The sequence below is a fragment of the Molothrus aeneus genome, chromosome 1, assembly GCF_037042795.1.
Source record: "Molothrus aeneus isolate 106 chromosome 1, BPBGC_Maene_1.0, whole genome shotgun sequence".
Classification (NCBI taxonomy): Eukaryota; Metazoa; Chordata; class Aves; order Passeriformes; family Icteridae; genus Molothrus; species Molothrus aeneus.
In genome coordinates this window covers 146376084-146520262 of record NC_089646.1, presented here as the reverse complement: position 1 = coordinate 146520262, position 144179 = coordinate 146376084, and the positions used below count along the sequence as shown (strand labels likewise).

The window sequence follows — 144179 nt, the reverse complement described above, 5'->3', positions numbered from 1 at the left end:
CCTTCCGTGCTGTCTGTGCTTATCTCAGGTTCCACTGCAGTGGCTTATCTTATGGGGATGGTATTTTGAGACATGTAACTGCATTCTTTAAGTCCTCACATCACCCTGGCTACTTCCTCTAGTCCTGTCACTTGTCACCAGGGAGAAGAGACCTCAACATATCCACAGCCTCCCATGCTGAGAGAGTAGTCCATCCTCCCTGTACGAGACAGAGACAAAGAAAAAAACACATTTAGGGCCTCACTGAGTTGGGGCAACTCTGTGGTCTCACCAGTTTGGAGGTCAAATTAAACAATTAAATTAAACAAGGTAGTTCCATGGAATACCTATGGATTAGTGTGGAAAGCACTTTGGCCCTACACAGCCTCATTAATTCCAGCACCCAAGCCAAGAGCTGTCTTCACTGTCTTCAGTGCCACATAAGCAGAGCAGCACATTCAGAGGCTGCTGAGATGCCTCTGCTGCACCTCTACAGCCTGGCTTTACAAGAAATATGTGCTTTATGTGCTTTATGTGCTTTATGTGATGAGGCTTGTTCCCTGCTCTGCAGAAATGCTCTTTTCCGTGGAGAGTGTTTCAGCTCCCTCTTAAAAGTGAGCGTGCATTAAAGTGCTTCTCACCTCAGAGATAATCGAGTACATGTACAGCATCTATCACAATAAAAGCCAAACCTCAGACAGATACTAGGGCACTATCAAAGACAAAAAAACAATAAATAAGAATTCATAAGGCTTTCAATTCAGTGCTTTCTGCCACCACTCAATCCATTAAAAAAAAAAAAAAACAACAAATGTTTGTGTACAGCACCTAATTCTACACAGTATACAGGCACCACTGCAATACAAATACAACTTACAGCTATTACTAATAAAAATAATTAATAAACCTATCATTTGTTGATTCTTCTCTCTTTTTTAAAACTGCCTCTCTTTTTTACTTTTTGGAACCTTTCACATTTTTCTGCTTGAAAAATTATCAAGTCATTAAAAAGAAAATTGAATTTTTTTATAACAGATACCAAGTAACAGCAAATGTTCACATCCAGGTTATAAAAATGAGGTTTATAATGGCAATACTTATAGATCATTCCTGTTACCACATCAGCAGGGCATCACTACAACATAGTGCTCCACAAAAATGACATATGGAGCAGCACTGAAAATAACAAGAAATTTCTTGGTATGTCTGATTTTTTTTTTACTGTTAATTCAATGAGCCACCAGTCCTGGTTTCCTTAGTTTGTGTTTTTCATCTGGTTAGATTGTTTGGGGATTTTTCAGAGATGCAGAGATTATGAGAAAATGGGGGTTCTTTTATATACACCATTTTAGTTTTGATATTTCCCCTGAATTGTGAGAGAGAAAATACTATTTAAATACCACTTTTATAATACTGATAAAAAAGAGAAGAGAAACTATACCTTTTCTTTCATGAGGTCAGGTAATCTTTAGGGAATACATGGGCTTTTTACAACCTTTTAGAGTTTCTTTTTACTTCTTCACAGAACAGCAGCAAATTCTTGAAAGGACGGACCACCTGCAACTTTTGCTTCATGGAAAAAGGGATGGAGGTTTTTAGCACTTCCCTGGAGTCAGGCCAGGTTCTGTACTTACACTGGCATTTATTTAAAACAGATTAATGGGTTTGTGCTGACAGAGCTAATGCTCAGGAAGAAAACCACCTGTCAGCAAGCTGGGCACCTCATCCAAACCCGCATGCCAGGTGGTCAAACTCATCAGCACCATCTTCTGAATCCTCCAGGACTTTGCTCCTATGAGCATTCCTGGCATGAGCATCCACAGCTCCTCCAAGCTTCAGCACCCCTTTGTGTACTACCTGATGCTTTGCAGCATTCCCAGAAATTTTATGAGCTTTTTGGCTAAGACACAGATACATTGACTTTTAAAAATAATTTTAAAAAATCATTAGAGTTGAAAATTTCCCAATTTGGAATTTGCACAAGGGCCCTCCCTTTGTTTCTGAATTGCACAAAGTTTAAGATATCTCATAGAGGTTTTGGATAATTGCCTCAAGGAGTGCAAATTCCTCCCTCTCTGCTCCTGGTGAGCTCCAGTCATTAATAAGATAAAGTGTACAAAGCAGCTTGGCTGCAAGAGAAGAGCACAATGCAATACAGTACAGCTCATCCCCATCCACATGGGAAGGAAAACACAGGTGAAATAATAGTCAAAACGTTTTTAGGCGAGACAAACCTTGGGTGCATTGCCATGGCTAAGAGTTTTGTACTGGCTGAGCTGATGTTGACTCGCTTTTCAATCCCTGGCACAATGAAATTATATCTCTGAAATCTGCCAGTGTGGTGCACCTGTGGCTGCCCGTGTCTGCCTCAGCACTTCTGGAGCAGCCCTGGCACACCCACAGCACTCACACCCACCAGAGTGCACAGCATGCTGTGACAGAGAAAACTGGGACTGGGACAACCCTTGCACAGCTTAAGGCCAGCTGCAAGATGCCACAAATGACAAGAAAAGGTCCCATTCCCTTCTCTTTAGGGCTAAACAAAGCTCATGTTGGGAAGGTGGCGTGCCTGCTGAACATAGCCCCAGGTCTACTCTCCTGCAGGGCAAGGAAGAAACAAACATGGGAAGGTGCAAACTGAGGCAGTTCAGAAAATAGCAATGTTTGTTTTGACAACACTTGACTTCCTGAGTTGGTAGGATTTTCCTTGGCTTTAAAACCATAGTTTCAACACTTACCATGCCCAAAGTGTGCCAGCAAATTAATGCAGTTTCAGGGGTGGGGGAGAACAGCTAATCAAAGTAGGAGGGTGGAGGAGCTGAGAGATCTTAAGAAAGACTGTTCTGAGGGAAGAAATTGCTGCCCTTCCTTCTGTATATTGCTGTGTTTGCTCTTCTGTTGTTCTCATGGGACATTTCACATGGGCAGACAGTGATAGGTCAAGGTGAGGGATGGTTTCAAACTAAAAGAAAATAGACTTAGATTAGATTTCAGAAAGAAATTATTTCCGGTGAGGGTGGTGAGGCACTGGAACAGGTTGCTCTGAGAAACTTTGGATGCCCCATGCCTGGAAGCATTCAAGGCCAGGCTGGCTGAGGCTTTTAGCCATCTGTTCTAGTGGAAGGTGTCCCTGACCATGGTGAGGGGCTTGGTACTAGGGGATTTTTAAGGTCCCTCCCAACCCAAGCTTTTCTGTGCTTCTACAATTTTCTCTCAATATGTTCTTCACATTCATTGATGAAAGATGTTCAAAAATATAACACAGAAATAGTCAAACCCTGAAAATATAATGTATTACCAGAGAAGATCTACAATTAATGAGAGGCTGTGCACTTTCTTCTTACTGACTTTTCCTTAGGATGGGGAAAAGGTGTGCGCTGCATCTGTCCTTCAGGCCTTCTCCTGCTTCTCCAGCACTGTCTTGACAAGTTGTTTTGTGATTGTGAGCCTTCCTCAGAGAAACTGCTGCTGACCTGGCTGCTCCTGCCTGGGAGAGTAGGACTACGGAGAGAACACTGCCTTTCTGTTCTCTCACCCTGTCTGATCCCCTTGGCCAGAGGACGTGGATCTGGCCAGCTTCCAGAGAGTGAATGTGGTGATAAGGAAAAGCAGAACTTTGGAAGACAAAGATATACTGTTACACTGGGCACCAGCAAGGAAGGTAATGTCATTACTGTGATGCTGGCATGCAATACTCAAGGACAACCTCAACCATGAAGTCACAATTTTTCCCAACACTTGGAAATGAGTGAATATTCACTCAAAAAAAGAAAAAAGGGGAAAAAAGAAGAAAAATAAGTAATTTGTAATAGTACCAAGTGAAAAAAGCAGTAATTCTTACTTCAAAACATTATTGATGTGAATTTGATGTAAAGTTTAAGAATATCCTAAGGGACAGGAACAGAGAACTGAGAACAAAAAAAGCAGAGCCACCTCCTATTTGTTGCCTCCTGCCCTGTTCTGGAGGTGAAAGCAAGCAGGGGAATGGGGAGGCTCCTTGCTCAGGAAGCACAGTGCAGGACAGAAACTCAAACCACACCATCTCACAGGTGACTGAAAGGTAGTGACACCCTCCAGAGTTGCCTGCTGACCCCATCCTGAGCTATCATAGCCTTCCCAGTAACTCATCCCCACCTCCCCATTGCTAATTGTTCCCTAATGTCCAAGCAAGGCTGCTGTCAGTGTGCAACAAATGCCTCTTCAGTCCTGGTTTTGGGAACAAACAATGATTATCCCCTTTGCAGCACTGCTCCCTGTTGAAGGCTGTTTCCACATCCACATTTTTATGCTATTTTTGTTAAACCAACAACTCAGCTTTGGTCACCCTTTCTCCATAGGGTCCCCCTGTACCAATCTCTGAGCTCTGCTGTGGCTCTGCTGAGCTCTACCCTGTGCACAGAGATGTCTGTGTGCACACACACCCCCCCTGCTTCCTAAAGTATGTGTGCCCAAAATGGGACACACACTCCAGGAAAGGTCTTGCCCCTGCTAAACAGAGAGGAATAATGGCCTTTATCTCTTACATGTGACATACACGAGAATGGCTCAACAATTTCTTATCTGCTGGCTTATATTCAGCCCCTGGTCTAACAGAGTCCTGTATTCTTTTTTTAATATACTGGGGCATAGACTAATATTGACCATTTTGGACTTTTATTGATTTTGTTTATCTTTCAAAGGCAAAACATTTTTGCACTTGCTTTTATTGAATTTTGCTTTATCAGTTCTAGGCTATTTCTCAAAGTTATTATGCTTATTTGAATTCTAACAGTCTTCCAAACACTTGCATCTTTTCCCAGAACATTATCTTACGGAAATTGTATCTGAGTAAGCTCTGTATCACCAGGAAACTTGGCAGCAAGAACATCCAACCAGTCTGGTGCTGGGGCAAACCTGTCAGCCCCAAACGACCTCGTTGGTGTAAAGTGAGCAATTTATAATTTCTCTTCAAGCACGACTTTTTCAGGCAGTTTCAGACTTTTCTCCCCCTTAGAGTGATTTCTTCTGGTGAAGGACATTCCTCCTTGCCAGACATTTTAGCTCTGCCTTCCTCCATCCAGTTCTCATGTCTCATCACAGAAAGTGGCCTTGGGGATCTGATATGTGCTGATGTGGGATATCACCAGGGTTAAGCAGAGCCCACCTAGACCAGTTCTCTTTGCTTGTCAGAGAGGACATTTCCACAGGGCTGTGGCAAGATTTTTCATAACAGCTAAGGAAAAACTGCTTTGCCTTTCCCCACTGGGCTAAAGAACTACGCTGGATTCATGAGATATGATTTATTCCTAACAACTCCATGTTGGCAGCTTCTCATAGGTATGGAGCAAATCATTAATTTCTTTACAAGTATATTTACAAGTATCAGAACTGCAGTGTTTGATTTACAGTTGAGAATCCTCCCCTCCCTTGTTTTTTAAATACATAATTTATTTTAATATAAATTACCAGACCTGTCACGCAGGTTACACCCACACAAACAGATGGAAAAATGCAGGGAAAATTCCTGGGCACTGGGACTGAATTCTCCCTATCTTACACTCTGAGATGTTATTTTAACCAGTTAGTACCTTCCCAAGAGCTGGTGCAGTCTGCATGAGCCCATCCTGTTTTGAATAGTAGACATTTAAAAATACAGCTATAGCCAGCTATGCCAGTCAGCCCAGAGCAAGATAATGGCCCCACTCTTGCTTATTTTGTGGATTTTTCCAATTTTGTTCATTTTTGAAATTTTGTCTCACTGATCACTGTAGAAAATAAACACAATTTTCAGAATATCTTCAGATATCTGAAAAAATTAAGCAAGTAGACAAATAAAGGAATATAATCCACTTTTTACAAAAGAAAGGGACTTTGGCAAAATGGCTGATGCCAAAAACTTTTGTCTGTTTAGAACATCCCCATCAGCAGGTGTCTGACACCACAAAAGAGAAGTCATCACCCTTCAGGACTGCATCTCAGTTGCTGGAGCTGAATCGCTCCCTCTGCTCTCCATCCAGTTTGTCCTTAGCATTTGAAGTTTTTCAGAAGAAATTTTGGATGGGGTAGAGGGTATGGGTATGGGTAATGGTATGGGCTTGCCATAGCCATTAATTCCCAGCCAGTCTCTGGAGCTACATTAAGCAAGGTTTCCAATAATATTTCCAATTAATTTTTAGGTAATAGTGGTGCATGGTGTTCTGCAAGAACACTGAAGGTTGGTGGAGGTCCATTCATCAAAACCTGATGGGAACTGTGGCTTCTGTGGTGTACACAGATGTTGTTCTGGTCTAGGGAAACATTGGAGAGAATAGTTAACACAGTAAGACAAAAGATATATCACAGTAAAATATTTCTAGCCATATAATTAAAAAGAGAAGAGGGTAAAAGCATATCTATCCAGCAGAGAGAGTGGAGTAATAACTAAAGATAATCTAATTACAGACTGAAGCAAGAAAGAACGTTTTCCCCACAGTTTTCAGTGAGATGGATTACCCTCTATTGTGGAGGGCACTCAGAAGTGAGCAGAGAGTATAATGATCTCCAGCAAAGTCCTTCAGGTAGGACAGCCAAGGTGTGACAAGGGCGAGATGTGATGACAGGTTTGACACGCTGTGGTGGCACCAGAGCAGAGCCACAGCCATAGTGCTGACCCACTTGTGAATGGTGCTCAGGGTGAGCATACCAAACCACTAAGAGAGAGTTGATGACAAAGGGTTTGTTTTTATTAGAAGACAAATTAGAACAATCAATTTCTAAAATACAGAAAATTGGATGTTCTGGGTGAGAGACTTCAGCATTAAAGTTTTTGTAAGGAAGTTTACCTTCATATGCCCTCCACTTATGAGAGTCCATGAAAACTTCTCAAGATCCTGCTCCAGCAACCTCAGCAATGAGCCAAGGAGTAACTCCAATGGGAGCTGGTCTGGTCAGCCCGGTGCTTTGGCACGGTTTGGCCACATCCAGTGGCAGGCCATGGGCTGCAGGGTGGAGGGGCCAGAGCTCCCCATGTGGGACACAGCTGATCCCAGATGCTCCAATGGTCCCACACAGGCACATCTGAGCCTGTTGCCCAAGGTGTCCAGATGATGCTCTTGCTCATCAGGTTCTGTGGGAGCATGTCCTGCAAGGAGCAGGGAGTTGGACTCCAAGATCCTTATGGGGCCTTTTCAACTTGAGATATGCTTTGATTCTGTGACCATAACCCCCATTTCCACCCAGGGCAACCCTCTGGGCATGTTTTCTCTGGCAGAGCAAAGTGTGGGACCATCTGAGAGCTGTTTTCAGCTACAGCAAAATGAGAGCTCTAAAGACAGTGTAGACAAATGCTCTCAGCCCTGGCAGACAGGATAAGAAGAAGAGCAACGGCCACAAAAGGCACCATGGAAACTTCAGGCTGGACAAAATGAAATTTTTTTTTCATTTGGAGGGTGATGAAGTCCAGGCATGGGTTTCCACAGAGAGGTTGTGGATTTGCTGTTCCTGGGGATTTTTAAAGGTCAAAGCCATGGCTTATCCCAGCAGGTGCTAGTAAAATACCTGCTTTGAGTGAGTGGTTGGACAAGAGACCTTCAGAAGTCTCTTCTGACCAGCACTTCAATGACTGTGATTATTATAACAGCTGTAAAACAAAAATGTGGTGGACTAGCTTTGAAAAGTAAGAAAAGTAATATAACTCAGGAAGAATATTTGCAGCCACTGCAAAAGAACTCCCATGCTTGAAATAAGGAGTCTGAAGGTTAAATCCTCCTGAGGAACAACAATAAAGATAAAAGTGGTATAAAGAAAGTTGGTGAGATCATAAAGATAGATGACCTGGGGGGGAACACTTCCTTTATTTTCAACATTCATTTTGCTTTGTTCTGATTTTTAGGAAAAAAAAAATGTGTTGTGCTGTCTTTTCACGGGAAGCATAGCCAACAATGCTCCTTGCAGGAAAAGTATACCTGGGCAGCAATTGCTGTGTTCCTGCATTGCTGGAGGGCTGGTGGGACTGGGATCCCTCACAGAGCTGCATAAGTGCTGTGAGGCAAAACCTCTTCCCCACATATTGCCAGCAATTGGGCTTGGACACAGGTGGAGGATCCAAAACTAAGCAGAAGATGAGAGCTGCCATCTCACATACAGGTATGAATCTAACTCGTCTCAGGCAAAGTGGTTTCCACACTAGTAGGAACGAGGAGAAGGGGGAATCACAGCCTTCCTGGAGGCAAGTTAACTCCAGCCAGAGGATCTGCATGGTCCTGTTCTGTTGAGGGAAATGGCCAAGTCTGGAAGCCCACAGCCCCTCCAGTACTTCACTGGGAGGGGCAGAAATGGCCTGTAAGGGACCATGACTGAGACACGATATGGATCCTGTATGTGTGGAATGACTGCAGAGGCTGAAAGCAGGACTCTGAAACCTCTGGAGAGCAGCTATGGTCACAAGCAAACACTTCTGTCCCTCCAGCTTCTCTGAAAAACTGTGGCCACATCTGACTGAATGAGTTCAGAAAAGACAGGTTCATTGTGGACTAGGTGAAAGGAAGGGCTTTTTGAAGGACCATGGGAATGGAGGGCCTATTTTATAATGTCCTGTTTCATAAGATGCCTTGTTTAGTCTGGCAGAAGAGTGGCTGCAAGGGAACATGACTGCTTTCTAAAAATACAACAAGGAGGGAAACACTGGGGGAAACTATTTAAGTGAAAAGCCAATTCTGGTGCAGAAACAGGTGATATAAATTGTCTCAGAAAAAAAAAATAGTGCAGATTTGTAGCCAATTGAACTAATTGCTCCAGTGTGTTAAGAATGGGGGGCATCCAAACTACTTTTGTGACAAAATTTGACAGGTTTGGACCTGCTCATGAGGCTGTTTGTAATAGCAGACAGTGGGATTCACTGCCTCAGGAGTTGTTCTGGTGTGTCAGAGGGCAGAGATGCTGTGACCCCCATGCTGTTCTGCCATCAGGGCAGAATTACACTGTTCTTTAAACTGCTTTGATAAATACAGCCTAAATGTTTTCCTTTGCTTTCACAGATTTCTTGTTAATCTCAACACTTGGTCCCGCTGGTGTCCTGGGGCGATACCGTAGTCCAGCCAAAGGACCAACGCCTTCTTCTACTCTTTATCCTCTGTTTTTTCCAGCATTGTCTGATACTGCCTCTCAAGTAGCATGCTAGTCCCTTGTCTCCTTTATCTCCATCTTCTCCCATCCATCTGATTTGTCCTTCTTATTTTCTTCTGCCCTGTGCTACATCTGCTTGATCTTCTCTATCACCCTGGATCTCTGATTTCAATTCCCAGCTCTTCTTCCACCGTTGTCTCTGCTTGTCTCCCACATCTTCCTGAAGAGGGGCTGATATTTGATACTTCTTACTTCCAGCTGATAATAGATGGGAATCTGCACCTCACAGATTCCATGTGGAGTGTGTGCCTAACAGGAGCGTCATATGATGCAGAACAGAAATTAAACCAGAGCAGATGTACATTGACATAAAGTGTGATTTGAGGGACTACAACTGCTCATTTCTATGAATGGACCATCTCCCACTCCAGGAGACTGCAAGGCTTGTTTTGGGGAACAGAGAAGCACCACAGCTGGGTTAAGGAGGATTTTGCTTAGGAATTTGCTTGCCATTTTAGGTGGTAGCCTTCTAGCTGAAAAGAAAGTCCTGCATCCTCAATCCTTTGCTACTTAGCTCCTACTATGTGGCTCTTCCTCTGGTGTGCAGAGACTCTTTAAATTAGATTTGAGCATGCACATGAAAGAGCAAAACACACTCTGCTCAAGAAAACGTGTCAGCTGAATGTCCACCAGAAGAGCATGATGATCCCATATCCCAACGTGGACACTTAAGGCCTGGTCAGCTGGATGCTCTCCAGGCTCGGCTGGCTGGGTCTCTGTTGGCTCTTCTGGGAATACAGATACCCAGCTCAGAGGGAAATGCCTGCACACAGCCCAGTTACATTTAACCAATTGAAATGCACGTGCCAAGAGTCACTGGAGATGCCCCAGGGTATCTCAGATGCATTTATAGGACTGTCAGAAATTGTACAGGACCTACAGTGGACTTGTGACCTTCTGAACCAGGAGCTGTGATTGTCTAGGACATCTTAGATGGCACAGAAGTTTTATGTGCGGGCAAGTCAATAAAGCTGTGTGTGTCTTAATCTGGAGCTGGATTATGGCTGAAAAGCAAAAATAAAAATTTTCATGTGCAGCTGAAGAAACCAAAAAAACTGGTTTTGCAAGCTCCAGAGCTTCAGTGCAGCACTTGCAACTTGATATCGATTATCCACGAAAACCAACACAGACCTAAATCAAAAGGAAACACTCAAATCTCCAAAGAGGAGCAAAAGCAAAGTCTGAGGGAAATGCAGTTGACTGTTAATTGCGTTATAGCACAGGATACAGTGGCTGAAGACTTTGATACTGTAAATAAGAAAGCAGTGTTAGAAATGGCCTAAACTGAAATAAAACCAACCTTGAATGAAAGCAAAGTGTTTCCTGGCTCAGAGATTTGAAATTAACTTGCCTGCTGATTCAATGGATCAAAAATTGCATTGATCTAATCCCTCTGACTTTCCACTTATGTCCAAAAAAATGTAACTTAAGTACAGCTCGACTGGAAGATTGCTGTCTGAACAATGCTTTCTTTTTCTTTTAATGGAAAATTTCAGCTCAATTTTTCCAGCAGTCCAAAACATCCTCTGCTTCCCACATTGTGAGATGACAACAATGCTCAGCTGTCTTTGGCCTGAGTTGTGGCGCCAGGCCAGAAAGTATCTCAAGTTGTGAAAAGTCTTAAATCAACACATTTTACCACTAAAGAGTGAGGAAAAACAGTTTCTAAACCATATGAAATATTCATGTCTAGCATCTTGTGAGATACCATCTGGTTAGATCAAACCAAAGCAGAGCTGATAGTGGTAGAGAAATGCACTGGGTAGAAAGTGGGGAGTGTGACTTGAAGATTCATTGTTTCATGCCCTATAAAAGAGCACTACAAAAGCAGCGTCACTTCAGGAACAATTAACTTTTCCAACAAAAAAAAAAAAATCTGAAATAAAACTGTTGATCTTTTGGGCCTGTTATTAGAAAAATAATAATGCACTTCAGATAATATCATGCTTCTTGTAAGGGCACTGATAATTCAATTGTAATTTAATATTTGCCTAAAGTGTCTAAGAAAAAAGGCAAACCCCCAAATTACCAAACAAGCACTTCTACAGCCAGCAAGAAGAATAAACAAATAACAAATCCTGCTGCAGACATTGTGATCTTCCAGTATTTTAAATTTATATTCCCAGAAGCAAATATGTCCTTTTATCCCTAAAAGCTCTTGTTCATGGGGCATAGCAGTTGGGACACCTGCTCTTTTCTCCTGCAAGAGCTACTTTTCTGATATAATACCTCGAGACAAATACTTTCCTCTGTTTCTGCTTCCCCTCCCACTTCCAGTCTCTACCAAATGGCAACAGGTTTGCTGTGCCTTATACAATGGGGCCTTCACGTGCCATTGCAATGTAAATAGTGGCAGTACAGGTGCAACTGTGAGTAGAATATGGCTTTGATGATTCAGTTACAAGGTCACCCTTGGGTGAAAGGATTGCTGCATAAAACATTGCTGAGCCATCAGTCCGTGCCTGCCTCCTGGTTACATAATGTTATTTCAAATGCACTGAAAGTGTTTAAGGCTTTCCCAAAATTGCCAAGTTTGTGGTGCAGTGGAGCATCAGTGGTAAAATGGTCCCACACTGGTGAGTATGAACACAGAGATGCTTACAGGGCTGGGGCTGTCCCCACTCTCTCCCTGTTGTTGTTGGCAATTTAGCCCTGACTTTTCTCAAGGTTAATTAAGCTTTGTGCCACTTTGGAGAATAAGGAACTATTGTACCTGGCTCCATGGAGGGGGAAGATAAGAAGGTAGAAATTAAATGGCTGCTTGGAGCATAGAGCTGGAATCAGGACCAGGGTGCTCTCCTTTCCCTCTCTGCATACCTTGTGATAAAACCAAAATGCTACTCCTTTAACAATAGTGTCACTCACATGGTAGGGGCTCTGCACAGCCTTTGAGAAGCAGGGAAAAGAGCATCAACTGTTCCATCCCACTTAATTTGAAAGCTGCCTATAATAAACATTTGGGAACATGTAAAACAGACAGGTCAAATTGCATAGTTACATAAATATCACTGGATTTCTAGTGTTTAGGAATAAAAGGGTTTTGATCTGTTCAGCTTAAAAGTGCCTAAAACATCCATGCACTGTGTTAAAGTCTAACATTAAGTGCTATTCTTTTTGTACTTTCCAAAAGCTTAGCTAGAGACAATTTGAACACAGGATGACAAAACTTCTCCTTAATAACATAAATATCTATGCACAAATAATTTGACACGGTGGGCCATTGCAAAATATTTTATATTCAGTAAAATGACAGTTCTTATCTAGTACTTATCCACAGAAACCCTTGAAGAAACAATCCATTGCCCTTTAAAAGCCCCTCTTCATTCCCCACTTTCCCATCCATCTTATTTATAGCTCTGTCTTTGTAAAGCGCTCCAGGATCTACGAATGAGAAGTGCTTAAAAACCTCCATGAGAGCCAGGATTTGAAATCAGCAGCACTTATAGATGCTATGCATATGAAGGGAAGGCCTGAGTGCAACAGCCTCAGCATTCAAAATCAACCCCACATCCCTGTCCTCGTCAACAGCTTCGCTTTGAACCAGCCCTCACTCGACATCTGTCCAAATGCACCAAAATGCCTCTTAGCCCTTCTCCCACTTATTTTCGACAGGCGTTTCACTGTGTCTATGAGCAGGGATCCTCCCTCCCTGTTTTCCCTCATTGCACAATTGGCTTTCCACGGGCCTCTTTGGCAGCTCCAGCCCTTTTGGAAAGCAGAGTTCATTCCTCCCCTCCTCTTTCAGCCTTACATTAAGGAGGAGCTCTGTGGCAGGGACTCGGAGCAGCAGAATGTCAATGCCAGAAGTGGCCTTTCTCATGGAAATCAGGTGCAGGAGCCTGGCATTTTCTGTGCAAGAATGAGAGACATTGGTGAGTTGGGTGTTTTTGCCCCCTCCCTTTCTGGAAGATTATATTTGAACTGATGAGCTCTGGCTCCCTCATGCCTTGTGGGTGCCAGATCTTTCCTCAGGACTGATTTCTCCATCTCCTCCCTCACCTACATTGTTGTGCCATCTCCTTTCGTCACATCCAATTAGTCATTATGGGCTTATCTTGGCTTTTTTCAAGATTTCATGGATAAAAATGCCAAGGAAGTGTATTTGGTTTGAATTTACTCATGCTGAGGACTGCATTTATGTCCCCTACAAACACTGATTACACTGCTTGACCCCTGGGGAGAAAAGAAAGGGCTCTCCTGGCTGAACTGGGGAGCAACAGGAGATGTGCAGAAAGGAAACACTGTGGTCATGTTGATATATCCCTGCTGGCCCATTTATTTATGCCCTTCCTAAAAGTTTGTTTTTCAAAGTCTTCCTCTGTATTTGGGGGTTGTTAACATGGACACTGCACTTTTTCAGCATTAAAAATATGAAGGGGCAAGTCCTGGTGTCTTGATATGCAGTTTATCCTGGCTGACAGGCACATCCAGCCCAGATGGTTGTCTGGTACCTTAGAATAAGTTTGGCTGCTCCTGGCTGGCAAAACTCATCTCCTTCACAGCCCTGCAAGCTGGCCACAGTCAGGCTCATGGCTTGGAGGCTGGAATTAAAGGAACCCATGAAAAAGCAAATTCTAGCAGAGCTGGCACCTACCAGAACTGCTGTGCAAAGCCAGCAGATGCACATATGGCCTCCCAGGACAGGCTGGTGTCACCCTCACTGCCCATCACACAAGAGTTGCCTTCCACCCAAACAGTCCTGCTCTGAACAGCAGCCATTTGCAGAGTTTTCACAGAATCACAGAATATTCTGAGTTGGAAGGGACCCACAAGGATCACTAAACCCAGCTCTGAAGTGAATGGCCCGTACAGGTATGGAACCCACAACCACAGCATCACCAGGCAGTAATACAACACTAAATCTACTTGGGCTGATAAGAAACAAGCCATGTCACAAATTCAGTGATAGTTTAAAATGTCTCTTTAAAATTATTTCCTTATTAAAACTCTGCCTTTAAATGAGCAAGACCCAGATCATGCATGAATTCACACGGCAGATCCTGGTCATGCCGTGATAGGATTTAAACTGGTTTTTTAATACTCTGGAAGAAAGGCATTGTGCATTTCAAAGGCAGAAAAACTCTATCCATGTCCTTTTATCCACCTTCAGGAAAGGTTTGATGAACACATCTCAGCTTGTATTTTTGATGAATATAGGACTGTATTTCTGAATGAATATTCTGGTTAAAATCATTTGAAATTTGTCACAGCTCCAAAAATGACAGCAAGTGGCACACATAAAGTATGCAGTGTGTTCTGCATGTCGGGCAGATGAAAGGCAGTGTAATTGCTAATTGATAGCGTATTTAAATATCATGCCTGCCTACTTATCTTGACTTAAAGCCTGAAATATGTAACATGCTGATAATGCACACACCTTTCATGAAACAAAGTAGAAACCCAGAGTCAAACACTGACCTTACACACGTTGCAAGCTGCACGTGCTCACAGCTGACAAGTGTTTGAAGCAAAGCATTTACTCATAAAACATTTATGCACACATTGTGCACTGAGGCATTGAAATATGCAGCCTTCCATATGTTATACATATTACATATATGATTTCTATGCCAAGTATTTTGAGAAAAGAAAAAGCAATTACCCATATGTTCTCTAAACAATGGGAATGTGCTGTAAGTTGTGGCACTGGAGAGGCAGCTTGATCCCTGGGGAATATTTAAGTGCCATGGGATGTGGAAGAACACTAGAGATGGAAAGGAGCAGGCAAACTGTGATGGCACGAGCTGGGTTTGTGTAAATGTGTGCATAGAAAAGGCAGCGTTTAAATTCACAGAACAGAACCAGATAGAACCAAAGAGAACATGCTGAGTTGGAAGGGAACACCAAGGACCACTGAGCCCGGCTCCTGGCCCTGCACAGCACAATCCTCAGGAGTCACACCATGTGCCTGAGAGCATGGTCCAAACTCTTCTTGAACTCTCAGGCTTGGTGCTGTGACCACTTTCCTGGAGAGCCTGTTCCAGGGCCCAGTCAACCTCTGGGTGAAGAACCTTTTCCTGATATCCAACCTAAACCTGCACTGACACAGCTTCAGGCCATTCCTTGGCTCCTGTTGCTGGTCACCTGAGAGGGGAGATTGATGCTGCTCCTTGTGAGGAAGCTGCACAATGAGGGCTCCTCTCAGCATCCTCCAGGCTGAACAGGGCAAATAACCTCGGCCACATGGCTTCTCCTCCAGACCCTTCACCACCCTCATGGCTTTTCTTTGGACACTCTCTAATGGCTTCATGGCTTTATATTGTGGCACCCAAGACTGCCCCCAGCACTCGAGGTGCGGCCGCCCCAGTGCAGAGCAGAGCAGGGCAATCCCCCTGCCGGGCTGTGCCGTCCCCGGTACCCCAGGACACGGCTGTCCCTCCTGGCTGCCAGGGCACTCATGTTCAACTTGCCATTGACCCCGCATTCCCTCTGTCCCTGCAGAGAGAGGGAAGCATTGACTCCATGAAGGACTGAGGGCTCACGCTCCCACATCCTGCACTCCCCGGGCACAGCTGCCCAGAGGGACACCAGAGTGTCCCCGGCATTCAAGCCCTGCAGCCCACAGCAGCTCTGCTCCACGGTTTGCTAAAAAAGAAAAAAGAAAAAAAGAAAAAGAAAGAAAAAATTACCCCCAAGGGCCTTGCTCTGTAACTGCCTCAGAATTCCGCTTGTGCACTAGGCTGCTGTGGGGGGGAAAAAGAGTATACATATACATACACATGCGTATATATATATATATATATATATATACACACACACAGATATACGCACACACACACACATATACATAAACACACAAATATATAACATAAATATATGTAACATCCTTTTATATATTTATTATCGGCTCGGTGCCCTGTGGGTGACTCTGGAGGGCGGGGCCAGGCCGGCCCCGGCGCGCGCTCATTGGCCGCGAGGGGCGCGCGGCCCCGCCCCTCCCGCCGGCGGCGCGTGCGCGCGCGCGCGGGGTTGGAGGGCGGGGCCAGAGGAGGGCGGGGATTGGTTGCCATGGCGGTGACGTCAGAGGGTGCCGGGGACGGGCGGCGGAGACACGGAAAGGTCAAACGGGAGGCGAGGGCTGCGAGCGCGGCGGGGTTGTAGCGGCGGCAGCAGCGGGGCACGGCCGGCCACGGCCGCTCCGGGAAGCGCCGCGGGACCCGACGGCCGGGCGACGCAGCCCCTCGGTCCCTGCCGCCTCCCTGCACAGGTACGGCAGGAGCGGCGCTCCGGGGCCGAGCTTGGGGCGGGGGACAGGCGGCGAGGAGGGTGCCGGGGCTGGGTCGGTGAGCGCCTGTTGGAGGAGTCCGGGGTGTGGGGTCGCGGCCGGCCCCGGCGGTGGGGCAGCTGGGAGCGGGCTCCCTGCGCTGTGCGGGCTCGGACGGGAGCCCCGCACGCTCCCGGTGTTCCCCCCGTGCCGGGTCCTTCCCCCGCCGAGCCCCCGGGGCTGCGACCCCGGCACCGTGACCCCCGTGACCTGCCAACACAAGTTGGGTTTTTTGGTTTTTGTTGTTTTGGTTTTTTTTTGCCCTGTGGACCTTAGGGAGCGCTGCTCCCCGCCCCGGCCCCCAGCTTTGCATAACTTGTCTCCCAGTTGTCTGTCCCTTCCTCCCTGCACTTTGCCCTTGCCCGGTGGTCTGTGGCGTGAGGGAGTGAAACTATTCAAGGACTGGGTTTTGTTTCTCTAGGGAAGGAGCTGGGTCACAAGCGAGGCAGGCTATCTAATAATATATATATGTATATTCCTTTTTTTCCCCCACAGCAGCCCAGTGTACAAGCAGGATTCTGTGACAGTACAGAACAAGGCCCTTGGGTGTGATTTTTTTTTTTTTTTTTTTTTAGCAAACCCTGGAGCAGAGCTGCTATTAGCATGTAGAGTTTGAATGCCACAGGCAGTCTGTTGTCTCTTCCTGCTGAAAGAATAATTTAGAGGAGCAGCAATGACTCATTAATAGAAAGTATTAGTTGCAGGAAGGCAAAACCAGGTGAAGTTTCTTACTTTACCACAGACTTACTCTGTGACCTTGGATCAGTCTTTCTGCACCAGTCAGTCCTGTGTTTGCTTATGAATTGGGAATAGCGGTGCTTTCCAAAAACGTTCTCTGGATAAACATACTAATGACTGTGAAATGCTTATCTGCTGTAGTAATAAAGGGTAGATAGTGATGCTATTTCTATCACAGAAGCAGAAAGGCTCTAGCCAGGATGTGAACTGTAGAAGCCACACTTTGATGGAAATAAGAGCTTGCTTAAAAAGACATTTAATAACCTGTGATGTTGCATGATTTGCACTGTGGTCATCTTGCATTTCATATTTTGATGTAGTGTGTGCTTTCAAAGACCTGCTATTCCACACTGCAAATACTTTATGCATGGCTTTTTTTTCCACTTCTGTTTGGAACAAACCTGTGTGGTGTCCTCTTCCACTGCTAAGGAAACCCTGTGAATTTCTAATGTAGCAGATTATCCCTGGTAGTTGGCATCTCTGAACTACATGGTGCTTTTGAAAGGGAATAAGGGAGTGAAGGGAGTGACAATAAGTTCATTATACCTGTAATAAAAGGCAATGTTCATTTTAGGAACAGTATTTTCCCCCTCACGTTACTAGATGCTCTCTGTGGAAAATCAGAATACTTCCAGCATTTCATAGGTAAAAACCTAAATACAAGAGTTCTGAAGCTGAAGGACTTGACTGTCCTGGTTCACACACTGTTCTGAAGTGCAGGTACTGCAATAACAAATGGAAGCAGCCAAGCACAGAGCTGGGAGTTGCTGCTGCAAATCCTGACCTGAGTGAAAAAAGTTTTCTCTACAATTTTGCTTAATACTGACTTGTGCAGCTAGATTAGACGTGTTTTTTTCTATTTTTTTAAAATATATTGTATAAGGATACACCAGGAAGAAGCAATGCGTGCCTCATACATCAGGCATTTTTATAAAGTAATTTGATATATAGTGTCTCACTTACCTACTCAATTTAATATGAAACTTCCATAATCAGATTAACAATAAGTAGGAAAACTTTTGTGTTGAAGAAGAGGTAAGCGCAACCCAGTTGGGTTTGGTTTGGGTTTTGTGTTTTTTCTTTTTTTTTTTTTTAATGAACCTGAAAGCTGCTCTGGTAGAATGGCAGTTCATTGTTAATTCTTAATATGTAGGTGCCCTGGAAAAATCAAATACCTGGTTTCATAGCTACCCTTAGGCATCTTTAATTTATGCAAGCAGGGCTCACTGAGTAACTACTGTAAGTCTCATTGACCTTAGTAGGTTTGCAGAGGTCATGTTTTAAAACGGGTAAGTTGTGCTTGAACTATTTTCTCAGTAAGTATTGGGAGCAAGTGTTTGTTTACACAATTACATGCTTTTTCCAGTTCTCCATTACATTTTCTGTTTTTCTTTAGATTCTTGCTCATCTTAAAGAAAGCTCTCATTAGGAAGGAACACAGGTTTTTGAAAACAAGTTCCTTTTCAAGATGTGGCTGTAGCAGAGCAGACTGCAAGGTTTTACAAAGCCAGAAAGGCCGATGTTGGGTTCAGAGAAACTTGGCCAGCACAAGCTGAACGTACACGAGTGACATCAGCATTTTCTGAGCCATTTATGCTGTTCACTTGTGCTGGTTCCCAGCCGTGCCTTGTGTCTTATGTAAGCTCACACTGTACATCCTGTCCTGCTGTTCTCATGCATGTAATTCACTGGCGTTATCTTACGGGAGGGGTTGAGAGCTGCTGCTTGTCTCAGATGTCTGCATGCAAGTTTCCTATGAGCCAGGAGCATAACAGTGTCCTAGGAGACATCAGAGGAATAACTTGGAGTGAGACACAGTTTGTCCCCTGCTCCTTTTGGTAATAGAGCTGTAACTCCTGTCAAGTCATGTGGCAGAGGTTTTACTGGACTGAAGCCCTGATCTGTATCATATGTAGATGGGCCACTAATGCAGTTTTGATGGCTGGTGATAAAACAGCCATAAAACCCAAAGGACTTCAGTGTCAACAGAAGCCTCGATAATGCTAAGACTGGAAAATAAAGGCTTTTATTACACTGTCACTGCACACTTCTTGTTACAAGGTCTTTGGGAGGAATTGTGTCTTCAGATACTGATCCTTCAGACTTGTCCTTGCCGTTAACATTTAATCATGTGTAATGAAAGTACTGCCACTTGATGGGTGAAATTGTAACAAACCCTGCATTATAAGCACTAAACCCAAATATTTCTTCTGTTTTTCTTGCTTGCTAAATCTAACTGAAACTTGCTGGCATAAAATCCTGCAGTAAAGCAATGTGCATAATCTAGTTCTAAGTAAACAGAGCACCTTCTTTCAATAGTGTCTAATGTTTCATAGTTCAGTCTCTTTTGTTAGTGCTGTAGCAGTGTGAGGGAGCCAAATTCCTGATTACCTGTCTTGGTGAACGTGGTTGTCCTTGTCTGACTCCATGGCTTGTTTGGAGCAGCTAGAAAGTTTCTTTATGAGCACTAATCTGGCACAGCCGTCTACAAGACTGTGAAATTTATAGCTCTGTAGGGGAACCACCTACAGAAGGAAGAAGAATTCACCTGGAGGAGAAGTGCACCTGAGAGGAGTGCTGATGTTCCTTGTGAAAGTCACAGAAATCTCTCCTGTGACTTTCCAGAGGGACTTGCCCCGTGCTGAACAAAACAGTTTCTCATTGTAGTGGAGAAACAAGAGGAATGGAAGACTTGACAAGGGGACTAGTTATGTAAAAAGGAACAGGTGCAGTCCTTAGACACTGAAAAGCTGAACAGATTCCTTTAAGTAAGCTGTTCTTGCAAGTTTAAGGACGTTTATTGGCAGAACATCTAAGAGAAACTTGAAATTATGTTCTGAGAAGGAAATAGAGTTATCACGATTACGTTTATTGACCAAAGATAGGGATGCATGAACTTTTCCTAGTGTTTTTGTTATTTATGTAGGATATTGAAATCTATTTTAAAACTATGTACAGGAGAATAGGCAGCAATGAAGTTGTATTTTAGAGCCTTGTAGCAGCTGTAAGAATAAATATCATTAAAAAAAAGCAAACTCCTCCAAAAAACCCCAAGCTTTAAAAGTACCTTCACATGACACATTCAGGATTCTGTTAATTATATTTTATTGTGTGACAGATACTTATGTAAATATAAAGGTCCACATATATGTTGTGATGAATCAGTAGCTTTTTTAGTAGATGTGGGCAAATAAAATGTGGTCTGGATGCTTAAATCTGCTAAAATATTTATAAGAAGGCTGGCTCTTGGAAAAAGTTTCCCAGCGGATGCGGTGGGTGTCAGGTCTAAAGGTCAGCAGCAGAGAGAATAAAGAGAAGGATCTTTTGCATTTATTTTTCTCCACATTTTTCAAACAACCATTGTGTAAAGAAGCAGAGAATCTTTCTTTCTTCCTAAATTTCCAAGTGCTAACAGCAGTTGGAGGTTTGTTCATACTTCAGCTGTTTGTTGTGAGCTTCGTTCTTTAAGAGAGAGGAAAAAAATCCCAAACCCTCAGTGCAGTTAATACATTCATGAACTCTTAGCACGGAAGTTCCTGGTGTAAGTCATAAAAGCCAGATGGAGTTTTAAGTGACTGTCATGCACAACTTGGGAATGAACATTCCTGGTACTAATAAAAGGGCCAGATTGGAGCTACGTAATTAATCCCAGCGTCCTTTTCAGTGCATGATAAGATTTGGCTGCAACAGCCATGGAGCTAATAGAGACAACTGTCAGGTCCTATGAAGCTGTGGATTGTTTGCCTGAAATAAAAATACCTGTGTGCTTACTCTGGTATGTATCTTCTGGTGATTAGTGCTCAAATTGCAGTTTAAATGGGGAAAAAAATGAGTGTGAATAGTGGCTAACTTTGTCTTGAATCTGTCTCCTGTCTTAAATATTTATGTAAATATATTTATACATATATTTAATATGTATAATTTATCTGCATGCATAATGTATATATTATATATGTGTTTTTAAAACAAAAGATAAATATATAGGGTTTCTTTGAGAGTTACATGGCAAAACCTTTTCTAAATTTGAGTTGATTTGAAATGTAATGCCTGAGGAGTTCCAGGAAACAACCTTACAATGAAGTTTATTCCCTCTGTGTAGCAGAGTCCTGAAGGAAGTGTACAGAAAAGTGCCAAAAAAAAGGCTTATGAGATGGCACAAAGTCTGTGTCAGATAGAGACAGGAGGAGGAGTAGGCAGATGGCAGTCAGTACAGAACACGTGAATAATCAGATTGAGAACAAGCTGAATAGACTGTCAGTGTGCTGTTGCATGCTGCTGCATTTTGGGGACATGCTGGGGATTTTTTCTGTTGTGATCACTGTTCCATACTCAGGAGAGGTAAAAACCTTCAAGCTTGAAGTATATATGAGGCTGAAGGCATGCCCACCAGAGTCAGGGAAACTTCTGGGTTGAGGGAAAGGTTAGTGCTTTCAGAACTATCAGGACTGGAAAACATTTAAAATAATCTCTTCAATTTGTTATAGACTTCATCTGCAAGTTTATTCAGATCTACCTTTGGCATGCATCACATGGAATGATATTAAAATGATCCAAAATCTTATTGCCTGAACCTGTGGGATGATTTGTTTCTTTTTCTGAAAAGGTCCGGAAGGTAGTAAGACTTATTTGTGATAAATTGTTTACATAACTTACTTTATCTAATTTATTGGAGAACTCTTTGGGGTGACTGTCTGGCCAGAGTGTTCATTGCCTGGCTCAGTGGTCTTTTCCAGATTGTTGGTTGGATGCCCTGTTGGTGTGTGGAATGGAAAGAAGAGCAGGAGGGATGGCTGCACTGGTGAATGACTGATCTGTAACCTCTTGTGCAATGATAAGGATTATAGAAAAAAATAAATCCAGAAATAGAACAAAAAAAGCCCTCCTTCCTTACTGATTCTTACTTGAAAAAGGCTATAATATCAATTTATAATAATAATAAATATACATATGGAAGAGAGTGTATTGAGATCTAGTTGATCAATAGTCACTTGGTTCTGTTTGTATTTGTTTCAAAATGTTCCTGCTTTTTTTCTTCCTCAGAAAATTCCACAGGCTACAAGAGTAGTGAACTGGTCTAACTGGACAATACCCTACTTCCCAAAAAAGAGGCATTGTCTGAGCTGGCATTTGAATGGAAGGATCACAACACACCTTTCAGTTTAAAATTTATTTAGTACAGATAATTTTGCATGCCTGCAGTTATCCTTTAGTAATACCAGTTGGTTCCTTATACACTGTCTTAGCATGCCTCAGTCTGAGCAACAGCAATAAAGAGTTTAACTGCACAAGAAGGTAGAGCAAATGTGGTCTGTATTTTTTGCAGAACTGAAGGTTAGAAAGATAAAGGGAAAATGATTAAAATATTCACAAGAAGTGCCCTAGATAAGATTGTTTCATGTCTGAGGGCATGATGAATCCTGTGGGAATGAGGAAGCTAAAAGGCTGTTTAATTCTGATGTTCCACACTGAATCAACATGTTAGATATCAAAGTGGTATTAGTGAAATTTGTAAGAACATGGACATTTTATGTAAAAAATAGAGAAATAAACTAAGTTAGTCCAAACCAAATCCTTTGCTGTATCCGAGCTATGCAGAGAATGAACATTGGAGGCTTAACGTGAGTATAATAAATCAAGCTGCCAGCTGAGCCTCAGAGGGCTTTATTCATGCACTTCATTGTTCTCTCTGCAGCTCCAGCAGGGTTCAGCCAAACGCAGGGCTGTCATTCTGCAGATGTTCTGAGTGTTTCCAGTCTTCTGGGGGCTGAGCTGGTGGCTGTGTGTTGTCCCCTCTGCTCTGAGTGGCCGTGCTCTGACTTCTATGGGGACTTGCGCATGCAGAGATCACAGCGTGAGTTTGCAGTTTTGGGTGAGTGGGGAGCTGTGTTGTGTACTGTTGGTAACTCCCAGAAAAGACTCAGATTTGTAGCTTCTGGAAAGTGCTTTTTGGCAGCAGAAGATGCCCTGCTGACTCTGCAGCTTGGCAGAAAATGTTCCTCAGCACAGGAGCTTCCAAAGCACCTCTCTCAGGGTACTTCTTGGGCTGCTGGCACAGAGCAGGTTTTTAAGCCTTCACCAAACTGTCTCCTTTCCCTATGTCCTCAGTACCAGGCAAACAAAGTAGTGAAACAGAAGGCAGACTAATTTATTAAGATTGAAATGGGAAACAAAAGGGTAAAAGCAGAACAGACAGAAAATTCTGTTCTGGTTTAACACATGGTGACACATCTGGTTGTTCTTACCTAGAGTTCCAAAGCATTCTTCATTTGATTTCAGCTTGTCTCTGCTGTTGGACCTGACAAGACAGTAGTGTGAACTTAAAGTATTCAAAGTTAAAATTGCTGAGTTTTCCATCACTTCTTCCTTTCTTTTGCCTCATCCTCACTCGGGATCTGGCTGGAGATGGGCACCTTTGTGTTGAACGAGTTGCTTTTCCATTCTATCTGTATTCATTTTGCTGGCTGACTGGTCCATATTTGATATGCATCAGTACTTTAATGAATGTGCTTGCAACATGCTCATATGATTAGTGTAGTGTGTTTTGTTAACTCCATGTTTTCTGGGAGTATCTTGAGCATTTTATAGAGCTCTCATGTGATATATTTTAGCCCTGCTGATAAACTTACATAAATTACGTGATTATATACAGATTATGCTTGTAAATAAATATTCTTTCTCATCTTCTCTCTAGTCTGCTTCTTTTGGAGTTTTGCTTATCTTTAATTATTGTTTAGTAAACTTGCCCAGTAAAACTTTACCTTAAGAACAATCAATATTTCACTCACTTGTCGAAGGATAAGTAAACACATTTTTTCCTATCAAATTAGGTTAAGATAAGAAATACTACAGCTAACTAATTTTTAATATTAGTTTGACAGGTGTATACTTTATCCCAGTACAACAAAGGCAGTGTTCAGGAATGTTTTTCTTGGCAGTGGTTCTGTGAGCATAACCCTTGGATCTCCCTGTAGGTCAAGGACAAATTTCACACAGCCCTTTGCAGTGGGATAGCTAAGCTGTCTGCTCACAGGATCAGATACTTTCAGGTCACTGGAACATTGGGAATGTTCTGGTATCAGGGCAGCCAGTTTTTCTGCAACCTAGCCCTCATCTGTTCTGAATATATCAAGGGAGTATTTCAAGGAAATGCTGAGGAAGGTGAAGGTGACTTCTAGGGCTTTATGAAGACTGGTGTGCATATCTCTAGCTGAACAGAACTTCAAGTGTTCAAACTTGACTCAGCTGTGATACAAGACAGATTCTTTAACAAGGAAATCTGTGATATTTTCTTAAACTACTCATCAGTCAATTTTGACTTCCTTTCTTTTTCTGAGTACTCTAACTTGAAAAAAGAGTTGCCACATCTGATCCAATGATTTAATATTTTGAATTACAAAATAAATGTAGTAGTTGATATCCTCAGATATTATATGATTAGGCACGATTGTTTGGTCTTGCATTCTTCATTTGACTTCAGCTTGCATGACTGCTTTAAGTTCAGAAACCTAATTAAAATTTTATGAGTTTTTTGCTTTGAATATGGTGACTGAATTACTTGTCTTGATAAACACACTAGTTAGATCAGGGTCTGCTAAGCTGATGTTTCAGTTAAGAGTCAGGTTATGCCAAATATTAACTAGAAGCAGTAAAATCCCATCTAGGTATAATGAATCTGTGTACTTAAACATTCCTTGGTTCTAACAAACTGATGGAAGCTGTGATTCTCTATGTTAATGTGAAGTTGCATATTGCAAGATCAGGGAGAAGTTTGGTTTGTTTGTTGCTCTTTCTTACACAACATGAACTTCAGTGTGAAGTTCCCTCTTGTTGTAGTTAATGATACCTGACTTCTTGCTTATGTAGAAATTAAGGAACAAGACCTTTATTTGCACAGCTTGAATAGCTGTAATGTGTAATACTACTTTTAAATTTCTCCTGAGAGTATCAGACATGCCAGTAAAACCAAACCTCTGCTGCAATTTTCAAAGACTCTTAATCATTAATTTATTTTGATTAATTAAATTAATTTAATTTATTTTGGGGGTGGGAGAAGGGGTACTGTTTTCTTAAGTTGCCTGCTTTAAATGAGGTGACTACTAGTTTTCTGTTAGTTTACTGGTACACTACAAATCTATTTCTTAATAGTTAAGACAGTTTATAATCTGCTGGTAACTTGAACTATGTGGCTGTTTGCTTCAATCATTTATTACCCCTTTGTAGAATCAAGTTATTTTAGCTGTCTGGTTAATCTTTGCATAGATGAGACTTGCAGATCATTGGAGGCTGAAGCACTGTGGTGTACAGGCTATTGATAACTCTGTGGTGTTTCCTGTCTTTCAAGCTACTGGTTTAAGTTGTTAAATAGAATTAGTTTGAGGTGTTGTACTTTCAAATAGTATTTTATTAAAGTTGGTATTTGCAAGATGAAATACTAGCTTTCACTTGCACACAGAGCTTGACAGATTTTGCCAACTATGATTCTCTGTTTCCTGCATTTAAGTGGAGCCTAAGGCAGCTGACTGTGGCTTTGTGCAAGAGTGGTGAGTTTTGGTGCTAGAGTTTATTGTATACAAATGACTGGAAGCCTGTGTTTGCAGCATTTCCTTAAGCGTGCATTTGTAGGTCTCATTGTACAGGTCAACTTTTAGCAATTTTCACAAAACCTGCTTATTCTAGAAGTGCTTCTGCTGATGGTTTTTGCTCTAGAACCAGCTATATTTGAATGTTTCACTTTGAAAGATTACAAACTGCACATGAAATTGTCTTTTCTTTAATGGATTGCTGAGAGGAATTTTTTGGATGTTTTTACAGCATTTCTGATGAGCTAATATGGTCTTGGCTCTTTTAATAGGTGAAGTAAGTCTTAAGGACTGTTGCATCCTTGCACTTCAAACTTCTTTGAGGGGACATGTCTGGTTCATGAACTGAGTATGGCAGGATTCCTATGAAGAGCCATATGTTTGCTTATTTTTCTATTTTTGTAAACATATATGCAAATATGGTGAAATGAGGTGGGCAGCTTTAATTCATTTCTTTAGCTGATTTATTATGGTTGATGCCTACCTTTAATGAGCCTTATTTCAGGCTCTTATATAGAAAATAAAATCTGTGGTGCAGAAAGTCCATATTGAATGACATTTTTGTGTGGGAGCTCTACTCTTGGGCTTGGCTTGCATCACTCATACTAATTCTGCAGAGCTGTACCCTTGACCTAATGAAGTGACTGATGCTCATGTGTCAGCAGCACGTGTGTCATTTCCAGTCAGTGAAGGAGGACAGAACCACATCCTTGGGTGGAGGTTTTCACAGATATTTTTTTAGGAATATTAGTATTTAGCAACATGTTATACCAGCAAAGTCTTCAAGGGAATTTTTGCCTTAAGATGCTTCAGGTTACTCAGAAAGGATTTTGTGTATTCTTGTGTTCTTTTGGTTTGTCTTGGCCTCCCCAAGGGCTGGGTGCTTTTGGAACTAACCTGCAGTGTACCAAGTACTGGCAATTGGAGCTTTGGGAACAGAAAACAGACTCGGGACTCCTTCCAGCATTTAGGAAAAGTGATTGCTGTGGAATTGCTCAGCTGATTTCCATGGAGGTGGAGTCTGCTGACTGTGTTTGGCACAGAAGCCTGTGGGAAGAGCTCCATGTTAATGTGCAGTGTTAACAAAAGAGGCTGAAGGACAGTGTTCAGACTTGCAGTGGGGGTGAACTTCAATGCAGAGAGTGAAAAGCAACATGATGTTCCTCTGCTGATTTTTTTTTTTTTCCCAAATGTCAGGTTCCTGTTGCAAGGCAGGGAAGTATTGGAGCTGCATCTAAATGGTTGCAAAGTTAATACTACCTTTAAGGAAGTGTGGTTTTGCCAAATTAATTTTTTGTTGTTTACTCTTTCTTTGAGAGCTACATCTTGCTCATATTACTGTTCCCCACTCAAAATGTTGATACCAAATGTCTTAGGTATTTCTTTCATTTTAGGGAGCCGGGGAAAGGAAGGTTCTGTGGTGGTTAAACATTTCACCTATCTTGGTTTAGGACTGCATCACCACCAAAATGGGCAGTCCTGGCCAATGCAGTACCTTCCTGTCAGTGCTGAGGATTGAACTGCTCTCCAGTGATTGAAATCACTTGCCTTCTGTTGCAGAAAACTTATCTTTTTTCCTCTTTTTTTTTTTTCCCCGGGACTATTTTGCAGCTAATATAGTGGTTGCCCAACTAAATTGCATCATGAAATCCAAAGATTCCTGGAGTGGTAGAGGAAGTAGGAATCCCTCAGCTTGAAGACAGAGAACATGACTATTCCTCTGTCCCAGTGCTTTTGCCATGTTCAATTTAAACCATCCTGAAAGTGTACCAGTAGTCAGCCTCTGTGGTGTGAGTATTCTTTTCATGGTTTTGGAACAGTCATTGTGCAACAGCCTCCCTCATTAAGATAATTATAAAGCAATACTAAGTTGCATTAAATGATGTTCTTATTGCACAGTTGTTTTCTGTTTGAGGTACGACACAAAATTCAGCTGCATATAGTTATGTTCTTGTGTCACTCTGTATTTTGCAGAGCTAATAATAATTGCCTCAAGATTAACTTGAGAACAACTGTATGTTGTTATCCCCAGAATGCCTGTCACTGTAGGCTGGGTACTGGCATTCTTTGCTGCTGATCCTGCTGAACATGCAAGTCATGTTTTGGAAGAATCAGAATTAAAGCATGTGCTTCCAGACTTCACTGATAGGTTTGGTTTATGGACATTTAGACCTTAGGCAGGATTAGAGCCTGTTCTGAAGTGAGATACCCTGGGGTACATGTAATTTAAATATTGTCTTCAGCACAAGCTGTGGTTTCGCAGATCTCCTCCCGTTGCACGCTACCCACTAATGTGGGCAGAGGGTTGGGGTTTGTGTTTTTTTTAAGAGCACTGCTTTAGTTAGTTAACCAAAAGGTATGAAAAGAATCAGTCAGTGCAAGGAAGAGAGTTCATTTTAGCTACTAATCTTGATAAAATTGAGTAGCTCTCATTGTTAGTTTGAAACTTGGTGACAGCATGGGAATTTCAGGTTTGCTGCACCAGAAGTACCCAAACCCCCAGACTTTAGTATTAGGTAATGATCTAGGTTTCCCCTTCACCATGCTATTTTGTTGCTAGCATTGAATTGTTGCTTAAACTGCACTGTTGTGGGAATGAGTTATAGGAACCAGTCCTTCTACTCCTGAGTTACTTCTGAACTGATTGTTTACTGTAAATGGTTTAATTCTGATTATTACGGAAGCCCTGCGCTTGTAGGGTGACTGAGAAATAGTTTGGGTCATACTGTCCATCTTCAGTATTTAGTTTATGATGGTTTGAAAAACTGTATTCAGTACCGGGAGGAAACAAAAATGAGATTTGCTGGGAAAAAAAAAACAGAGACTGAAAAGCAGTAGTCAGTCCTTAAATGAGAGACATCCCTGTGTACTGCTTCAGAATAAGATTTTAAAGCTTTCATCTTCAAAATAGTGTATTGTAGGAAACATTCTGCTGCCTTTTTCAAATTTGAGGGAGTCCCTACATGCAAGCTAAGTAAAAATATCTTTCATGTTGCTTGTTCTTTAATACACTGGCATAAAATTATAATCTTGAAGTGTTCTTTTTCTGGAAGAACATTGAGTCATCTGCAGAAGTGACCAGGGGATAGTGTTTGGCAGCATATTTAAATACAGTAGGTTTAGGTATGCAGCTTCTATATTCTCTGTAATTTATTTTAAAAAATATTTGTCGTCAGCTGATAAAAGTAGTGTTAACATCAAATATTTGCGATTTCAGAACTGTTGGACCTGCTGGCAGTGGAATCTATTGATAACACCTTGTTATTTAAAGAAAAGACTGTACTGATGTAATCTATGGATAGTTATATATCCAATATTGACTTCATTATGTCTGAGGACAATTATATAAACAAGGCTGTAGTTGCTGGAAGCATATCACAGGAATTAATGAGATTATGGAATTGCAGGTGTAATGGTCAGAAGAGCCTTCTGGGGGTCTGTGGCCCAACCACTCATTCAAAGTGAGTTAGAAGAAGCACTGGATGGGATAAGTCATGGCTTTGACCCCTGAAGCTGTGAAAACCCCCAAGAACAGCAAACCCATGGCCTCCATGTGAAACCTGTGCCTGCTCTTCACCACCCTCCTACTGAAAAAGATTGTCATTGTGTCCAGCCTGGATATTCCATGGTGCCTTTTGTGGCCATTGTTCTTCCTTATCCTGTCTGCAGGGCTGAGAGTGTCTGCACTTTCTTTACAGCTCCCATCTTGGTGTAGCTGTAGGCAGCTCTCAGAAGGTCCCAGCATCCTGTGTGCCAGAGAAAACAGGCCTGTTTCCCTCTGCCTCTCCCTGTGGATGATGCCCCTGAGGCCCTTGACCACTGGCTACCCATGGCTGGACCCTCCTTGGTCCTTCAGGCTCCTGCACACCAGATATGTGCAGAGTGGCCTTGCCAGGGTCCAGCCAGGCAGGGATCACCCCTTCCCTTGGCTCCTGTCCCCTCCAGGTTCTGCCCCAGTGCCTGGGCCCTTTCCTGCAGCCTTTGCTGGGGCCTGGGGGCACAGCTTTGCATTCCTGCCCTGGGCCTGATGAGGTTTGGTTTGGTCCCATCCTTGTGTTTATCTTTGTATGTTTGTTTGTGCCAGTGCTGCCATTCCCTGTGGGACCCCTCTTTTCCCTGCTCCCCTCCTTTCTGATCCCCTGCCAGTTTGCTGAGGGTGTGCTCTGCCCCAGCTTCCTGGGTGCTGGTGAGTGTTTGAGGCTCTGGGGTGGCCCCTGGAGTCCTGCATGGCCAAGATGCAGCTGCGTGTTCAGCTGCTGATTGCTGCTGTGTGATCCAGAGATCTGGCCAGCTTCCCTTCCCTTCATGGAGCTCTGGGCACCTCAGCTTCCAGCTGAGTCTGTGGTGGAAGACCTGTCCTGAAGTCAAAGAATATTCTCTGGGCCATTCAACTTTCATCAGAGCCCCCCAGGAGTTGGCTGTGCTCTGCCTTTGATAAATATTTGTTAATTCCTTAAGATTATCAAAATTAATTTCATCCAGACTTTTTCCATGTTCCTTCCAGAAGCTGATGGAACTCTATACTTTTGAGTTCTCAGGCATAAGGATGGTGGGAACCTCCTGTGGATGCCATGATGCTTTAGTAGGTGACAACACTCACAGACACATGGTGTGATTCATGGGGTGTCCTATACAGGGCCAGGTGTTGGACTTCCTGATCCTGATGGGTCCCTTCCAAATCAGGATATTCTATGATTTGATGAATCTTGGCATAATGCTGCATAGAATACAGAAAAAAAAAACCAACTAATTTAGTAGTCGATAAGCAAAATTTTTAACAGTCAGTATGAAAATCAAAAATTATTTTCATTATTTAGGAAAAAAAAATCCTGCTAAAAGTTACTTCTGTCGTCTTCAAAAAGTTTTATGACTTGTATTGTATTAGTCCAGTAACTAAATTTCAACTCTTATGTTGTTCCAAGTAGGGAAACATAACTCAAATTTATCAGTTATACTCCCGGAAAATTTACAGACTAGGAAAGTCTATTTTAATTCTTGCTTGTTATAAATTATTGAAGGAGGTGGCTTGATTCTGGGGGAGATGGTGTTTGAGAGGCTCTGAAAGCAGTAATTTTCCAAGTCTATTTGTCAGATCTGATGTAAGATTGATTCTATAATATGGAGTTAATGTTTTCAAAATGAGCTGCTTGGCCAGCGCACTGTGTCTGGTTCCAATTACTGTCGGTAAATCCTGAAAATTATTTTCTGAGACAGACTTGGTGAAATCTGCATTTTAAATAGAGATAATCAGTATTAAAGTAGTTGAAAGGAGTTTTGTAATATTTCATGCTGCATGGTTTTGGTTTTGAGATTTGTTGATTCTGAAGTGGATGCCATGTCTGTGCTGTTCTGGCGTGCAGTGTTTCCTCTGTGGAAGCAGGATTACGAGTATGATTAAAAGGATGGATCTCCTGAGTATTATTGCAAAACAAGTAATTGACTTTCTTTAAAAAAAAACCAAAAACTTCTGCATAAGAACAAAGATGTTTTGTAAACCCAAGTGCTTATCTGATGTTTGTGACTTGCATGCTTGCTGGGTTGGGCTTATTTTCTTTGAAGTAATTTTAAAAAGTGTATATGCTCTGGGAGCAAGGTTAGGATTGATACAGGTGTATAGATTGCTTCTCAGTCTGATATCCCTCAGGATTTAATTGCAGTGGAGCAGTTGAGCCCTCTTTATACAGCAGGGAAAATAGGTGGTTATGACACCGTACTTTCAGCAGAATCTACAGGCTGCAATAGCAGCCTCCAGACTCTGCTTTCAAAATTCAGTGTGATGATGCCAGGACTTGTCATATTTGCAACTATACTCATTTGGAAGGATTGGAATACATTCACAGAGGATTATCCTTAAAATGGGAGCATTTCCTGTGGATCTCTTGGTGGCCTGGCCCTTACCAGCTTCTGCAGCAATTTAGTAATTGCTGCAGACTTAGTTGTTGGACCCTGCTGTTAGCAGACTGTCCAAATGTGCCCTTGTTCAGCAAGGTAAGCAAAGGGACTTGGAATGTCTGCTTGCAGTTCTCTACTTGCTCCCTTGCAGTGTTACAGAGAGCTATTGTTGGCAGCTGATATCACCAGAGAATTATAATTGCAAATGTGAGTGAAAAGTCATTAAGTGAAGGAGTGTGCTAAATGTGTCATTGATTGGAGTCTGGGACACCAGACTCAATTGATATCCACTCAAAAGAACCCCAAACAACCATCAACCTACTTAACAAATGACATATTTATATAGATTTTTTTTGTTTCTGTCTTTTTAGGAAGGTTTTTCCATCCGTGCTCGGCCATGTTTGAGTCAGCAGGTGTGGAGGGCTTCAGTAGTGAACTTACTACAAATAATTCAATCTTTACCATTCCTGGTATTTAGATTATTTTTAGAGGGCACTGCAATGAACATCTATTAGGTGTATTCTTCATTTCTATTTCTTGTCAAGTTTAAGGTTGTCTTTTGTCCTTCTGCTTCTGTCTTCCACTCTCTTAGAGCAATCAGATCACTGGTATGAACTTTTTGTATTTTTTCAGATTGGAGGATCTTCTGAATCTTATACTTTCAAGATGCCTTTAAAGTGAAAAAGCCCAGATTTACAGGTAGTTTTGTCATCTTGGATCAGTGAGATTGGTTACCTTGGAAGAAGAAAAGACAGATTATGGGCCCATGTTAGGAGTTGGAAGACTCTTCAGTATAACATGGAGATATATCAGGGAGAGGGAGCTGGAAGTACTTAGTGATTTGTTTTAATAGTTTATTATTAAATATCTACAATAATCTGTCCCACATTGAGCAATATAGTTTCTCTGTAGATCTTTACCAGGAATGAGGCAAAAGTTCCTTTCCTATAAAGAGGGAGCAAGAGAGGTAAATAGCTGAAACTATGAAATTAAAACTATGCCATGGGTAGTAGTAATGAGTTACAATGTCAGACCTACTGAGGTTGTATAATCAAAATTTCTTGCTGACACTCAGGAAGTAATACTTCAATGAAATCTTGATGGAAAGGATGGAATCTTTATGTGAAATCTGGCCTAATACATTCACAGTATTCATATTTCTCCTCTAATTTTTTAGATTGTTCAGGTTTCTCTTGTGCATTGGGATGAGGCTGTCCTGCTGGAAAAGTTTAAAATCTAGAAAGTGAAAATAACAGTGCATGTTGCTCTATCTCCTGTAGCAATATAAAAAGCTGGATGACTGTGTACTGAGGAAGAGAAATACAAGTAAGGGTGGTAATAATGTTTCTTTTTTTTTCTGTTCTTGATTGCAGGTTAGCCTTCTGGTTGGGACTTTATGAGGGTAATTCATTATGATAACTTTTTAGTGTGGTAGATGAGTTTTAATTTTTTTTAGCTCATTTTTAAAGCAAAATGACCTTGAATTAGCCACTTCCTACCTCCTGTGGTGACTGTGGAGATTACCAGTTACTGCAGAACGTCCCTGAAATAAAGACTTAATTGGCCTGAATGACATCTTGGGTATGGTACTCCACCCCGTGGAGAGCCAAGATGCTGTTCCATAAATAAACATATGGTTTCTTTAGGCTGAGCTGTGTTGCTCAGCCAGAGGAATATGAGACTCTGGTGGGGAAGAAGGGGGTATATAACTGCTGCCATCATTCTTAGGCAGAGCACACTAAATTTATGATTTTTTCAAACTTTGTTCAGACTAAGATGTGGGGCAATCTTGAATAAGGATCTGAACTTTATTTTGTCTCACACCATTATCCTTTTTCAGTAGTTTGTCCTCCTTAGAACTCCTTTTGTCAGATAAAAATAATTAATTTACCACACAGACTTCAGTAGTTCATTTTACTGAAATAATTTCATATGGTATATGCATCCAGCCCTCACTGAAATTCCATCTGAGGTGTGCTAGTAACATTCTACTTTCATGCTTTCCCAGACATTTTTAAAATACAAAGTCACTTTTTTTCCTTTTTCTTTACAACTGTTAGTTGAATGTTAGATTCAATCTTTCATTTTGTTAGAATTCATGTCCCAGTTTGAAAGGTCTTTCTCCCTCTTGTGCTGAATTTATTAGTTGCACTGTGTAAGTATTAGTGATCAAAAGAAGCTGAATGTGTTTTTCTGAAAATACCCAGGAAATGCAGTGTTAAAACTACTTGTGTTCACTTCGTACTTCACTGTAATTCCTCATGATGGGTATTGTTAACTTGTAGTGCCACAGTGAACTCTGTGTGGGTGTCAGTTCACTGCAGTTCACAGTGGAAGCTCTTGATATCCACTGTGAAGTTCTTCCTGCTGTATTTCAATTTGTGTTCAGTTCAAGGACTCCTTAAATAGTTATGTTTTAATGTTTAATTCTCAGTTCTCTTCTGGTTAATATTCATGACTTCAAAAAAAAAACCTCATGGCAGCAGTGAACATCTGTCTGCCTCTGTCATTTCTCATCACTGTGCTTGCATCAGGCATCTCAGGCTAAATTGCTTTGACTGACAGATGGACTGACTGACAAGATCTTGGCTCTGAACACGCACACACATGGGCATGCACACACAGGCTCCTTGGGCTCCATTCACTTTTCAGTATTTTTATGTGGTAGCTGAGGCCCTAAATACACTGAGTTTCAGTGGTGATGGTGGTTGTAGAGTGAGGAAGTCTTAAGGTGTGGGGGAAAAGAAGGAGGAAGCTCTTTGGCTGTTTGCTTCCTCACCCTCTTCCTTTCTTCTTTCTCCTCCTTCCTGTCTTGCTGGACTTTTTACTCAAGGTGCTCATGAAAGGTGCAATAGAAGTTCTGTGTGACTGGTAAATTAATGATGGAGGCTTGGGAAAATTGCAGTAAGTCTTGGTGATCTGCATGGCTTTGATTTGAAACTGGTGAATGAACACAAACAGTATTGTAAAAGTGTCTCTTCTAAATCCTGACTTTTCCATCAGGGAAATCCCATGAGGGTTTTTTAAAGTCATGCATATTGACCAGAAGAGAATTGAGAATTAAACATTAAATCCTAACTATTAAAGGGATTCTTGAACTGCACACAAATCTAAATACAGTAGGAAGAACTTCACAATGGAAGTCAACAGCCAGCATTCACAAATTTTCTGTTAGTTAAACAAGGATTTTAATTTTTCTTTGTTGTTGTTATTCTGGAGTATTGACAGCTGAAGAACAGTTCCTAGGAGGGTGATCTTATGTTGCTGCTAATAACAAGGAGGTAAATTTCAGGTGTCAGAAGGACTTGATGTATTATTGAAGATCTGCATCATTCCTTGTGTTCCCTATGTATGGACTTAGGAGGGGACCTCACACTTCAAAGAATGGTATCTTTTATTACTGTCCTCAAGAGAAACAGTTAAAGGCATTGACAGAAGCCAGCAGCCAATGTTCTTCAGCTTGTGATACTAGAAAAAATCCTGTTTATTTTCAGAGCTTTTAGTCTTTATGAAAACAATAGGGCTGTGCCATTAAGGAAGATTGGAGTATGCTCTCTACTTTTTTGTTTGAAAAGAAGAAAGGTTGGGAAAATAGCTGAAGAGGCTTCTTAATGAGTGTATGGCTTCAGTTTTGACTGAACTTTTCTAGAAATTGGCATCTTTCAAGCATGTAGTTGTACTGTCACCTGTAATGCCTCTGCCTTTTTCAATACCATGTTCAGAAATGAAAATCTGAACTCCTTTTATACAACATAATTACTGTGTAAGATGTTATGCAGGTATTTATAGTTGATAGTGAATCTAATAATGCACCAAGAGATGCTATTGTCATGTAGATTGGCATTTTTGTGATGATGTATATGGTAAAACAAAACAAGGTTGTGGAGAGTTTGTTCTCTTTGGGCAGGTAACATTGTAGTAACCTTCATTATTCCTTAAGAAGTATTAAAGAAAGCAACCAAAGAAATGGCTCATTGCAACTTAATGCTCAGCAGCCTAATTAGTCAAATACCATGTGCCTACCTCTGCATGAAATAGCCTATTTCTTTCCAATGTAAAATAGGAATTTTCAGTTTTGGAACAGCCTGAAGAGGCCTTTGTTGCAAATGACCACTGGCTTTTTAGTTATTTATTCTCAAAAGTAATGAAGGTCAGCATGGTATCCATAGTGACTGCATGGAGCTTCCTCGTTAATCTTGGCATGCTGCTGCAATAACGAAATTCGCTTACTAGTAACAATTTCTTGTGTTGCAGAGGGAAACCTTTCTTTGAAAACTGGATGTGAGTGGATTTCTGGAACTTGAGAAATCTTGAATACAGTAGTTTTTTTTCAGTTTTAAACACCTTGTCATAATTTCTGGTTGTATGAGTTGCTGTGGAGGTCTGAAGAGAGAACAAGCAACCTTGAATTGCTGAAGTTTATGTATAATCTGGCACTGGAAAACTTGTGACTTGAAAAATTATTTTCATTTGGAAGTGATAAAGACTGTTAAATGGGGAATATATCATTCTGCTTGCAGCTCTGTTAGTGGGAGGAAGGTGTTCTGCTATAAACTACAAAATTAAGGCTTCTAAGTAGTATGTGAATATGATCAAGCCAGAATGGTTGAATGCTCCCAAGTCCATGGCGTGAAATCAGAGCATTAGGAGAAAGTGCAACAACCAACTGACTGAAATGCTTTTAGTAAATACTTCAGTGTAAGGTACACTATTTCCTCTTTGAATATTATACAGTGTAAATACTAAATTTTAATATTATAAAGGTTCTTTTAACTTGGAGAAAAAAATTATTGCAGAATTGAATGCAAGTGTTGTGGGAGTTCTGATGGGAACTTGAGGATGGGGAGTGAAATGGTTCCATCCTGAGGTTGCTTTCCCTCTCATCCCATTTCTCTCCTTTAATGCTTACCCAAAGAGAGTAGGTTTGGTTAGGGTTTATTTTAATCAGTTGGTTGTAATAGAGCTTTAAACTGATCAGTCAGGATTTTGACCTTGAGGGTAAATATTTTCAGAATTCTGTCTAGTTTCTGTTTCTGGTACTTTTTCATTAAGAACATGGCTTGTTTTTGCTTCTCTCTTTAATTTTGCATAGAGCTGTATTTAAAACCATAAATATTTATGAGAGAATAGCCATTTTCAAAATTCATGGGAAAGTTCAAAGTGGAAGTCTGTTTTTGAGAGCTCCAGGAATGAGTCTATAGGGAAGTAAAGTCAATGTATCTTTAAAATAATAATTTTATGTCTATTTTAAATGTATAAATTAAATATATATTTACATAAATATAAAACAATATATAGATAAGAATTAGTCTATTTGAACCTAGAGATGTCTTAAAATGACTATTGAATTTGAGAATTTTTCATCTAGTTGCTACATTTAGAAATGTTAATTTAATGTAAGTTGTGTGTGAATGTAAAACTATTTTTGCTACTGAATGTAAAAACATGTTTTCTTCAATATTAGCTGCACAGTAATTGGCTGGGATGCTACAGAAGCTAGTCTTAAATCCTTTCTTTTTTTGTTTCCCTCTCCTAGAGGTGAGCAGCTGCTCTGCACCGAGGCCCTTGCAGTGATGTATCGTAGTCTGTTGCTGTAAACATCCCCGACTGGAAGCTGTACCAGCTCCAGCTTTCAGTCAGATGTTTGCTGCACCTGGCTATGCTTGGACAACAGCAGAAGGAGGAGCTGTCATGAATCCATATGTGCATTTATATTTGTCAAGCAGTGTTTCTACAGACAGAGATGAATTGCCTCCCTGTGAATTATCCTGGCTGGTAGGTGTGACCTCCTGAAATCTGATCTGAAATGGAGATCCAAAGCTGGTGCATGCTTTGCTCAAAGCTGAGTTCTCTGCTGCTTTGTGTTATAAATTACAGGATTAGCCTTCCTTGGAATGACAAGTGCTGGTGAACTATGCAGTTACCCATCAACCCTTCATTGCTTCATCAATGGTCTGTTTTAGCAGCTTCTCTTACTTTGGGCTGTGGGGACAAATTATTATCAATGCTGTCCAATACTTAGCAGGCCTCATATCTGCTGTGCCTTGCTTTTTGTTGTTTTCTCTGGAATTTTGTATTCCAAGTCTCCTTGTGAGAAGGTGGTGCTCCTAATTGTTAGCTGGGCATAACCCAAGACCAAAATAAAGGTTAAAAACATATCACCCAGTCTGTTTTTGCTGTTCTCCCAATCCACAGTGTATGGCCTTGTCTGTGGTGTGGTTTGTGCTGCCCCCACCATGGTTTGCTGTTCTTGGAAATAACAGCTTTTGAAAGTATTCCTTCAGAAGTCTTCACTGGTTCAGTTCCTGAACAACTTCAAACAGTCATGACATCAGGAACAGTATCTGCAGAAAAGCTTCAGCTTTCCACTTTTCTCCAGTGGGATCTGCACATGCTGTTGCCTGGATCTGGCCTGGGATTTCTTTCCTTCTTGGTTTCACTCTAGTCTTCTGTTTTTAAAGGGATGGCCAATGAGAGTAACTGCTGCTAATAGAAAAAATATTCTTGCAATAATCTAGCTCTCTGTCCTACCCTCTCAAATGTTATTTTTTTTTATTCCCTAACACTTAAATAAAATATTTTGTTGGATTTAAATGTTAGTATACCAAACCTAGGTATTTATTTGTTTAGCTTCACTATAGTGGCCCTGTAAAAGATGATTATGACCAAAAAGATAGATAAATTTAAAAAGTAAAATATTTTCTCCTTAACTTATCAGAATTAAAACTTGGAGGATTTCTTAGTCCTGGGAAAACTGGACTAATAAGCATTGGAAAGGTGATAATTTTGAAGCTGTCAGTGAATGACCAAAGGTGAACCAAGGACAGCCATTTTTCTGTGATGGTCCCATTACTGTAACCCTTTTGTTCCTTACCCTGTGTCGTGTCTGGTGACACAGGAACATGTGGTGATAGAAGGTTGTGAACTTATTTACTGATCTAATTCATTGCTAGCACCTCTACAAAGATTTTTAAGCAACTTGCACACCTAATATAACCTCAGTTTAAATAGCTTTTTTTAAAATAACAGTCTTACTTGGTTTGATAAATCATGGCTGTCTATTTATAAAAGGGTCTTTGATGCAGAAGCTACAAAGCTTGATGCCTTAAAAAATGCTGGTAGTTGTTTTCTAAGCTTTCTTTGCTGTAAACATTTAGCATTTCCTAGTTCTAGACAGTATTTGGACTTAGAAGAAAGGAAATTGTTTCTGTTAACAAACTTCTTAGTTCAAAGTAAATGTATTATAATGAATCTAGTGTTCATTTTGGTTAGTGCTGTCTTTGCCATTCCACATGCCACATAAGTGCTGCTTTTGGTTTTTAATAAGCCTAGTTCATGTGCAGTTTGTCAGTCCAGTCTTGTGGAATTGAACTTGTGCATACCTTCATATTGTACTGGTGTCTAATCCATGTACTCAAACAGAGCTGTCATATGTCAGCACTTGAAAATAATTTGAAGTAGCTTGTAACTGCAATAAATAAATAAATTTTAAATAAATTTTAAAATCCACACTGTATTTTTGCTTGAGTTTTTGTGGGGTTTTTTTTGTTTGTTTTTGGTTTTTTTGGTTTGGTTTGGTTTGGTTTTTTTGCCAAGTGTTTGAAGTGAAAGGATCTGCTTTCTCCAGTCATGAAATACCAAGTCCTAACATCTTAACATGTCTCAAATGTGGCTGTTGTTTGCAGCTGAAGAAGGTGGATATTGTAGTATTGTCCAAATGTATATTTATGCCATGATCCCAGGTAAGCTTTGCAGTACTGGGATGTCTGGGAAGGGATGATGGGGATTTGGCCTGGCAGCTGTGCAGTTCTGGTGGGGATGAGGAGTTGAAGCAACTGTTGCAGAATGAGGCAGGACAGGCTCACAAACACAGCAGTGAAATTTGACAACAGAGGAGGCAGATTTGGCACATCAGCCTGATCCCCAGCAAGCAAATGAGCTCATCTTGTTCGTGTGAAGCCAGTGTTGTGTGACATTGATCAGCTCCTGGTGTTTTGCAGTAGAGGATGAAAATCAGGCTGGGGATCCAGAGTGACACAGGGGCCACACAGCTACGGTGTGGCTGGCATGAGCTGTATGTGCAGGTGCAAGTACAGCTGCCTTTGCTGATAAAAGCTTGTGATGAATACCAAGGCTGACCCTTGCTGAGCAGGTGGAGTACCTGTGAAGTCCAGTGTTTGGTTTGCCTGTGGTATTCCTCTTGGCACTTTCTGTGACCATTTGTGAGCAATACCCCAAAGTCCTTGGTGACTCCAAAGGCAGTCCTTTGTCCTTTGCATTGGCCTGCTTGAGTGCTGTCTTTCCTTGCTTGGAACTCACAGCTGCATTCAGCAGAATTGCTTGAGCTCATGTTTTCCTTCATACAAAGAACAACTGTTAAAATATTTGGAGGGCCTTCCCCCTCCTCTATGCATGAAATAATCTGCATCTGTGATTCCTTTTACCCAATAAAGCTGCAAACACCTGTTCAGAGAAGAACTTGGAGAAGGCTGAGGCTCGGCCTCTTGACTGATTGGGTTCATCAGAATTTTACTGCACTGCTAAGGTCTTGTTTGTTCAAGACTGGACATCACATTAAGCACACCTGTAAAATACAAGTTCAGATGCTGAGGCTGAGGAATGTTTTGCCCTTCTGCTATATAAAATGACTTGTATTTCTGAGTAGCTGAAACTGGAGGTGAAAATAAGAATGAAAATAATTGAAATAGTAGAATTGCCTTAAAAAAGTTCCAGAGGAGAAATGGGAATTATTTTAAGAACATAAAAATAAGATGCACAAATGTTGCAACAAATGCTGTAAAATTTAGCATGCTAAGAAAACTGGAAATATAAACAAAGAGTTGTTTTTGCATAGAATTCGAGATGGGCATTTTTGAGGACTCCTAGTTTGTACCACCCCATTTATCTCCCATACATATTTTAGAGTTCAGTTTCAGTTTTAAAAAGTGGGATTTCTAGAACTGTACTGAACATCAAGGGCCTTGGCATGTAAGTGAAATAGCATGCTCTTCTACAGGGGCTGTGAAAGAGAAACATCCTATTTTTGCTTTTGGATCTCTACAACATCAGGGACTGCACATGGCTATTACTGTGTTCTGATATTCAGAAGATTAAATGTTAAAATGCACGGATTGACTTCATAATGTTAGTGAAGGGTAATAAGAATTGCATGTACTGTATGAGTGGTGCAAATCCATACACCAGAGTATGTCTGTGCAGGTTTATTTTTTGATATCCTGAAAGGCACTGCTGAATTTGTGTAGTTAGCTAATTTTTAGTTCCTATAAACATCCTACACTCAGCTCTAATAAGTGGTGGGGCTGGGGGGTGGGTGTTTAATTCAACTGATTTGGAAAGGCAGCTTTCCTCAATGACCAAGTGACATTGGCAAGCAGGGAATCCTATTTTTCAGTAGTATTTAGTATTGTAAGCACTAACTTCTATGGAAGCAGTATGTATTTCTAGAAATCTCTTCATACTGAAATTACGATTCTGACTGTATAAAGGCCTACAAGTTTGTTGGGAAACAGGCTTTAACTGATGGGGTCTGTATCTTTCTAATTGCAAATAAACTGTAACAATATATCTTTGCTTGAAAAGCAATGTCTCATACAAGGATGACAGAAATAATCTAAAACCTTATCTTGAATGTTCAGTTCTCAGTTGCAGCAGTGATTTATTGCTTATTATCTACTTGATCATTGTCAAAGGAGGAATAGACTTACAGGATGCTGTAAAATCAATTCCCAAACCAAGAGATCATTCAAGTAGTCAAACTACTAAGCTTTAACAATTTCTGTTGCCCTTTTATCTTAAAAAATGATAAATATCTTTGATAGGGGAAATCTGCATAGGAGAAAAAAGAAGACAAGGATCTCTTGTTTTCCTAGTAACTCTTCTACCATGTCTTAGAATCACTGATGATTCTGCTGATGGGTGTGTTGTTAAATTAAGTATGGCTTCAGCATTTGGGCATTCTTAGGTACCAAAAAATTTAAAGAACTTAAATATTTTTATTCAAATGGAAGAAGGGGATACATGGAATTCCTCATCTTCATAAAGTATAAACAGGCTTCTTGAGGATCACTTTTACAATCTGGTATCCTTGTTAATACTTGAAAGGCTCAGACACTAAAATCTAATATTTTTTACTTATGAGGCCAAATACACTATAAAAATCAGTAAGAGGATTTGTCCTCATTTAAATTCACACACATGAGCCTCATTTTGCTATAATTGAACGTTTTGTTGTGCTTCTATTTTTGCTTACAAACTGAAGAGGTCTTTTAATATGTAGAAGTCCTTGTGGGCAGGTGTTATGCAATACATAGCACTGGAGGAATTGCATGGAAGAGATAACATCAAATCCTGTATCTGAACATCACCCCTGTCTGTGTGAAAACTGCAGTGCAACCATGTGTTTGCTGTGTATGCACTTCTGCATGGACAAAACCGTTCTTCTGGATTTTTATTCAGTGCATCTGTTTAACAAAAACACATATCTCCAGCTGGGATGAACTAGGGAAGAATGAGGGATGCAAGTTCTCCTCCTCAGGAGAGATGATGTAATTAAAAACAATCTTATCTCCAGAAAGAATCTGCATGTCTGTCTATTCTATTCCATTCCCAGAATCAGTGCCTCGTGGTGTCCCTGACTCTGCCTGAGAGAATTTTCCTCAGGTTCTGCTGTCTTTGCTTCACCCATCCTGCCATGGGTTGCCAGGCTCTGGGAATGCTGGGTTTGACAGCTGTGCTGAAGCAGGAGGAAAGTGCCAAGACAGAAGGATTTCCCTGTGAGGCTGTGACATCTTGCAGCTTTGCTGTCACTCGTTATGTGGTGGTGAATGCTGACTCACACTCTTGACCCATCCCACTGTGATTCCTGCCTTGCTCCCAGGAAGGAGCAGGCTGTGTGACCAGCACAGCTCTCTGGTGTCACGGGGAGCAGTGAAATGCTTTCGCTGTCCTTCCTCAGACTGGATCCATGTCCTTGCTTGGTGCACTGTGTGCACCACTGGCACATGGAGCCATGCACTAGTACAGTGACAAGAACAGAAAAAAAAAAGGTTGATGGCAAGAAGGAATCCTCAAATCAACAGTTACTGCCAATCAAAATATCTGAGATTCATCTTTTCAGCCAGTGTCTCTGTGTGGAGCTAATTTCCTTGGTAGCATGGACCATGAGTAAACATTCTGAGCAGATCAAATGTGGAGACATATTTGGTATTTCAGCAGGTTTTTTGGGGGTTTTTTTGGTTTTTTTTTTTGGTTTTTTTTTAATGCATTTGAAATCTAGAATTCATATTGCAGAAACTCAAGTATGATCCAATTAGACACTGTTGTTCTATTAAAGAACAGTTCTGACTGCTTTTGATGCAGCGCTTAAAAACTCATTAGGAATGAAATGTAAATATAGTAAACCAATGAGCCTGCTGAAGCTTTCATTAATGTAAGTATTTGAATAGTTGAGTTTTTCAAGAGTGAGAGTTCTTTGTGGTTCCAGGTTTGTGGATTTTGTTTAGCTACTCCTTGGTTACATAGGCAGTAGAGTAGGTTATAATGATACTTTATCAAATAATTTCAAATAGTTTGGCTTCTCCTAAGGGAGCAAACACACACACTGAAGAGTGTCAGGACCAGTATTTGGCAGGGGGAAGAAGGAGTTGTTTGTTTTTGGTTTTTTTTAAGTGAGGATTTCATAGGGGAATGAGTACTGTGCCTGTGTGTACCCTTCTTGCTTGGCTGCACTTGTGAATGCTGACTTATTTTCTGTTTTGTGAAAATCTTCATTTGAGAATCAGACACTGATTTGGGTACTGCTCCTTCTTGTTGAGATAATGTTTGGCATTCTGGTTTGTGCTAAACTAAAACTAAACTTCTAGATTCCAAGCATAAAATAACCCTGCAGAATTTGACACATTGTTTTAAATAGTGTAGTTCACTTTTTTCTTCCATTTTGTTGATGCTTTCTAGGTAAACAGTGATAATTCTATGGTGCCAGTGATAGCCTAAACCAAAATAGGATAAATATCTTGGGCAAAGATTGAGTGTGAATGATTTATAAGATTGTCTGGAAGTTTTTTATAGATACGACATCAATGGTAAGTCACTTAAAAATTAAATTTCTCTTGAAAAACCCAGGGGCATAGTTAATGTGGATTTTTTCACAGCAATTTTGAAAATACATTTATTCATATGTTTTATTCTTCCTGGATTTGTCTTCTGCTAAAAATACAAGTATTGCAATAGATGTTTATTGATATTTGCTTTACTTGTCTGTTGTGTTTACTAAGACTCTTCCAAAATTCAGCTCACTTCCTTTTAACCATGCCAGCTGGTTCTGACCAGCTTAATTCATGCTTTATAGAGGTTCTGTGTCTGGGGAGAGTAAAGGCAAAGTTAAACTGCCTAAAGCTTGAAATTAAAACGTGATTTTATAGTAGGTGAGTATGAGTAGTGAGGGTCTTAGCTGTGGCATTGGGTTTTCTCTTTCTGCTAAGGAGCAGCAGATCCCTCACTTGTCCACCTTTGCAGCCAAGGAAAGCCTGATCCACGGAACAGTACATGGGCCCTGGAAGCAGAATGAAGGAAATGCAGTTTATGTCAGTCAGAATTGTTTGTTGTCTGATAACGTCACTGTCTCAGCAGGGAAATAATTTCCTGTAAACAATATTGCTTTATCTGAAAAATCTGCTATTTTAATAAAGTGAAAAATTATTTTTCCAAGCTTCACAGAAGCCTTATCTTTGTCTGACAGGAAAAAGGGAAGTGGCAGGGATGAAAGATGCTTTGTGAACTGAGCTCTGTTTACTTAAGGCTATGGAAAACATGCTGAAAGCATATACATTAAGTGCATAGCTTAATGCATTTTTTTAATAAACACATTTCCCCACATATTATTAAATCAGTTGAATTGACTAACTACCATGTAGTGGAAAATGAAATCTGTTAACCATCTCTTTTTCTGGAGATGTTTCACACTTATTCTAAAGAATTTATAAGATAGCAAGTCTGTAGCCTGGATCACAGTCCAGTGTTGGCAGTCCACAGAAGCTTTTTAACTGTGTGTGATGTCCCAGTAGACATGAAGTCTCGTTCATCCCATGAACTGCCTGCCATAGCTGCTGTGGGCTGCTTCCTGCCTGTAATGGAGCCATAACACACCCAGGATTTCCACTGTCACAGCTGCTCTGGTTCTCCAGGCAGAGGCACTTCTTGGAAGCATCCCACACCGAGGGGTTGACACTGGTCTGTCTCTGTCAGCTGGAAACACAAACTTTGTACCTTCGGAGATGTGTTAATGAAATCTGGCTTCTGCTATGAAACAAAGAAATACCCCCGACCCCTTCCGGCTTAAATTGCTCTTAGAAAAAAGCTGGTGTTATAGGATAGAGGCAGGAAAGCAAGAAGCAAACGCTGGCTTATCAAAAGATGGAATCTTTGAGGGGCAAAGGAGAGGGAAAATAATTTTGTAGAGTTTTCAGATGAGAGGCACTAGTGTGTATGTTGGTTCTTTCTGTTCTGCAGGAATTTCAACAGTGATGTTACATCTCCCACTAGTAAATGTATTTATATCTGCATTTAGCTCAGGCATCCTCACATCAGAAAACTTAGTGAAAACTAAATTAAGAAGTTGTGAGGAATCTTTTCTATGTTCTTTATGCTATGATGCTTCTTGGTCAACTAAATTGATAGGTGTTTTGTAGGTTTTTGAAGCAGAAATTTCCCAGATTTCCCCTTTCTGAACTTTTTTGACTTGTTGCTATATAAAGTTTTTTCCTATTTGGAATCAGTGCATTTAGGAAATGGAAAATTTAGCCACTTCACATGCTTAGTAAAGAAAATAAATATTTAAATAATCTTGGATGGTGTTTCATGGTAAGAGTAAAGGTTTTGATATAGTTTTTCTTTTTTTTTAATACTAGAAAAACCAATTGCATGTTGAACAATCAGAAATAGTTTTCATACAGATGTTCATCTTAAAACCGTTTTTTTCTATTTATTTAGATTGCTTAAAGTGCAGATGTAAGGTATTGTAGCATAAAAACTGTGTGTATATATATTTATACACACACACACATATATATACACATATATATATACTATATATATATACACATACATATATATATATATATATATATAGCAGTGTAAGAACAATCAAGATCTAGTGAAGTTTTTCCCACGGCAATGCTGATAAGAATGTTTGCTTATTAATGCTTCAACTGATAAGGCAGTAGTTAATATTGTGGGATGCAGAATGAAGGCTGCCATTCCTTCCATCAAAAACATCCTTTTTGATGTAGAAGCCATTTTAATTAAACATCCATGTGTGCTGCTGTGTGACAGTGACCATGTCGAGCATTGCACTGTGCCAGGCTCTGACCTTTCACTGGCTGCTCTGGTTCTGGAGCTCTTGCAGACATGGCCTGCATGCATGGGAACCACAAGGGATGTCAAGGTTCTGCTGGTCCTTGGCTGGATGTCCTCCAGTGTGTCCAGATGGGATATTAAGAAATCCTAGAAGACCAAACTTCCCTGAATTTTTGTTTGAGCTGCAGCATTTCTGCTAGAAAAACAGGTAAGTAAGGTCACACTAAAGTAACAACTTCCAATGGCTTGATCTCAATGACAGCTCACATCTGTTAATTGCATTTGATGGTTGTTTTTGTGGCAGAGTAGTGCTGCTGATGTGGGACCGTGTAATCTATCTAAAATTGTTGTGACTGAAAGGCAGATTCTGACTCCATAAAATTCCATAACATCTGACTTCACTGATTTCTAAGGTGTTTTTTTTTCTGGCTCTCATTAATATGAATGAGATTATAATCAGGCTTCAGTTATGGTTCAGAATAGATCAGAAGATAATAAATATGAGCAAATGTAAACTGTCATAAAGCATGTGAAGTGTCCACAATACATGCATGAGTTTAATCATAAATGAGTTTTGCAAAATTGATGGCTGAGCTGTAACAGGGATGAGTAATTTCTCAGCAGAGTTTCCTTGTATGAACATAAAACCAGAACTCATATAGTTTTATTGGATGTTTAAGTAGTGGTGTCTGTGTTACAAAAATAACCAAGCCCAAACCCTTGCCATGGTGTGCTAACGAAAGGAGACTGAGCAGATGGTTTTTAGGGACTGCACTTCACGTGTTATGCAACTGTGCTGTTCTTCCAGAGAAAGAGAAGTGAAGCAGAAAGAAGTCTAGCTAAACCTTTAATGCTTAAACTTCTATTCATTGTTAACACAGAAAATGACTGAAGAAATCTCCAAAAATAGAGAGAGTATTCAGGTGTGCAAGCTACAAAGTTTGTTTGCTTTTACCCTCCAATTTGAACAATTATCTCATTAGAGCAGCAGACTTACAAATTAAGCATCCTCAACATGTTTTTATCAAAGGAGGAAGGGAAAAGGAATAATAAATCATTCTTGAATGAGGAAAAACCTTGTAGCATGGCCAAGAGAACAATGCCAGACAGAATACAGAGTTGTTTGGGTTTGAGATACTGCCCAATGAAACCTGAAGATGAGAGCTTATACTGGAGGAGTAATAAAAAAAGAAATTCAAACAGCTTATTCCAATTAAGGAGTATAGCTGGAGTCTGTCAGCCCTAGTAAATGGTATTTAGAGAAGTGAAGTCACCTTCTGTTACACAGACTGCCTGTAGAATATACAATTCGGCGTTGTTATCACATTTCAGTAGCTGGAGTATTCAAAAGATAAGCAGTATTAGTGATTTTTAGGAAAACTGTAAAACTGAAAATGTTCCTTAAAACATTTTGTGGTGCAATCTCTATACTACTTTCAAAATTCCTCTGTAAGAGAGAAGGGAAGGAGGGGTTGGTTAAAATACCCACAAACACTGTGCAGTGCATGTGTTTTCCTCCTTGTAAGGAGCAAAGAATGAATAGTTGGTGACTGGACATTTTGTCAGTCAAGCAATATTACTCTGAAAAAAGATGTATTTACAGCTTTTCCCTGTCAATGGATTTTCATTCTATCAGCACCATTTATTATGTCAACGAGGGAAGTATTGGGCTGTGATAATGTGGAAGATGCAGAGATTAATGAGTAAATCAATGCTATCAATATGGCACAGATCCCTTAGGGTTTTTTCATAAGTAGGAATGTGCTGCTTTATAGAGTTTTGTTTATATGGTCACAGTGGTCTTATCAACCTCCTTCTATAGTCACTGGGGAATTCTGGATGCTTCTGACCTTCCAGAAGCTATAGGCAGACAGACCAAGCTCATGGCATCACAGAGGGTTTGGAAGGGACCTTAAAGGTCATCTAGTTCCAAGCCTCCTACTTTTATCCAATCCATCCATCCATCCATCCATCCATCCATCCATCCATCCATCCATCCATCCATCCAATTCATGTCTCTCCAATTTGGAGACAAGGATGTTGTGTGGGACAGTCTCCAATGCTTTTCCATTTCCATAAGTCCAGGTAAATTATGTCAGTAGGTAGTGGTGGTGGTGGTTCTCATTTTTCTGGGAGGGTACTTAATGTATTAAGTATTTAAATGATAATCTTGCAGAAAATTGATGAAGATTGAGAATTGTACAGCAATCTGCTGAAGTCAAACATATGATACAATGTCTAACCAAATTACCATCACACAAATCATGGAGTAGCTGTCAGATTTGTATCGTTTGGGCATATCATGCTTGTCAAATTCCTCCTGTAGAGCTAATAAATCAAACCCAGCATGATTGGTGCTGCTTTTCCTCTCTGTTCCACTATCCTATAAATAGCTCCCTGCTCCATGAGAGCAGTGGCAACTTTCCCAGCAGAAATAGGATAACAAAGATGTCTATCCTCTACACCTCTTTTCGTGTCTTTTTCAGTACCACATAGTGGTGTGGAGAATATTCCATTTGTACTATGAATTTACTTTTTTATTTGGTGTGTATATATATATTTCCTCTTGCCCTGAATTACAGTAAAGGTGAAAAGAATGAAATCAAGAGTGCTGTTTGGATATTGTGCTGCACTTTTTATACATAAACATAAATATAAATAATCTTCTGTTTTGACAGTCCTACATTTTGAAAAGCTTAAGGCAAAGTTTGCGTTCTCACATGCATTTCTATCTCAGTCCAGCTGCACAGTGTTCATCTTGTACTAGACTGAAGAAACAGCACATAATAGCATTTCTTAACTTTCATTTTTCTAATTTATTTCTTGTCTTATAGGTCCCTGTGTAAGAAAACAACCCCCAATCCAAAAGTACTTAAAAGAACAAGGAAAACTGTCATTTAAACCTGCACAGTGTTCCAGCCTGTGCTGCTGTCTCCAGCTAGTCTGACACCACCTACCAAAGGAAAAACATGCTGTACAGTTGTAATAGGATTAACCAGAATAAACCTGCAAGCAGAAATGTGATTAATACAGGGTATTTCTGAGTCCTGCAGTGACTATATTGCTACAGTGAGAAAACCAGAGTCTTTATTAGAAGCATTTTCAGTATGTATATATTTTTCTGAAGATATTTATAATTGTTGCCTTTCTCTCAGGCCTGCAGGAGATAATTTTTAAATTAACTGTGCAGTGTAATCAGTATCAGTAGACTATACAATCCTGAGATGTCAAGAATTATGATAAGCCTCATACTAAGCTCTGGAGAGATTTGTAACTGTGTAGTTTGCAATGCCCCATTTTTATTAGCATTTTCATTATAAAGTTGTTACTGGAAGCATAAAGTTAATGTTCTGTAACAAGAAAACAGCAATTATGCAGTCCTAAACAAGAACTCCACATTAAACATGGCAGATAAAAATAACAAGCAGATACAGTTACTGCAGACAGATAATGTGGAAAAAAATAATGTAGCATTTACAGGAAGGCAATGGTAACTTTTTTTTCCTTAAGCATAGAGCTGATTGCCAAACAACCCCCTATAATTTCTGAGCATTCATCTTTGCATTTTCAAGTAGAACTTCCAAAAGTGCAGAGCATAAGCTCAAACTGTTTTCCCTTTGAAATCAATGAGAAAATAAAAATCTGATGATAATATATGTGCTAATTAACTTAAAAAAAATTTATTAAACCTGTGTAGCTTTTGAGAATGCTCTTTTCTGTGTCCTCCCCCAGAATCTATATTAAATGGATACTGCTGATTACCTCCACAGCTGTAAATATAGCTCAAGTTTTCCCTTAGTGGAAAAACAGTTTACAAAACCCAGGAAGAAGTGCTTAATTACTTAACAAAGTTTAGTCTTTGCTCTCACTAAACAATGGTCCCTTTTCTTTTAAAAATAATGCAACACGTCCATGGGGCCGGATGGGATCCACCCCAGGGCTGTGACAGAATGGAGGAAGAGCTCGGCCTGGCACTCTCCATCATTTATCAGCAGTCCTGGCTACGTGGGGAGCTCTCAGATGACTTCAGCTTGGCAAATGCAACACCCATGAAGGGCTGGCAGGAGGATGTGGGGATTACAGCCTGACCATGGTGCCAGGGGAAGTCATGGTGCAAGTCATTGTGTGTCACCGCATAAGGAACAATCAGGGCATCAGTCCCACCAGCAGGGGGTCATGCAAGGCCTGGTCATCCAAACCTGCTTGACCTTCTATGACCAGGTGACAATGTAGTGGGTGAGGGAAAGGCTGTGGGTGTTGTCTACCTGCACTTCAGCAAAGCCTTTGACACCTCTTCCCACAGCATTCTCCAGGAGAAACTGCACAGCTTGGGCAGGTGCACTCTTTGCTGGCTAAAACCTGGCTGAATGGCCGAGCCCAGAGTGGTGGTGAATGGTGACACAGCCAGTTGGTGGCCGGTCACCAGTGGTGTTTCCCAGGGCTCAGACTTGGTCCAGCCCTGATTAGGATCTTTATTGATGAGCTGGATGAGGGGATTAAATGTACCTTCATGAAGGTACACCAAAGGACATTAAGGACACCAAACACTGTGGGTAAGGACATTAAGGACATACATACATTAAAGGTAAGAGAAGGAGTGTGGTCTGCTGGAGGTAGGAAGGTCCTGCAGAGGGATCTGGACAGGCTGGATTGACGGGCCCAGACCAGTTGTATGAGGTTCAATAAGGCCAAATGCTGGGTCCTGCCCTTGTGTCCCAACAAACCCTGCAGTGTCCCAGGCTGGGGACAGAGTGGCTGGAAAGTTTCCCAGTGGGAAAGGCCCTGGGAGTGCTGGCCAACAGCAGCTAAACATGAGCCCGTGTGTGCCCAGGTGAGCAAGAAGGCTGGTGGCCTCCTGGCCTTGTGTGTCAGCACTGGTGTGGCCAGCAGGACCAGGGCACTGGCTGTCCCAGGCCACTGGCTGTCCCACTGCACTCGGCACAGGTGAGGACACACCTCAGGTTCCATGTCCCTCACTACAAGACAGGGATTGAGGTGCAGGAGTGTGCCCAGATAAGAGCAGTGGAGCTGGGGAAGGATCTGGAGCACAAATCTGATGAGGAGCAGCAGAGGGAGCTGGGGATGCTCAGCCTGGAGAAAAGGAGCCTCGGGGGCACTTAATTGCTCTCTACAGCCTCCTGAAAGGAGGGTGTATCCAGAGGGGAGTTGGCCTTTTCTCCCAAGTAACAAAGGACAGGAGGTAAAGGCCTCAAGTTCCACCAGGGAAAGTTTAGGTATGGTATTATTGGATATTCACAGAAAGGGTTGTCATGCATTGGATCTGCCCAGGGAATTGTTTGCAAGCAAGCACAGGAAACTCAAATGTAGTAGAGTGTATGTCTATTGTATAATTAGTAAAAAACACAGACACATGTTTTGGGCTTTTTCCATTCTAAAGCAAGTGCACACAAAGTTGGAGATTTTTATTTTACACCGTTTCTTACAATACTTAGCTTGTTATACCTGTGTTCTGCTCTCTTGTTAGAATGCTTTATGCACTCTACTTCATAAAATGCTAAAGAATTTTTGTCTTAAAATACTGGTATATAATAAAAATCAGTCAGGTTGGAAATTCAAGCACTGCAAGGTCATTAAGTGTCTAAATCAAGGCTGTTGGCATATATCTGTTTTTATCCTCTGTTGGTATTTTTTGTTGCAGATCCTTCGGTCACACTCACATAATTCACTGCTTTCTCTCACTGGACAACTGCCTCATTTAGCCAGTTATTGTATCTTCCCTCTACAGAGCTTTGCCTCATTCTGGTTTGGGTGCTTATGGGACATTTATTGATTTGCTATTTCAACAAAAATTACTTTACTTTCTGAAATGCTCATGGGGAAATAAAAAAGCAAAGTGACACACTGAAGTTTAGGGTAAAGCCTCCCTAACTGAATATCTTCAATATATATGACATATATATGACATCTAGGATAAGAGGAATTTAAAAGTAATTATCACATTTCAGCACAGATGCTAAAATTTTCAACTATAGAAATACGTAAAGCTTTTCAAAGCACATTGCAAATGCCACAGGGAGGAAGCAGAAAAGGAGGAACATGCTGGTGAATGCTGGTTTTATATCATAAATGAACTCAAGAAAAAAATCTGTTCCTAATCTCCCTTCTTAAAACCTCATGTTTACCTCTCAACAATTTCCAGCTTCTGTAACAAACCAGGCAGAGTCTTGTGCTACACATGAGCCCCTGTGCTGTGTAGCCCTCATTCATATCTAGGTCAGGTACGTCAGCAACGCTGAATGAGTCAGAGATTCTGAACAAATGCAGTGTATGACTGTGGGATGTGAAAGATTCCCAGAAATAGCTTATGCAAATGGAAATGAAAACTGCACAAAGCAGTACTAATTCTAACTTTTGATTGATTTTATCACCTTAATTCTGTGGGGCTGCTCTAATGGAACAGCCAAGCAAGCTGCACTCTCATTTCACACTTGGGAATACACATCTTCAGTGAAATGCTTTTCCTATTTGTGAATAAAGCCATATAACTGGGAAAAGGAGAAGTCAGCATCTGCTGTGCCCTCAATAAGGGCATCCACACTCTGTTCATGGATTCCAGCTCCAGATGCAGGCTGAAGCCCTGTGCAAGACTGAACTTGCTCTGTATTTGAACTTGCATTCTCTAGCACTTGGTAGAGATTACTGTTGTTATTGTTGTTATTATTACTATACAATAGTTGGTTCAGGAGAAGCCAACTCATACCAGCCAGGCATGGAGGCTATGAGAAGGAGCTACTCAGTGGGTGAAGAGAAGGAACTGGGAGCTGTATTTGATAAGCACTTGTGTGTGCAGGAGCTTATCTGCAAGTGGCTAGAGAGACATCAGGGGTGAGAGAGAAAGTGCAGAAAGCATCTGGAAAGAGCACTTGAGAAAAACAGGAAAGATATTCCTGTGAATGAAAACTGGGACTGGGACCTGAAAAACAACAAAAGAGGTCAGGCAAGGGGATGTGCAGGAGGGACAGGGAAAGCAGGGTGGTGTGGGCCTTGAGTTTTGTCAATAAGGAAACTGTGACAGAATGAGATGAACAGACTGGGATCAGGCTCCTGCTTGAGACAGGATCTGTTCATGGAATCACAGAATATCCTGAGCTGGAAGGGACCATCAAGGGTCACTGAAGCCCAGGTCCTGCACAGGAAGCCCCAGGAATCCCTGCCCTCCGTGCCAAGAGGGCCTCACAACCAGTGCTGGTGATTGCAGTGCCTGGATCTGTGTTGTATGTGGTGAAACTGAACTCTGCTGGTGATGAGTTATGTGGTTTTTGACATGATGCCACTTTGAAGAACTTGAGGGTACCCTCCATAAGGGCATTTTTATTTAAGCTGTGAAATTGTTTATTCAGAGCTGCAAAAACTTTACTTCATGTGGCTCTGTGACCTGGCCAGGCACCTCAACGGTGACAGCTTTTCTTTCTTTTCTGACATCCAACAGACAGACCCCTCCAAACATTTTGACTGGGCCAGGCAGCAAAGCTCAGCAATTCCAACTCTGATTTCTTGTCTTAGGTGAAGAACAAGCCTTTATTAATGTAGCCTTTTAAACAGGCTTGTGATTGTGCAAAGCAGAACTGTCTGCAATATGTGTATGTAAAAAGTAAACCACGTGGCACATGGATGCTCAAGCAATGGTTCTATGTGAAGACAAGTGCTTTTCTTGGCAGGACAATCCACCCCACTTGCTGTAGTGAGGCTCAGTGACTCAAGGACCAGAGAATGTTCTTCCAATGCCAAGGTAAGGGTGAATATTATTCATGTCCAAAAAAGAGCTCAGTCCTTTCCTTTCATGGGCAGTATGTGCCTGAGCACAGCTGTGCTTTCATCTTTATTGTTCCTAGAAGCATGAAATGTTCTCCAGAAGATATGTGCAGTGGGTGGGAAGAGGGGCAGAAATGGGCACAAGGTAAAGAGGGCAGGTCAAGGCACCAGGCTAAAGATGGGTTCCCAATGTTGCTTCTCATGAGGTCAGAACACCCAGTGATGACTCTGCTATAATATTGCTCTGTTATTTGCATTTGGTCAGAGGAGACAAAAAAAATTTGTCTCCAACCACAGCCACTGGAAAGGTCTGATCTTTCCCTTCTGCATTCTGCTCGGGTCTCTGACATAAATTTAAAGAACATGTTTTCCTAAGAGTTGTCTCATCTAAGTCATTCTGAGTAAGAGAAGCATTAATGGGTTAAGTGTGGAGCAAAGCTCCATGTAAAGCTGGTGCAAGTTGTGACACCAGCAAGGAGAGGTGACTTTTACACACAAATGAGCCTGCTCTCTCACACCTGCCCATAAGCACCAAGGGTGTTTGTTCAGGCAGTCCTGCCAGAGTTACCTGTGGTGACACAGAGGACAAGGGACGCACACCCTGGTTCCCCATGATCTTAGCTCTTACCTCAGAAGGAAGGTTTAAATTAGGAAGAAATCCTTTACTCTGAGTGCGGCAAGACTGCAGATTTTTGAGTCAATTAGACTCAAGATTCACAGGGAAGCTGTGGATGTTCCCATTCCTGGAAGTGTTCAAGGCCAGGTGGGATGGGGCTCGGAACAACCTGGTTTAGAGAAAGGTTTGAATGAGATGGTATTTAGAGACTCTTCCACCCAGTCCATTCTATGAGCACCTCGTATGTGCTAAAGTACCAGGCTCATTAAAACACATTTTACCCACAGCTGGTGAATTTAAAAACCTTTGGCATCCCGAGGCTGTGTCAGCCTGAGCTGTGCAGCCCCGGCCTCCGGGGGTCCTGGGACGGGCGGGGGGTGCTCAGAGGGGCACGGGGAGACGACGGCAGGGTGTCGCGGCTGTCCTGGGTGTCTCCTGTCTCGGTGTCTCTGTCACGGTGTCCCCATATCCCCCGATCCTCCTCCCGCCGCTCCCTCAGCCCGCGGGCGGCGCCTCAGGGGACGCGGCCCCGCACGGCCGCCACTGCGCAGGCGCCGCCCCGCCCCGCGGAGCCGAGCCGAGGCGCCACTGCCGTGTCGGCCGCGGCAGATTCGCCATAAGGCGCCGCACGGGGACCCGATTTTTGGTGGTGGTTTTTTTTTTTTTCCTTTCCCTTTTCCCTCACTCTGTTTTCCAAGCGAGCCGCACTCGGCCCCCGGCGGGCTGTCCCACTGAGCCCCCGCGGCGATGGACGCGGCGGCTGCAGGTGAGCGGGGCCGGGCCGGGCGGGCGGGGGAGCGCGCATGGATCCCCGCGCGGCGGGTGGGGAGAAGTAGTTCCGGCGGTGGTGCGACCCGATCCTTCCGCACGACAAGTAGTTCCCCTAGTGGCGGCCGGCTCAGTGTCCATCGCCCCGCGCTGCCCGGCGGCCTAGGGGGCTGCGGGGGCTCCAGAAGCCGCCGGAGAGCTCGGGTAGCCCGAGCCTGGGAGTCCTGCTGTGCCCCGGCTGCCCGTCCTGAGGCCGCCGCTTAGCAGCGAGTCGGGAGCAGCTGGGAAGGAGCCCTGGAGCCTCTGCTGGTCCCGAATGGAAGCGTGGAGACCCCACATCAACCTCACAGGGTGTGAGGGGGCTGCAGAGAAGCCGGAGAGGGGATCTTTCTCAGGAACTGTAGTGATAGGACAGGGAGTAATGGGTACGAAATTAAAGGGGAATTTTAGTCTGGATATTAGGAAGAAATTCTTTACTGTGAGGGTAGTGAGACATTGGAACAGGGTGACAAGGAAAGTTGTGGCTGCCCCAAGCCTGGCAGTGTTCAAAGCCAGGCTGGATAAAGCCTTGAGCAATCTGGTCTAGTGGGAAGTGTCCCTGGCCATGGCAGGGAGGTTGGGACTGGATGATCTTTAAGGTCTGTTCCAACCCCTTTCCATGCTCTGATTCCATGATTCTGTGCTCACCGGGGTTTGAAACACTCCTGAGGTCCTCTGGCAGCCACTCTAAATGGTGTTAACAGCTCAAGGTTGAAGATGTGTTAAAGATGTTTCCACTGCTCTGTAATCTCAGGCCTTGGTGTGCCTTGTACTGGCCTGGCTTTCATTGGAGCAGTAACAGTACCTCCAAAGTTACAAAGTTACTCAGAGGGGGCAGCCCCAGGAGTGCTGTGTTTGTGCTTTCTGCCTTTCACAATTCCCGCGTGCCGTTGCAGTACGAGTTTGTGAAGTGATGTTGCAATAATTTAATGCCTCTTAATTACCCTGTATACTCAAACTTGGCTTCTGGTTGTCATTCCACAAGTTAATGTCTTAATTTTTAGGATCCTGAGTTATTTCTACCTGTCCCACAATGTCTTGTTGGATAGTTTACAGCTCAAACCACCAAAGGGGTAACAGCCATACTCTAAAACTCAGAAAGTTCAACTGCAACATGAAAAAGAACCTGTTTATGTTGAGGATGGCACTGGAACAGGTTGCCCAGGGAGGTCATGGGGTCGCCTTTTCTGGAGACATTTAACACCCACCTGGATACATTCCTGTGTCACCTGCTCTAGGTGATCCAGCTGTGGTGGGAGGGTTGAAATAGATGATCTCCAGAGGTCCCTTCCAACCCCGTCTATTCTGTGGTTCTGTGAAACAGGATTTTATGCCAAGGAGAATTGCACTATCAGGAGGATAACTGAGTAGCAGAATAGCTAACAGGTGCTGTGTTAATTATGGACTATTATTGAAACATTTCCAGACTGCTTTATATCCTGGGATCCAACTTTCAGTGAGAAATAATTCTCTTACTACTAGTGCTACTAATAAAGTCATATTTATTCAAGCACATTTGTCTTAATAAAAAGTGTTTTGAGTGTGGTTGAACCCAGAACTGTCATGAGTGTTCAGTATTTTTGATTTTGCTGCTGCTGAGGTATATCTGACCTCAGATGCTTTCCCATTATAGGCGCTTACAAAAATCTGGTTCAGAGTATTTCATATGGTGCGTCCTGAAGTTGATGACTGATCACACATTTTGTGCTTCTACTTTGAGGGGTTCTGGGTGGTTTTGCTGTCTGGTAGTGCTCCTCACACATTTTGATGTTGTGCATTAGTGTATTTCAGTGGAACCTTAAGCAGTGTTGTGTTTAGCCACATGAGGGAGATCTTAGAACATGAAAATAAAAATGTCTTGCTATAAAGGTATCTACTATGGCTTTTTTTTTTCTTAATGATGGAAATCTATCCTGTTTCTATGTTTGATAAAGTGATTATTCTAAACTGAAAATAATTTCCTAGTTATTTGAATATCCTATTAAATCTATGTTATAACCAAGTTATGAATTTTATATATTTTAACCAACAGAAATATGTGGAGACAGTTATCTTCTTTTAAAGAACTTTATTTAACTTTTTTCCCGGAGCATTTGTGAAGATGGTGTGTGTAATGCAGAAAAATACACATACTTTATTTTGCCATCATCAGTGGAACTCCAGGAGTTTCAAATGCAAGTTTCTTTTCACAAATACAGTATCAGCCTGGTTAAATGTGTTTGGTTTAGGTGAGAGTGGGCCTGGGTGAAACGTGGGGAGCTCAACAAGGCCAAGCTCCAGGTCCTGCACCTGGGTTGGGGCAGTCCCAAGCACAAACTGGGACAGGGAAGGGACTGGAGCAGCCCTGAGGAGGATTTTGGGGTGCTGGTGGGTGAGAGGCTGGACATGGCCCAGCCATGTGCTCTGGCAGCCCAGAAACCAAAAATGTCCTGGGCTGCACCCAGAGCAGGTGAAGGAGGGGATTGTGCCCCACTGCTCTGCCCTGGTGAGAGCCCCTGGCACTGCTGTGCCCACCTCTGGGACCCCAGACAGGGGAAGGAGGCTCTTTGAATGCTGGAAAGAATGAGCTACATTAAAAGTGTACCTCATGCAGTGTTCTTACTGCAATGTGCAAAACACAATGCCAGAAAGTACTGAATGATTTGGATATTAATTTTGTTTCACTCCTGACATTTCATGTCCCTAACAGCGCACAATGGATGTTTAAATAGGGAAGAGTAGGAATGGGGCAGGCACACAGTGATGCTTGTCCAGAATATGGACTTAGACCTTCTTACAGGCTTTGCTGAGCCCCAGCCAGTCTCTACCAACTTGGTGCTTCCTGGTCAGCTTGTAAGAATTCTGGACACTGAGTGGATGCGTGCCCACCCTGGAGATGCAGCAGCAGGGAGAGATCAGCTGCAAGGCAGGCAGTAGTTTCAGAAGAGTTACATCCTTCATAACACTTGGTTTTTTTCTTTATTTTACACTTAGCCTTTACTCCAGACTTCAGTTACATCCTTCCAGGCCAAAAAAAAAAAAAAAAACCCAACAAAAAAACCCTGATTTATTTAACTGCTCATTTATGGAACCGTGCTGTGTTGTTGATTTTCCTTATTTCTGTACCTTTTAAGGATGATGATGATTATTATTTCAGTAGAGGAACAATATCCACAGTTGTAAGCCCAGTATGGATCTCTGTTTTTAATAGGTCTTTGTATTATAGGACCATCTCTTTTATAGGTATGTCTGTTTTATCTCTAAGGTTTTGTTTCTGAGGAGTGCAGTTTTAGCCTTGTTTTGAGTCTGTCTTTAAAGTGTTTGCTATAATTGAGAGATCTTTCCCAGAAAACCTCTCCGAACCATTATAAAATGACAGCAAATTGAGAAAATTATTTTGCTATGGGCTCACCTTTTTTGAAGGGTCTTTTTCCTATACAGATTGCTTTTTATTGCACAGGCTCTTAGGCAGGCACAGGCTCTCAACCTGTTGAGGTTGAGATGTTTTTAAAATGTTGCTGCATTCTGCTTTTTATTTTTTAAGTTGCTAAAATTACCCTTAATGACCTGTCTCACTGGTTTTTTACCTTAAATTGGACACAATTTAAATCTTCTTTTGCTTTCCTCATTTTATGAAACTTCTATGAAGATGTTTTCTTCTACTGAAAGTTCATTTCACTGCTATTTAGCTGTGCTAGATTTTTCCTTCCCGTTTCTAAAACTTTCTTTGATGATTAGCATCAAATATGATGCTTTTAAATAGCCTTCATGTTGCTTTCAAGGATTTAACTTGTCTTGGAATTTTTAGTTCTTTTTGTGGTTTGTTTTGTTAAAGATGCTTTTTATCTTTATCTAGTTTGCATTGTTGAAGTGAAGCATAAACATTTGGTTCTTTATCACTCTTTTAAGAGGGCTTTTGAGCAGTACTTTAATCATGGTTATAGAGTAACTCTCAAATAATGTCACTTTGAAAAGGGTCCTGTGTTTTACTTCTGATAAAGTCAAGAACTGTTTCTCCTCATGTGGTTTCCCTGTCTGCTTGCTGGGTGAAACAGTCATTAATGGTGTCTAAAGGTTTAATCTTGGCATCCTATCCTGACCTGACATTTAACCACTCTGCATAAGGCTAATTAAAGCCTACAATGTATTGTTTCTGGCTTTGTAACCTCTTTTATCCCATCCAGTGTGCCACAGTCATTGGTACCCCTGTGGTCAAGGTTGTTGCTTATGTGTAGTCCTTACACTGTACTTTTTTGTGCACTGAATTTAAATTCCTCAGGTATTTTGCTACTTGTTAAAATAGCCTATTAGTCAGATTTGACCCTAAGCTGTTTCTAAAAGGCCCTTTTTAAAAAAAATAATGCATCCTACTTTGTCCTCAATATTTTGGTAGTGGTAATAACCCACTGGCATTACAACAGTGGGTATCAGAAACTTGTTTGAGTGCATGAATGTCAGTAATCCTTGTTTACAGGATGCCAGCATGCCAGGCATGCCAGCTCTGCCATTTTATTATTCTTCTTGCATTACCGTAGTAGCAGTTATGTTTGTTTTTTAAAAAGCAACTACAAAAACAAACCTAGTATGTAGGTTTGCTGTAAAGAACATACTAATTTCTATGTTGTCCTTCATTTTTTAGTAGTCTCTGATTTTTACTGCTGCAAAGTGAATCGCCTTCATCTTTGTAGTCTTTTACGCTTCTTAACTTACCCTTCAGTCTTAATTTAAAACCATTTTCATCCTTCCTTAAAGTTTTGCTTGGGTACACCTGATGCTCTTCCATTTTTATTTCTCAACTTGTAATTTCCTCTTAGTTAGATACGGAGAAAAACCAGCTTAGTTCTGCTCACAATGGCACCATGTTGAATTCATACCCCAGGCACCTTGACTAATGTGCTTTTGGTTTTCAGTCCTAGTATATTTGTATTATATAGATCATAGAATTACAGAGTGGTTTGGGTTGGAAGGGACCTTAAACATCACTCAAGTCCACCACCCTGCCATGGCCAGGGACACCTTCCACTATCCCAGATTGCTCAGGGCCCCATCCAGTCTGGCCTTGAGCTCTTCCAGGGATGGGGCATCCACAGCTTCTCTGGGCAACCTGTGCCAGTGCCTCACCACCCTCACAGGAAAGGTAGAAATTTTAAAATATATCATTTCTTAGTCATAAACATTCACAAAATTCAGTGTAATTTAGTCTTGTATGCAGTGTCTGAGAGCCTCTACAGATGTAGCTTATTGAGTAAACTTCGTTTATGGCCTGGCTAGGAAATATGGTGAATGTAAATGACTGGGTTTTCCATAAAACCATATTAAATGGGATTGATTTTAGCATCACCTTTTAGTTTTTGCAGGAATGCACCCTGTACTGACATTGCTGTAACAGTCTTCCTTAATGTTAAAATAAAGTTTGGGGCACTGAACTAATGATAATTAAATTGCCCTGATTTTAGTTAGCAGCTGAGAGCAAGAACAGTCATGGTCAGGGGCTCCTCTTCTTTGCTTGAATGCTTTCTGCATGGCTGGTTTTGTCTCACCAGTCATTTTGTGCTGGTGTATTAAGAAACTGTTGCTTACTGTTTAGAATTGCCCAAATTCAGATTAAAGCAGCCCTAAAATAGCTTTTGATTCTCCAGCTGCCACTTCCAGTATGGTTGATTTGTTAGTTTTGAGCACAGGGTTTGTGTGGTGCTGCTGTTCTAATGGTAGCAAATAGTTTGTTTTGTAGACTTTATATACTTCTTTTTTCTTTAACATTTACCAAGGATAATGCTTCTGATTCAGAGATGTGCTTTAATATTGGATATTAATTTATTGATGAATCAAAATAGAAAAAATAGCCAGAAACCAGCATTGATTTATCTAATTTTTTCTTTAAGAAATAAAATTACTTCATGCCAGCATCTTTATGAAAATAATGATTAAAATATTATGTGATCTAGAAAGTATATTTTAAGTAAAACAACAACAATGGCAGAAAAAAAAAACCCTACAAAAAACATGAAACCAACAAACAAGTATCCTGAAGGTGAAGCAATAAAATTCAGAAATACACTGTAACATGTTTGTGAAAATTTTGGATGTTTGAAATTGCTTTGAAAATGAAAAGCCTCTAACATGCTCAGAGGAGCAAGATCTGATAAGTAAAATATTTTACTTGTAATTGCAGAAAGTTCCTGTTGAGAATTTGATGGTGATGAGGCAATGAAGTTTGTTTCAGCTCTGTAGTAAGTTTAGAAAGAAATAAGTTATTAATCATATTCTGAACTTAATTGCTGCATATTTTAGGAAGGTTGACCAGATGCATAATTATTGATCCTATCAACTTTTTTACACAGGCCAACAAATACCCAGTGACTTAATTTTTTTAAATTTAATTGTGGAGTTCTAATTCCTTTTAACAGCTCCAGAACTTTAAAGACACTTAGAGAAGTTGTTGACTCTTGCCAGCTTTGAAAGGAAAGGTGAAAAGTTTTGGATCTTTCCAAGATAAGTGCTGCTTTCTTGCCCCTTTCCCCTTCCCCACTCCAACTTTAAAATACTGGTTTATGTTTGGTGAAGGGGATTGGGAATCAGGGAATCTGCTTCCTAGTCAGCAGCATGCTCTTTGTTTTTAGTAATGCATTTGTTAAACTCCCTTTGCTGTAGATATTCTTAGTGTGAAGAAAAAAACCCCCACTAATTAAGCAATATGCTGAGGGTTTTGAAAGAATTAGAAAAAAAAGGCTTTGCTTATGTTATAGCTCAATTTTCCACCTAGTCAATTAAGGAGAAAATTATTGGTATTATTTATTTCAGTGTATATTTAGCACAGTTTATAGGGGCAAACTGAAGATAATGAATTACCACAAACATGTTTAGTGAACAGAATGTCCCAGATTGGTTTTGGCTGAATTTCCTGATGTTTGTGTACCTGCATACTTGATTACTGTTCTTTTCTTTCTCTGCATGTTTAATTGCTGCCTAATTAATTGCTCACTTGATTTCCTACGTAATTAATTATTCACTAATTAGTCATTGATTCCATGCATAGTTAATTAACTTACTCCTGATTTGATTTTTACACTTAATTGACTATAACTCATTGCTTTATCGCTACACTGCCTAATTAGCAACTGCATAATCAATTATTGTTTGCTTATTCCATACTTGCTTAGTCTGGTGATCAGCAGAGTTTATCATCTGCTCTCTGACTGCCTTTTCCAGGCATTCTTCCTAAAATAATTTCTTTGCTCTGGTTTCCAACTCACCTCTGAGTAAAGCTCGTGCATCTTCTGTGTGTTCTCCTGGTGCTTCCTGCACCTTCAGTGACACTGAGTGTGCTCTGCCACCTGGGCTCTTCACTCCTGGCTTTGGGTGGCCTTGCTATTCAAACACTTCAAGCACCCACTCAGGCTTCTGGGCACTCTCCTTGCTCTTCTGCCCCTCCCCAAATCCTCACTGGGAGGAGTGAGAGATAAAGTGATGTGTGAGTACTGATTGTAGCTGTTCAAGGAGGAGACAAGAGACAAAACCCTGGGTTTGAACTTCTAGGGAAAACAGCCAGCAGGTCAGGAAGCAGAAACAGTGACAAATAAAACCTGAAAACGTAAATGTCAGCTAAATTGTAGGATTTCAATTGGTAAAATGTTTAGCTAAACGTTCATAGGTTTTACTTTGTGTTTGCATTTAAGGAGAAGAGTTGTTATCTGCTGGGTCAATAACAGGCTTCATGCCCTTAAAAAAAAACCAAAGAAACCTGACAAAACAATAATGCTAACTAGGGCAGAACTAGTTCAAAGGAACATTTCAACGTACTGCAATCAAAACAGAAATGTCTGTGTGCTCAAGACAGCAGAATGGCTGAGAAGGAGCCCATGGTTGATGGTGCCACACACTTACACAGCTGCTTGTGTGTAATAGGAGGATATCTTGAGCAACAGGAGCAGCACTGGAGTTGTTTCTTCAGAGATGTTGAGGAAGGGATGAAGGCACGGCCTGCCTGTTAGTTTTGAGCTGTGCTTTGGTTATGTTTCAAGGACCTGTAAGAGACACCTCTGCTGCTCTTAACTTTCAGGACACCTCAAATAAAGATTTGTTTTGAGTGTGGTGAACTATGTAATTTATGTGTCATGAAGGAGCTAGAATAAGGTTCAGTAGGGGAGTGCTTAGGATTGTTTTAAAAATAGGTCCCAAAATACAGCTTCCCTGTTCTCTTACCCCAGATTCATCCCAAAATTCACAAACTATCACTTTATTTCTGTACTTACTCAGTGATCTCTGGTTTGACTTGCACCTCGGAAGTGCTGCTTGTTCCAGTTTGGTTTTAGTGGATTTATGTCCCTAATTTTCCTTAAGGAGGTAGAGGGAGAGTAGCAATTGAAACCAGTCTATGGGACAGAGCTTCATACATGTAGCTGGAGAACAAGTGTGCTGTTAAAATTGGTTCCTGGTTGTTTTTTTTGTTTCATTGGAACCTGAAGGGAGTAGGGACTCTTCAAAAATCAACCATTAAACCAAAGACTGCTGTGTTAGAATACAGAAGTCCTCTGAACTTCTCTGGCTAAAATCTCTGGCTTTTTTAAATCTGGGATTATATTAATCCTTCTTTATTGTTATTTATTTTCTTGAGGCTTTGCTTTCACATCACACTTCAAGTACCTGTGAATTAAAAAAAAAATAAGCTTTACCTGAAAAGTTGTGTCAAATTTCTGTTTAATGCATTGACCAGGGGGCATTTTAATGACATTCTTCATTTGCTCCTGCTGCTTGGAAGCTTTTTAGGGCATTTTTTGGTTTTGTTTGTTTCTTTTTCTTAAATCAACAGGAACTTTTCATGGAATTTGATGAGGACGTCATACATATAATTTTACCATGTGTTTGGGAATATATAAAATTATAAGGATATTTGAGACTTGAAGGGGAAAAAGGTCTTAAATTATTCTTCTTCGTTTGTGTCATGTTAAAACATTTCTAAGATTTCAGCCAGAAGAAATTTTTTGCCCTATGAGGATCTAGCTAGGAGTTTACCCATTTCTTAAATAAATTCATTTGGGGATATATAATGATTGTGTTCATTTAGTGATAAAACATTTGTAATTTCACCTCATTGCTGCCTGTTTTGTGTCTTAAGTAAATTGTAGTTACTATGTTGACTGAGCCAAAATCCCCTGTAACTCATGGTAACATAGATAACTTGCATTTGAAAACACTAATTCCTTGTTTTTAAACTTGTTTTTTCAGGGATCAATTCCATCTTCATGTGTAAACTTTGTAACTTATTTTCACCAAATAAGTCTGAGCTGTTGTCTCATGTCTCTGAGAAACACACAGAAGAAGGGACCGGTGTGGATGACATCATTATTCCTCTCCAGCCTCTAACAGCATCCACAAACACAAGCAAAGATGGAGAAGGTACATTCAGAAATTGAGAGAAATGTAATTTTTGGTGTTATGTATTTTTTAATAAAACCTGTGGTGTGATGACTCTGCATTGTGTATAGAACAGTTGGTTTTTATAATAAGCACTGTGCAGCTGTCACCCCACATTTCATTCAGCACAGAATAGGTCACATGACAGATGTGGATAAACTCAACTTGTCTTAGGGAATGATGGCATTGGTTCATTAATTTTCAATGTGAACTGTAGCAAAGTTTGCTTCCTACAGCTTTAATTGGAGCTCTGTAGCAGCAGTGGGAAGATTGTCTAGCAGCAGTGAACAGCAATCAGGACACCATGGGTGGGGGTGTGTCTTGAGGCTTAGGTGTCCTTTTTGAGTTGTCTAACTTGTTTGTTGTGATTCAGGTAATGTTAATAGTTCTATTCCAAAAAGGAAGTGGCACAATTCATAATTTATAACTGTGTTTTGATGGTGATGCTGGTAAATAAAGCAATCAGAAGATGAATTAGTTACACATAAAAATTTTATTGTGCAATGGAAGAAGTTACATTCATTCCATTCTATTTTTAACTAATCATAATTTCCATCCTTTGGAATATTATTAATGGCTTCAAAATAATTCAGACTTTTTATCTTCTTTTATGCCCTTACTTAGTAATGGATTTATATTGCTGGCAAACCTCTTATTTAACACAATCACTAGAATTTTTCAATCATGAAAAATTCTGAATTTTAAAGCCTATGTGCTTTTGAATCAACTGCCCTCTAATATCATGCATTCAAGAATTTTTTGTTGTTGTTAACATATGTATGTGATGTTTCTTTGCTTATTTACCAGCAGTAATTCAGTAGTTATATTAACTTCATCAATTTAAGAACATATTTCTAATAATGGTCATTTAGTATTTCACTAGAGCTGCTGTCTCCTCAGGTGGCTGGTGAGGAAAAATCTCACCAGAGTATTATTTTACATAATTACCAGTGTATCAGAAGATGATGAATAAATTTCAAATCAGTTTTCAAAATGTCATTCTAATTTTATTTTAGTAGCACAGAATGAATTTCTTGGGCATGCAAAATCCGTTTTCCTTTCTCAAATCTTTGTTTCCTCTTATCCCTCCACTACATATGTTTTTGAGCACAGTGAGACTGGTACCTTGTAACATATTAATTTTAGTAAGAAAGCTCTTCTGTAAATTTCTCTTTGCATTTTTGTTAGGAGTATCTGCACTTTCTGTATTGTATGTGTTCAGCATGCATTGTACATTTTTGAGGATAGTTTGTAACAACCATTATGATCTGCAGCAACAGAAATTAGACATAATTAGCTTTTAAGAAAACTCTGCAAATCTTATGTAAAATATAACATTCTTAAGTTATATATTCATAATTTACCTTTCTCATTATTCTTGGTGAATAGTTTTATATATCTGATGGGCTCATACGGTGCCACTTTTTTCAGGTTAGGTAGCCCAGCTCTTTGACATCTGCTGTCAGTAAGAATGTCAAGGTAAATTATTTTTCCACAATTTTCAGGTCATATTCTAGGCATTCCTTAGAATTTTTCCTTTCCTATCAGACACATTGATTGAAGAAGATGGTTCTGAAGTCCCATTGATTTGTTTTCTGTGTTCTGTTTAAAAAAATACTGTAATCTACAGTTGAACATTGGATTGGAAAGAGTTCTTCTTTGAAAGCATCAATTATTCCCTCCTGCTATGGAATCTGCAGCAAATCAAACTTACAAAGTTTGTAGTATACAATTATTTGTCAGCGAACTAGTGTTTGCAGTAATTCAGTATTGTCACTGAAAGGAGAAGTAATTGGTGAATCACTAGTCTTAGAAATTACAGTGTTAGAAATTGCAACTTTTAGTACTTGGTGACTAATAGATGAACATCTTTTTGTCCTTTGAAAGTGCAATTTCTCTTCCAATTATGGGTAAATACTGTAGCTACCCCACAATTGGTATAGAAGAGTGAATGCTGAGTTGCTAATGGAGCTCTTTATTCTGCCTGAGTAATGAATTAATGATTTTATAAGTACTGGGGACAAGTAAAGTGCTAGGCATGACATATGTGTTTATTACTCTAGTGTTGTTTTATTTACGGTGCTCTCTGCTGAATTTTGTTTAGGCACACCACTTTCCCATCGTTAAGCCATGATCTATTTAGAGTTGATTTGTTCTAAATATTTTGGCACAATGATGTCAAAATTTTTTTATGAAGTGGGACCAAGGGTACCAGGGAGATGTTGCTGTTATACATCTATGCACAGGTCACATTTTGTCCAGCACTGGAATGTGCCATCTTTGTTTTGGGAAATGACAGGTAGTTGTAGTCAATCATACTCCAGTTTAGCCTAGGGCTTTTTATAATTCTTCACAATGATCTCCATTTCCTTCACAGTGCTTGTCAAAAATCAGCTTTCTTTTGCTTCTGCTTAGTCAGATTGGTGAGGATTTGTGGGACAGCATCAATGGCCCTGGTTTCCTCTATTCATACTGTTATTACCTGATGGGTTGTTGTTTGGTTTGGGCTGTATCTGGATTATGGGATGCATGTCTCTGTCTGTTATGAAACCTCAAAGAAAGTTACAGTCTGAGTATCATCATATCCTCCAAGGAGTGCAGCCTTTAAGGTAATTTAGAATCACGTGTGTGCATCAGCCTCATCCTTGCCTGACCACAGGATGCAGCCAGAGCCTGCATTCATTCACACCTGGGGACAGGAGGTGTTTAGGTGCTGTGGTACAAACACAGAACTGTAATAAAATAAGGCTGGGGATGAGATGAGATTTGTATGGGTGCATTTGTGTGACACTGTGTGCAGAAGAGTGTGAATATGTTGTGCTGTTGTAACTGATGAAATGTAAGCTTTTCATACTGACATTTGAGGAAGGATTCATATTGCATAATGTATCAACCTGTTAAAATATGGTCAGAAGGTTTAAGTGAAATTTGCACAAGCATTTTGTGACTTCTGACAAACTTTCTGTATTAAGTAGATTGATTTGGACAAGCTTATGTGAACAATTCCTTTGAAGGAACAGTATAAAAATAGACACATGGTTTATTTCATTACTCACTTTTTGAAGTGTCTTTTTTATGCCTTTGATTACATAATTATACAGCATAGCACAGAATGTCTTCCCTGGATATTGCCATTGCTCATCCAATAGCAGTCAGAATAAAGATTGGTTTCAGTCAGTCTATAATGACTGCAAAATCCCCAGAAACAACTAAGTTGTTCTTGAGGGAACAGGATCTTAATTCAGAATCTTTTTAATGACCAGTTTAAAACTTCTATTTATGACTAAGCATCCTTGAAATAAGTGTTAGGGGGTTTTATTATTTATTTAATATACTAACTTTATTTTTAGCAGTTAAATAGACTCTTTTTTTCTAACAAGCAATATTTGATTAACTTGGCTATGTACTGGCAGATGAATGACAATGTTCTGCTATTAAATTGCTGTATGCTGTTGATCTTATGTGGTTTGAGCTGGAATTTGTATACTGCAGTGTGAAGAGCTCACTGGGGGCAAGCTGGGTAGAGAGACAGCTGGAATTTGTGGTTATGTGCCTCATTAAAAAATTAATTCTGACATTGTTGACTCAAAGTAGCTTGAGATAAGTTCTGTCTTGGAAAAAGGAAACCAAGGAGCAAGGAAAAGAAATCACTGTGATAAACCTCAGAAGTTCTGGTGATGTTTCAGTTGCTCACATGAGCCCTCCTGTTCCTGTGTTTCTTGCTGCCTGCCTCTTGCCACCAAACCTTTTACATGGTTGAGAACTGCTGTAAATTCTCCTACTGCTGGACACATTTACAAACATTTCTAAAATTTGCACATTCTTTGTTTATTTGCCACCCCATTAGTAGTCACAGGAATAAGAATTGCTATTTTATATACCATAGCAGAGGTTCTCTCACCAGCCATCTAAAGGAGCACTTTTCATATTTCTACTTGCATGCAAGATTTTGTTTCAATTTCTGTTTTAATGTGAAAGTGCTGTTCTGTTTTTCATTAAATTTTCACTAAAACAGTCAGGAAGAAGCATCTCTTTGACCTGGTTTTTCTTATTTTCTTTTTGTTGGGTAATCTGATGATTGCATTGTAAAGGAATGAAAAGAATATCATGCACAGAGAATATGGTGCTTGCATTCTTTCTTCCAAGCCTTGGATTTAACTATTTTGTAGTAGTCTGACCAGCATCCACATGTGTATTTCTCATGCTGGAACTGTGATTCCTGCTAGCAAACTGTGACCTTTTGATGGGTTGATATAAAGATTATTGTTGTTTGGTTTATTTTAATTGTTTTTTAATTTCTTCAATTTAAATACTGATTGCTGTGATGGATGGATATCAAAATAGCATGAATGGTAACAAAGAGAAGTTTGGAGAGCACTGAAATCACCCCTTTCTTTTTGGCTGAAATTGACAGAACTACTTTTCCTAGAGTAGCATGAAAGTTCAGGACTGGTGGAGAGTTGCAAAAAGTTATGGGGAACAGTTGTTTTTTTTCTATTCATAGTAAGGTTTTTTGGCAGTTTTATTATGTTTATTTAAGCAGACAGGTATTCAGTCACTCCTGTAAGAAGACAGAATGCTTTCTTTTTCATCTGATAGTAATTACATGGTTAACTCAAAGCTGTGGTCTCTGAGTGTGGGGTTTTGTTTGCCTGGTATGTTTTAGGGAAATGCTGACTAGGTTATAAATAACATGATGCTACCTTCTTCTGTTCTTCTGCATCATCTCCCTTTAAGATTCCTTAAGTCATTTCTTTTTCTGTATCCTCTAAATCAACCAATTCAATAAGGTCTTTCAGCACCTGTGCTTGAAAAATTTTTGTAGTTTGGGTTTTTTTTAATATTCTCTCTTTTTGCGGTTTTTCAGACTAATACATTGTCAATCTCAATTTATCAGTGCAGCAGTGATGAGAAAAATCTTAAGCAGGAAATACAATTTAAGTTGTCATGCATTTCTGTGTACTTCATGTCATGGATTTCATCAATGTTTCCTCTACAGAAATATGGAAATGTAAAATTATATTGTATTTATTAGGAGCTGTGGATGACTTCCAATTTTAATTCAGGAAACAATTTTTTTGCATGACTTCTGGAATTTATTTGTGACCAATAATTTTTAGGCCAGCTTTTGACTAGAAAGTGCTGACAATCAAGAACCACAGAAAATATTAGGGAGTAATTGTTCACTATATTAAAAGGACAATGAGATTTTGGTTCTTAAACATACATTGTTTTTCTCTTATTGCATCTCAATACCTGGATATTTTATTTGAAAATGACTTAAATTAAAAGGCTTTTTGTAGTGTTGAAACACAGTAGAGCAATTTTGTAGTATACATGTGCTGATAGAGTGCTTGCAGTGTAATTAAGTAAAACTGTGGCACTTTGACATCTGCTGATCTCAATAACACAAATGTTATTGCTTTGCAGCTACCAGAAATGCCAGCAAATACCACTGCTGGAAAAAAGTTTGTGTGGTGCTAAGCTTTTTTAAAGCTTTTGGGATAACTCCCCTCAAATTTCATTCAAGGCACCTATTTTTCAAAGATCAGATGGGTATTTGCTAATTAGCCATGGAATTTAATTGTAGTTTAAGTAAACTTTAATATTCTTTTCTAGAGTTTCTCGTAGCGAAGAGGAAAAGGGGCAGACCAAAAGGGTCCACTAAGAAGTTTTGTGTGGATGAAGATGTGGCAGAAAACAATTCTGTTCCAAGCAAAGAGACTCCAGCTGGGACTGAGGAAGGCCCAGAACCCTCTGAAGTCTCACCAGGCAACCTGGAGTGCAGGAAATGCAATCGCAAATTCTCCAACACACGGCAGCTCACTAAACACATCTGCATTATTGTTCTGAATGAAGGAGAAGAAGAAGGAGATGGAGGTAAGAAAACATCCTGCAAAAATATCTGAAGCAGGTTGTGGGACAGTGTTTTCCCACCATGAGACATGGCTTGGGATCCCCAGTGCTGGCTTTGAATGGAGTGGAGTTGCCTGTTCGTTGTAACACAAAAAAGCAAAACTGAACTTAGACAAGGTATTTAAACTTCTTCTAAAGTGGTCAAAATGTTTATTACAGTAGTGATTGTCTTACAACTACCTGAAATTCCTGTTTTTCATAGCAACTGTTGTGTTTCTCACAAAGTAGAGTGCGGTTTCTCAGAAGTGGTATAGGCCATGCAGGTGAGTATCACACATAGGCGAGGAAGGATGAGCCTGTACAGGGGTTTCTGTCCTGTGTCTTTTTCAGACTTAGTGATTCTGTGATTACGTAAAAGGTTATGAGGAAAATTACAGAGACTATTCTAGAGAACCCTAGGCAGAGAACACACTGTTCTTGCCCATTCCATAGTGTTTTGAGTTACTGACTGTATTCACACACTTTCTTAGAGAAAAATAATGATGTACATGCTACTTTCATCTACACATTCATCTGAAAAGCTGTCTCAACCAGTTCATATAGTAAAGCCAGAAGTGAAAAGTTTTCCTGTGATGGGACAGTAACCAGTGGACAGCTGACGACTGAATTTCACACACAGATGAAGGTCATGGAGTGTTGTAGTGCGTTATAATACTTTGTAATATTTTGAAGTAGTTTTGTTTTGTATCCCCATATTTTTCCCAAATGGTTTATCCCAGACTGTACCCCTCTCCCTTTACCTGTGTTATCCCTCTCCCTGGATGAGATCACCCCCAATCCCCCACCCTGGCTCTCTGTCAATCACTCTGCATCCCATCCCCTCCATCCAGAAGCTTCGGTCCAGGTTGTCGAGTGATCAGCCAGGGGTCAGGCCCCCAAGCCTTGCCCCATACGCTGTCCTAAGTGTCCATCCCCCAGTACCCATCCCTTAGGGTCACTCATTGGTTGCTAAAATGTTCTCTACTTTCGGTTTCCACCTCCCTTTAAATGTGACCCTGGCACATCTCCCGGGGCTCTGGGCAGGAGGCCCCTGAGGTGCAGGAGCTCCTTTGGGATCCTAATAGAACCTTGGATTAACCCCTGCTAAGAGTCGGCCCTTTCTCTTCTACCGATGTCTCTGGTGTCTCTTGTGCTGCACAGGCGCCCAGCCCAGGTGCCCTCAGCACCCTCGGGGCACAGAGAGTGTCTCCCTGCTGTCAGCCCAGGTGCCCTCAGCACCCTCGGGGCACAGAGAGTGTCTCCCTGCTGTCAGCCCAGGTGCCCTCAGCACCCTCGGGGCACAGAGAGTGTCTCCCTGCTGTCAGCCCAGGTGCCCTCAGCACCCTCAGGGCACAGAGAGTGTCTCCCTGCTGTCAGCCCAGGTGCCCTCAGCACCCTCGGGGCACAGAGAGTGTCTCCCCCCAGCCCAGGTGCCCTCAGCACCCTCGGGGCACAGAGAGTGTCTCCCTGCTGTCAGCCCAGGTGCCCTCAGCACCCTCGGGGCACAGAGAGTGTCTCCCTGCTGTCAGCCCAGGTGCCCTCAGCACCCTCAGGGCACAGAGAGTGTCTCCCCGCTGCCGACTTGGGACTGGCCCAGGGTTCCTGAGAGGCTCGCAGAGGGACAGAGGCAGTGGAGTCCAACTGTTAACTCAGCATGACCATGTTCACCACTGAACCATGTCCCCAAGTGTCACATCCACAGACCTTGTGAACATTTCCCAGAATGCTGACTCCACTGCTTCCTTCCACTGCTTCCTCCACTGTTCTGATGTTTGATCACCTTTTCAATGAAGAAATTTTCCTAATATCTAATCTAAACTTCCTCTGGCACAACTTGAAGCCATTTCCTCTCATCCTGTCTCTTGTTACCTGGGAGAAGAGGCCAACCCCCACCTTGCTCCAGCCTCCTGTCAGGCAGTTGTAGAGAGTGAAAAGGGGCCCCTGGATCCTCTGCTCCAGGCTGGGCACCCCCAGCTCCCTCAGCTGCTCCTCACACTTGTGCTCCAGACCCTTCCCCAGCTCTGTTGTTCTCTGGACCCTCTTCAGCCCCTCAATGTCCTTCTTGTAGTGAAAGGCCCAAAACTGAGCACAGGATTTGAGGTGTGACCTCAGCAGTGCTGAGTACAGTGGGACAGTCCCTGCCTTGCTCCTGCTGGCCACATTAATTTTAATAATGTGTCAAGGTGCCATTTCCCTTCTTGCCCACCTGGGCACATTCTGGCTCATGTTCAGCCACTATTGACCCACAATTCCAGGTCCTTTTCTGCCAGGCAGTTTTCCAGCCCTCTGTCCCCAGCCTGGAGCACAGCATGGAGCAGTTGTGACCCAAGAGCAGGACCTGGCACTTTGCCTTATGGAACCTCTCACAGCTGGCCTCAGTCCATTGATCCAGCCTGCCCAGATCCCTCTGCAGAGCCCTCCTGCTTCATATCCAGGCATGAGGTGTTTTTTTGCTCTTCTGTTCTTTTCCTAATGTTTCCTTTATATTGTGGTTGATTTTTCAGACTCCTGCTTACTATTAAACTTAGGTTTTCAGGTAAGTATTTAGAAATACAGACAGATCTTTCTTGTACTCTAAGAGTCAATTTAGAACCCATCATTTTATCAGTAATTTTTTTTTCTTCAATGCACTGTCACCCATGTTCTTAGAGCTGGATGGAAGATTTTATTGAAGGTCTTTGAATCTTCCAGAAATATAATACCTGCCTCTGCATGTCAGAGACTGTTCAAAATAGATGGTAAAATTCACAAGCAGCTTTGGCTGCAGGCTCTTCTCAATTCGTCTTTGACTTTTTACCTAGTGCATACAGCTTTTCTTCCTTTTATCTATGTATTTTATAACTTAGAATTACTTATCTGTTTTTTTAATGCTTCCAAGATATTTCTATAGTTTTAAAGTTTATATCTCTGTCTCATGTTTTTAATTTCTTGCAAAGCTTAGCACTCTATGACATCTGGTTAATAGTCAAATGTTTTCACTTTGCACTGTGTCTGGCTGCAATGGAGTTAATTTCTTCATAGCAGCCCATATGATGCAGTGTTTTATATTTTTGACCAAAATAATGTTTTGGCTATTGCTAAAATATGCTAAGCATGAAAATATTGAAAATATATAGTTATTCTGTGTGATATTCTCTATTCAAAGAAATCTAATACATGTTTTGAGTTGGATCTCAAATATTCATAGAGGTCTCCAAGTAATAAAATGTTCTGCTGTCTTTTATAGGTCGACAGGAAAAGTGCTGAAATCCCTAACATGACCGGCATTTAAAAGAAATAAATCACTAGAAAACTCTAGTTGGTGCTAGGCTTGAAACTTCACTGAAACTGCACATGTGTTGGTCAGAGGAATAGCTGGTAGATGCAAATGGTCTCTGCTGTTGCTTGCTTCTGTAATGAGTGATCTGCACTGATCTCTGAGATCAGTGACTCACTGATAGTTCTCCTGCTCTTTCCAAAGTCACCAGGCCCTGTTGGTTACTGACACCCTCTGTGCCTCTCATTTGATCCTTTAAAGCATAATGATTTGCCTTCACCTTGTGGGCCCATTCACTAAAACAAACAAAACAAAACAAAAAGTGTCTTTTTTTTCAAATCTGGAGGGCTGACCCTGCCTGGACTCCAGGATGCCCAGGAAGCAGCTCCTCAGCTGGACTGGAAAGAGAAAATACAATAAAAAGCTTGTGGGGAGAAATCACTCACCAGTTACCATCAGAGGAAAAACAGACCCAGCCTGGCCAAATTGACTTATTACCAATCCAATCAGAGTAGGATAGTGAAGAATAAACCCAAATCTCCGTCAGAGAAGCCAAACACTATCCCCCCTGCTACCAAAACATGGCCACACAAGGCCACTACAGCACAGGATTAAAAATGTACACTGTATTTCCAATTTCTTCATGTACATGCTTAGTAAATATATTTGTTCATAAAGTGCTTATTTGCCTAAGCAGGTTGCTGTTTTGTAAGCCAAACTGTGTGTACTCCTATTTCTGTTTCTTTTTGGTTAAACCAAGCTAACAGTTCTGGCTAATGAATTGGGTCTGGCTGGCAAGATACAAGTGAGAACATTTAATGGCTGGGGAATGGCATTTGGGTGGAAGACAGATTACAGTCCCCACTCTGGAGTGAACCATTCAATCCTCCTGAAGTGGGAGCCTACATATGTCTCAAAGATGTCACTTTTGGCCTTAGTTTAAAATGGTTTTGCCATCAGCTGGATTCTAATTTAAAGTAATTCTTCCTGCAAGTAGAATGTCATTCTCTGCAGAAGAAACAATTGCCTGTGTTAATTTCAAATGGCCAGTTCACTTTCTTTTTTCCAAGCTGCTCTCCTGCTGCTATAAAATATCACTTCTTAGAGGCTAAAAAATAGTAATTTGAACGAAGAGTAGTTTAAAAACATGCCAGTTAAGGCTGTGTAGCTGTGCCTGTGAAATGTCCTACATCCAATTACAAATGCTGAGAGCAGTCCCTTCAGTTAATGACTCCAGCAGAATCCTGGGACAGGTGAAGGATGCAGTTCAGTGGGACTCTGGAAGCCCTGATTAATTCAGAGCTGGCAGGAGCTGTGCTGATCACAGCCCTGGCCATTCCTGGATTGTGTTTGAGGCAGCTCAGCATTGTGTTCCTTGCACAAACACGAGTGACTTTGAAACATCTGGCACCGGGGAGGACACTCTGTCCATCTGTCTGTCTGTTGGCTCCAAGTGCCAGCTGACAAAGTGCTGAGCTGGCTGCTCAGCAGGGGAGGTGCAGAGTGAGACAGGTGATCTCAACAAACCTGTTCAGGAACAAGCAAAGGCTTTTACTGCCTGGAGAAACTCAGCTATTCAAGTGGCATGTACTCCATTTTCTCATAAATCATCTTCAAATCATCCCTTCTATGTTCCTTTAAATGTCCCTTTTTAATCCATGGTAGTTATTATACAGCAGAACTCTCCTAGTTGGCATGGACAAAGCATTTATTTGACACTAATCCATGATCCTAACAGTGAAGGAATTTTTTTCCAGGAAGGCAGCTAAATACTGATGAGATGGCTACATACTATAGAAAGGCTACATACTGTTTGAGCCCTGTGGTCAAAGTTGAAGCTCTTTTTCATGAAAACATACTTTTGTGTCCCTTTCAGTTCTTTCCTAAAACACACCTTCTACTTCAGGGTTATTTTAGGTGTACAAAGTTCAGAAACAAAGCAGCTCTCATTGAGAGTTAAGGTGTTTGTTCATTTGCTGATTTGATAGGGAGTGTTGAAGGATTTTTAAGTCTCAGGTTACACACAGACCACAAAACAGTTCTCTTTTTAGCAAAAAGTGTTGTAAATGTGTACACCCCAGCTCCTTATCAACAAATTGTTTCTGGAAGATGTTTCTGGAAGTCTATTTCCCTCAGACAGGTGTAGAATGGGGCTACTGTCATCAAGAGGCATCAAATTAGTGAATAAATTTAAATGTTTAAGTATCAGAACTAGATCACTGTAGTAAGAGGATTTTTTTTTTTATTTTTATATGTATAAGGTATCACATGAGGGTGAGAATGTTCTTACAGAACCTCAGCACTAGTAGCAGATGTATGATCAGGAAATCAGTGGAGTTTTCTCACTGCTGTTTCTCACCAATCTATGTGTGGGCTTTTTTTGTGTTAACTGAGATTGCACAGCACTCAGTAGCTGCCTCACACCTTTGCTCATGCTCAGTGTAATCCTCCTGTTAAGGGATGGGTGTTTTCAGCTCATATTGAGGAAGTTGAGATTCAGTTCTTTGTTTGGACTACTTACCAGCTTTGGGTTTTGTAGGAAAATTTTTTTGTATGGCCATAATTTTTAGTGCTTAGCCTACATGCACAAATATTCTACACATATGAAACACCTCCATTTTAACAAAGAAATATTTTGATATTGCAATGCTGTATGTTGTTTTTAAGTCCTTTAAAATAGTATTTGTAGTCTGTTTTGAAATCGGGGAGACAGTCAGCAATGTTTATTGTAGTACATCTCTTCACCTGGACCCTTGGTTGGACTGAAAGAACTGCCAAACTGATCTGCCTGACAGAGGCAAGTCAGGAAAGAAAAGCAATGTGAAACATTTGGTGGCTACTGTGGTCGTAGTTTTTCATTAATATGGATCACAAACAAACTCAAATCTGTGGTTCTCCTTTTTTTAGTAGAATTCCAATACTCAAAAGTTAAGAGTGTTGCATATTAACATGAAAAGGTAATAAATGGTTTTGTTATTTGTCTTCAGCCACTTTACTTCATCATTAAACTGATTGATTAATGATTAGAATCTTTCTAATGGTTAGAAAGGAGAGTTTAGGAGTAAGGTGCTTGGATTCTATTCATATAATATCCAGGAACTACATGATCCTAGCAAAGTGGAGAAAATTCCATTCCCCTCATCAGAGCTTTCATTCCAATATATGGTTCTGGATTTCTTTTAGCTGAAGCTGTTTTGTCCATAGGTATATAAAATCTTTTGCAGCTTTTTTCTAATGCTTTTCAGTTTTGCTTACTGCCCACTGAACAAAGGCAGAGTAATTAATTAATTAATTAAGCCAGTATATGAAGTACCCTCAGGGAAACAATTCAATAATCAGATTACACTCTCAGGCTCATGGTGTGGCTCCTGGGGACAGTCCTGTGCAGGGCCAGGAGTTGGACTCCATGATCCTTGTGGGTCCCCTGCTACTCAGTTTGTTCTGTGATTCTGTGTATTCAGATTCTTTATGAGAAGACTTTCTTGTGTTGGTAGCCTGGTCCTGCTGAGAAATTTGTGATGATTCATTTTATTCTTGCTAATAAACCAACAGAGGCTGTTTAATGGAGAAAATGTGAAAATATGTGTTTGTTTCATAGAATCACTGAGGTTGGAAAAGGACTTTGAGATAGTCTGACTGTTTCCTTACACCCCTGCTCAGCATACCAAAAGAAACCACTGCACAAGCAGGTTCTGTTTGATGGGGATTTTTCTTTATCTTCAAATATCCCTTTCAAGTATTGCAGAAAAATATCAGTGTTAGAACTGTGTGTTTTTAGTATAAATGAACAATTTACAACTATATTAAGGAGTTAAATGGGGACATTATGAAACTCTTTATACCTATAAAGCAGCAATGTTTTCCAAAATCATAGAAGTCCACAGAGAAGAACCTAGTTGAGAAGAGGCATAGATCAAGGAATTTTTGTAATGAAATTGCAAAAATCATTAGTAGGTGTTGAAAAGCTGGGGGCTCTCCATGCAGAGGAGCTGGAAGCTGGGCAGAATCATGGCTGGCTGTGTCTGAATTCAGTTTGCTTTGTGATTGTTCCTCATTCTGGAGACTCTAAATAGGAATTTCAGACTTAAAGTTTACTGCCAGTTGTTAGCTTACAGATTTCTGTCTCAGGATTGCCTGAGAAAGCTAAACTTCTTCCTGCACACCTGTTTCCTTCTGGTTCTGTGTCTACTAAAGAAATTGTGGTTTATGCAGGTTATGTGATCAGCCTTACCCATGCTGCTTTAGCTTCTGCTTGTGTCCTTCATTTTTGTAAGGAACAGCCAGGACACTTCAAACCTTTGTTCCATTAGAGTCAGGCCACAGAGACAATCTTTGTTTCAATCTCAGCTGAGTATTTACAAAATAGTTATGGAATTAGAGCAGCTGCTTCCATATTGTATGTCTTTTCACTCCTTCTGCTGTTTGCTTGACAGAAACAAGTCTGGACACACTACAGCTTTGCTCTTACTGGTTTTTATTTATGTTTTGTTTTCCTATCTCATGGCAGCTACAGCATATTTTCCATATATATGGAATTACTCACTCTGGAGATTGAATCAACTGATGGAGATTGAGAGAGGAAAAAAAAAGAAAAATTCACTGGTTTTATTTATAGTTTTCTTCCATTAGTTTCTTCTTTCCTTGTCCATGACCTCTGGAACCTTTGCATATTGCCTTAATTTGTCGACTTTGATTTTTCTTGTTTGCATCTTCTACTACTTCATCTAAAATAAGAAATTTTATTTGTATAAACTTAAGAGTTCTCTGGTTTTTTATCTATGCTGCTAATTATTTATCTATAAAGACACTGTTGGTTTTTGGTTTTTTTTAAACTTTTATTTTTATTATTTAGAATTTCAGTAAAGGAATTCTTCATTTGCTCTAAAAAAGAAATCAGCTGATTACTGGCTGATTTTTTATCTCAGAAGCTGTTGTGTGGCTTTCTGGTTAACAGGTTGAAACCTTATCCAAATTAAGAGGTTGAAGACATTCTGAGCAGCAAAAGGGAATGATTTGGAATTGCAGGCCTTCAAAATGAGGAGTTATATGTCAGGAGTTAGGTTGAACCAAAGAACTATTTTGAACCCTAATTATTTTTGAATCCACACTAAAAAAGAAAATTATGTTTCTGACTGTTGATTTACAATAACAAGAGAGGAAGAAGGTCTAATCCAAAGAGATGATCAAAAGACTTGCCCTTAAATAAGAGGGATAATGAAGCCAGCACTAGAAAAAATAAACCTAAGATTGTCAGAACAATTAAATATGGAAAAGAGAAAAATAAATGGTTCATTAATTGCAAAATCATGAGAACTTGAAAGTTTGTAGCATTTTCACAGAAATCCACAATAATGTGAATGAATTTAGATACACGTTTCTGAGAGTTCATTTTTTAAATGTTGAGGTTTTTTCTCTTTTATTTGTTTGTATAAGTATCATACTAGTTTTATTAAATAGAGGGGGAAAAGTTCCCCTTTAGAGATCATGCAGCACATCTTGTTTTGATAACATCTTTCTTCCTACTGCAGCATAAATTTTCTCCCCATTTGTTCTTGCAGTGTTAGAAACTGTTACCTGCATTGCTTTTGTACATAGTTACCTTCTTTTTGATGTTTGCTCTTTAGGTAATGATTCTGACGTTGACCTTGACAGGAAGGAAGATGAGCGAGAAAAAACTCCCAAGAGGCCCAGAGCTCAGAGAACAGAGAAAACAGCATCAACTAAGGAGACTGAGCAGGTTTCAGGAGCTAAAAATCCTATTATAAGTGTGGTTTTGACAGCCCATGAAACTATTCCAGGTAATCAAAATCACCAATTCTATAATTAATTTTTATAAATTATGCTGACACTGTATAAAACATTCACTGGTCTAAAACAAAATTGCTTAGAATATTTAGTGTATAAAAAACATTTAGCATTATTTGATTATCTTGATAGAGTGTCCACATCTGGCAGCTACATAATTGTAGAACTTCAGTGAATTTCGACATAGGTGCAAGAAATGCTGGACCTGGCTGTAATTAACCTCAGTTACTGCATTAACATCAGTTATGTTTAGTCTGTGAATAGTTTTAAAGAAAATGCTAAAACACTGACCAGAGAACAGAAAAGTGCATATCTATTTAAAAGTCATGTTCTACTTAATGATTAGAGGATTCAAACAATTTAGTTAAACCTAGATTTGCATTTGACTGTTTATATAAACCATTAACTGGTTATAAGCCATTAACCATTCTGACTGACTGTCAGAATCCCTTTTTTATAGTTTTGTGCATTGTTTTCAGCTTTGTAGTTTTATTTTCTCCTTTTCATTGTTGCTAACATTTCTGAGTATTTGTTTTTCTCATAACTATCAAGAAAACTTTAAGGTCTTCATTTTGTTGTTGTGGGTTGGAAGCTAGCAGGATTCTCTGTGTTGTTAATATCTTTTGATATTGAGATCTGTGATATGCTGGTTCAGGGACTCATGGAGGTGTAAGTAAATTAACACATTTAGTATTAATTTATGGATATAGACAAACCTCCCTTCCTCAGGGCTTTTGGAAAGAGCCATAACTGGAGATTCCCCTCTCCTGGTGCTAAGTTTTATGCACTTTGCAAGAATTTTTATCTTAGACCTTTACATTTCTGGCAAGGACTAGAAGAATTTCCAAGAGGGGAAGGAAAGACATGGTAGATAATGCAATCAAAGATCCATTTCCTCTCAAAACTGGCTTAAAAAGGCAAATGAAATAATAAGTAAATATAGATAACGAAGCAAATGTATGAAGCATGTGATGCAGGAGAGCAATGTAAATCTAGTGGATGTTATTGCCTTAGTTACTACCTAGTAAAATTTTTCTTTGTAAAACCAAAATTTTGTGCTTTCTTGCACATATGCTTTTTGAGATACTCAAAATAGTAAAATAACTTAAACTTTGGAGGAACTTAGGCATAGTACATCAAACATTCAGAAGGCTTTAATGAACCAAGGGGATTTATGGTCAAGTATGAAGCTGCAGCAGTTTTTTAAGATCCTCTCATCTGCTTGACTGACAATTAATAATCTTATTACATTCAAGTTCCCAGCTAAATTATGTGTAATAAAAAAGTCAGTACTGTTCAAAAAGTTATAAATTGCCACCCAACTTTTCAGAATTTGGAAATTCTATAAGAAACTATACAAGTGTTTAAAGATTCAACAGAAAAATATTTAATGCAATTATTGTATAATTTATTTTTCATTGATTTTCCTTCTATTTTTTCCCATTAATTTCCACAATCTAACTATATCTTAATGTCACCAGCAATTCTTAGACAGTTCCCCTTGCTCAGTAATACTTAGATGTCTGGAGTTTTTAATAAAGGTCTTTCACAGTCTTTTTCATAGTAATTTTTCTAGACATTTATCCTGTGCTGAAGAGATGAGTTACTGCTGTAGAATGCTGTTAAAGAATATAAATGGATAAAATAGTTCTCCAATCTCTTCTGCTTTCTTTGTACTGGACCATCTGCAAAGTTAAGTTGAAAATAAAGTTTAAAGTTCCTTAAACACTATCTAAACTTAGTCCTTTCTCTGCAAGCATTGACAATCTGTACCCACCTGTTACTAGTTTTGAGGGTGCATGGAAATACCCCTTTTTGTGTCCATTACAGTAAAATTCTGCTGGAAGATTTCAATGACAAATAGAAAAATAGAGAAGGCCTTAAGAATTAGCTGTATTTTATTCCCAGTACTAAGGAACTACTTAGACTGTATTTTTCTCCTCTTAAATAAATGATTCTTTTAGAAGTATTGCATTGACACTTTGCTGTGACTTTGCTGAGCACTAATGAGGTTTGGGACAATGCTTTGTATCATTTAGATTATGATTAACTGGATGTTTTCAAAATCCCTTTGAACAAACAGGATCAGTCAGTTTTTGATTTCCCAGAGAGGACATTTGGGCAACTTTGATTTTCCCTGGTGTTCCTCTTCTGTAATGTTTTCTTGGGAGGTAATGGATTTACAGCTGTAGAAATCTGAAAGCTGGCATTAACCCACAGAGTAAATACAGTTTGAATAAAAGTTGTAGATTTTTTTTAGTGCAGGCCTTGAAGTTCCTTGATAGGCTTGAGAGGTGAGCCTGGGCAAAGCTCCTGCAGGGCAAGGCCAAGCACAGGGTCCTGCCCCTGGACATGGAGGGATGGGATAAGGGGAAATAGCTGCAAACTGAAAAAGGGTAGTTTTAGATTAGGTTGTAGGAAGAATTTTTGCACTGTGAGGGTGATGAGGTGTGGAAAAGTTTGCTCAGAGAATTTGTGGATGCCCCATCCCTGGAAGTGTTCAAGGGCAGGTTGGATGGGGCTGTGAGCAGTCTGGTCTAGTACAAGGTGGCTCTGCTCACAGCAGACAGTTGGAATTAGATGACCTTAAAGGTCCCTTCCTACCCAAACCTCTCCATGGTTTTATAACTGGAGGGATGTGGAGACCTTCAAGAGAAGGAAGGAGTGCTGAGTTCCTGAGCACACCAAGGCATCAGATCAAACACAGGACAGTTTTTTGTAAGCATCACAATTAAGAGAGTGAATAACTACAATTATATGCACTTCTGAAAATTTTTTTGAATGGCAGACTCTTTTGTTTTAAGTCTTTTTTTTTTAAAAACAAGTTTAAATTTGTCCAAATGTTCCATCTTCTGGGTTTTTAATGTCTTTTGTTCGCCATGTTTAAATTCTGTACATTATCAAGGTGTCAAAAACCAATTTATTATTCATGCTCAGTTAGTTTGATTCAGGAGAGATATGAACATTCAAATTACTGTTTTATATAAATTCTGTAATATTTTAAAGACTCAGCTTGTTACTAGGAGATTAGTTTTAAGTTCCTGTGAAGATGGTTAATGGTAGTTTATTTTTTTGTTTGTTTGTTTTCAAGAAATTTGAAATAATGAAGTATTCAGTTTCTTGGGAATAATTAATTTTGGTTTTCTAAAGGAGTTGTATTTTTTTTAAACTACAAATTCTTCATACAACACTTTTCTCTCCCTGATTTCCACTGTCCATAAAAGTCCACCTGAGTTCTCATGCTACTGTGTGAAAGGATTCTATCTGTAATCTATGAACATTTAGTTCCTTCTTCCATCAAATTTTTGGGCAGTGGGGAAGAAGTAGAAGAAAATAATTTTGCTTACTATTTTGGGACTGACTTAGTTTAACCGGTGGCAGTCTTTTTAACTGATAACAGTCTTTTTTAATATAATTTCTGTTCTGTAGCTCATGGAATGATGGTTGTGGGTTTATGACACATCTGAATGGAGTTAGTATCAGGCAAAATGATTCTCCTGGGGAAAAGAGGAGGACTGGGACTGCCTTTTTTCAAAGTATCTTGGTCAGTAAGTACAGACTGCTGTCACAAGCGAGTGCTGTTCTCCAGCTCCAGCTTTCTGTCCTTTGAATAATTGTGCCTTTTGATGCACTTCTGTTGTGAAACACACTAGAAAATTAATAATGTATTTGCAGAAGGAGAGATTTTGGGCAGATCCCGTCTCTAATCCTATTCATGAACTCCTGTGCTGGTACTTTTCAGGCATCACCAACATGTAGTTGAATGGAAGGCCAGAGAAAAGATGCTATCCTTGTGCTGACTTAAAGCAAACATTGAATTAAGCAAAGTTAGGAAAATGAAACCTTTCCCCTCTGAATGTGAGCTGGTGTTCATGTTGTAGTGGGTTTACAGATTGATTTAGCTCAGCCAATCTAATGTCCAGCTCTGGTGAAAGGGGGAATCTTCATCCTTTCATACACAGGTCTACATTTCTATTTTTGTCTGAATTAAAATGGGTTCAATCTCAGGGTGACCTAACCTACACAAATGTTAAATGGTCCTTTTGCTTTTTTTTTTAGTTTTGTTTTGAGGGTTAGAGATAGCTTTGCATGGAGAGCTTTGGCATTAAGGGTAGGGTTGGTTTCTGAGGACTTTGAGAACTGTCTTCCTATGGATCACACACATTTGGAGCACATATCACAGGATATTGTGGAAGCTGGAAAAACACATTCCTTCAAAAAGAGATTGAAAGAATCAAATATTCACTTCATATCCATAGCACATTGTTTTAACTGTACAGACCAGAGTTATGGTCTGTACAGTTAAAATCTGTTATATATACCTACATTATGAAGATTTTTTTTTTATACTTCAGCTAAAGTCCTTTTTTAAAACAAAAAAGTTGGTCTAAAGGCAGCATGCAGCATCTCTATAGGAAAGAAAAAAGACACTTATTGTGTAAAGTCTCATGGATTCTGACAGTGGTTTGCATTAGATTAGTTCTGACAGGTGTTTGCATTAGATTATCATATTTAATATGTATCAATTAATTTGTCTAAGTCCCATTTTGAATGCATTTATATTTTCAGTTTCTCTGATATTATGCAGTAATTGTTCCATAACTTAATTACATGTGGGGTGAAAGTGCATTTTCCTTTAGTTTGAGTCTGCATTGAACTGTTTTTTGTGGGTTGCAAGATAATGATTATTCACACTTTTTTTCCGCAGCATTGCTATTTACGAAGTTTTTTCTGATATTTCACTTTCGGTTACCTCTTTTCCAAGCTGAAGGTCTCCAAATTCTCTATCCCTTTCCCAAACAAAATACTTCTGATTTTGTCTTTGTTACTGTTTTCTGGTTCTTTATCCTTTTTTGTGATCCATACTTGAAGCTTTAGGACATTTACAGAATTTAGTTGAATTAATAGGAATTAGGTTGATGTTCTTTCCTGGTTTATTTCTGATCCATTCCTAAAAATTCCATTGCCTTTTAGACTGTTGATAAGTATTGGAGAACTCTGTAGTGAAGGACAGGCTGTTTTTCTAAGGGACAGACTGTAAGACACTGGAGGCCATCTCTGAGTTTGAGGCAGAGATGAGGCTCACTGGGTAATGCTTATCTGTAGAAGCTGCTGTCAGAATGCCATGAAGAACTCAAATCTTATTCTTCTGAAGGCAGATTTACTTAGGTGATATTGACTGAAAAGAGGAAAGCAAAAGGCATAAATAAAGTTTAGTAAACTAAAGTCGATTCTGCCTTTAAAATAGAGATATGATAGTGCTGGAGGAAGGATTTTTGTGAAAGAAATTATCACTACAGTAAACTTCTTTTTTTTTTACTCTGATATTTATATGCTTTGACTTCTTGAAATGATTGCCTAGGGAAGCAGGAAAACCTTTATCTTCCTTATTGGCATTTGATGTTTTTAATAAAAAATAAGACCTTGCACGTGTTTGCCTTGTTCTTAGGCATTTCCCTAACCTGAATACTGAGGGCATTCTTTTGGGATTTGGGACATGTGGGGACTAGGCTGGGTAGAGCCTAGAAACCGTTTCTCACTTCCTGGGCATGTGCTGTAGTCATTAGTTTGTGATCTAGTGGTGATTGCAGTGGCTGCTGGTCTGTTGGCACCCTCAGTCTGCATCCCAAGTAGATGGAGGTATCTAATGTTTCTTAATGTTTCTATCTTCCAAGGGTGGGAAGTAGCAACCTCCCACTAGGGGACATGGTTGCCTTTTGTGAGCAGGTACTTCATCAACATGACTGAAAATCTGAATCTCCCTCTTCAAGTTCTTAAAGACATTTGTCTTTCTGTGAAATGCATGGGTAATTTAGAGGCAGTAACATGAGGATAACCTTGGAGAATTCTGCTCACTTAAAGTATGCAAAATGCTGGTGAGTTAGTATTTATCTAGCGAGTATATATTCAGTTCACCCAATTTAGGTGATTAAATTTTTATAGTGGTAGTATGAAAGTCTATTAAACAGTTTGGCAGTCCTTTTAGAAAATGCTCAAACATCCTGAAATGCAGAAGGGCACAGAGGAGAGTTAGTGTGGAGCATTTAATGTGAATCTTTGTCTCACAGTCAAGAAATGGGAGGCCTAGAAGAGGCAATCATGCATATAAAGCAGTTTAAGACCTATTTTCTTTTAACTGAGTCACTCTAAATATAGAATTGGCTTCTATTTTAAGTATTGAAATATCAGAACACTTCTGGTGTCTGATGTCTATTCTCAGTTACCTTTGTACTGAGCCCACAGACTGAGCCATGGCTCCTGTGCTGTAATGACCAGGTCCCATCTCACTGGGACAGTGCAATTTGTGAGATGCAATCCTCTAGACAACCTGACACTTGTGGGAAAGGGAGAAACAGGAAGAATAGAAGTTGTAATGTTCTGGTAACATTTAGGGTAAAAACTTGGAAGATCAGTTCTGTTGAACCTGCAGAATCTCTAGCACAGAACTGAAAGCATTATTAAAAAACAGTACTCCAAAAAAGCTGGTTTTAGATGCAACCAGTTTAGTGAGCACCAGAGCTATTACAGTTTAGTTAATCTGTTTAGTTACAGAGTTGCCTGATGTCCATTCTCATAGAAAAAGCTTCAATAGCTTTAGGTGCTCCCATATGGCCTCTTCTCCAAATATCTCAACTTCCCACTTAAAATCACGCTGAAGGACCCACAGAATCTCTGTTTTTCTCCTTGTTGTCTACAGCACTTCTTTCCTCCATGTAAAGTCACCAAGCCTTTCACACCTGTTGTTGGGTAACCCCCACTGTGGTTTCAGAGACTTTGTTAGTACTGCCTATATTCTATAAATAATATCTTCAGGAATATGGGTTAAATGCATTCATAGAGACCCTTCTGCTCCCAGTGGAGATTGAGAAGTACACATGGAACACAGAATCAGAATATCCTGAGTTGGAAAGGCTCCACAAAGACTGAGTCTATCTCCTGGCCCAGCACAGGACAGCCCCAAGAATCACACCATGTGCCTGAGAACATTGTCCAAACACTTTTTGGGCTCTGTCAGGCTTGGAGCTGTGACCACTGCCCTGAGAAGCCTGTTCCAAACATTTTTATTCTGAGGGATGGCAACATGCCCCAAAATATAAGGAGTTTAAGGAAAAGCTGTACATAGTTTTAAATATAGACCAAATTGTCTTTTAGACTAAACTTTTCCCCAGCTTTATTTGTGGAACTGATTGAATAGCTAGGCGTAATTTTTCAAAGGATATGGTATGAAGCAGAAACAGAAAAATTCAAATTTTATTTAGAAGATTTAGTCTTTTGAAGGTGGAAATATTTGGATGTAGGATCTCCTTGTAGCAGGCATCTAGCACTATGAATAATGCTCTGAGCTATCAGTTCCTGGCAAGTTATTTAAGCAGAACTGTGGTGTAAGTACTGATGGATTCTGGAAGTGTATCCATCATTAACAACAGAAACTAAAACAGTCATACTAATGATTATAGACTTTATTGTTTAATTTACACTTTTATATTATAGACAATGCATGTTTCTAGTGTGAAATTTTTGATGAGCATTCTTTTCCTTCTTCCTTTAGGAGCCAGAAAAATTGTTCCTCTTGAGGCTTCTCCTCATGAAAGTGAACCCAAAACTCCAGACACAACAGTCCAAGACCCATCACAACGAAAAGGATATCAAGAATATGCCATTCAGCAAACCCCATATGAACAGGCAATGAAAACAAGCAGGTAGTTTTGAAGTACTTACATTTGTGTTCATGCAGAATATGAATGAAATGCTTCCCCATCCATTTTCATGAAACTGGAGTATTGTTCTGAGACCCTTAAATAAAGGAAGAGCTGAAAATTAACTATGAATAAGCTGTATAATTTAAAATGTCTTTGGAGAATACATTTTTTTAAAATCTAAGCATTTCTGTCCATTATGAATGTCTAGGAAAATTTCAACACATTATGTTACCAAGGTTCACTGCTGTAAATATAACTTCTTGTTTGGTTTTTTTTCAGGTTGGGTCCCACTCAACTGAAGATTTTTACATGTGAATACTGCAACAAGGTGTTCAAATTTAAACACTCCCTCCAAGCACATCTGAGGATTCATACAAATGAGAAGCCTTACAAGTGTTCTTACTGCAGTTATGCCAGTGCCATCAAAGCCAACCTGAATGTTCACCTGCGGAAGCACACAGGGGAGAAGTTCAGCTGTGATTATTGCACCTTCACCTGTCTCAGCAAAGGCCACCTCAAAGTCCACATCGAAAGGGTTCACAAGAAGATTAAGCAGCACTGTCGTTTCTGCAAAAAGAAATACTCAGATGTTAAAAATTTGATCAAGCATATGAAGGAGACTCACGACCTTCAAGACAAAAAGGTGAAAGATGTTTTCGATGAGCTTCGCTTGATGACACGAGAGGGCAAAAGGCAGCTTCTCTATGACTGCCATATTTGTGAGCGCAAATTCAAAAATGAGCTGGACCGAGACCGCCACATGCTCGTTCATGGTGATGAAAGACCCTTTGCTTGTGAGCTCTGTGGCCATGGAGCCACTAAGTACCAAGCCCTTGAGCTTCATGTTCGAAAGCACCCTTTTGTGTATGTGTGTTCCGTGTGCCTGAAGAAGTTTGTCAGTTCTGTGAGGCTCCGTGCTCACATCAAAGATGTGCACGCAGATCTGCAGGAGGATTTTGTTTTTAATAGTTCCATCAACCAAAGCTTCTGCCTGCTTGAGCCAGGAGGTGACATCCAGCCAGAAGCCCTTGGTGAACAGCAGACACAAGCTGCAGGTGAATCGACTGTCACGAGTACTGATGCTGTGAACACCCCACAGCCATCGGCTTCTAAAGGTGAATCAGCAGCTGCAGATGTAAACCATGATGGTCAGCATAATGGAGATGTAAAAGTTGATGCAGTCCTTTCCTTAGAATTAGAAAATCCTCTGGTGAAGAATGTAGCAGAGACACTGTGTCAGACAACAGACGTAGCAGTCCCAGACATTCAGCCCTGTGTAACATCAGATTGCTTCCTGCTGAAAAATGGTACTGCTGGCCCTGAGGAGTTTAAAGGTTCTCCTCTAAATGAAGAGCAAGTTACTCACTGCAATTCTGTAAACGAGCAGGGTGAAGAAATTAATCTTTTACTATCTGAAGACAAAACTTTAGATGTGAGTGAGAACAACACAATGACTGAGAAACTTCCAGTTCTTGAAGAGAGAATCCATTCTGTTCCTCCTGGTGGATCAGAAACAAGCAATCCACCCATTCAAAATTCAGCAGAACCCACAGACCCTTTGGCAGCAGCAGAAGCTGGTGCAGCCACCTGCCCACAGGCAGCCTCTTCCAACACAGCTACAGCCAGTGGGGGGAATGGATCCGTGGCCTTCATGCAGATCCTGGACAGCTTGCAGAAGCGACAGATGAACACTGAGCTGCGGGAGAGGATAAGGAAGGTTTATGGAGACTTGGAATGTGAATACTGTGGTAAGGAGCAGTGGAATTGTGCTTGGGGTTTTTTAAATCTTATGCAGTGAGCTAGCTTTTTTCTTCTCCTCCAGTTTACAGTGACATAATTGTATTTTTGCAGCAGCATTAATTTTGTAGTTCAGTGTGGATTCTGGGGTTCAGTGGGATTTATTTTTTGCTGTAAATATAATGGGAAATGAGTCAAATCTCCTCAAAAAACTCACTAGTAGAATACAGCAAAGCAGTACATTGCAAAGCTCAATTATCTGCTGACGTGAAATTTGATAGAATTAGATTATTTCTATCCACATGCATCTCCCCATATCACAACTTTCACTGGGGCCAAGCACAGCAGATTTAGGCATGTGATCAGTATTAGTTCAGTCCATGCTTTAATGCTTGAGCTTCATTATCAGCTTAGTACAAAATCCAATTTTTTTTCATGTAGTGTAGGAGGATGTATGGTAATATACATTCTGTACAATAGAGACATAGATACTGGCATAATTTTGTGTCTTGTTTTGAACCAGGTTCTTTGAGATGAAAATTTTAATTACATGGTATCAGATCAAGACTGTCCTGACTGTAGTTGTTTGGGTTTTTTAGTTTATGGAAGTGGGAATAACACACCATTGCACTTATTCTAACTGAAAATGTTTGTGTTTACATAACTTGAAAGGAAGCAATTCAGGATGTATTTTGTAGCTTTCATTCTTGAAAAGGGAAAGGAATCAAAGTCAGAAAAAACAAGTTTTTGAAACATCATGTAACATTGTACTTTAGATGAATTGCTCTGAACTTTTTGGTGCCATTATACCAAAAGGTTTTTAAGAAGGAGTAACATGAAAGAAAGTAACAAAAAATATTTTGACAATCTCCTTTAGTGTACAGTTGCATTCAGATTCTTTGCATAAGAGAACAAATGTGAAGGGCTTTTTCTTTAGGAAAAAGATCATTGATGTGTAATGAAGAGGCCCTTGTTAGGCTGTTTCAGGACATATAACATGATCTTCTTAGGCAAAGATGGATTTGTAAATATATTTTCAGTAGTGAAGGGTCTGTGGACAAGCTTTCATTAAAGACAAAAGGGACCGGATTCAAACAGTGTGTTTTATCTTGAAAGAAAATCGGTTATTTTTTTGAATTTTCACTAACAATTGTTTAGCAATTACTTTCTTCATGTCTAATTTGCTTTTCAGGCAAGTTATTTTGGTACCAGGTGCACTATGACATGCATGTCCGAACGCACACTCGAGAACATTTATATTACTGCTCCCAGTGCAATTATTCTTCCATCACCAAGAACTGCCTTAAGCGTCACGTCATCCAGAAACACAGCAATATTTTGCTGAAATGTCCCACAGAAAATTGTGAATACTCCACTCCAGATAAATACAAGCTCCAGGCACACCTGAAAGTTCACTCAGATCTGGTGAGTAGCAAACCAAATGTGTGTTTGTCTGAATTGAGTGTCTTCTTCAGTGTTTGTAATTCTGTGGTAATACTTGAAGACATAGCTCAGGGTTCTAACCTGTGTGTTCTCTGCACATTTCTGGGAATACCTGACTTAGAGTAACTGGATATTTGGACCTTCTCAGAGCTGTTTCCAGGGCATTATGTCTGTATCCATTTTCTCTCTTTGGTTTTCTCAGTATTTTCAGATCCTTTGGGTGAGTAGAATAAAGTTGGTACTATTGTTACATTACTTCATTCCGTGAACCTGAATTCCCTTCCTTCATAAATAAATGACTCGTGTAAAATGGAAATATGTTCTTCTTAATTACTACAGGCAAAAGATATTTAAGTTGTTAAAAAGGATTTTTTTCCTAGTATCTTCACCTAGCTGCAGTTGAACATCTAACATTTTCTGTTGTGTTGACAAACACAGAGAGATCTCATTTTAAAGGTTCCTGTCTTGTTCAAAAAGCCCTCAGAGTGCCATGTGCTAAAACCAGGTCTTGGTAGGCTATTGGTCAGTATTTCCAACAGCTGAATTTACTTTAAAGGTATTTGGAACAGAACAACACTTCACCTCCTACTGTTCTTAAGCAGCTACTTCTGAAGAACTTTAAAACCAAACAGAAGAGATGACACAAAAAGGAAAAAATTCCCGCCATTGTGTCCTCCCCTTCTGTAAATATTTGCAATTGAGTCTGAATTTGTTGTGAAAGGTGCAGAAGATCCATATCATAGGCTTTCTTTTTGGATGTTTTTGAATTCATGATATTTACAATGCCCATGTGATAGCAAAAATCTGTGTAATTGATGTCTAAGAACACTTAAGAAAAAAGAGTCTACAATTAGCTCTCCTTATATCCTTCCATTAGTACCTGGTTTTCAAGTGTGATGAATGTCCAGCAGCTCCCACCAGGAACATCATTTTCATAATTCTAAATAGAACTGAGAAAATGGATTTCATAATTAAAAACATTGTGGTGGCACAATCTTTCAGAAGCACACTTACTGATGCTTACTGTGAAATAAATTCATTTACATGGATTGAAAAATTCATGTATTAGAATTTACTTAGTAACTGAATTTGGCAATTCTTATATTGATCTTTGTGTCCACTGCTTGGTATATTTACTCCATGCATATCTCAGTGAAAAGGACTACTTCTTCAAAAATATATCTATGCATAGTTAAATGTGGAAATCTACTTTAACTTTAATTTGAAAAAATAGTTCTTAATAAATGTCAAAATTTAAACTTCTCTGGAGACAGAAGATATTGAAATCTCAGTTCAGTTTCTTGTGTGGATGTGTATTCTACATCACCTTGCTGGCTGCATTTCAGCTGGATCCCTGCATTATTTGTAGAAGATAAATGATGGGTATTGAAAAGCATCTTTCCCTTCATCCTTGTATATATCACTGCATAGACACCATTTTACTCTCTGTGCAGCACCCAAGTCTTGCACTGAATTTGGAGTTGGTTATTCCCTGGCAGATGATGATGGGGAGTGTGAATGTGCTGCCTCTTGCCTTCTGTGTTTGCTACACATTGGTGTTACAGGGAACAGTTTTACTTTTGAAGCCTGGGAATTGAAGCGTGGCTTGATTCAAAACCAAAACTTTTGTATATTCTCTGATTTTCAGTGCTCATCTCTTGCTCCTAGGGCTTTTATTGTAGATTTTTGATGTTTATTGGCATTTATTGAGCTCCTCCAAAGTTCAAACTGTGACATGACCAATCACTTCAGTGTCATGGGACATAGGAAAGGGCTGGGCAGTTTCAAATTGCTTCAGTACAATTTATATTATGAATGAGCTCATGGTAACATTAAAGAGCAGGGTGTGGAATTAAACAATGCTGAAGTAGGTACCAGAGTTTGTGTACAACCCCCAGTGGCTTTTGCCATGCTCACTGTGCTGAGCAGATAAACATCACAGAGAGGTTTGTCTCTGAACATATTTTAAGTCTATGTATGTAATTGATACTGCAACATTAGCACCTCTATAAAACTGCAGTTCAGACTTAGAACCACCACCCGTTATTAAGTGCTTGCATCTACTTTGATGCACATTTTGGGCTGTAAATTATTCTTGTCTTTGGAAGGATGCTTAGAAATTCCATGATGCTGTTGACCTTTCATGTAATAGTGTAGCTGTTAGTAGGATTTAAGATGCCCAAGCTCTGATTGCTCATTTGCCCTTCCTGAGGAGAGTAAATTTTCACAGGGTCACTGCTCTGGCTGTGTTTCCTCTGCCTCTGGAGCAGTGCTGCTGAGCAGTCAAGAATGCAAGGTACTGGAAAGGGAAGCAGTTAACAAAAACATCTCTGGTCTAATGATCAGGCACTCAGTTGGAAAGCAGCTTTTGCTCTTAGTCCTCACTTCCATAATGAATGTCAGCTTGGCATTTGTTTTTACTAAAGTTATTTCACCAAAAAATGCTTAAGTACTGTATGCAGGTGCTTGTCATTTTGTGAGCTGAGTTCTACTTCTTGCCAGACTTCAGAAAAATCTGTCTAAACATCTGCATGTTTTTCTGTAGCCTCCTTCACATGTGTGCACAGCTGTCTCCTAGGTACATCACTTCCTTTTAGCTGAGTTGCATTTTAATGGGACATCAGTTTAATGCTGAATCTTTTGGGAAATGTTTTATTTGAACATCATGACAACTGTGGTGAAGATTCCTGGAGGTCTTCACTCTTCAGAAGTGTAACTTGGAGGTCTAATTCTGATCCCATGGGTGTTAGAAATTAAATTTCTGTTGATCTGGATAGATATGGGAGCAGGCTTTGGTCTTCTATTCCTCTACAAAATTATGCAATCAAATGTTGTGTTAATTGAGTTGTGGGAACTTTTCCTGGAAATATTCTGTGAGTGCCAATATTAAGTAGAGGGGTTTAATTTTTATTTTTGTGACTGTATACTTGTATACCTACCCCTTGAAGTATCTTGAAACACATGCCTCAGAGAAATAAAATTCTCTTCAGAGCACTATAAATGGATAATGCAATATAGCTGATGCTTTCTTAGCACAATTTTAATTCATTTCTATAAAGAGAAATGCATTGTGATTATTATGTAAGTGGCCTTATTTAATAAAGAAATAGTATAAACAAGAAAATTTGTGATAATGTTAGGCTAATTTATTTTCACTAGTTTAAGAATACTTACATACCTAATTAAATTCCTGCTTTATGGAATGCAAACAACACTTTCAGTCAAAAACCTATTTTTATTTAGGAATTATTTTAAGTTTCTTGTATTTTCTCAAATTGGCTAATAGAGATGTTGAGGAAAATATCAGGCAGTGATTGCCTTTGAATTTTAAACAGCTGATTGGACTTTGCAGCTGGTCTCTAACAAAGGTAGATGCAGTTCTCTCTCCATGCTTTGCTTCTGTTCAAAAAAAACTTCAAAGGCATTTAAAAGGCAGATATTCCAATAAGGCAGAGGAAAAATAACTTTCATTCTTACCAGAGGAGAACTTGCTTGCTGAGAATGTGATTCAGGTATTTCTGCAACCTCAGCTTTCAAAGGGTTTCTGTCATCACCTGTGGCCATGGCACCTGAAGAGCTGGAGCTGAGGACCAGGGGAGCTTCTCTGGGGCTCTGTGTTGTGATCTGGGTGCTCTGAAATCTTTAATTTGCAGCAGGGAATCTTTAAAGGCTGTTTTGAGACTGGTGGGATTGCACTGAAGGACTCACACAAGCTCTCAGGGCAGCAACAGAAGAACATTTAAGCATTCCAAGCTGGCAGCATAAGCTCCAGTACTCTGGCACTGGCCTGGATACCCAGCAAGGAAAGGTTTGGCTTCAGCTGAGCACTCTCTGTGAGGAACCGGAGCCACACTTTGAAGGGACTCAGTGCTCCTAGGCATGCTCTGTTACACTACAAATGACAACCCTTTTGAAAATCACTTCTGCAGAACTTGGTGTAGATAACATCCTAATAGCTTGAAAAAAGCTGTGGGCATTATTTCATTATTGAAGAATTTTGTTACCATCGTCCTGTGGAAAGATGAGTTCTCAGCACCCATCCATTCATGTTGCCCTATAGCTCTTGATGCATTTACTGATTATTTTGGTTTTTCCTCTAAGATATAGGCTTATAGTCTTGCCTTCTTCAAGAATATTAATAAGAATGTGAAGTTGTCACAGTTAACAGCACTTCAGCTGAAGTGGCGTGTGTGTAGTGGAGTGTTGAATTTTTATTTCCTTTTTTAACATTTTTCTCAATGTTCTGGCCACAGTGAGAAATACTTAATTCAGTGAGTATTAAAGACCAGCAACACCCAACTGCACACTAAAAGTATACTATTTTTTTCCCTTTATTTATTGTATATTTTGAAATCACATATATAGCAAGTTTGAGGAACAGACTGAGATCTGTCAACACATTTCAGCTCAAGAGCCCCTAAATGATTTTGTGCTGTTTTTCTTATATGTGCCAAATTATGAATGTGATCATGCAACTACATCTTTGAAAAGGTGCAAACATTGCTATGGAGTTTTGTTATGATTAATCTACCAATCTTTATTGGAGTAACATTGTGATGGTGTTCACAGGGGTTTTCAAATGAGGGAAGAGATGAGAATGTTGACTCCATATTTCAGAAGGCTTGATTTATTATTTTATGATATATATTACATTAAAACTATGCTGAAAGAATAGAAGAAAAGGTTTCATCTCAGAAGGCTAGCTAAGCCAAGAATAGAAAGGAATGAATAACAAAGGCAGCTGTCCCAGACTCTGTCTGAGCCAGCTGACTGTGATTGGCCATTAATTACAAACAAGCACATGAGACCAATCCCAGATCCACCTGTTGCATTCCACAGCAGCAGATAACCATTGTTTACATTTGTTCCTGAGGCCTCTCAGCTTCTCAGGAGGAAAAAATCCTAAGGAAAGGATTTTCATAAAAAGATGTCTGCAACATAACATGTTCAGGTAGAAATCCAAAATCATCAGTAGCAGATTTAGGTTATATCATTTCAGAGACCCTAATTCCACAAACTAACAGCTCTTTTTCAAGGTTTTGTCAGCTTTGTAGACTCCTTGAATCTCTTCCAAAACTCAGCTAGTATTCTCTGATGTTCCTTTCTTTCCCTTAAGATTCTTAGGGCTTAAAATGATGACAGCCCCAACTCCATCACAGCAAGGTACAGCCCTCAGGGTGGTAATCCTTGTGTAGCTGCCATCCCCAGCCCCTGGTGCAGGTTTTTTCACAGGAGCAAATGGCTGTCAGCTCAGGCAGAATTCTCCTTGTGCCACTGCCACATTAATGCCAGTGAGAGCTCCATATGCTACAGCTGTGGGAGTATTTATTGCTATTTCAACCCAAGTGTTCTAGGGCTACTGCTGGTTTTAACTTGTAGGTACTTCAACTCAGGGATTTGTTTCTCAGAGGTACATGAGACTGACTGCCAATGCTGCATCATATTCCAAAACCTGTCTGCTGTGAAAACCCATCAATTATTGCTTTCCTTTCAAGAGAGGTGTCCATGTACAGCTGTACAACTGCAGCATCTGGACAATAATGACCTCCTTGTACAGTCCTCCTTGCTATACAGATGTTCTTTGGTCAAAGGTCAGAAACTGGCAGAGTCCAGGACCCTTAGCCTCCTGTAATCTCCAGATTTCTCCTTCATAACACAGGGGTCTGTCCCATTTTGATCAATAATCTTCCTTCCACACTCTTTAGGAAGTATTTCTATCCTGGAATAAGTAGTGAGGTGTCTGTTCTGTGGCTTCAGCTCACCTTTTCAGAGATCTCTGCTAGGTGGGCACTGCACCTCTCCAACCAAGTACTGTGTTACCTGGGCACCTGCCCAGCTGTCAGGACTAACTAGACTCCCTCCATCTGTGGTTTTGATAATGCCCTCATAAATTAATCTACTGAGTGCAGAGGTGACTATGACCCACTCATTGGATTGAGCATCCAAGTGCCAGCAGGTACTGCTGGAAAGATCAATCTCTCCAATTTATATTGTGACTGTCAAGGTTTAATTTAAAGTGTAATGGAGAAAATTTCTACATTTTTAGGAGTTAAAAGCATTTGTCAAAACAGGAAAATTGCAATTAGACTAAAATTGCATATAGGAAGAGATGACATCAAAACTCTCCAGTTGGACTTGATTGACAGTGTTCAATCTGTTATAACATCAGTGACACTGAGAAAATGCATGGTAGTCTTTAAATCAAAATACTAGAATAAGACTTTATTGGTAATAAAATGCTGGATATTTATAAAGTAGTTAAAAATGTAGATACTGAATAAGTAATGGCATCTGTCATTGTTAACTCCGCTGCTCAATTTCAGGCCATTTTATAAATCCACAGAGTGGTGGTTGTCTTCAGAAGGGTAAGATCTGATCCTGGTATAAGAAGGGTGGACTTGTGAAAAAAAAGAAGAAAAACCCCGAAATATTACTGCTTACATCAAATACATTCTCTTCTGTTATGTGACTTGATCTTTCAACTCCTGATTTTCTACAGAGTCAGTCAGAAGATAATGCTTACATTTATTGTGCATATTCTCATCTGCTGTAACTTGGAACCCTGTATTCATGAGGATTAATGATGTGCTTAGAGTCTTTTAATATTTCTCCTTCACTTATTTCACTATAAATACATTCCTTTTTTTCCTTAAAAACTGAACCTTGAATTAGAACTTTGTTGAGAACCATGTATTACTGAATAATGACTATAGTGATTATACCAGTAGACTGAAAATGCAATCCCTTTCTTTCTCACTTAAGGATAAAAAGAGTTATTCCTGTCCTGTGTGTGAGAAGTCGTTTTCTGAAGATCGACTTATAAAATCTCACATCAAGACAAATCACCCTGGTAAGAAAAAAAACCAAGGAAGATTTCTCAGTCTGTTGCAATAAATGGATAAGGGTTTAGAATGAGCAGTGTAATGTGATTATATTTCTAAGAAAGAGAAGAGTCTTTTTCTAATTCAACTGGTTTAGAGTAAGAATTGTGTTGGTTTTGCAGATGTTAGAACTCAGAGTGAAAAGTGTTCCTGTTTGAGTGTGTTGTGGAATATGTCAGGTAATTGTGCTAAGAAATCTGTCTTCATCTGGAAAAGGGTGAATTCAAATTAAGCACTGGAAGTTTGGGATCAGGCATATAGAGATCCTGTAGCAGCCCAGGAGATGTGAAATTCCCCCTGGCCCTACATGAACTGACAGGAATGTGTTCAGGGCTCATGATGTGTCTGTAGGTGCCTGATGGGAATGCAGAGCTGGCCCTGTGCTTGCCCAGGTCCCATGGGCTGGGCTGGGCCCCCAGGGCCAGCTGGAGTCTGCAGCAGGGCTCCTGCTAGAACCAGCTGGGGTGTGGTGTGGCCAGTAGGAATGGAGCTGGCAAGTTCCATTACTGGAACATGTAATGGATCTGGATCCACAAACTGCTTGCTGGATGCAGCAAACTGCTCCAAACTCTGTTTACACCTTGCATTCTGGTGTCCTGATTTATCAGTGCAAATACAAGATAACATGAATGTGGTGAGTCAGTGTGCTGTGCCTGAGTAACAATTCTTCCTCAGATCTTGGGAATTTGATGCCAAAATGCTGGTGTGGGGACTGATTTAAAATTTAAACCTCACTGATGTGAACTCAGCAATCACACTGGTGTGTCCCTAATTTCCTGCTTCTCAGGATCTGTGTTATGTTGGATAGAAAGTCCTGCTGCTACTGCAGAGGAGGGAGAAGTGACACTTTCATTAATTCATCTACAGTGCTCCTTATCACCTGACATAATTGGATACAAAGAAGGAAAACACTAGTCATGCTCAGACTGAGTCTACGGGAAAAAAATACAACTAAAAATGATGTAACTTTCCATGTCTTTCTTGTCAGATGTACAGCACAATAGGTAAAGCAGTGGTTTATCTTCCTACTGCCACTAGATAGTGCTAGACCCGTGTTTTAAACAATTTCCTTCACTTTAATTTTGTCCTTAACTCCCACTTCAGCTCTTTAGTTACTAAACCTCTTTATTTGCAGACCACTCCAGAGCAGTGTGGTTGGAGGGCTTGTCGTACGTCAGAGGACATGTCTGATGCAGGAAATTGAGATGAGAAAAGGCTTCTGAACTATACTGTAGTCAGGAGGTATAACTCCAGTAAGCATAGAAATTGAATCTCAAGAACTGTGCCTTTAAAGCCTTTGTGCTGCCTCAGGCAGGGAGCCTAGGAGATATTCCTGAATAACAGAACCTGAGAACTGGCAGGACAATGATGTTCTGTGCCCTACATGTTGCACCTAGCCTGTTCTTGTCCACTGACTGATGAATGATCACTGTGTGCTATGTCTGAGGTCCAGAAATACCAGTTAACTCTGGAGCCCTGAAGTACTAAACTTGTGGATTTATAAATACTCCTGAACAATTCAATTCAATTTGGTATCTGAATCCCTCTAAAAAAAGTATAGTGTAATTTTTTTTTTTATTCAGTGGGTCTTTTAAACTCTTATAGTAGAAGTAAGGTTTAGAAAGAAAATCTGCACTATTATTTTGTGTTTTCATTTTTCATTCTTGTATCATGGGCGTATAGAGCTAAAAGGCAGAATAGCAGATTTATTAGATATATCTCTATGGCACTAATAAAGAAATACTGCATCTAAGATATGCCTCTGCAACAGTTATGCAATAAGCCTCTTTTAAAATATGGAGGAGAATTAATGTACAAATCTTTTATTTCTGTGAATTTTCTCATTATAATCAGGAAGAAATCATTTATTTGTACACCACTCTTAATTGCAGTCCACATAAATGTGAAGAGTCTGATGGTATAAGCTATTAAATACTGCAGTGGCATGAGTGCAGTTGTTTTCAAAAATATAAATTAAAATTAATGAAGATGAAAGGAAAGATGGGTACTGTTTAAGATGAATTGAATTTTAAAGTGACATATCAAAAATTAAACTGAAGCATTTTCATATTTATCATTAAAATATTCTAGAACTCCCCCTCTTCTTCCTTTCTTAGTATCATTCTGCATGCCCTGCTCCCTTGTCTCTTCTGTTTCAAGTAGAAAGTATGAAATCAAAAAGTAGTCCTTCCTCTTCTATATTTGCAGAGGAGTTGAATTTTGGTCCCATGAAGGCAGTGAGACAAAAATCTCCGTAGACTTTGGCAGAGCAGTATTTCAGACCAAAGAGATAAGAGAGCTTGGCTTTATTGCCCAATGATTTTTGTACTCAGCAGTGAAGAAGAGTCTTAGGTTCTGGTCCCAGCTCTCAGAATTATCTACCTTTCATCCACTGTCTGATTTAATATATTTCTTAATAGTTCTGAGGCATGAGAGGCATCAGCTTCCATAGCTCCCCACTGAGCAGACATCCTAGCCTGCAGTCATGAATGAAGGATCTAAGCCATGAAAGGCAGAATGAGGGTTCAGACTTATGGCTGTATTTTTCATTTTTTTTGGTACCTTAGAACTTATCTCTGCTCAGTTCATGGGCTTTTATAGTACCTTTTGAGGTTATTTTCCCTATTCATATGAGTTCAGGCAGGATTTTTGTGATTCTATTCTGGGACCGACCATCAGGAGACAAGGTGATTTTTGGTAAAAATTGAAGTTTAGACAGGAACTTTCAAGTTTATAAGATTTGAGGCATAATATGTCACCAGCTTTCATGTCTTAAGGTTTAGATTTCATGAGTGTTGTACTTTCATTAAGTCAAGAGATAGCATTTCATTCATCTGACATGCATTGAGCAATTTGATTTATTTTTAAAAGCATCTGGCAGTGTTTTCATTATGTGTCTAGGCCACTTTAATTTAAACTTCATTATTTTGAACTTTTTCACTGTGACAACCAAAACATTATCTCACATGAAGGAAATACACAGAATTGAGTGTGTCTAGCTTGAATAAAAAAAGGCCAGGAGAGGAATCTTAATTGCTGTCTTCAGCAATCTAATTAAAAAGAAGACAGAGGGAGATTTTTCTTGGAGCTGTACATTGAAGGGATGTCAGTTGGAACAAGATTCTGACTAGAACTAGGGAAAACAGTTTTGACTGTAAAGATGGTTAAACACTGCAGTGGGCCAAGAGAGGCTGTAGAATCTGCATCCTTAGATATGTTCAGGACAGGACTGGATATGACCCCAGACAGCTTGATCTAACTTTGAAAATGGAACTGTAAAGTTGGCTCTGCTTGGAGTAGGTGACCTTAGAGGTCCCTTCCAGTCACATTTATTCCATGAGCCTGGTTTTCCCTTTAAAGTGCCTGATTATCAGATTTCTGACCATTGTAGCTGTGGCTGAAGTGAATTGTCTTCAGATCCTTGACATCTGGAAATCTGGGCTGAAATTGTGAATAAAGCTTTTGAAAATATTGAAGAAAAAATTGCCAATTTAGCTTATGGAGAAGGGTCACAGTAATAAAATGATCTTTTGTACCAATGGCCCAACTGAGTTTTTTAATATTTAAAATATTTTTTATTTAAACAGGCAGTGAGGACAGTGAGTTCACAGATCAGGAGAGAAAGGACAGAGCATCCTAGAAGGCCTAAAGGAAAAAAGGGCCCTTGTGCTCTTTGCTCAAGTCAGTTTTGAGTGGTAGTAGGGGAAATACAACTTTTAAAAGTTGGACTGAATCAGGATCTAGCTCTTCAGTATTACAAAATAAATTGCCTCATGTCCTTCTGGTTCTTACTACCTTCTGCATTTCTCTCAGAGGTTTCAATGACTACTATTTCTGAGATTCTTGGCAGAAGAGTTCAGCTGAAAGGACTTATTGGAAAACGAGCTGTGAAATGTCCCCACTGTGATTTTTATTTTATGAAGAATGGATCAGACCTTCAACGTCATATTTGGGCTCATGAAGGTAAAACTCTGCTTTTAAGCTTTTGAGCATAAAATGAGTCTCATATTCCACTGAAGCTTTGCTGACATAAAAAAAAAAAAAAACCCAGAACAGATTCAAGTGTATTTCTATACTCAAATGCAAAACTTTAAGCTACATTGAAGGTTAATTAAACCATTTAATGGATTCTGGATCACATATGGAACTTCACACTCATAACATTAACAGACAGTTTAAATGTTTTATAAAAATTATTAAAATTCTTATGCAATTTTTTTCCAGAAAACATTCATAAACATCTATAAAGTATTCTATGTGAGTAAGGAGGAGTGAATTAAATAAATGCTCAGTATTTTGAAACAAGTAATTTTCTGTATCTTCTTATGAGTCTCTGCTGCTCCTTTTACATTTGTCCAAAAATCCTTGGTCTGGAAATCTGTTAGTACACCAATTGAAATCCAGTTGCTTTGATGTGTACATAAAATTCTGTGAGTATTTTAATTAAATACTGCAGAGCATGGCAGCTAGCTGCCTTTGACACAAACAGTGATCAAATCCCCTAAGATAATGCTCATCATATTTATGACATTTTTGGGGAGAAATTCCAGTAATAAGGCAACACATGGGTTAAAAATGCCTTGAATTTCAAATCTTTAGACAGTAAAATCTTGTGTCTACCCAGTCTATGTATTTTTGTAAAAGCTTGAAGACAGCTTACATGGTCTTTTGTCCCATTAGTAATCTGTGGAACAGATTGCCTGTGATTTTAGGTTCTTCAGCCATCCCTCTCCATAAAGGGGATAATGGGATTTGGTGCTCTCAAACTGGTATCATCTTTCCAAAGTGTTCCCATATAGGTAGTTCAGCATGTTTGTTTGAGTGCTCTAACTCTGAGCTTTCCTGCCTGTGTAGCAGAGCAGGGCTCCTCTCCAGTGGCCTTTCCTCCATTAAGGAGTTTAAGTAAGGCAGAATGTAGGTTAGAGGAATTCCTTGTGTTTCTATAGACAAAGTTCTTTTAATCTGACTGGAACTGGGAACCCATGCCATCAACCTGGCACGAGAAAGAGGTGAATAGAAATTTCCTCCCAAATCAAAGTGTGCAATCAAGTCTGCTTAAAGCAGACTGTAATTCTTCATGCTTGTAAATCTAACTTTAAGGTCACAAGTATCAATCTAAAATGTGCAGACCCTCATGAAACTGTTGAACTACTCTGCCAATTCAGATTCATTCAGCTTTTCTTTGAAGGATTTACTATGTTGCTATAGACCTGTTAGATGACCCACTGGGTATTTCTCTGTATGCCTTGGACAATATGAGGGAAGAGAAGTTTTAAGTGTTTGTATCTGCCTGAACCATCAGCAAATATGACACTAATTAACAGTAAAACACAGCTTGCACACCTAACTTCTGCTTTCATGTTAACTGCCTAATGAAGCAGTCCTCCTTACAACAGGTTTCCTCACTCTTGATTGTAGTAAACAGAGAATGGGAGCTACCTGAAGACTTCTGGAGGGAGACATGTACACAAGCTTGGCATAAACAAAGGCAGCCTGGATTTTACTTCTAAAGGGAGGGTAGGCATAGCAAGGCCCAAATATCAGTATTTTCCTGGTCAAACTCAATACCTGGCTTCAGTAGGGCAATATTCAATTGTGAAAGAACTCCTCCTTTCTCTTAGCAAGTTAAGTGATGCTGTCATGAGCTCAGCATCATCTATACAGAAGCTGTAGATGAAATTTCTTATTTGTAGAGATAGAAATTTTGAAGTGTTTCTCTTTGTCCATGTTGTTCACATGATCTGAAATTTCTTTCAGGCAAATGTCCAGCCTGGAAAGGCACAGCCTGGTTGTTTCATGGTATATTTTTTTTTCATTTTTAGGTGTGAAACCCTTCAAATGTTCCCTCTGTGAGTATGCCACTCGCAGCAAGAGCAATTTGAAAGCTCACATGAATCGTCACAGCACAGAGAAAACCCACCTTTGTGATATGTGTGGGAAAAAGTTCAAATCAAAAGGCACTTTGAAGAGCCATAAACTCCTTCATACTGCTGATGGTAAGTGCATTAAATCTATTATCTAATTATTAAATCTATTTTAGAACAATAAATATTGGCTGTACCACAGGCCTTATTAACAAATGCTTTTCAGTTGAGCACTTAAGTGTGATTTACAGATTTATTTTATTCCCAGGAGACACCATTTGGGAAATAATTCAAAACTTTGTGAAATTAATTTCTGTGAAAGGCAGCTGTCTCTGAAATATTAGGTTTCTCTGAAATTCATATTGGCTTTGTATGCCTTCCTTCTTCTAACAGAGAATTGTTTATTTCAGTAGAAATTTGAATTGCCAATAGTTCTGTCTCTTACTTTAAAGTCTCTCACTGTTTTATTCTATGAAAATATTATTTGGATCCTGGTGTCTAATCAGCCAGTGGCAAACCTGGGCACTTACTCTCTACAGTCTCACACTCAGCACCTCATTTGCCCTGCAGTTTTATCATTTCTGTGATGATAACTGAAAAAAGCAAGATGCACATCCAGAAAAGTATCCCATTTTACATCAAAGTTTAGGGCACAACAGTGTACTTTATTATTCTGTGACTATCATACTGAAGTAAATTATTTAGCAGAATAAGTTGTACAGAACTTCATTATGACTTAGTAGCTTGATTTTTGTTACTCATGCAAGTGTGTGAAACCTCATTCCCCTTTTTATTGACCATTTAATTTAGATTCCTTTTTTTTTCAAATTACATCTTCAGAGAAAGCACACAATGCTCTGTTACATTTTTAGAATATATTTGAAGTTTCTGTGTCAGAGATATTTTTTAATGCTTATGTCTGTGTGTTCAAGTGGAAGAAACAATCCTTTTTACCAATATGCTACATCTTCCAGGAAGATTATAGTTATTGTTTTATTACCAAAGTTATTGCAGAAATGCTTTATGTTGGTAAATCAATCAATCATTTGTTATTCAAAAAGTACTTTCCAGTATTTTGAAGTCAGTTGATCAGTACCAGGTAGGTCTGGCATATGCATCTAAGCTTCATATGTGAGAATCAAGATTTTACTTATCAAATGCAAACTTCAGCTGATTTCTTGCTAGGAGAAGGAGGCAAGTTGTTGTATGTAAAGAAAAAAAATTCAAGCATGATCAGTCTATAAAGAAAAATAAAAAGGTATCTTTCTATGGCCCTGTAAAAAAAAAATCACTTCATGGGGTTTCATTTCAAAACCTTTCTGTTTTGTTTTCACCATCTGGCACGATCAAATAGGGAAATTCAGCAATGAAAGTTGGATTTGTTTTCACCTGTGTGTTACTTAGATTTCTTGAACAAACCTATGTGTGTATAAGTCATTAATGCAATTCATCTGAGGCTGCTTTGAAATTTAGTGTTGTTAAGAACAGTACCATAGTTGAGCAGGATCTTAGCCATGTCTGGATTGGGTTTAAAAGTGTGAAGTTAGCTTTAACCATTCAAATCCATGTGAGGAACTGTGTTCTTTTATAAGTTACTGCTAGGTCAGGCTGAAACCTTGGCTCTAGAGGCATTCTTATTACCAGGAGCCTTCTTTATCTGGCTTCATCTTCTGGAATAACTCCAGGGACTTCTAGTGGAAGGTGTCCCAACCATCACAGGGTGAGGGGGGCTGGAACAAGATGACCTTTAAGGTCCCTTCCCAGCCAAACCATTCCATGACTCTGTGTTCCTTTTTGGTAAACCTCCATTTTTGACTGGCACAAATAAATCCAAGACTTAGGCTCTTGTGCCTTGCTTTTTACACTTCCAGAACTGTTCCAGGAAACTCCCAGTACCTTTGGAAGGGGAGTTTGACCATTGTCTCCAGTGGAAGCAGGATCTCACTATCTGTGGAGTCTTAAGTAATTTTCCTCACTAAGACCACCCCAGCAAACTTTTCATGCATTTCAAACTCTTGTGAAAAAGGACATTTGTCACCAGGAATGTGGTTTGTCAGGGGACATTCAGTATTCCGAGTGACAGTTTCTCTTTGCCCAGTGTCCCTTGCTGTAGTGACAGCACTGCAGAAGTTCTTAGCAGCACACATCTAGTGTTCTTCAGTTATTTCACAAATAAGTGAATTTGAAAGCTTTTTCACTGTTTATGAGTCTTGTCTTCCTGACTTATGAATCCAAGCAATTTTTGTTCAAATATCAGAGCCCTGCAAGGTCAATTTAAGTCATGGAATATAAAGTAGTTTTGTGTCTGATTTATATTCTTTTCCAGAAGACAGACTTCTCAAGAGTGACATGATAACAAGCAGTTCTGTAGTCCAGGGTCATTACTGCTTGTGGGTAGAGGTAAACCAGAAAGCATGATTTTCATTATTTTATTTAGATACCAGAAGGTGCTTCTTAGCTGTGTTTTATAGAAACTTTCACACTTGGTATAAAATGCTTTTACCTTTTTCATCAGCATCTGGAATCTAAGAAACCCCATCTCTTTGTGATAATACAGAACATTATCTATTCTACTTCTACTTTACCTTTTGATTCTTTTACTTTTGGAATAGTTTTTAGCATCTTTTTCCACATCATTAAAATACAATTTGCCAGCTGAGCACATTTAATTCAGGAATGAAGTCCTTCACTATTTAATGTACTTTGTAAGTTGGCTGCAGGTAGCAGGACTGATAGAATCTTAGACACAAAATAAGGAGAAAGAGAGTATGAAACCCAGGGAATAAAAGGAAGGAAATTGTGTTCATTTAAATCATAAGGGAAAAAATAGATTAGTGAGAGAGAGAGACTGCTTTGAGGGGAAAATGTATTTGAATCATAACAATTCAGTGCTGGAGACAGAAATAACTAAACCCATGTGAACAAGATCAAACATTGGTGTTTTAAGGATTGCCAAGTGTGCTTTACAAACAGCAAAGTAGCTGTGCCTGCAGTTGTAAATAATGGATTTCCTTCTTCCATTTAGGGTGCACCATAACAATTCTTTTTCTTCTTTCCCAAGTGACTATCCCAGGAGAATCCAGAGCATTTAATGCTTATAATTTAAAGATTGCACTCGAGCCTTTTTTCCTCCCTTATTCTGCTCTTAGCTCTATTTAACCAAAATTTTGCAGAGCAAGTGCCAGACTTCTCGTGTTGTTCATTGTTCATTCTTAGCATTTGGGAATTTATCTTAATAAGGAAATAGAATCAGTAGTTTTCTGAACTTAAATACAAAAAAATTATTCCATTTGCTATTCCCATTGCAGGAAAGCAGTTTAAATGCACAGTGTGTGACTATACAGCTGCCCAGAAACCACAGCTCCTACGTCATATGGAACAACACGTCTCTTTCAAGGTAAGAACACATATAAAACATGCTTAAAGTGATTAGGAAATACACAGAACTTTAGATAATAGTAATAAAACTGGCACCTTTTCTTGTTTGATGACAATTAACAGTATATAAACATTTTAATATTTTGAATTTATATTCAGACTTTTGAGATAGGGTTATTTTGTTCATGACCAATTTGTAATTAGTAGTTTTACTTGACAAAAATATCTGTATGTTGCAATATGAAACAAATTTATTGGCTTTGATTATCAGCCCTTGAGTGAGTGAATCCAATATGTACCTTAAAATGTACTAGGGAAGTATGAAAGCAAATCCCTTCTATCACTGTTTATTGCCCACCTAAATTTTCCCTGAAAATTTTCAGTCTCTTGTACTAAAGATGTGTTCATATACTTGAAGAAAATGGAATAGAATTAATTTTAAAACACCGCATTTATCTGAAACATGCATTGGAAAGAGTTTTGAAAATTGTTCATGTTTCTATGAAGTATTTAGATTAGAGATACAGTTTATTTTAATAAATGGCAGTATGTTTTTATTGCTAAATTTTAACATAGGTTCTCAGTGTGATAGGTCCTAATGTAATGTATTTTGAAATGTTATATTCAGTAAATAGGAATTATACTGGTTCCTTTTCCAAAAAATACAGTATTTTTTATTTGAGAAAATGTTCATTTTAATGTGAGGCTTTATCTTAACAGTGAACATATTTCTTATTGAAAACATGATACTATTTTCATATGTAACACCTTTAATTATCTAACAGATCATTTTACTTCTATAAAGAGTACACTGCAGGTATTCTTAACAAGTACCATAAAGCAGCAAGGCAAGCAGTCTTTTCAGTGATGGTTTAAGTTTTGCAAGACAAAACAAGTTATCTAAAGAGATTTTACATTTTGAAAAAAACAATTTTTCTGTCTCAAGTATGTGGTTTTGCTCCAAACTTACATTTTTAAAAGATTTTTTGTAAATGAAAATACATAATTTTCCTTTTTTGATGGCTAAGTGATGAATTCACTCACAGTGCAGTTCTTGAAATGCAGCTGTTTCTGACCTTGGGATCTGCCTACACAAAAATGTGGAAATTCAGGACATTGTCAAGAGAACTGAACTCTGGGTTAGATCAATCAGGAGTATTTGTTTAGAGGAGTTCAAAAAATGTTTGTTTCCTTCTAGGACAGTTGTTTTCAGGCTCAGAGAAATGTCACTACTTATGTGACCTAATGATCCTTTAATCCATCCTATTTCCCAGATCCATGAATTTGCAATCCTGCTATCCAACAGCAGGGAACATGCATGACTTGCACAAGTGAGTGCTACAAGAGCACAGCAGTCTGTCTCATTATTTCCTTTAAAAAATGACAGTTTCAGCAATAGAAAGAGAGTACCCATCTCTGAAATATTGAGTAGCTGAATTTTACAGTACCCTCTGAAGCATAAGGTTAAGGGAGTCTGAACATCACCTTTCTTCCTTATTTTTGCTGTTTGGAACCTGAAGGAAGATCATGAGCAATGAGCTTAGGAGAGTTTTCTAATCAATGTACCCTGACTGCAGACATTTCCCTGCTTTAAATTCAGCTCCTGGATGAACATTTCTGTACCAACCATTTTCTGCTGAGGAGCTTTAGGTGGGACTGCTGTGCATGAAACATTTTCCATCCTATTCTGAGGTACTTGACTTTTCCCTGAGGACTTCAGTCAACATCTGCATGCTTTTACCAGGACCTAATGCTTGTGTCAAGCTCCCTATGACTGTGATATATCTCAGTCAGAAAGTTATTATCAAAGGTCAACTTTAGGTTCAAATGTTTGCTTTCCTAATTTTTTTTTCTTTAGGATTTTGTCTCTCTGTCAGTTGAAAAGAGACATGTTCTTAAAGAATTAATTAATTTAGTTGCCAAAGTCAGCTCACCAAATGGTCAGAGAAATGCAAATAACAAGGAAAGGTGAAAGAAAAGGGAAAAGTAAAAAGGAAAAAGTAAAAAGGGAAAAGTAAAAAGGGAAAGAAAAGGGAAGGGAAGGGAAGGGAAGGGAAGGAAAGGAAAGGAAAGGAAAGGAAAGGAAAGGAAAGGAAAGGAAAGGAAAGGAAAGGAAAGGAAAGGAAAGGAAAGGAAAGGAAAGGAAAGGAAAGGAAAGGAAAGGAAAGGAAAGGAAAGGAAAGGAAAGGAAAGGAAAGGAAAGGAAAGGAAAGCTGTTAAATTAGATTGGCTGTACAATCATGTTGTACTTTCAGTTATTTCAGTTGTCTTGCTGCCCTTTGTCAGACCAAAGCTCACAGCAGCTGAGTCATTTCATAGTAGAGAGTCTCCACATGATCAGACCTGTTATCATCAATTACAAAAATACACAATTTACTGAATTACAAGAACTGGGTAATAATCTTATAATAGTCAGAATATTTGTGTCCTGCACATAATAAAAAGAACCTAATTTAGGTAATGTTTAGTTACAACTTCAATTTATTTTGAATTTTCAAGAGTTCCCTTGAAAGGTGCCCAAGCCAGAAATGAACATGGTTTCTTGGGATCAAAACATTGCAGCTTAGCCCAGTATCCTGAAGAGGTGAGGAAATACAGTCCAACATTTTCCTTTTTGCTCCCAGCCCTTCCGCTGTGCACACTGCCACTATTCCTGCAATATATCGGGGTCCCTGAAGAGGCATTACAACAGGAAGCATCCCAATGAAGAGTATGTCAATGCAGGCTCTGGGGAGCCTGCAGCTGAAGCTCTTATCCAGCAAGGTACATCTCCACCAAATAAGATTTGTTGGTTTGTTTGTTTTTTTTGCTGAAGCAAACTTGGTGTGAAGCTAAACTTCTGTGCAGTATGTATTCTTCAATTTATTGGGTACTATATGATAAATCATTATTCCTTTTTAGTAATTCTGAAATGGCCACATTTTACCCTTCATTCAGTGTCCTTTGTTCTTGGTTTTTAAGGGTATGGGAACCAAAGTTTTGTTTGACCTTGACTGTGCTATTTGTTGTTGCATACATTTATCATTTACATTTGTTTGTCTCTTTTTGTAAGTCAAGTATCACTGCATGTTGAAATGAATGATAAATTTCTACCATTCTGCTGATAAATTTCTGTGACAATTCTGCAAGGTTGAACTCGAGGTTGGGTTGAGCAAACATGAGGAAAGAGAGTGAAGAGTAAATGGCAGTAAATTATTCCCCCACTAGAAAAATCTGGGGAGAAAAGAGAGTACAGGTAAAACAGGTTAGGAATTGTTATGCTCAGAATGTGGTTTATGGGCAAAGAAAGCACACCTTGTCTGTGTAAGTAAGCCAAGAATGTATTACTAGTAAAGCAGAAATCACCACAGTTTAATTTAGGATTAGTCTGACTCCCATAAGTAACTTTGCTGTTACACACTGGGTAGATGAACCAAAGCAAACAACTGATTATACAGTCAGGTACATTTATGGGTGTAAAGCTCCTTCAGTTCTAGTGCCTGGTGTGAGGAATATTGAGCAAGAAGAGGAGCAAGCCAGATTAAGTATTAAATTGTGTGGAAAATATTTTAATTCTTGGTAAAATTAAGTTTTCTTCTTTGTTATAATTTTAGAAAGTGTTTTCCCTATTTTTTAGTAGAAACTACCAACAGTTTCATCCTTTGGAATCTTCAGTTTCTGATTTTGTTGAAGGGAATAGAGCAAAATAATGCTATTGTATTAGATAGTGAATTAAATGTAATTCTTCTAAGGTTGCATTGTTTCTAAATGCTATTTCAAATCATTAATCTAGCACATAACATTTATCTATTGAAGGCATTAATCTTTGTTAAAATACTGAAATCGTGACACAGAGAAAGATAACTCAGTTGGAGACTTTCCCTTTAAACTTGCTCTATAAGGGGAAAATGTATAACTACAATAAGTAATCTCAGTCTGTGTTGGTTTTATATAACATTTCTTTGTTTCCTTTTGTCAAAAAAAATCCCCAGCCAAATAATTTTCAAAGTAAATATCTATAACAGAGTAGGAATATATAGTGCAATCTTATGATTATTTTCACAGGCAGTACAAGTCCATGGGGAACCTGCAGTTGTTTTAAGGAAGTAATATTTGCTTGGTCAGTACTTGGAGCCTCTATTTTGTAGTCACCCAGATGAAGGGAAAACTCTTCACCATGGGGAGCTTTGTTTAACTTCCCAAATATCTGAGCACTGAAAGGAATTATTTGTCTGTAGCTACTTTTAGGAATAGATATGAGAGAATGAATTCTCCTAGTATAAATTAGGGATCATACTTGCAATGTTTGGAACAAAGAAAATTAATCTTATACTGATTAGGCTTTCCTTCCCCTTTGGGAGCCAGATAAATGCATTTCTGAAGGTAATTCTTTTCCACTGAAACAAAAGAACTGTAAAGTTGTTGAGATGCAAGAGTAGCCTTAAAATGGAGACATTGGAGTGAGATGAGAGAGAAGAGTCTTTAGCTTTTTCCTGTGGTGGATATCCTCTTCCCACCACACTGGAACATGGGACAGGATGAAATTTAACAAGGTCAAACGTCAGCTTCTGCCCCCAGGGTGGAGGGATGCCTGGCACCAGTCTGAGTGGGGACATCAGCCCTGCAGACAGGGATCTGGCTGGGAGCAGCTCTCCAGGAGCCAGCAGTGAGCCCTGGCAGCCCAGAGGGCAAATCCCATCCTGGGCTGCATTAAACCATTAAACACAGCATGAGCAGCAGGGAAAAGAGAGGATTATCCTGCTGTGCTCAGGGCTGGGATCACCAGGTGAGGATGTGAAGGCTCATGACTGTATCCAGAGGGTAACAAAGATGGTGGTGGGGCTGGAAGCCATGTCCTGTGAGGGGCACCTGAGGGCTCTGGGCTTGTCTGGCTTGGAGGAGGCTCAGGGGTGACCTCATTGCTCTCTGACAGCTTCCTGAGGAGGGGAGGGGGAGAGGGAGGTGCTGAGCTCTTCTCCTTGGGATCCAGGGATGGAACTTGTTGGAATGGTTTAAAACTGTGCCTGGGAGGCTTAGACTGGACATTAGGAAGCATTTCTTTACTGAGAGGGTGTCACAGACACATTTTCTGAAAAATCCTTTCCTTAGGATTTTTTCTCCTGAGAAGCTGAGAGGCCTCAGGAACAATGTAAACAATGGTTATCTGCTGCTGTGGAATGCAACAGGTGCATCTGGGATTGGTATCATGTGCTTGTTTCTAATTAATGGCCAATCACAGTCAGCTGGCTCAGACTCTCTGTACGAGACACAAGCCTTTGTTATCCATTCCTTTTCTATTCTTAGCTAGCCTTCTGATGAAATCCTTTCTTCTATTCTTTTAGTATAGTTTTAATGTAATATATATCATAAAATAATAAATCAAGCCTTCTGAAACATGGAGTCAGATCCTCGTCTCTTCCCTCATCCTAAGACCCCTGCAAACACCACCACAAGAGGGTGGTGAAACTGTGGAAGAGGCTTCCCAGAGAGGTGATCAATGCCTGAAGGCTGTCAGTGTTTAAGGGGCATTTGGGCAATGCCCTTAATAAGAGCTTTAACTTTTGGTCACCCCTGAGCTGGTCAGGCAGTTGGACTGGATGGTCCTTGTAGGTCCCTCACCACAGAAACAGCCCTTTCTGTTCTTTCCATCTCTGCCTTTGCATCCTTCTTTCTCTTCCTCTCCTTACAGCATTTATATTTCCTGTGCTGACAGTAGTGCTGTGCCTGTTTTCCACATTCACCTGTGGAAAAGTCAGGCATTTTAGAGTAGTAATGAGGCATCAAATCCATGCAGGAGCTATGAAGTCAGTGTCTCTTCTCAGGGCTCTGTAATGAAGAAAGCTATATTAATAAGTGTGATTTCCCACATGCAGCTTCCTTTGCCAACTCAATTTCCTGTCCTGTGATGCATCAGATGTATCTTGCACCTGGGCTCCAAATAAGGCCAGAGATTCCTTATCATGCTATAGAAACATCAATTTTTCTCAGTGTGTTGGTATCTCACCATGGGGAGAATTGTTCCTGGTGGGAGACATTTGCATTTGGAAGTGATAAACATGAATCCTATTGAAGTTAATGAAAGTTTTCCTGATTTGGAAATCAGCATGTTTTCTGTATTTGGTTCACACAGCACAAACAGATCACTGTGGACACATTCTGCAGTATGACAAGTAAATCATATTTGTCCTGTATGACACCTGGGTATCATGCAGGGTAATAGATGTTAGGAAGAAATTCTTTACTGTGAGGTACTGGATCAAATTACCCAGATAAATTGTGGATGCCTCATGCCTGGAAGTGTTCAAGGCCAGGTTGGATGAGGCCCTGAACAACCTGGTCTAGTGGAAGCTGTCCTTGCCAATTGGCACAGGGATGGAACAAGATGATCTTTAAGGTCCCTTCCAACCCAAGTCTTTGGATGATTCTGTGGGTTTCTGAGCTGCTTGGGCCAGAAGTTGCACCTTGCTGTCTGACAAGCTTCTATTTAGTTTAAATTACTGTATTCATAGATCTGAAAAGCAATTTTGGAAAATTATTCATATATTCATATAAAGGAAAAAGACCTTTCAGGCCTGATATTAAACAAATCCTTTGAAATGAAGGGACTGTAGATGAAAAGGAAAAGGAGAGAGTACCAGCAAGCAAAAAGGCTTGAAAAGAAATTGAGAAGGGAAAGTAACAAAGATTAATATCTAATAAAAGCTGTCTATATCTATTTGTATTGTATTTTGCTTTTTCTAAGTTACTTACTGAGCCCAGAGTGAATTGCCTCACACTTGCTCATCTCCTCTACTCTCAGATGGTTTTTGACTGCATTGCAGGCACTGCAAATAAACTTAATTGGAAATATTTATATGAATGTAGACTGCTGGACTGTACCCAAGATTCCTAGAATGAGCTTATAAATAAATGAATGATTCATAGAAGAGGGACTGTGTTCATTGGAGTAACTGCATTGCCAAGGATAGACAGCAGTATTTAATTTTTGGGCTTGTGGTTAGAAATTGGAATCACCCAGGATCAGAGAAATGCTTGGGATTTTTCAGGGGGTGTGTGTGTTTCTTTGTTTAAGTAGAAGTCTATGATCTGACATTTATTTTAGTATTATAAAGTAATAAAGGAAAACAAACAACATAAGAATTTGATACATTCTGCAAAGGTGGCAAGAATATTGTACATTACCCAGTAGTTTTTCTGCAAGGCCCTGTCTATGTGCTCATTTAATGGCTTATTTTATAGTTTCATTTGCTTTGTGCTGGGCAAGTCACATACAATTTTCCCAAATTTGTTTCTTTTCTCCTCACTGATACTCCCTCCCATCCATAACCATTTTGTTTACATGTCTAAGAGACACATTTTGGTTTGTGTTTGTGCAGCTGCTGGTGCAGGCCATAGATGAGGATCCAGTTGTGGCCTCACTGTTCTGTTTTACAGCTCTCATCACGTGCTCTCTTTATACAAAAATGAGAATTATCTTGTGGAGATTTCAGGTCATTAAATAAATTTTTCTGAGCTTCCATATCAAGTCACTGATATGGAGTTATATATTACCAGTTGAATTCTATGCCTCTATTACTTGTTATTTAATTAAAGTCATAATGACAAAAAATACAGATTTAATTTACCTGGTGTGTTGTTATAATAATTTTGATATCCAAGTAATGCAGAAAAGTTGTTCACTGCTTCACAGCAATGTGTTTTTCCTAATCCTACCAATTGGTGTGAAATTAATATGTAATTTCATTTTCTGTAACTGATAATATTATCTAATCTATTCTAATCTGAACTTTTTGAGTTTCCCTTGGAAAAACTGCTTCAGTTTTGCCTAGAGATGGAATATTTAGCATCTGCTCTAACAGTGAAGTTTGGTAAAGACTTAGCAAAGAAGAGGGTTGGTGTAGTAACTGTAAGTCTCATGAAATTACCCTAGAGACTGGGTGTAGTTACCTTCTGTTTTATCAAAATAAAAATTTTGTTTCTTTTCACCTGGTTACCATATGCTAGCTTTTCATTAATGTAAAATGAGATGTTTTTTTCTAATTGCCTTGTTCATAAAGGACTGTGCAGCCAGGTCTTGGCTTATATCCAGCTTCTGTGGGTGTGTTTGATGTGTTTGATGCCTTGGAACATGATGGGTGAGAATCATCTTTTGCCACAATGAAGTGAAGTCAGGCTTGTGGTAGCGCAGTTCCTGCTATTAGATTTGTTACAATGAGTTCTGGTCATCTAATGCAACAATTTATCACATGCAGGTTATTCATGTAGTCTTAAGTCAATAGAAGGAAAAAAAAAAAGAAATACTTACTTGTATAATTACAAGCAAGTGAGATCTGACATTTGACCAAATGACTTTCATAAGCAAAAGAAGTAAAAGCTCTTTAATCTTGTATAAAAAATTGGATTCTCGTGATTTTACCATGCTTAGTTTTTTACCTGTAATGCTGCACACTCATACATTAAACATTGTGCTAAGTTCTTGCTGTGCATCATTTTGTAGACAGAAAACTTTATTTACAGTTTGCCTTTTAACATAAACCTCAAGTACAACAATGTTTGGGTAAAGAGAATATTACATTGCTAATGCTTCCTAGTTTACTTTGCTAATGAAAAAAAAAAAAAAAAACAACGTTGGTTTTGAAACTTGAGAAAATCAGAACAGCTGTATTAGAGAAGACACATTTAAAAAACATTACTAAAGTAATCTGCTGATGTGTATGTTAAATGTTAACATATTTCATATTGGACAAATGGCTAAAAGAAAACATTTTACAGTTACATGGCTTGATTGAGATGGGGTCAAGTTAAACAGGTTGTTCCTGTGTTGAAAAAAAATTTATATAAAAATAACTCAAAGAATTTATTTGTGTTTTCTTGTAGGTGGCATTAAGTGTCCTGTTTGCAGCTTTGTGTACGGTACAAAATGGGAGTTCAACAGACATCTTAAAAACAAGCATGGAATGAAGTTGGTGGAGAATGATGGGGAGACCAAATGGGAGGTAAAGCAAAATAACAATGGCTTTAACCCTAAGATTTTTTAAAATTAAGGATAAAAATAAGAAGTGTGAAAAAATGTGGTTCTGACTTCATATAAGATCAGAAGGTTGTGGGGTCTTATCTTTGCTTGAATGCATGCCTTGTTATGTCTGTTAAATTTTAATATATGGTAGGGTTAACAACATTGTAAATGCTTATTTTTGCATTTTAGGCTTCTAGTCCTCTGTTTGCAGCAGAAAGGGTAAAAACTTTATTAAAAAAAAAAGGAAATTGGAAAACTTCCTGCATTTTGTAATATGCTGAATATTCACTGGTGTTAACTGTAAGATGAGCAAAGCTAAAGAAAAAAGTTGATGTCTTGGTCTAGAGAAGGCTAGAATCTAGAAAACTGAATTTTTTAATTGATCAGCTGAAAAAACTACAATGTTATGCAGAGTAAGTCTTTGATGATATGTTCTGTGTTTTCAGCTTCAATCCTGGAGATGCAGAATTGATGGGAAAACCACAGATTTAGACACTTTCATTAAAAAATTATGGTTGGCCAGAGGAGTATCTTCCACTGCCCAAGCAGGCTGATTTTGATATCCAGTGAGAGGAAAAAGCCAGGAGTCAACTGCAGCTGGCTGACCCCCACAGTTTGAGGCCTCTTCTGCTAAATTTCAGTCTGGCCCCCATCACAAATCTAATGCCTGATTTGGAAGAGCTGACCTGCAGGTCTTGTCTGACAGTTATTGAGTATCTACACACAGAAGGATAAGTCTTTGAAAAACACTGAAGTAGGTTCTATTTGGACAGCTGTTCAAAGAAGTAGGACAACATTTTAAAATGTAACCCTTCAAAGTCCTTTATCCATATTCCAAATTATTACCTGTACACTTTCCCTGTAGCTGCCCAAAGCTGGAAAAATAAGGGGACATCCTGGGTGCATGAATGACTCTGTTGCTGAATTGGCAATAGAATATCATCAGAGCAGGAATATATATTGACAGCTTGTCTTGAAGAAAACATAGTTTTTGGAAAGGATAACTTTTCTGAAACAAAGTGCCATTTTTTTTTCAAGCTTCTGAGGTGTTTTAACAGATCTGCATTATAAATTCATTTTGCTCAAAAGATCTTTGCTAAACCCGGGTGCAGTACAAGTCTGTTGTTAGTTCTAAGATAAATGTGCAACAAAAATAAGGTCAGGACAACAACTTTTGAAGTAGAATCCAGAGGAACACTATGGGATGATTATCCTGTCTCCCATGCAGCACTGTTCTCGAATTCTGTTTCACCCACTATAGCTGTTACAGTATTTGTTGTCCAAACTCATTCCTTATTGCTGTTAAATCACTGAAATGAGATTATTCATGCTTTGGCTTTGTTTCCAAGTTAACTGCTGAGGTTTCTGAAGAAGCATCCACTCAGTATCTCCATATCACAGAGGCTGGAGAAGATGTCCAAGGCACTCAAGCTGCTGTGGCTGCATTACAGAACCTCAGATACACTTCTGAGAACAGTAAGTTACCTTTTTCCTAGGGTGGAACACAAATACACCTTTTATTCCAAAATACCCAATTCTTTTGAGTGTACTGGGCAATATACAACCTCCTGTAATCTCCTATTAAAAATTATGAAATAAGTCATCCAGAACTTACTTCTGGGGGGTTATATTTGCTTTAAGTATAATTGAGAAATTATAATTCATTATGAATTCCTATATCCTGAAGTCATTAATACTTATCACTGCCTGTTTTGCACTTTATTATTAGCTGTGTGGAATTTCCTGCCTATTTTATTAAATATGCTGTGAAATTAGCTATCTTGGCAGAGTAGATGGTGTGTATCTAATGACAATTCTCTGGCTATTATTTTTCTCCTTCTCTGGCTTTAGTCAGCAAGACTGCAGGAGTGACATGGTGGAATAGCTCATTTACCATGTTCCCAAGACAGCACTAACAATCTCAATTTTGGTGGTGCACAAAATTAAGTGAGCTCTTCTGTATCAGATTGAGAAGGAAAAGAATAGTATTAGATAATGTCTGCCAAGTGATAAATAACAAAAACCAGGAGAAAAGAAAAAAATGCGCAGATTTCTGAGAGTGTTAAAACACCAGAGACTAGAGTAGGTGTTCCTGAGTGTTTTTTTAAATTTTTTTTAATATATGTAAATAAATGCCCTGGTTATGAAAAGACAGCATTTTACAATTGTTTATCATTGTAGTCTTTATAGTTCACAATACAGATAAATGTCAAAAACTCTCAGTTTTTATGGATTTTCCAAGCATGTTGCAATTAAATTACATTACTGCCAGTTTCTGTATATTACTTTTAATGAGTTGAGATTCTGAATAAGTGAAAACTTCTTGAGAACTTTTTTAAACTTCTGTATATCTAAATTAAAATAAATATTTTCATGGAATATACTGTACATAGCAGTCTTTATTTTAAACATGAAGCTATAATTTCTTGAGTAATCTTCTTTTAAGAGCATCCAACTTCAGGTACTCTTCCAGCATATTCCCTCTTAGTATAAAAGCAATGGTATCTTGTCTAAAGACAGTTTTATATTTAAAAAAACCCAAAGCAAGCAAACCTTTTTCACTACTTAAAAACACTTGTTTCTTACATAAATTACAAATTAAATTATCTGATCTAGACTACCTATACTATCACAGTATCAACCTCACTTTAAAAGAGTTTAAGTTAGAAAATTAGATTTATTCTATTTTCTATCTTTTTTCTGTCTCTGACAGAAGCAAATATAAGGCAGCAAATATTAAAGCAAATATAAGGCAGCTTTACATGGCCCTGACAGTTTCTTGTCCTGTCTGACATCTCCCTCATGCTGACAGTGGGCATGTAGGAATGGTGGGCCATAACAAAAACCATTTTTCTGCATTCAGGTCTTTCACACCTTGTGAAAAGTGAGAGTACAACTATTTTGTTTGGGTTTTTTTGTAAACATCCCTTTCCTTTGGCAGGGCTGCACACACCAGAGAATTTTTTAAAAAGGACAGACATGTTCTGATCCAGTGTTTATAAAGTGATCAGTATGAGTTTTCCCAAGCAATTACCCTTTTCCTTCTGCAGGTTAGTGATAAAACTTCTTCATTTAGGTTGAGGGGTATTGCAGAGGACCAGACAGAGGGTAAACACAGATTTCTAAAATACCAAATGGCTGTTATGGTTATAGGTATACAGGCAGGTTCTGTGTAGGGTGAATGTCTGGTAAATACACATTCGGATTTGTGAAGTCTTGCAGCTTCCTAATTTGCAATTCCTGCTATGACTCGTGGCTGTTGTTTCTTTATTCAATGTACTCTTTTAGATCTCTTTCAAATAGGCATAGAAGTGATCAGTGAGGCTGCACTTGCTGATTCATGCATTCCCTGGGCAAATTTGTTTTGTGAATACTTCCCTGCCATATATCTGTTATTAAAATGTCACATTATTGAGCTTTTTGAATTGTACCAACAGCACTGCGAGTCAGGGCTGTGCTGTTTGATTCACATAGCCTCAGAACTGTTCTCCTGTGATGATCTTACGGCTGCTGTCTTTTTGATAAGGTGAAAGACTGGACCCAGCAGCTGTAAACATCCTGCAGCAGATCATTGAGTTGGGTTCAGAGTCCCACGATGCCACCGCAGTGGCTTCTGTCGTTACCATGGCACCTGGCACGGTGACAGTGGTGAAGCAGGTAAGAGCTCCTTTCTTCTCTAAACCAGCCACATTCAACTTTCATATATTTACTGTGAAATGGGTATTACTTGACAAGGGACAAATTTTAAATGATCATTCGAGACACATAGAGAACTTTTCCTGATTTTTCACTGGATGTTGTGTGTATGGGTGTTTACATGCCCACACATGTACATGTTTATACATATATACACATATATCTTTATAAATCTAAAAGTGCATATAGTTTTGTGTGTATATAAAATATGAATGAATAAATACACCTGTTTGTGTATGTAGGTATATGTGTGACAATACAACTTTTTTTAGGTGTTTTCAGGTTTTATAAAATAATGTACTTATATTTTGTGCAGACACTTAATGCCATTATCATCTAAAAGATTCAGGTGGTCCTTGGTGCAGCAAACAAAAGGAAATAATTTTCAACTTCAGGTGCCTATTGGGTTCAAACATCAAGACTTTTGCTCAGTTAGCTTTCCTCCTCACAGGTGTCTGCTAATTTCCATTTTTCATTCTCCTCTCAGTGTTCTTTAAACTCTGCTTGTTCCTTCTCTTTCAGCACAGCTCTTTGCTTATCCCTTTCCCCACTGATTCACTGGGGTCTCTGCACTCAGGGGTTGACAGGTGAGGGAAGAAAAGTACATGTGAAGTTTTAACTTCCCAAAGAGTTTAAGTAACTCTTTTTATTTAAATAAACCAGAACTGATTATTGTGAGTGCTGAAACTAACTTTTGAGTTCAGCACTTTTTGTAGTGTTTTGAACACTGAGTTCATGAGAGCTCCACAGAAGTGAGAAGTTCATGGTCTGTGAAGTACTTGGATAATTCCTAACCTTGCTGCCCAAATGTCACAAAAACAAGGCAGAATTTGGAGTCAGAGCATTTTCAGATGTTCCTTTGCAATACTTAACAGGTATTTTGACTAGAAACCGTGTAAGAGTTTAGGGCTTTTTTGCAGAATAACATACCCAAACTTGAAAACTAAATTCAGTCATTAAAGAGAAGAGACTGTGTGGTCCAATTATGTGCAAGTTTCAAAACAACTTTTATAGTATAGCCACTACCAATGTGCATGCTGTACTGTAGAGATGACCTGTTTAGGGGTTGAATGCAGTATTAGCAATTGGTGTTTGTCAATATTATTGAAATTAGTTCTTCCCTAAAGAAATTCATCTTTTGAGGCTGTTTACTAAAGGTATAGGAGTAAGTGGCTGCTGAAGGAGAGCTGCCTAGAGAATATTTTGATATCTGAGTGTTAAACTTTAAATATACAGGTATTAACTCTGATCAATATCTGAGTCATCATAAAATCTATTGACTTCTTTGTTGGACACTCTGAATTTATTGGTAACTTTTTCTAAGTAAATATTTCTATTCCAAATTAATTTTCTTCTTCACTTTTCAATCCATATTTCTAGCCTTTTGAGTTTGCAGACTGCTAAGCCTTAATCACTTCTTTTTCCCTGTATACATCAGTGACTCTCAGTGATATCAACACCACTCCTGTATTAAATGAAATATTGAATTCTCAGAGCACAGATCTCTTTCTAACTTTTCTTTTTTTTCCCTGCTATCCCCTCCCTTTAGAATCTTCTAGGTTTTTAAAATTTTTCTTTTCGTTTTTCTCTTTTCTTTTTTTCTTTTTTTTTTCTATAGAAATTGTGTTTTTATCAATCTGGTCTGTTATACAGCTGTAGTTACTTTCCAGCTTTTGTCTTCCAACCAGAAAATTGCTCCAGAGTTTCAGGCACACCCAATTTTAATCTGAGGGAAAAAAAGTCTTTAAATGTTATTAGCTTGACTGTAATCCTTCTCTATTAGAAGCTGTCAGGTTTTTTCTTCAATGCTGAGTTGCTTTCTGTGGGATATCCCTCATTTGTAGCTATGATTTGGTTGGGTTTTAATTATCATAGGTTCCTAATTGTTAACCTTGAAGTGACCTTTAGATATGTTCATATTTCACTTTCCTACTGGAAAATGTATTCCACACTTTCTTCTGTGACCTTCAGCTTCTCTTGTGGATTGTGAGACAAAGAATTCATTCAGGGTGTCAGCAATCTATCGACATCATCTGTCACTGAATTTCACTCCTGCTCTTTAATGGCCTCACAGAGTCCTTGCTTAGCAGCTTGGGTCCATTTTTTCTTCACTTAACAACATTTATTGTAGTTGTCCTGATTTTTATGCTGTTTGTTTTTTTCTTTTTCTCTAAGGACATACATTACCCATTTCTTATATCAGTTCTTACTTTCAAATCTCATTTCTAGCTAGCCCTTGGAAGTTTCCTTCATATTTCTCTATTTGCACCAAGAAATTTCTTTTAATTCTAAGCTACTAGAATGTTTCAAAAGGATTTTTTTCTTTTTGCTGTAAGTGTTACATTATAGTGTTCTATTTTTGTCTCCTCTTTCCTCCCTGGAAATTTATCTCTCATACAGATGTCCATGTCCTTACTTTTAACTAATAAAATTCCCATTTACACTTTATCCTTAAAATCTTGTATAAATCCAGCTGTATGTCTCAGTAATCCTGCTATGCTCATGCTTTAGCACTTCCCTAACCTGTGTGCTCACATACCTTCAGTGTGCTGTGCTTGTAGAGCCTCAGGTTAATGCAAGAATTTTGCCTCCAGAAACAAACTCTGTATTTATCCCTGAGTCCTTTTCAGCATCTTGGAAGATATCTGGTGTATTAATTAGGTCTAAATGGTGTAATTTTAAAATTGTTTTCTACTAGGTCACAGGACATAAAGGATACCAAGTTTGAGGAGTTCTTTTATTAAATTATTGTTCTGCTTGTAGTCTTAAAGCAAGTACAATAAATTATAAATACACATTATATTGGAGGTGAAATCAAGATCAGATTGTCCTTCACAGCTCCTGAAATGCATGTCTAGAACAAAATTTCAGTTCTGACTTAGGAAACTTTTATATTTCTTGTTTATACGAATGATTATATTAAAGAAAAAGCTTTGATAATGTAGTAGTAACCAATTCCAGCCAGAATTGGGATTCAACTTATGATTTTAAATCCCAAAAATGCAAAGTTAGCTCTGCTTACCTTGGATTATGTTTGGTAATTAGGAATCATTGTTGGCTCTGTTAGTGTCATGTGTATGAGACCTTTCCAAGGTTTTGTCTGGAGCCTGAAATGATTTTATCTTAATTTTGCCTGTGAATAAGTATACTAATCTGTTATCAAAGTTCAATTTTTTCTAATTTGGGATAAATCCAGTTGTGTGAGCTCTGAAAATATGCAGCTGCTATGGAGTGTAATATAAATATCTCATCAAATGCCTGAGGAAAAAAAGCTAGCAATGTGAAGTTTTGCCAATATGATCTGAAACTGGCAAAAATCCCCTTTGAAGGTTTGATCACAGCATGGCAGGAGAAGTCCATCCTTGTTCAGTTACTAGGGATCCACTCTGGATCTCTCTGTCAAAGAGCTGATGAAGATATTTCTTCATGGCAGGACATTTGAGTTGTTCTGCTCTGCTTAAAGAGGAAAAAGGTAGCAAGGCGGGGAAAAGGAGAGAGAAAAGAGTGCTGAGTTTGAAGAACAGCTAGGAAAGAGGCTAATAAATGCTTACAAAAGCCAGGAGATACTCTTCATAGTGGATGGTAAATACAGGCAAGAGACTGGGGAGAAAGGAGTTTTGTGGGAAGAGCACATGGGAAGGTGAAGGGACTGGAGGGGTGAAACAGGAGACTTCCCTTTCTTGACATTTGTCCTGGTTTAGGGCAAATTTGGAGGAGAATTTCCAAAGGAGGGCCCCTCCAGAAAGCAAACCCACGCAGCCCCTCCCCCCAACCTGTTCGGGAAGGATTCCTCGGAGAGGAGTGGAAAGAACCTGTTTATTTAACAGGCACAGCACCCCCAGCACACAGAATGAACAATACCGGATGACACCGCTCTGAAAAAGGTGACAAATTCAGAAAGTCTCTCCTGGGGGTGGTCGCTCTGTTCTCAGTCCCTCCTGTGCTGGGGCAGCTGCTGCAGCCACAAGGGGCAAACTCTCGGTGTTCCCAGGTCCCAGTCTGGAGCAGGTTCGAAATGGTCAGAAAAAGGAAAGGAGAAACGGTCCAGGAAGAAATTGGACAGTTTAGCTAAACTAGCTAATGAGCAAAAGCAAGCAGAAGCGAAGCAAGCAAGAGTGAGAGAGAGCAAAGCGAAAAGCAAAAGCAGAAAAAGCCAAAGCTGCAGTCCCTGTGTCCCGCCAGGCTGATAAGAAAACCAAAACAAAACTTTCCCTCTTCAGAGCCGGTCTTAAAGGTACAGAACATAATATCCAACATTCACAGAACACATGAATGGGGATACAAGCATCATAACGTCACCCGAGGACAACATTCCACTCTCTGTGTCCTGTTAGAGATGTACTTTTGCCCTTGTGCCTTAGGGTGGAGATTGATTCATTTGGTTTTTTGTTTATTTTACTAGAAGAGGCTGTTCAATCCATTATTTATAGGGGTGGACTGTTTTCCTGGCTTACATGCCAAGCATAAGCAGTCAGGCCAGTATCACACACCCCCTTGATTTACAGTCTCTGCAGGCCTCTGCTCAAAGACTGGTTTTTCACACAAAATCTGTGTGTTAACTAGAATAGAGATAGTGTTTCACTAAAAATTGCCTTGTTATTTAGTTGTTTCTTTCAGTTAGAATGTACATCAGACAAGGATATTAATTGTTCCATAAAAAAGTTTGTTCCAAGTTTAACGTTTTGATTTAAATAATGAGTTTATTGTGAGGAAATATCAGCCTCATAAATGAACAGCCCTAATATGTTATTTTTGCAGAGGAGATTCTTTCAGTGTGTAGTGCTGTAAGTAACTCTCGGGAAACAATATTCAAAGTGCCTATTCTTGGTTTCACAATATATGAAGAATATCCTTAAAAGCTTAGTTCCTTAATCCCTCAGTGCATGGACCAGAACGTCAAAAGCATTTCCTCTTCTTGGTCCATCAGCTCTAGTTTCTCTTCTAGTTGTTGCTCTTCCATTTCTAGTGTTTGTTAGCAGGAATGTTTAATGGCAGCAAGATGTTACCTGATTTAATTAATTTATTTTTTTCATAAATGCAGTTTATTTCTTTTATCATATCTCTTTGATGCAAAGAGTAGAAAGCATGGAAAGTTCTCTGTCCAAATATGAGTTTTTATTTTGCATCAAATTACTGCTACAGAGCAGTAGAATTTTGGATTGCAAACCAAAGGTTTACATTGGTATGCACTGTAGTAACCAGTTAAATTTGGTTGCATGTTATCTGTTTTTTAGGGTATTTCTCATGTACATAGTGATGGACAAATTTGCTGGTAATTTCATTTTTCTTAGGCCTGTGATACTGCACTGTGTTTGTGTGCTCTAGAACCATCACTTACAGCTCACTCTGAAGATGGCTGAGAAGTTTGTGTTAATCACTAGTCATTATTATTATTATTATAAGGTGATTATATCAGCCTTTCTGCACAGTTGTTCATCAGAATTCCACTTTATTTCTCAGCTCTGTGGGATGTCTTTCCTATTTCTCAAGCCAGAGAGCTGATTTCCTCCTCAGGAAGGTTGTTGGGCCTTGCCTGCAGGTGAATACCTAAATGGTGCCAATTTGTTCTGAATGATGACTCCTCTATGGTTTCTCATTTCTACCTTTTAGCTACAATGGTTGCCCAAGCCATCATTATTTTATGCTTCAGTTAACTCTGATAATCTTTTTTCTGACATTCAGAGCTTATGTTTTATCCCTTTTGTATTCTTTCAGAAAAAACCTCTAAGATTACTTTCTCTCCTCTTCTTGTCATTGCCTTCTCTTATCCTGTTTACTTGATGTTCCTTTTTATGCCACATCAAACAAAATCTTATTTTCCCTTCCTGAATTTTTTACTCCTTTCCGACTTAGAGTCCTATTTCTCATTAGCTGTAAAGATTTTGTCTCCTACATTTGCTCAGTCCATGAAGACTTAGTTGCTTATTACTTTTTTAAAACAAAATTCTAATGCCATCTTCCATATTGTGCTTAGTTGTGTGGATTTTTAATGAGGAGCAATTTGTACCTCATTGTCTTCTCTCAATTACTTGTCAAAAATATGATGGCAGCAATTATCTGTGAATAACCTGTTGTATATTGACACTAATGCCTGGTACACTGAACTACCACTGTCTCATTTATGTTTTACTCTCTCACCTCCCTTTTTCTAGGTCTGCTTGCTTTGTCTTGTTTTATGCTGAAATGATACTGAAATTATAAGGCCTTTGGGGCATGAACTACTCTTTTCATGTAGCATAGCTGATACAATCCAGGTCCTGATCCAAAGCTACATAAATATTAACAATAAAGTGCAGTAGTTGGCTGCTGAATTCTCTTTCTTTTCCATCCACTCAGAAAGATGAGACAGGACTGACATTTTTACTACTTCCATAGACTGAAGTGAAAGGTTAAATCTATTTCTGAAAAGGACAGTAACCTTTTTTTAACTTAGACATAATGTGTTCTGGAGAATAAGTATATCAGCTATTACAATAACTAAACAGATCTCTATCAGAAGATAACCAGAAAATATTGGGTTTCCATGTGTTTCACCCTTTATTTTAGTTGCTTTTATCCTTTTATTCTGTGATCTCTTCAGGCTCCAGTAAAAACCTACCATGGTAAGTCACTTTCTTCAAAGTGACAGTAGTAGGAAGAAAGAGCAAAGATTATACATCAGCTCAAAGCAGATCACAGAAGAGAATTTTATAGCATAGCACATCTTCAAAAGTAAATACCTATTATTAGCATGTCTGTCACATCAGAGGCTGCTTGAGCATTGTGCTTCAGCAGCACACCTTGTATTTCCGTCTGCTTGGCTTGGTCCTGATGTGATGATGGGTGCTGGTGGTAATCTAGAAAATTTGCCAGTACAGGCAGTTATGTGCATGTTGATTGTCAGTTTTGTAGTTGCTTTAGAACGCAGAGCAGTCTGATGCTTCCTGTGGCAGTAACAGCAATGGAAAGTTATAAATGGGGCAGTGAGGCCCTGTTTCCTCAGCCTTTGAGGAGTTCTCGTCTCTGTAAGGGACAGATAAAATCTCAGTCAAGATCACTGTCCTCTTGGACCTCCTAAAACAATGGTAGTGTTGCCATTCTGCCTCAAAAGGAGGTGGGGTGACCCAGCATTTTGCCATATGAGTGCCATGTCCAGCCACAGTCCCCCTGTTGAGATATATTCAACCAGCCAATTGCTATAACTTTTTAAAAATCTACATCAACAGTATGAAGATTTGTTTGTCCCCTTGCTGTTTTTATTTTATGCAAAGCAACTCTTTCATACTAAAGCCTCTTATTGTTCCAAAACCATTATGCACCAGATTGTCTTTGTTTTGTAGGTCATTATAGAGATTCAGATGATCAAATTACAGAGTATTCTGTGTGTCTTTTTCACACAATATAACTGTATGTAAACCAGAACTGAGAAAGAGTTGAAATTATTCAAATGATGCTGAACAAAGCTTATGGACACCAATGTCAGCTGACACATCACATATACAGGTGCTCTCTGTGATCTAAATTGCTTTCATTTTAATCCTTTCTGCAGATATTTTGTATATTTTCTTACTAATATTTTATGATATAAATAGGAGTATCTGCAGCCTAGTGTAAGGTTTTGGAATTCTGAAAGAACTCTGTGATTAACTTTTCTGCTTCATGGTGAACTGAAAAGCAGCATTCAATCTGAAATCAAGAGAGAGATTCCACTGAGGATTTGGGGACAGGCCCAGCAAAACTATTCTGAGCACAATGGACCTGGAACTCCTGCTGACTTCATGTAAAATATAACATTATTTCACAAAATGAGCTCTAGAGTAGGGAAAAGGCTTTAGCATCTTAATGCAAATATTTTTTCTTACTCCTTTTCAGGAAAGGAAAGAAGTATGTTTTCCTCAATGGCTTGAATTCATTTATTTCAAATTTAAAAATACTTTCTTGTTTTGAGAGAAAGAGATTCCTCTAAGAGAGACCCATTTGTAATGAATACTTCCATGTATTTGGATGGTCCTTGGACATGTAAATTAAGAATATTTGGATTTGAGAGATGTTGAGCTTCTTATGAAAACATGATGCTGAAAGTCCCATTGGCTTTTGCGAGAGACAGATTTAGTTAATAAAGAATATTTATGCAGGTACTGACTTGATTTAATGTGCCAGCTGTGTGTGGCTTCAGCTCCTTGCTGGCATTCTTTAATGAAGGATAAGCAGACAGATGCTTTTCACCTGACTCTCAGACAGAAAAGAGGTCTTGCATGCTGCTCTTCAAAAGATTTCAGAAGCCAATAAAGAGAATTGAGTGTGGTGACTTCGTTCATTCAGATGGCAGCTGTCCCACTGTTTCATCAGTTTGAGGGATGTAAATTAACATTTGAGATTATTCCCTGTGGAACAATCTAATAGGAACCAAGCAGAAGCTTGTAAACATTGAACTGATTTGAAATGTAAATATCCCATATAATGTGGTGATTTGTCAAACTAAAAGGATTACAGATAGCTGTCCAAAAAAGATACTGGAAGCTAGAAACACCAGAAATAAAGGCATTAGTTTTCTTTACCCTGCATGACAAGGGTAATAAACCCGCATCGATAAAGTCAGGTAGGGAGTTTAAATTAACTTTCTTTATTGGCCATTTTCATTTCAAAAGGATATAAAACTGAGTAAGTATTAGATTGCTGCTATTGAATTGAATGAGATTCTGCTTTAGTTTCATTTTTGTGTCAACTATGCTTTATTTATTTTCCTCTCTTCATTATTTATGTACATTCACAAAGCTATATTTAAAATTATTTATGGGTTTTGATTTAGAGTGACAACAGTGAGAGCCATCTCATACTGTGTTGTGCATTCTTGCAGCTCTTAGCAAATGTAGTGTAATTTTTCTGGCCTGAGGCATGTTGTCAGAGGGTTATGTGTAGTGCACTAAAATAAGAGGGATTAGTGTATATTGCATAATTATAGGGCCACATTTTAGACACCCCTATTTCTGTATTTGTTTGAGGATCTCTAGCATCAAGGGCTGTAATTGTGAGCTGATTCATAACAAGCTGTGAGATTCTAATTATCTAACATTTTTAACTGCAGCTTCCTATCTGAATTCAATGGTGATTAGACTTTTCATGGCCTGTTGCAATATTCATTAGCAGATCTAGTGTATGTCCTTAACTTCCACAGAGCTGACAGTGGAGCAAGCACCCTCAGGAAAGAGGAGAGGACAGTTATGAAAAGGGAGTTTGGGATAAGAATTCACTAAAGCTCAGTTGCTTTCAGTAGGATTTAGGGTTTCTTCAATAATTAAAAAATAAAAAGGGGTGTATAAGGAGCAGCAAGAGACACAAGTTTACAGTTCTATGGTTTTTTTCATTATTTAGCTCCTTGCTTTTCGCAGAGGCTCAAGCTTCCGTTAGTGAGGGGTGAAAAGGCCTTATAAAAAGAGCAAGTGATTTTTTGACAGATAAGGAAAGGACAAGGAGGGTTGCTTATAAGCTCAAAAAGGAGAGACTTAGATTAGATGTTAGGAAGAAATTCTTTATTCAGAGGGTAGTGAGACATGAGAACAGATTGCCCAGAGAAGTTGTGGATGCCCATCCCGGGGAGTGTTCGAGGCCAGGCTGGACAGGGAGTGGGAGGTGACCCTGCCCATGGCAGAGAGGTTGGAACTAGATCATCTCCAAGTTCCCTGTCAATCCAAACCATTCTGAGTCTATTACTCTTTTATTCTATGATAACCTGCATTTTGAGACAACATAAATTGTTCTTTCTGAGGCTGGTTGCAAATTTTACTGTGTCAAGAAAAACATCCAGCATCATCTACTTGTGTAAGGTGCTGAGCTTGAACTTCAGCAGGAGCTGTTTAAAGAATATTTCAAATAAAACACTCAGATATGTTTGATAAAAGAATCAGAATGTGAGGAGGACTTCATTCCACTCCTGTGTTTTTTTCCCTATAAAATGAATCCTGTGCAATGAAGCCAGAGTGGGCATTGGTGGGTACGACTGTGCTGTTGCATTAAGGTCAGTGACAATGGCCAGATTCCCTTTAGATGTTAAATCTTTCACCAAATAAAATCCGCATATATTTCATTAGTATATTACAGCCATACTGACTTGGGGCCCTCTGAATAATTTAACACCTGGACATACGTGTTATTGTTCAAGAAAAAGCTTTCTATAGCCTTATTAGTTGAGTGAAAGTTCAGAATGCTGTGAAGTCCTAAGGGGCTTGTGAATCTCTGAAATCTTCTGACAGGTATTTTAAACACGAAATAGAAAAGTCAGAAGCAAAGTCACTGTATAACAAAGATAATGGTTGCTTAGGGAAAAAAACTAAATGAGAAAAGAGCATCAGGAAAACAAACATATAGAGCCTATTTTTCACTTTGCTGGTCTCTAAGGGACCAAACAGATCCTTGGAATCTCCATTGTAGTTCTTCCCTTCTGTTCCACTCCCCTCTTAAACAGCATTAATGATCTTAATTATATTTACTTGAATTCGATTGTGCTGCTGCTGTTTACTTTTGAGCCAGCTTCTAACTAAAAAAAAAAAAAAATTGGCCCTTTCTAACTTCTGTAACTTAGATTCCACACTTCATAGAATTTACCATGTCTGACCTCTTCTTTCTAAGATCACTTCAGAGTTCAGTGCTGCAGAAGCACACTGTGCTCCAGCAAACAGAACCATGGATTCCTAGCATGGTTTGGATTGGAAAGGACCATAAAGATCATCTCATTCCAACCTTCCTGGTAGGGACACCTTCCCCTAACAAATGCTTTTGCATATGCCCTGCATACTGAAAAATCACTGCTCCATTCTCTCCTTAAAAGTAGATTATTTTATCACTAACACTTCAGAGAATTTCTTCCACATCACTTTACATTTTCATGATTTATTTATACTTATCTGGAGTACTTTGCATAGGAATTTTATATGGGTCTGCTAGAGGATTAAGATTTGGTTTTGCATTCTAGTATGTACTGTACTTCAGTAATTGACAGGCACTTGTATGAATTTGGAATTCAATACCAGATTGTGTTACTTTTTAAAATTTTGACAAGAAGCAAAATGTTCAGTAAAAAATCCTTTATTTTCACTTGTTTCTGTCACTCTCCTTTCAATAATGTAAACATTGCTGCCTCACAAACAGTAAGCCTTAGGAACCTATTTCAGTGATATTTATATTTCACATTTTTCTAATAAAATCCCTTAAGGTTTACAGTGAAATTTGCACTTCTAAGAGCAGCCACTGACTAGGGAGGAAGAGAAAGGTGGGTACAGTAGGTGTTTTCTCACATAGTTTTGGATGGGTTCTCAACTCAGTGCCACTAGAGGAATTGATGGAGTTCAGATTTATTTAAATAAAAGCAGTTTTGAATGAGTGACTGCTGAGAGATAAAAGCTGTCTCTAAAGACCAGTGTTCCTGAAACTTTGCAGCTCTCTGTGCCCAGAACTGAGATGCTGTGTTGATGCTTTCAGTATTTTGCCTAGCTACACACTCATCAATCAAAAGTGCTCGCATTTTCTGCAAAACTGCCATTTTCTTTCAAAACTGTGTGATTGCTAATTTGTGTGCTGTACTTCCATTAATCATCACAACAGCAGGTACTTCTTGGCAAGGTGAACTTTCTGTGAGCTCTCCCCTGTCTCCTCCCTCAGGTGAAGGAAGAGGAGCAGGCAGCCAAGCACACGCTGATGATCCAGGAGACGCTGCAGCAGGCGGCGGTGGAGCTGTCGGAGCAGCATCACCTGGTGGTGTCCTCGGATGAGGTGGAGGGCATCGAGACAGTCACTGTCTATACCCAGGGTGGGGAGGCTTCAGAGTTCATTGTCTATGTTCAGGAAGCTGTGCAGCCTGTGGAGGAGCAAGCTGTGGAAGAATCAGTGCAGGAGCTCTAGAGAGCAATGCTCAAAGGAGATGATTTCTTGATTTGCCAAAGCCAGAGGTTTGGGGTTTTTTTGTCCCAACCAAAAGCGAGCAAGCTGATGAATTTTCAGTTGATTTGTGATCTAACTGGTTGGGTTGTATCAGTAGCTTAGATGTATTATGTGCAAAACCTTCTCAGACTTTTTTTTCTAGAAAATGCTTTTAAGGAAAAAGTATTCTTCCCCTTCTTAGAAGATCTCTCACTTGATTCCTGTAAATTCGCACAAATATTGTCTGTTCAAAACTGTGGTATCCCATGACAAAAACCATCTGTAAAGGTAGCTAGAGTGTCTGGAAAAGCCCATACATCCCATTTTATACATGCTTCGTATGTTCTTGACTTGTCTGGAAGCAAAGTTGTTTTTTCTATTATTTAAAAGGGCCTCTTAGCTCTGAGTTCATGCTTAGAAAGTGTCTGCTGAGTTGTGGATCTAGCCCAAACAAAGGCTCAAGATTTAATTAGAAACACACCACAGATGGACTGTAGTTTATACCTGTGAGATGATCCTTTGAGTTTGGGAGGTATTTAAAGCCATATGTGATAATTCTGGGTATCAGTAGGATGACTGTTATTTAGCTATTTGAATAATGATAACTGTTTCCATCCCACTGAATAAATGCCTGTCCAGTATCATAAGGTGAAACCAAAACTGTCAAATCAAGGAAATATTCTTTTGTTTTTAAGAAAAATAAATATATTCAAAAGATTTGTAAATGCTATAAGAGATGTATGTTCATAGGTTTTAAACAGACATGCTTGTAAATATGACAGTGTGAAAAAGTTTGTACAAAAAGCTTAAGTAAATATTGATGAGAATCAAGATATTCTTAATTATGCATGTACATAGTTCCAGATTTTTCTTCATGAATCTTGAATTGTTTCTGGTTTAATATTTTTAAATTTGAGCTATAAAAATTATTAATAAATTAAAAATTGTCTAATGTTTTCTTCTAATGCTTCAATTTCTTAAGTGTTGGTTTCCCTTTTGTAGCTAATTAAAAAGGGCTGGTGTGCATTGACTCTGACAAGTTGTTCCACCAGTTAGTAGTCTCTTACCAAGAAAGTACCACCATGAAATAAGGGCAGAATTTTCTATGTGACTTAACTTATTTATGGGTGTCCTGGGTAAAAAAGTGGAAAAAAGCTTTTGACTAAGTAGATGCAATGTAGTGAGTTTGTTGTCAGCATCTTCTGAGTCTGCTGGGTTCTCTTGGTGCTGCACAAAATCAGAGTGCAAAACCTGTGGTGACAGTTTCTCCCTTAGCTGTGGCAGTGGGGAGTTTAAATTTGTTAATGGAAAAGAACTGAGAATTGCTTGACTTCAGTGGCAGCTTCGTTTACCAGGAGCCCCAGGGATGTTGGGTTTGCAGGGTGGAGACCTTGTTGCCATTTTGTGTCACTGGCCAGAGCTGGTCACAGGTGTCAGGCTTGATTCTGCGTGTGTTCAGTAAACTTGGCAAGAATGAGCCATGAAATGTTTGGTAACATTGGTAATGTGACAGAAAGTGATGCATCAAATGTATCAGTATGATTAATCCACATAAGAAACTGTGTTTTTGTAATTACTGGTTGAAATTCAGCATTGATTTACAAGAACAATGCTTTCTGTTATCTAGAAGAGAAGAAAGCAGTCTCAAAAACTTACAATTTACAGAAACAGCCCATTTGCTGTTAAAACCATTTGGAAGAGCCTCTTGATCACATGTGGTAATAGTGGGGAACTTACTGTAAAACCTCCTTGAAAAGGGGACAGAAAAATATTTTTCTGTGCATCACTCAAGAATTCTGAAGTACATTGTTTCAGGTAGACTGAATAATTCTGTCTGGAAGAGGTGTGGCTGTATTTGGACAAAGTTTTGGGGTTTTGTTTGTTTTAATTTTAGTATTTCACAGCCATACATACCTATGTAACTTAAGTCTTGATATATAATTGGTGAGCTATATCACTTTTTCCTATACTAAATCATAAACACTTGAATTTTCTGCTTCCTTTTTTTATTATTATTTTTTAAATACTTTTCAATTCAGGTCTTTTTTTCCCCAGCTCTGTCTCCCATGACTTAAATAGCACAAATTGTTGTTGTTTTAATGGCATGTTTTCCAACAAGATTACAGAAGTGACATTGATATAATTCAGATTTTCAAAGCATTTCAATATTTTTAATTCTTCTAAAGTTATAAATTTCTTAGTCCACACAGCATCTTAGCACTGCTTTATAGAATATGATCTACAACCATTCAATATTAATAAAGGAAAAATTATTTCACATTCCAATTATTTGTTCACAACATGGACATGTGCTTTACAAATTTAAAAAAACAAGCCAAACCCAAAACACAGGATAAAATCTCTTGCATCTCAAGAATGAACAGTCCTGTTATCACAGTTAGTAGAGAAAGGAAGAAAGTAGCAAAAATCATACTGCAAGATATTCAATTGTTCAAATGATTTAAGATCCAAGTGGGCAGAAAATCTGGTGTGTGAGGGAATCTTTTGGAGCTGTGTTCAACTTGCATGATCAAGACTTGATATTTGGCTTGAATTCTTCACCTGTGGAGGAGTCTGATCACAGAAGGTTCAGTGAAATGTCAATGGAAATGTGGAAATTGACCCAGTGAGGAACTTTTACCTTTCGGGCCCTTGTGAAAATCCAGCTCTTGGGACAAAGGCATACTGAATGTTTGGGACTGACCACTCAGGAAAACTTCTTTCCCAAGTCCCACCTAATCTTTTATGGAGGTAGAATTATCAACACATCCTATGCCCTAAAAGACTGCAAGCCTGTCTTGTCTTACCTACACCTAGAGTTGTATTTATGTAAGAGCAGTGAGATTCAATTGAGGAATCTGCTACTAGTATTGAATAAAAATAAGGTTCACTTTTATTTTGTAATTCTTTTGATCTGTTAATAAGGATGACTGCTATCAGCACTCACAGAGCAGAGCTTTGTGAAACTGATGATGTGCACAAACAGAGTTTATGGGTGGTTATATTTGGGTTTGTGTTGATGGTTGGATTTCTTTATACCAGATTACAATTTTTGCTATTTGTAGGTACGTTTGAGCTGTATGTGAAAGTTTGAACAGGGAGTGACATGAGCTCATTTGCAGATGGCATCATTAACAAAAGTGTGGCTTGTTTAGGTAATGTTAATCCTGCAGTGAATTGCAGATGTTCTGTTCCCTTCTGTGATACAATGACAGTGAGGTTACTGAGTGGTGCTGCACATGGCTTGACAGCTTCTCAATTTGCATTTCCAGCTTTCCCATCAGAGCAGACATTATTTCCATCAATAGCAGCCCTTCTCCATTTGTCTTTTTTCTCCCTTGAAATGAGGGCAACTTTAATCTGGGAAGACTTTCATGTTCACTCAGTCACAGAGATGTATTTTGGCTCATCCTGAGGATCAGACTTGCTATTAGGACATAAATATGCAGTATCATTTCCATTCCTGCTATAGTTCCACCAGGTAAGTGATTAAGGTGATCTTTCATGAGTTCCTGTTCTCAACTTGCTTTTATTGTGCTTTAAGTGATTAAAACCAGTGCCACACATTTCAAAGGACAGTGCAAATTACAGATCTTTGATATCTGCCAAACAAAATATTCTGTTCAAGTCCTTTGTGTTCCCCACCCCATCCACCTTCAAAATGGTTGAAGCAGAGAAAGGAAACCAGCATGTTTCTCTCTTGATAAACACTGATGGACAAAAATGCTGTGTCTGTGACTGATACCAGGTCTGGTCCAATTCCATGCCATGTGCTCTGGGATGACCCTTCTGGAGCAGAGGTTTGACCAGGTGACCCAATGTGGTGTTTTCCAACCTGGCCCATTCTGAGATTCTGTAAAGTGCCTGTGAGTACCCTGATCAGCAACGTTTAAGGATTTCACCAGAGGGGAAGGAGCAGAGCTCAGTGTCAAACAAAACCATGGAATAAAATCATCAAGGAAAAGAAATACTAGGTCAAATAACAGAATTAATCATGTTGGGAAGATCTGTTAGCGTGGAAGGTAATATCTAAAGTTCTTCTTGAGTAACTCTTGTTTTGCACTGAGTAAAATACAGCCAGACATTGGGAATGAGCCTGGTGGGAAGAACAGGGCAGCTGACCTCAAAGGTTTCTCTGACACCCCAGGTTTCTGGGCATTTAATGACAGCAAAACAGAAAAAAGTGACAAAAGACCTTTTTTATATTCAGAACCACACCTAACAAGAATGCTTGTCAGAGCTCACTCTGAAGGAATTGGTAGGATGATCTTTCATGGGATCTTAAATAAGAGCAAAATCACTTACATTTCCTTATTCTTAGGTCACATATTCATATTCTTCATAAAAAGTTCAGTGCAAGGCTTGAAGTGAGTAGTGGCTGCCAGTAAAGCAGAAAAACAAAATAAATGTCTCTGACAACACTATAAATGACCTTTATATTCCCTATAAAAGTATTTTTTCAGGCTAGTTGGCTAAAGGGGGATAAAGAGAGAAATCATAGTCAATATGTTTCACAGAGCTCTTCCTGGTTTTTGAAATGTTTCAAATTTTCCTAAAAAGTGGAAATAACTACCAGCCTAGGTAAATTTAAAGGGATCAAAAAGTCTTCACTGTCTTGGAATGAAAACAAACAATAGGAATGTATAGAGCAAGCCTTGCTTCAGGTTTTTCTTCAGTTCAAGAATGTTATCTTCTGGAAAATAAGGGATCATTTTGTGTTGTGTACCCAAATGAAACACCTTGCAAGTGTGTTTTACAGGAACACATAAAGATATATGAGAATGAGACCACAGGAGCTCTGCATTGGTAATATTCTTTATGGGCAAGCAGTGAAATAAGGGACAAAATATCACAGTGGATTACAGAGCCAGTCAATGTTTTTACACTTTGCTCTGGAAATGGTTCCCCTTTTTGATTAGCCTTTATAGCATTTATTTTGCTACTGCCATTTGGAATGAAAATACTTTCTGGGACCTGAGTTGGCCCAGGGTATTAAAAGTAAAGTACAGAATATTTTAGGGATGGATAGCTTGTTCAAATACATGTTCAGATGGTATTAGTCAAATATTCCTTTCATCTAACAGTGACTGAATGAGTGAGGGAGTTCAAATCCAAGATATGATCAAAACTGGTCCAAATCAGAAAATCTCTATGCTGTGTGCATACCTTTTACCTCTTGGTCAAAGGCCAATCAATTTCTCCAGCTGAAACAGCCACCCTTCACTTGCCACAGAGTTTGTCTAGACAGTGACATTCTTTTTAGACTTTAGGTTTAGCTATTCAGGTTGCATCTCCAAACCTTAAATGAATGGCACATGAAGCCTTTTCTGTTTGGAGTGTAGTCCTGCTCACGCAGAGATGTTTTCCTTTTCTCTTCAGGTCACTCCCCTGTGCTGGGTGTTGACTTGAACTCCTGGGTGGTGCCACAGCACAAGAGCTTTTTACTACCAATTGTAGCACTTACAATTCTTATGGCATAATTGTACTCTTTTTTGAGGTCAGAGCACATGAAGCCACAAAAATTATTTACTGAAGTGCTAGAAAAATGTTGTCTATTTTTGAACCTGGAAGTTCACCAGGACTGTGTCGTCCCCAGGAGCTGCTCTCTCCAGTTACCAGCATTGATTCAAAGCTTTGCCAGCAGAATGGGTGTGTTGGGGTTGCTTGGCCAGGTTTTGGTAGCAAGGGAGTGACAATTTGGCTTCTGTGAGAAGCTGCCAGAAACTTCTCCCCATATCTGGCAGAGCCAGTGCCAGCCAGCTCCAAGACAGACCTGCCACCATCAGCGAGGGTTGTAACTCCTCTGGGATAACATATTTAATGAGGGGAAAGAATTGTTTTTCTGGGATAATATATTTAATAAAGGAGAAACTATTGTGCAGAAGGAATTGCAGCAGAGTGAGAAAATGTAAGAGAAACCTCTCTGCAGCCACCAAGGTCAGTGAAGAAGGAAGGGGAGGAGGTGCTGCAAGTGCCAGAGCTGAGATTCCCGTGCTGCAGCCCAGGGAGGTCCATAGGGATGCAGAGATCCACCTGCAGCCCACACCAGAGCAGGGAGATGCCCAAAGCAGGCTGTGATCCCATGGGAAACCCTTGCCTAGGGGATCCTGGCCAGAGCTGTGTCCCTGTGGAGAGAGGAGCCCAGGCTGGAGCAGTCTGGGCAGAGCTGCAGCCCATGGGTGGGACCAGGGCTGGAGAAGTCCATGGAGGACTTTCCCATGGGAGGGACCCTGTGCTGGAGCTGAGCTGGAGAAGGAAGCAGCAGCAGAGACAAAACAACGTGTGATGAACTGACCTCAGCTGCCATTCCCCCCTCAGCCCCCATTCCCATCCCCCTGCATCCTGAGGGGGAGGAGGGAGAACCCAGCAAGGAGGGAGACATGAGGGCAAAGGTGTTTTGTTTTACTTCTCACTACCCTTAGTAATAAATCCAATTAATTTCCCCAAGTGTGGTTTGTTTTACCTGTGACAGTAAGTGGTGACTGCTCTCTCCCTGCCCTTATTTCAACTCAGTGACCCTTTTGTTACATTTTCTCTACCCTGTCCAGCTAGGAAGGGAAGTGACAGAACAGCTTTGGGGATCACCTGGTGTCCAGCCAGGGTCAAACCAGAACAAGAGGTCGTGTAGGAGCTTCCTAATATATCCCAAGAGAACTGGGGCATTAACTTAACCCCTTACACTTCCCTTGAAGCACACTGGGGAGTTTCACCTGAGCCTTCTGCTCCCAGAGATCCTGGGCAAACTCAAGGAGCCAGCTGGTCATGAGTATTTTGGGGACTTCACTGATATCAACCAATATGGAATTTATGGCTTTGGAAAAAGAGCACAACAGTGACAGGATAGAACTCCTTACACTGGTATGGCTAATGCTGGGACTATCCTGATTATATGTTTTAATTTTCTACTACTTGAATATATTTATTTAGAGTAAATTCTTTTCGCACTTGCCTGATTATTTTTTTCTGGCAAAAGGTCTTTGCTAACATAATGCACCTGCATTAGAAATGTGGCCCACTGTAGCTCACTCTCTGCCTCTTAAGGTATGTTTAAACTGAAAACATGGACAAAGCTGTAGATGGTGTACTTCAGCCACTCTCATGCTTTAATTTTCCTGGGTCAGAATTAAAAAGAATAACCAAACCAACAAGCTTACAGAAAATTTAAATTTCTATGTAACTTAGCAGAAAATAAAGGGACTGCCACAATGATTATGTTCCATTTTTTGGGGATTAGTCTAATGATATTTTTATTTTACTTTACCTGAAGCTGCACCAGAACTTCCAGCTTTCCATGTGGTGCTCTTAACTACAGAGCCTTTCCACAGCCTTGTTGTCACAATCCATCCTAGTGAATGGATAACGTGGTGGTTCCTAGGAGTGATTTCAAGGTGCAAAGAACCAACAAAGGCACAGGGGATTTCCAGTAACAATCAACAAATGCAGTTTTATTGAAATAACCACAACAGAAATGCACTGGTGAGGGGAACTGAGGAAAAAGGAGAAGATAAGGAAAAGAGGGAGGAAAAAAGGGAGGAGATGGGTTATAGCTACCAAATGTGGTGCTGCTTTATCCTTTGGGGGTCCAGCCAACAAAGTTCAGCAGGCCACGTCCGGGGAGGTTTCGGAGGCATGGCTGATCTGGGCCCCAGTTATACCATCTTTTGTTGGGGGAAGGGGAACGAATTTCACAACCGAAACAAAGTTCTTCAGGGGGAAAGAATAGGGGTACACAAAGTCGAGCCAGGCAGCAAGCAAGAACCATTGTTTTCATGGCTCAGTGCTCGCACCTGTGCTTGCTCTGGGCAGCTTTCCTCCCCCGAGTTGGGGGAATTTCAGTCCCACTCTCTGGAAGAAGGTGAGGGGGCCTTCCCACACAGGGGTTTCATGTCTCAGTTCCTTGATGAAGAGGCCTACATCTCTACTTGTCTGCCATGATGGCTGAGGATGGGTGAGGGGGGTCTCTCTTGGAAGAGGGACCACCCCAAAGCTCAAACCAGCCAGGCCAGGAGGTGGGGAGAAATTCCAGGACCATTGCTCAGAAAAGGGCAGGGTGTCCCTTCGAGTTCAGTGTCGTGTATAGCAAACAACATCTGTGGAAACAGTGAGCTAGGAGGCACATGATTTCCCCCCCCCCACTGGTTCAGCAGTTTTTAATTTTTTGGTGGTCTCTCTTCATGGCAATCATGAGGTAAAAATGAAGGATATTTCAGACAGACTCTCACACTTGTCTGAAGTGAAGAGAACAAGGGAAGCAAGTAAACCTTAGACTTTTTGTGTAAAGTTTCTGTTACTTTTGAGTGAACCTAATATTTCTTTAGTCTTACTTAAAACAGGCACTCAGCATGGAATCCAATCCATGGATGGTATTTTATTCTAAGGAGGATGGAGGATGCACTATGAGTAAAGCTTATTAAAGGTTTAAGGTTTTGTGGGGTTTCTCATTGATTTGGTTTGGGGTTTTTTTTGTTTTGGTTTGGTTTTGTTTGGTTTTTTGGTTGATTGGTTTGGTATGTTTTTTTTAATCATCACCTTAAAAACTGTTACAGAAGAAAGCCAAGTGTAACAGAAATTATGACAAATATTTATAAAAAATATTTTACTATGTCACATTCTGGCCTTTTTACTTTACTATTTGTATGTAATAGAATTCAAAATTTAGTCAGTGGTTGTAGTAGGTACTGTAAAATCTCAACAAAAATCCTTACCCTGAAGGTATTAATCTCTTTCACCTCCAAGCAGGTGGGATTGATATAAATTCTTAAAATACAGGGGCTTTTTCATGTGTGTAAATGGAGAATTAGAGTAGAGGGTAGCTGTAAATCTGTGGCAGGGCCAAGAGGAGCTGGGTAGCTTTGTGTTGTCTTTCTTCTTGAAAAAAAAGTTTCAGAAATTCTAGAAACTGATATTTCCTTGGCAGATGAGTGGAAGCCCAAAAGGACAGACATTGCCTGAGTGATGGCAGCATGATTTCATTATGCTGTTTTTCAAGCAGTTATGGTTTTGGTTGGTATTTTCAGCATAGGGTTCTGCATGGGACCAGCTTTGAATTGTAGATACACTGATTTTAGGTGTCTTGTCATATAAATACTGTCTAGCCCCCAGTGGGAGACTTTGTAGATGCTTTGGAAGGGATCAGTGTGAAACCAGGTCAAGCATAAACATAGCTTTCAAAACCATGCACAAGGGATATTCTTGAAAAGTCTGATTTGGTAGTGTTGCAAACTAGAAGTCTGTCTTGAATTAACAATATTAATGTGTTTATCAGCAAAATTCTATATTTATAATTTTCTATAGGGAAGCCACAGGGACTTCTTTCCTCCTGGCCACACCTAAAAGCAGAGAAAGTGTTTGTCTTAGGCTACAAACTGTGGTTTTGACTTTCTTCTCTTTTTCCCCACCCTTCTTCACCAGCTGTTAGAGTCTGTACTTTATGCTTATGCTGGTTCACAAAGACTTGAGGACACTGAGTACTGTGAGGCACCAATAAAGTTTCTAGGCTGGATGTCAGGATGTCCCATGTCAGAGCTCAACATGAAGCCAGATTGCTGTTCAATTGCATATTTCCCAGTTGAGCCCAGATCCATCTGAATTGGACATTCATGCTTTTTCCCTGGTGCTCTATATTCAGAAGAATGCCTTGCCTCTCTCACTCTGCTTTCAGATCCCTTGGTGCTCCTTTGTTATGCTGAATGCTTCGGTTGCTCCATTTTTCTACTGCTGTTCAAGGCAGTTTGCCTTTCCCCATTCTCAGAATGTAACAGGATTCTGTGTATTAGAGTATTTTTCTTGGTCTAGATCCTGCCTATGAAACAGAAGGCACTGAGGCTGGGATACTGCAAAAAGTGTGATTTACTGCAAACCCAAACCATTTCACTGAGCCTGACACCACAAGGGTATATGAATTTGGTTTAAATCACCCTCCAGTGATTTAGAAGGGTTAGTTAAATACCTGATTTAGACACTAATGATTGAGCCTATGTGAGCTGGCAATTATGCATGCAGTAATTGAATGTGCTTGGGAGCATGTGTCATGGAAATGGGAACCAATGGGATTATACCACTTCTCAGGAGGCTTTGAGATTGAGAGAAACAGCAAGTACGGTTAAAAACAAAATTAGCTGTGCATATGTAGAGATTATAAAGCATCAGCAGGCAAACAACAGAACTAATTCTCCTCAGCCAATGGCTGGGAGTTCATTGCCACTAAATGAGCATCCAGCTGGATGTGGATGGAGATGGGAGCTGGGTGGGGAGCACTCCTGACAAGAGCTCCTGGGGAACTCTTGCAATATCTGGAACAGGAGATGCAGCTGCTGTGAAAACAGATGCACAAGAGCTGCTCAGGACTTGCTGAAGAGCTGCACCACTGATCCAAAACATCCAAAGGTCAAGTTTGATTTGCACAAACCAAAGCATTGCAGCTGCTCTTGGGGCAGGCAGGTAATGGCCCACAAAGGTCCCAGCCTGCTGTGGTGTGTCTGAGCCAAGAGACCTTGGAGTTGTTGTAGGCAGGAGGGGAGCATTGAAGAAGTCAGTCCAGAGAAAGAGGCACATACAGGAGTTGTAAAACTTTTAAAAGTTTAAAAGTTTCACCTGTAATATGTGGCATTTTCTGAGACCCCCGTCATAGGGAGGAAATGATGAATCTGACTCCATGTTCTTAGAAGGCTAAATTATTATTTTATTATCTATATTATATTAAAGAATACTATACTAAACTATATTAAAGAATGGAGAAAGGATTCAGACAGAAGGCTAAATGATACTAAAGAAAACTCGTGACTCCTCCCAGAGCCCTGACACAGCCTGACCCTGATTGGTCATTAAGTCAAAACAATTCACATGAAATCAATCAAACAACCACCTGTTGGTAAACAATGTCCAAACCACATTCCAAAGCAGCAAAACACAGAAGAAGCAAATGAGATAATTATTGTTTCCATTTTTCTCTGAGGCTTCTCAGCTTCCCAGGAGAAAATCCTAGGCAAAGAGATTTTTCAGGAAATATGACAATGACAGTAATATGTAGCTGATCCTAGCAGAAACACACAGCCACTAATAAAGCATTTCTCCCTAGCTGCAACTCTCCCTTACATCTGGCTACACAAAACTCGTGAGGCTGTCTATGACAGAATTGTCTGCTGAGTGCAAATGGAGTCACAATCCTACTGAGTCATTCCTGCCATCCTTTGTCATTCATGGATCTGTTGGAGCAAGTCCACAGAGATGATCAGTGGACTGGAGCACCTTTTCTATGAAGACAGGCTCAGAGGATTGAGATTGTTCAGCCTGCTAAAGAGAAGGCTCTGTGGAGACCTTATAGCATGTTCAGGTTCCCAAAGGTGGTACAAGAAAGCTGGAGAGGGACTTTTTAAAAATTATGAGGTGATAGGACAAGGGAGAATAACCTTGAGCTGAGAGGTGAGGGGTTTTTATTGGATGCTAGGAAAAAATTCTTCCCTGTGAGGGTGGTGAGGCCCTGGCACAGGCTTCCCAGAGAAGCTGTGGCTTCCCCATCCCTGGATGTGTTCAAGGGCTGGATGGGGGCTCTGAGTAACCTGGGATACTGGAAGGTGTCCCTGGCCATGGCAGGAGCATTTGAACTGGATGATCTTTAGGGTCACTTCCAAACCCAAACCCATCTATGATTCTATGAACCTTACTATGTATGGTTGTAAGTAAATTCAATATTGTTTTCCTAAATACTTTTAAAATTTGTAGTCTGAAACTAGAACTTCAGCTCCCAAATTAAGTTGTTTGGCATTAAAAAAAAAAGCCTGGAAAATTAATTCATCTGTACATTAATATCTTTGTGCATTGGAAAACATCTGACCACTGTTGTGGTAAAGCCTGAGATGTCACTGACATTTTGAAGGAAGGTTTTTTCCTTAGTGCAGAGTAAATGTCTGGGGTTTGGGCTTTTTTTTCTAATCTGCATATTAATTACTGTCACACAGCTGATGGAGTGGGCTGCAGCTAGAGTCATCCCATTTAAATCAGTTTAATCCTTTGCAAGCTTGCAAAAATAATTATTCTGCATTTCCATCTAACACTGTGTAATACAAACTTAAATCTGTTCAGCTTCTGCTCCGGACCCTCAGTGACCTTTCTGCTCATACAACAGCAACACTGACTAGAATTAATTTCTTCTCTCATTTGGAACATTCTTGTATTGATCCATTCTTCATAAAAGATAGTAAACTGTTACCTGCTGGACCATTCTTTGAATAATCTCTCTCTCTCTAATTTTTGCTTTTATCAGTGTCTTGGTTTGAAAAGACAGGTTTCTGCTAAGGAAGGCAGAAGCCTCTCTTAAAATGGAAAGTGTAAACCCCCTCCTTCTGAATTATTGTAATTTTGAAATTAAAAGGCTCACAGGCAAAGATATGGGAGTAGGACTGAGTTCTTTATTAGGAAAAATAAAAATGCAGTAATACAAAACAACACTGACAGAATACAGAGTCAGAATAGGAGCTGACACCCTGTGGGTCAGGGTGGTGGCACAGTCCCATCCCATGGTGGCTCAGCCCTCCTGCAGTGCCAGCTGTGGATCTGTTGGAGCAGGGATCCTGGAGAAGGGTGGAGTTTTCCTCTGAAGGTCCAGTAGTGGTGTAGATGGGCCTGGTCTTCCTCTGGGAATCCAGTGGAGAAGAAAGCTGCTCCTCTGGGAATGCAGTGGGAAAAGGCTGCCTGTGGTGTTGCCAAGGGCAGATTATATCCAGGCAGGAATGCTTGGCTCCTCCCCCTGGGCAAAGCATCTCCCAGTGAGATGCTGTAATTTTATCAGCCATACAGGGACACTCAATGGCCCATGAACAGAAGAGATCTCCTGGAGGGAGGATTGGTTGTGGAAGAGATAAAGAAAAACTGCCCAATTAACAAAAGATACCTGTCCCACCTTTAACAGATAGCAGTAGAATACACACCTGCATCCACATCTTGCATTTGCAGCCTGAGACAATCAGCCTCAGAGTTTGGATCATGCAGCCCATGGCACGGCCTTCCTTTCAGCATGGAGAACATGTTGCCATTAATTCCTGGTGGGGAGTCCAGCAGCCTCTGCATCTGTTCCCTGTGTTACA

The 144179-nt window shown here is 39.6% G+C and overlaps 1 protein-coding gene across 1 annotated transcript; it reads left to right on the top strand.

The window, feature by feature from the left end:
- Positions 1-55048: 55048 nt before the first annotated feature.
- Positions 55049-132051, top strand: ZFAT (zinc finger and AT-hook domain containing). Its single transcript, XM_066548437.1, has 16 exons — positions 55049-55121; positions 64367-64537; positions 70175-70435; positions 79331-79504; positions 87061-87211; positions 87491-88959; positions 90141-90373; positions 97154-97241; positions 101086-101235; positions 103095-103268; positions 106445-106533; positions 109139-109277; positions 115371-115489; positions 116859-116985; positions 119036-119166; positions 130840-132051. Exons 1-16 carry the CDS (start codon positions 55103-55105, stop codon positions 131077-131079), a joined length of 3735 nt encoding a protein of 1244 aa, XP_066404534.1. The 5' UTR covers positions 55049-55102; the 3' UTR covers positions 131080-132051.
- Positions 132052-144179: the final 12128 nt, after the last annotated feature.

Bases quoted from the DNA above. Each gene is read 5' to 3' on its own strand.
- ZFAT (XM_066548437.1), top strand. The intron at 87,212-87,490 runs GTAGTTTTGAAG...GTTTTTTTTCAG, and splicing joins CAGGCAATGAAAACAAGCAG to GTTGGGTCCCACTCAACTGA. The intron at 90,374-97,153 runs GTGAGTAGCAAA...TTCTCACTTAAG, and splicing joins TGAAAGTTCACTCAGATCTG to GATAAAAAGAGTTATTCCTG.